This window comes from Salvelinus fontinalis, chromosome 6 (genome assembly GCF_029448725.1).
Source record: "Salvelinus fontinalis isolate EN_2023a chromosome 6, ASM2944872v1, whole genome shotgun sequence".
Classification (NCBI taxonomy): Eukaryota; Metazoa; Chordata; class Actinopteri; order Salmoniformes; family Salmonidae; genus Salvelinus; species Salvelinus fontinalis.
Window position 1 is genome coordinate 35,494,789 of NC_074670.1, and position 136,319 is coordinate 35,631,107.

General features: G+C 44.6%; 1 protein-coding gene across 2 annotated transcripts; it reads right to left on the reverse strand.

The window, feature by feature from the left end:
- Window positions 1-51,184: 51,184 nt before the first annotated feature.
- On the reverse strand, window positions 51,185-116,823 carry LOC129857763 (zinc finger protein 516-like). 2 transcript variants are annotated; one of them, XM_055926307.1, is made up of 6 exons: window positions 116,195-116,823; window positions 70,613-72,986; window positions 60,491-61,834; window positions 57,129-57,233; window positions 55,781-55,848; window positions 54,111-54,267 (listed from the first exon to the last, which is right to left on the reverse strand). In XM_055926307.1, the coding sequence occupies exons 2-6, from the start codon at window positions 72,420-72,422 to the stop codon at window positions 54,208-54,210; spliced, it is 3,387 nt and encodes a 1,128-aa protein (XP_055782282.1). In that variant the 5' UTR covers window positions 72,423-72,986; window positions 116,195-116,823; the 3' UTR covers window positions 54,111-54,207. The 2 variants fall into 2 exon arrangements, with proteins under 2 accessions (XP_055782281.1, XP_055782282.1); XM_055926306.1 differs by lacking the exon at window positions 55,781-55,848 and having other exon boundaries at window positions 51,185-54,267; window positions 116,195-116,822.
- Between the last annotated feature and the right edge of the window lie 19,496 nt (window positions 116,824-136,319).

The following is a 136,319-nucleotide window of genomic DNA, read 5'->3' on the forward strand; positions in this document are numbered from 1 at the left end:
TCTAAATGTAGCGCAGTGGGACTGAAACGTTTGGGGGTACGGTGATGAGAGAAGTGCGACCTGATGTTGATATTATCGCCGGTAAAGGCGCTTCATAACGGAGTCTGGGCTTTCCCGAGATGCTGCGAGTAAGCAAGTCTCGGGAGTATAAGAGACTTTAAGTTCATTAATCACAAGACACAGTCAAATGAGCGGAAAATATATTAGATGTAAAGGGAACTAGTTAGTGTCAGGGAAGATTTATGTCTCTGGGAAATGTTTATTGTGCTTTAAAGGAGCACTTTTGACTTCCCGCAGGATTTTGCTGCTGTATACAAATATAAACACACAGGCCACTGTCATTTGCAATGACGTCTTGCTCACTACCACTGTCACCTATCATCATAATTATGGATGCGGCCTCTCTTCTTGTTATTTTTAAACGTGTATCCCATGATTCCTCACTGGGGTTACGCAAGGCCGACTGGACATGATGTCAGGTTGAATATTATAATGAGCAAAAAATAACTCATCGAGAAATAGAAACAGAATTGTGTGTATTTGCCCTGAATCCAATAGCTAGACCCCTGCAGTCTCAAAGAGTTGTCTGATCTCCACGATGGTCACTGTGGATTTCTACACGTCTCTTCCTGAAGATCACATCAGTCTCACCGCGGGATCGTCTCCGGCCATCTTGGTAATGTTGTGCTGTGCAGAATAGCGAGCCCCTGGCTATTTTCGTTCTTCATGGTGGAGAACACGCAAGCTTTTGAAAAGGATCCATAACTACCCAAGACAGCCAGGGCCAGAGCAGGCTGGCCTTACAGAGAGAGGCCAGTTAGACATGAAAAGGTAAAGGCAGAATATAATCCTTTCACCTCCCTGTATTCCTACCGTGGCCCCTCTTTTTGATGTGCTTGAGCAAAAGAATGTCAGGCATTCCACTAAATCATCAAATACACGACAGGCATTTCTCTCTTTCTCTCTATCTCTCTCTCTCTCCCTCTCTCTCTCTCTCTCTCTCTCTTTGTCTCTCTCTGTCTCTCTCTGTCTCTCTTTTTTCTCCTGCCTTACATGAGTGAGGTCCGTCATTCCAGACACCTTTTCACTCAACCCACCACAGTGCATGCCATGTAATGTACGTTCACTTCGTGAGCGAGCGTGCATGCCGTGGGGACGAGAATGTTGGAGTAGGCGTGTTTTTCTTTCTCTCCCGTCTCCTCGCGGAGACACACCGTGCCATCTGCTTTGCATTGGTTCAGCAAAGATTTATTGTGCTGTGTGGCACACTGATCCAAAACACACATCACGCCTTCTCCTCCTCATCAGAGACCAGGGCTAAGTGAGGGATGTGGGATTGGAAAAAGAACGCTTGGCTCTATTCTCCTGCTTTTGTCAAACTCTCACTTGACAGAGGAGAGGAAAGCTAGCTGGCACACAGAGGTGAGGAATGCCAATTCTGTACCCTCCACTGCCTCCACAGAAAAATACTGATTTAGAGTCACAATTATAAACGTGCCATGGACGTCGTGTGTACCGAGAGGCAAACGGAAAAGTACAGGGCTTTGGGAAAATGGAAGAAGGAAATCAGAGGTACAAACTGCGTCGCTGTAGTTCTTCTAAAGACAAGGTCGTTCATTTTTAATGTGACGCGGTGGGCGTTACATGTGCACATTAAAACATCAAACATGTTACTGGATGTAGGGATTTCTTGCTTCCACTGAAAAGAGGTCAAAGAAGCTCTCAGGAACAGCGTTTTTCATGTCAGTCTGGGGAACATGAGCATGTAGCCTAGCCTGTTCACTCTTCCGTCCTGTCCAGCCACACTCTGCTTTCTGGTGACTCCCGGTGCCCCCCTTTGTCACACACATGCCAGGTAAAAGAGAGGTGTCCCTTGGGGGCAGAAGAGAGGGGCCCCTTATGGCCTTTCTACTGGTGGAGGCCACCCCAGGGGGTTGGTAAGGCCCCTCTGATACGACAGTGGGGTGAGAGGGCCTCTGGGATATGGCAGTAGGGTCAGTGTGTTGAGCCTCTCCTGAAACACTCGTCTCCATGTTTCTCCACTGTTAGGGAGGGGTGGTGGAGGTCTCCATCTGCCAACAGGAATTAGTACCGTGTTCGTCATTTGAGCACTAAACAAACACACACACACACAGAAGTGTGCAAACACACAGAGAAGCACATAAACACACACACACACACACACACACACACACACACACACACACACACACACACACACACACACACACACACACACACACACACACACACACACACACACACACACACACACACACACACACACACACACACACACACACACACAGGCATGCACACTCTGCAAATCAGGATGTATTCTAGAACTCCTGTGCCAGTGTAGAGTGGGGGCCCTCCAACCCTGGGGTGAGGCCCCTGCCAATTGAGCTGCCATGTCTGGACAAGGAGAGAGCCCCCAAGCCCAGCCAGGGCCGCCCTTACACTTACGTACTCAGCGTGGCAGGTCAAGGAGGCTTCACCCGCGCTTCCATTTCCTCTCTGCCAAGCATAGCCTCCTGTCGCCACATAGCCCCTGCCTGCCTCTCAACAACCCACCCCTCTACCCCACACCGTCTGCCAACCCTAGCCTTCTCACCATACAGGAAGTACACTTCAGTGGTGGATTGTATCATAGAGATCCTATTATACACCATAGAGATCTCTATGTAATTCTATAGATTGTTCATACTCTCCTTTACCCCATTCCCCTGCCTTTTACATGGTATTGTGTTGACTTTTCTAGTCTTGTGTCATAATCTGCAAGGATAGCTCATGCGAAGACATCTTCCTATTCCCATTCAACCTCTAGCTGTGGGAAAGCGGTGCAGTTTGGTCAGATTGAGATGGCTTCCGACACTTCTCTCTCAGTGTGGCTTGACAAACTCACAAGGATCTGTATAAGCTTCTCAATCTGCCGTCTGCTTGCAGCTACTGTCTGCCTGCTGCCACAGACGTACCTACAGGACATCTTACTCCTCATCCATCTCACCTGTACCCTTCCTCCCATACCCACATCTAATTAAAACATTTGAATGGCACCAAAGAGTGGAGGTTCAATGGGAGGAAAATGCTGAGTTTTATTGTCTTGTTGTTGTCCCTTCCTCTTGTTTTTCAATGGTCTCTCTCTCTCTAAGTTGTTCAAAAATACGTACTGTTGTTCTTGTTTGTTTTCTATTATCCTTGCAATGGATTGTCCACTCCCTCTGTTTAAGTCCATATCATCACCTTTTTCTTTGATCTATTAAAAGGAACAGTTCAGCGAAATTACATATGTGTTTCGGGGGTTGGAACCGAAAACCGGAAAATAACAAAACATTTAGAGGAACAGAATCAGAACCGGGAACGAAAGTGATCTATACTGTTCCAGAACAGTAAAGAAAGCATGTGAACTGGCATTAATGTTCTTTTACATTCCAGGCATATTTTTCCAGTCCCACAGAAAACTCAACTAAGCGAATAGGCAAAGGCCTCACTCTGTCACTCAGAGTTCCAGTGTCTGCCTGCCAGCCAGCTGAAGATCGCTACCAATGTGTGCGTGTAAGCTACCTGCCCCTCCCCCTCCGAAGCATAGTCTACTGTTCCTAATGACATTACAAGCGTGATTCAGAAATTAAGGAGAGAGATTTTTAATGGATTAACTTTGTCAATGAGGATGCTATAGTTATGAATGTATTAACTACAAAAAGGTAAGATGTGTTTTTATTTGAATTCTGGTGCCGCTATGCACATACAAGTTTGTTAGCTAGCTAGCTCCGGTCCAACGTTAAGCCAACTCTCTGAAGTTCAAAGACATTCAACATTCAGACATGCCGCTCTTCCTAAGTATAATTCTGTGGGTCTAATTCAGACGATGCATGTCATAACAACAAGATGTCCAGCTCTTCAAACCAAGCCTCCTCCTCCACCTTCTCTCGCTCTCTCCCCACTCGTAAAATTTCAGTCGTTATCTTGCGCCCTACACTTGCCTGTCCAATGTGTGTAAATAGCTTGCACGCTCCATAGCAAGTTGCTCTATTGCATGGATTGGTGAAGTAAATTAATGTCGGGCAAAATGTAACAAAAATACAGATTTCCGAGGTTTAAAAAGGAACAGAAAGGAACGATATAAATCGTTACTTTTGGGGGTTTGAAGCGGCTCAGAACTTTATTTTGCTGGTCGGAAGAGTGGAACGGAACGCAAAGAATTATGGAACAAATCTATAGAAAAAGGATTTTGTTTCCAACTACTGATTTGTTTCCTTTACCTTGAAAGGAGACTATGGACAAGGAGTGACTGCTTTCAAGGTTTCAGGATACAAATATCTATGCATGTCATTTAGCTGAACTATCCCTTTAATAGGCTTGCTATAGGTTGACACCATTGAGAAAAAAATAGCAATCAACATAGTATGACGTGACTAAACCATACAAATTATACAGTCTTGAAATACAGTTACTTAATAATGACATAGATTCATATTTATTGAATTGTTTAGTTGACTTGTAACAATAAAGCACAAACAATTTACATGGGGGTGGGGATGTCTATATACGTACAGCGCTGTGTCCCTCAAAGTGTATCAAATTCCAATCTCAGATTGCCTTCTAGGATAATGTGGAAATATTAGAAACGCCTTGATCTAAAATGGAGCATGGAAATGGAGAGAGAGAGAGAGAGAGAGCCCTGAGGACAGCCAGCCGACAGATCCCTTCGTCAGGCAAACATACCTTTGGGAGGGACCGCAGTCTGCCTCTCCTCTCTCGACTATGGAAATGGCCCATTCCCCACATTAGTCATACTGCCTTAGTGTATGCTAAATTCTGCCTCGCCCATCAAACGGCCTGCCTTTTTCCCCAAGACCCTTCGGATGTGCTGGGGATAAAAACCCAAGAGACCCCCAACCCCCTCGGGCCCTAAAGTGTATAGGCACACCAGTGCTTGACTGGTTGGACACCGCAGGTAAATGGTGAGATTTTCAAATTCATTTTATGCTGATATGGTGGTTGACAGCTCTGGCTTGAAACTGGGAAATGCCAATAAAGACACGGATTTGTTTGAATATTGTTACAACGAGAGGAAGCAACTAAATACCAAAATATGAATCGTTCTAAGATTACTTGAAAAGGAACATGATTTCTGGCTTTCACATACAGTAGGAGGTCGTTTGATTTATTGTACCCATGTAAAAGAGCCAAGGATTTCAATCAAGCCAAATTGTCTTTACTTTTCACCCATCAACGCTTATGTATGGATCTTTGTACGGATCATCTTTTACTTTTAGATCTCTGTATTGTTGTGAATTGTTAGATATTTATGCACTAATGGAGCTAGGAACACAAGCATTTCGCTACACCCGCAATAACATCTGCTAAATATGTGTATGTGACCAATACCATTTGATTTGAAGGACCCTCCTGTCACGTACAGTACATACAGTACATTGCCCATGTCACACCATCCGCCATCAGTCCCCAGATCTGAGCCGGTATTTCCATTGTTGAGTGTTCAGCTCCTGACTATGTTCGCTAATTTATTCCACGATTAATTGGTCTCTTGCTGTACGCCTGATTAAAACCTGTAAATCGGTTACATGGGAAATAAAATGAGAAAAGGGGCTGGGGATACTGCTGCTAGTGGAATGACTCAATTAGATGTTCCGTGTCCAGTGAGGTTACACTGCTTGCATGTTGCATAGATTTTAGTAGAGAACAGTTTAGTAGAGAACAGTTAAGTAGAGAACAGTTAAGTAGAGTATCAGTCATAAAGGATTTGTAAGTATTTCTGTTACATATTTAACCCCATACCTATGCATACAGCTGGTGCACGATATCTAAGGAAGTCTCAAGGTTTTGCTCTCCTGAGATAGAGTATCTTATGATAAGCTGTAGACCACACTATCTACCTGGAGAGTTTTCATCTGTATTTTTCAAAGATGTCTACATACCACCACAGACCGATGCTGGCACTAAACCCGCACTCAGAGAGCTGTCCAGAGGCGGCGCTCCTCGTGGCCGGGGACTTTAATGCAGGGAAACTTAAATCAGTTTTACCTCATTTCTATCAGCTTGTGAAATGTGGAACCAGAGGGAAAACAACTCTAGACCACCTTTACTCCACACACAGAGACGCGTACAAAGCTCTCCCTCGCCCTCCATTTGGCAAATCTGATCATAATTCTATCCTTGTGATTACTGCTTACAAGCCAAAAGGAAAGCAGGAAGCACCTCTGACTCGGTATATAAAAAAGTGGTCAGATGAAGCAGATGCTAAGCTGCAGGACTGTTTTACTTGCACAGATTTGAATATGTTCTGGGATTCATCCGATGGCATTGAGCAGTACATCAGTCATTGGCTACATCAATAAGTGCATCAATGACGTCTTCCCCACAGTGACTGTACGTACATACCCCAACCAGAAGTCATGGATTACAGGCAACATTCGCACTGAGCTAAATGGTAGAGCTCCTGCTTTCAAGGAGTGGGACTCTAACCCGGAAGCTTATAAGAAATCCCGCAATGCCCTCCGACGAACCATCAAACAGGCAAAGCATCTATACAGGACTAAGATCGAATCGTACTACACCGGTTCCGACGCACGTAGGTGTGTCAGGGCTTGCAAACTATTACAGACTACAAAGGGAAGCACAGCCGAGAGCTGCCCAGTGACACAAGCATACCAGATGAGCTAAATAACTTCTATGCTCGCTTCGAGGCAAGTAACACTGAAACATATATGAGAGCATCAGCTGTTTCGTGCTACTGTGTGATCACACTCTCAGCAGCCGATGTGAGTAAGACCTTTAAACAGGTCAAAATTCACAAGGCCGAAGGGCCAGACGGATTACCAGGACATGTACTCCGAGCATGCGCTGACCAACTGGCAAGTGTCTTCACTGACATTTTCAACCTCTCCCTGTCTGAGTCTGTAATACCAACATGTTTCAAGTAGACCACCATTGTCCCTGTGCACAAGAATACTAAGGTAACTTGCCTAAATGACTACCGACCTGTAGCACTCACGTCTTTAGCCATGAAATGCTTTGAAAGGCTGGTCATGGCTCACATCAACACCATTATCCCAGAAACCCTAGACCCACTCCAATTTGCATACCACCCCAACAGATCTACAGATAATGCAATCTCTATTGCACCTTTCACACCTGGACAAAGGAACACCTATGTGAGAATGCTATGCATTGACTACAGCTCAGCGTTCAACACCATTGTGCCCTCAAAGTTCATCATTACACTAAGGACCCTGGGATTAAACACATCCCTCTGCAACTGAATCCTAGACCTCCTGATGGGCCACCCCCAGGTGGTAAGGGTAGGTAACAACACATCCGCCACGCTGATCCTCAACACGGGGACCCCTCATGGGTGCATGCTCAGTTCCTGCTGTACTTCCTCTTCACTCAAGACTGCACGGCCAGGCACGACTCGAACACCATCATTACGTTTACTGATTACACAACAGTGGTAGGCCTGATCACCGACAACAATGAGACAGTCTATAGGGAGGAGGTCAGAGACCTGATCGTGTGGTGCAAGGACAACAACCTCTCCCTCAAAGTGATCAAGACAAAGGATATGATTGTGGACTACAGGAAAAAGAGAGCCCGAGCACGCCCCCATTCTCATCGACGGGGCTGTAGTGGAGCAGGTTGAAAGCTTCAAGTTCCTTGGCATCCATATCACCAACAAACTAACATGGTCCAAGCACACCAAGACAGTCGTGAAGAGGGCACGACAAAACCTATTCCCTCTCAGGAGACGGAAAAAATTTGGCATGGGTCCTCAGATCCTCAAAAGGTTTAACAGCTGCACCATCGAGAGCATCCTGGCGGGTTGCATCACTGCCTGGTATGGCAACTGCTCGGCCTCTGACCACGTGGCACTACAGAGGGTAATGCGTACGGCCCAGCACATCACCGGGCCTAGCTTCCTGCCATTACCTCGACACCGGTGGCCCCGCACATTGACTCTGTACCGGTACCCTCTGTATATAGCCCTGCTATTGTTATTTACTGCTGCTCTTTAATTATTTGTTATTCTTATATCTTACTTTTTTGTAGGTATTTTATTAAAACGGCATTGTTGGTTAAGGGCTTGTAAGTAAACATTTCACTGTAAGGTCTAATACCTGTTGTATTCGGCGCATGTGACAAATACAAATACAGCCCGCTTGGAGTTTGCCAACAGGCACCTAAAGACTCTCAGACCATGAGAAACAAGATTCTCTGGTCTGATGAAACCAAGATTGAACTCCTTGGCCTGAATGCCAAGCATCACGTCGGGAGGAAACCTGGCACCATCTCTACGATGAAGCATGGTGGTGGTAGCATCCTGTTGTGGGGATGTTCTTCAGTGGCAGGGACTGGGAGACTAGTCAGGATCGAGGGAAAGATGAATGGAGCAAAGTACAGAGAGATCCTTGATGAAAACCTGCTCCAGAGTGCTCAGGACCTCAGACTGGGGTAAAGGTTTACCTATCAACAGGACAACGACCCTAAACACACAGGCAAGACAACGCAGGAGTGGCTTCGGGACAAGTCTCTGAATGTCCTTGAGTGGTTCAGCCAGAGTCCAGACTTGAACCCGATCGAACATCTCTGGAGTGACCTGAAAATAGCTGTGCAGCTACGCTCCCCATCCAACCTGACAGAGCTTGAGAGGATCTGCAGAGAAGAATAGAAGAAACTCCCCAAATACAATAGTGCCAAGAAGACTCGAGGCTGTAATCGCTTCAATAAGGTACTGAGTAAAGAGTCTGAATACTTATGTAAATGCTATATTTCAGAAAAACACATTGTTTCTAAAAACCTGTTTTTGTTTTGTCAATATGGGGTATTGTGTGTAGATTGATGAGGGGAAAAAACAATTGAATCCATTTTAGAATAAGTCAAGAGGTCTGAATACAGTACGAATGACCTGTATAGTGAACCAAAAGTGGTAATTGGACCAGGTGGAAAGCAGTAACCTTGTAGATGTGGGACAGATTTGGGCCATAATATTTTTACTGAGTAGCTATGGAGATTTCTATGGTCTTATCACCCAACCTGATGAGGGTGTCAAGTGGAAAAAAGAGTTACGACCAGAACGTAGTAGGTGGGGAACATGCTAGCCGGATGATAAAGATATTTCACCCTTTTCAAGTAGACCCACAGATGAGCGCCCCAGACATTTTCACTATACATGAATTGGATAAGATTGCCTGTTCTCCGCAGGCAGTAGTTATTTGACGTACATTATATCTCGAAAGTGCATTTTTACACCAATTCTCCCATATTTTTGTAATTGTCAGTGTACCGGTCGTATTGGACAGAATCAACCAGATAAATGCTATTCTCACCATGCTCTTTAAAACTGGACTCCTGGCTCCAAAACCTCCAACCAAGTTAATGTCATTAAATAAATAATGAATGATATGTATCATCTATCACTCCATCCAACACAGGATTACCGATGTATTATGCATTACCTGGTGTAATTGATTCATCACGAGAAAACTGAAGTCTTGTTAGCCTCATTTTCCAGACCCGTTTTTTGCTTCCGCTGAATACGGAGACAAACTTTTTATCTGCTTTGTGTTGAGAACTGTGAAAAGGTGTACCTGACACGAGTAGAGGGTGTAGCGTTTTGTCACGTACAATGTGTTTGTGTGAGAACATCTCCCCCACCCTCGTTCGTTCCCACACTTACGCTCGGGAATAAGTAAATATCAATAAAAGAACATCACGGGTTCATCTTCAAGCAAAGGAAACAGGCACATTTTATCCAGAGCAGCATATGTTTCACACACAGGGTTGATTTGCTGTATGTCACAAGTGATATTAGCATTCGTATTAGCGGTGCTCTTCTCCCCATGTATGATATCCTTCATTGCGGTTCGAAGCACACAAAACACTTCTCAGCATGCTTCTCTCACTAGTCATAAATTACAGGAGGAATCCCTTCTCCCCGAAACATCATCAAAGGATGGAGTCATTGTGTGGTGTGCTGTTTTGACACCGTAATGATACGTTTTACAATCACCCCTTCTCCTTTTCATTCTGAGGAGTGGACCTGTGGACCTGGTGGATGGGTGGGCGTATAACATGCTCCGGTTGCGTGTTTGAATCTCATCCAAGACAAGTTTAGCAATTTTAGCTAATTAGCAACTACTTACTACTTTAAAACTACTTTGCACCTACTTAGCATGTTAGCTAACCCTTCCCTTAACCCTAACCTTAACCCCTAACCCCTAGCCGAGCTAATATTAGCCACCTAGCTAACATTAACGTTAGCCACCTAGCTAACATTAGCTACAACAAATTGGAATTTGTAACATATTATATATTTAGCAAATTTGTAATATATTGCACGAATTGCAATTCGTAACATATCATAGGAATTGTAATTCGTAACATATCATACGAAATGGATCATAAATTAATATATACCATATGAAACGTAGCATATCATACAAATTGGAGTAGCCCGAGTTTACATCTACTGTGTTTTATGTCTGGTTGAGCGGGTGGAGAAAAAAAGGAAAAGGTAACTGGGAGCTTGAGTGTTTAATGATGCAGAGAAGGGGGAAAGTGTTTGTTCTTAATTGCGAATGGGGGCTGCTGCACAAGCAAGAGGGGTACATCATTACTTCCTGAAAAAGTGCCACAATCACAACTCCTGCTAATAAATACACAGCGAATACAAATAAAGTGAAGGTCTGTGGGAGGTGTGATCTAGTCCAGGTATATACAGTATATCCTCACCACAGCAACCCATCTCTCTCTCATTACCGAGGAAGCCATGCTGAGCTGCTTAGGGGAAAGCATGATGAGCCTTGGGAGAAATATCTACTGGGAGAGAGAGAGAGGGAGAGATTTTTATACAAATCTACTGACTTGTCTTCAAAGGAGAAAAAATAATTGAAATAGGTGGTGGGAGATTGAGTGCCTCCATGTTTGAGTTTTCCATTAAGTGAAGAAGAGTGTTGAAAAACGGTGTGGTCCTAGACTGAAACCAAACTGACACACACACACACAGATTGACAGAGGAAATGGCGAGAAAGTGAAATATGAAAGGATGGAAAATTGCATTGAAAACAATGAAATTGTCAGAGAATAATGTGATAACTGAAACTGTGGGAGAGCGAGAAACAGAAAGGGGCAAAGAGAGAGGAGGAGGAATAGAGAGAGAGAGAGAGAGAGAGGGAGGAAGAAGAGAGAAAAAGAGAGTTCAAAGTGTGCACAGACTGAGTCCTGTCCTCGTGGTGTCCTTCCTGGAGCCCCGAGTCACGCATCGCTCATCTTGTCACATTGAACTCCAGATGCTCCTACGCTGGAGAACGCACTGACGGTGGCCATTTTTCTTCGTTCTCGCTAACAATTTGGTAATGAAATATTGATTTTTAGTTAGATTCATATTGATGCTATTAGGTTTGCATTGATAAATCGCGTTTGCCTGCTTCTCTGTGTGGCAGAGAGAGCCGCGGCAGGGCCGGAGAGATTACAATCAAACCACTGACGTGTTCATTTGATGGATATTTCCCGGCCCTTTCTCTATGTTTCACTGCGTTTCATAACATTGTTATTTTTTATTACAAAGCACCTTGTGAGGATTTTATGTCCATGTCCGTTCTTCCTCCAATAGTCTTTCAGACTCCTGCCCATGGACCATGAGCATAGATATATTTTCTCCATACAGTAGGCCGATACACATCACATAATAGCAAGGCCATTTTCGGACTTGTTGAGGCAATTAGAGGATGTATGATAGAACAGGACATGTCTCAGGTGTTGTTACCAAATAGCTAGATTCTGCGGGAAATTGGGGGAAAATCATATATTTTTTTGCAACATGTATAGTCTAAAAATATTGTTCTCATAGCTGAATGACAAAACCTCCTAACAGGCATTTTCAGAGAGAGGGAGTCAGTCTAAACTCTCTAAATGCTACAGCTATAATCTTGTAGATTAGGGAGGTTTTAAATGAGTCTCCTGCTGCTGTTGATGCTGCTGCTGCTGCTGCTACACCTTACAACTGCAATGTGTGTCTGCACACAGTCATCCTCATAAAAGGAAATGATGGCGTTCCCTGTAATGATGTCGAGTTCAAGGACTGCTATTTGTTCCAGAAAATAGCCATCTTTTCATGTTAACACGAGTCTGTTTTTTCACACTGCAATTTCATTTGAGAAACAGACAAAGAAGGGTTAAATGTGCTAAACATGAAAAGGAAATGTTGATAACATTCTCCCTTGAAGATCGCATCATTTCGATAAAGCTCTGTCCTTATTCTTCCGCTTTTTTTTTATCTTCATGGCGATTACGCAAAACAGAGCGTAATCATAATTATCACAGACGCACGGACCATCCTTTTTGTTTCACTTCGATTCAGAAACTCTTCTACCACAACCATCAACTCAACCACTCCCTTTAAACACCCTGCACTCATCTCTAGAACATCTCAACCATGAAAAAGGATTCAACCATTGACAATCCAATTTACAGCATGTTTACCGCGCATGTCATAAAGGAGTTCCTAGTTTACATTTCTCTGCTAATTTACTGCACAGCATGGAGCGAATCCCCAACATGCTCGTTCTCTAAATATTTTGGTCCAAATGTGATTTTGTTTGATAGAATGACAAAAGCTGGTATCACGAGGAGGCCGTTGAGTCCCAGACGTCTGGGGTGCACTGACATTTACTCCAAACATAATTAACCCAGAAAGTTATGGCTGCTATGTTTTCCATAGTTTCGCTTTGAATCCCATAGTGCCCCCTTCTGTCATAGATTATAGGGCCATTCTGGCTCCTTTGAAAAGGCACCGCCCATGACGTTACCATACATACAGATCCAAATGGAGCGAAAACGGAACATAAAAGTGGGAGAATCTCAATTCCATTTCCCAGACTCCTCACATCCTCTCTCCTCGCTTCCTTCTCAAAACCTATTGGATATAAAAGTTAGAGGTCCCTCCCCTCTGACCTTCTCCTCCACTGAGTTTTGAGAAGGAGGCGAGGAGAGTGGATGCAAGGAGTCAAGGAAATGAAATTGAGATTCTCCCAGGGAGGTCTTGCTTACTACGTCAAATACAGTGCATCTGAAAGTATTCAGACCCTTCGACATATTTCACATTTTGTTACGTTACAGCCTTATTCTGAAATTGATTAAATTGTTATTTTCCCTCATCAATCTACACAATATACCCCATAATGACAAAGCAAAAACAGGTTAAGAAATGTTTGCAAATGTTAAAAGAAATACAGAAATATTACATTTATATAAGTATTCAGACCTTTTACTCAGTACCTTGTTGAAGAACATTTGGCAGTGATTACAGCCTCGAGTCTTCTTGGGTATGATGCTACAAGCTTGGCACACCTGTATTTGGGGAGTTTCTCCCGTTCGTCTCTGCAGATTCTCTCAAGCTCTGTCAGGTTGGATGGGGAGCGTTACTACACAGCTTTTTTCACATCTCTCCAGAGATTTTCGATCGCTTCAAGTCCGGGCTCTGGCTGGGCCACTCAAGGACATTCAGAGACTTGTTCCGAAGCCATTCCTGCATTGTCTTGGCTGTGTGCTTAGGATCGTTGTCCTGTTGGAAGGTGAACCTTCGACCCAGTCTGAGTTCCTGAGTTCTCAGAAGCAGGTTTCATCAAGGATCTCTCTGTGCTCCATTAATCTTTTCCTCGATCCTGACTAGTCTCCCTGTCCCTGCCGCTGAACAACATCCCCACAGCATGATGCCTCCACCACCATGCTTCACCATAGGGATGGTGCCAGGATTCCTCCAGACGTGATGCTTGGCAGTCAGGCCAAAGAGTTCAATCTTGTTTTCATCAGACCAGAGAATCTTGTCTCTCATGGTCTGAGAGTCATTTAGGAGCTTTTCGGGCTAACTCCAAGCGGGCTGTCATGTGCCTTTTACTGAGGAGTGGCTTTCGTCTGGCCACTCTACCATAAAGGCCTGCATGGTGGAGTGCTGCAGAGATGGTTGTCCTTCTAAAAGGTTCTCCCATCTCCACAGAGGAACTCTGGAGCTCTGTCAGAATGACCATCGGGTCCTTGGTCACCTCCCTGACCAAGGCCCTTCTCCCCCGATTGCCCAGATCTGTGCCTTGACACAATCCTGTCTCGGTGCTCTACGGACAATTCCTTTGACCTCATAGCTTGGTTTTTGCTCTGCACTGTCTACTGTGGGACCTTATATAGACAGGTGTGTGCTTTTCCAAATCATGTCCAGGTGGACTCCAGTCACGTTGTAGAAACATATCAAGGGTGATCAATGGAAGCAGGATGCACCTGAGCTCAATTTCGAGTCTCATAGCAAATGGTCTGAATACTTATGTAAATAAGGTATTTCTGTTTTATTGTTCAATTAGCAAACATTTCTAAAAAAAACAGTTGTCACTTTGTCATTACGGGGTATCGTGTGTAGATTGTTGAGGATTTAATTTAATTTAAACTATTTTAGAATATGGCTGTAACGTAACAACATTTAGGAAAAGGGGAAAGGGTGTGAATCCTTTCCAAATGCCCAGACTCCTCTCCTCCCAGACTCCTCTCCTCCCAGACTCCACTGTATGTGCACATGTCATTGCTCTCTCTCTCTTGCTCTGCTGTGTGTGCATCTTACTAGCAGTCACAAATGGCAAGGGGCTGAACCCTAGTCAAAATCAAATCATATCAATATTATTTGTCACATGCGCTGAATACAAAAGGTGTAGACCTTACCGTGAAATGCTGACTTACAAGCCCTTAACCAACAATGCAGTTCAAGAAATAGAGTTAAGAAAAGATTTACTAAATAACTAAAGTTAAAAAAATAATAATAACACAATAAAATTACATAACAATAACGAGGCTATAGACAAGGTCAGTGTGCATGGGGTACAGGTAAGTTGAGGTAATTTGTGCATGTAGGGAAGGGTAAAGTGACTATGAACAGAGGGGGGGGGGGGGGAGGGGATCAATGTAAATAGTCCGGGTGGCCATATGATTAATTGTTCAGCAGTCTTATACCATGGGGTTGAAGTTGTTAAGGAGCCTTTTGGACCTAGACTTGGCGCTCTGGTACCGCGTGCCGTGCTGTAGCAGTAGCAGAGAGAACAGTCTATGACTTGGGTGACTGGAGTCTTCGACAATTTTTTGGACCTTCTTATGACACTGCCTAGTATATAGGTCCTGGATGGCAGGAAGCTTGGCCACAGGAGACTGAAAAGATTTGGCATGTGTCCCCAGATCCTCAAACAGTTCTACAGCTGCACCATCAAGAGCATCCTGACCGGTTGCATAACCGCCTGGTATGGCAACTGCTTGGCGTCCGACCTTAAGGTCCTACAGAGGGTAATGTGTACGGCCCAATATATCACTGAGGGGGAAAAGGTGTTGTCGTGAAACTCTCGACCCGCTGTTCGGTCCTGCTTTTCCTGTAGTCCATGATCATCTCCTTTGTCTTGCTCACATTGAGGGAGAGTTTGTTGTCCTGGCACCACACGGCCAGGTCTCTTACCTCCTACCTATAGGCTGTCTCATCATTGTTGGTGATCAGGCCAACCACTGTTGTGTCATCAGCAAACTTAATGTTGGTGTTGGAGTCGTGCTTGGCCACGCAGTCGTGGGTGAACAGGGAGTACAAGAGGGGACTAATCACGCACCCCTGAGGGGCCCCAGTGTTGACGATCAGCGTGGCAGATGTGTTGTTGCCTACTCTTACCACCTGGGGCTGGCCCATCAGGAAGTCCAGGATCCAGTTGCAGATGGAGGTGTTTAGTCCCAGGGTCATTAGCTTAGTGATGAGCTTTGTGGGTGCTATAGTGTTGCATGCTGAGCTGTAGTCAATGAACAGCATTCTCACATAGGTGTTCCTTTTGTCCAGGTGGGAAAGGGCAGTGTGGAGTGTGATTGAGAGGTTACCTTTGCATTCTTAGGCACAGGGACTGTGGTGGTTTGATTGAAACATGTAGATATTACAGACTTGGTCACGAAGAGGTTAAAAATGTCAGTGAAGACACTTGCCAGTTGGTCAGAGCTCATGCTCACATGCTCCCTTGTAATCCGTCTGGCCCTGCGGCCTTTTGAATGTTGACCTGTTTAATGGTCTTACTCACATCGGCTGCAGAGAGCGTGATCACACAGTCTTCCAGAACAGCTGGTGCTCTTGTGCATGTTTCAGTGTTATTTGCTTCGAAGCGAGTATAGAATTAGTTTAGCTCATCTAGTAGGCTCGTGTCACTGGGCAGCTCTCGACTGTGCTTCCCCTTGTAAACCGGAATAGTTTGCAAGCCCTGCCACAATGTCAAGGTGTGTATAAAGTCGAAGTCAGGTACAGGAGAGCAGAGTATGATAAATAAAGCACACTTTATTATAGTTCCAAACCGTGAGCACAACAAAACAAACACGCTCAAAAAAACGGAACAATAAAGTACAGCGCTAAAGAACATCGCTTGACATGAAAACAATTACACACAAAACATGATGGGAAACAGAGGGTTAAATACAATTAGATTGATTGAGGAAATGGAAACCAGGTGTGTATGAAAACAAGAAAACAAGACAAATGTATATATGAAAAATGGAGCGGCGATGGCTAGAAAGCCGGTGATGTCGATCGCCGAACACCGCCCGAACAAGGAGAGGAGCCGACTTCGGTGGAAGTCGTGACAACAACAGACGAGCGTCAGAGCCGGTGTAGTACAATTCGATCTTAGTCCTGTATTGACTCTTTACCTGTTTGATGGTTCGTCGGAGGGCATAGCTGTTATGCTGGTGAATGAGGACCCAAAAGCGACTTAACAAAAACAGAGTCTTTATTCCAGTCTTAAACAAAACGGTACTCCAGGATATATCTTAGATGACACCTGCTCACACGCAGCATCTGATGAAGGCAAAACCACGACAGGGCGGAACCAGGACACAGAACAGCAAACATCAAACAAAGATCCGACAAGGACAGAAGCGGAAAACAGAGGGAGAAATAGGAACTCTAATCAGAGGGCAAAATAGGGGACAGGTGTGAAAGATTAAATGAGGTAGTTAGGAGAATGAGGAACCGCTGGGAGCAGGAACGGAACGATAGAGAGAGAGCGAGAGAGGAAGAGAGGGAGGGGAAGAGAGAGGGATAGAAAGAGGGAAAGAACCTACTAAGACCAGCAGAGGGAGACAAATGGAAGGGAAGCACAGGGACAAGACATGATAATCAAATGACAAAACATGACAGTACCCCCCCACTCACCGAGCGCCTCCTGGCGCACTCGAGGAGGAACCCTGGCGGCAACGGAGGAAATCATCAATCAACGAACGGTCCAGAACGTCCCGAGATGGAACCCAACTCCTCTCCTCAGGACCGTAACCCTCCCAATCCACTAAGTACTGGTGACCACGTCCCCGAGAACGCATGTCCATGATCTTCCGTACCTTGTAAATAGGTGCGCCCTCGACAAGGACGGGAGGGGGGGAGGGAAGACGAACGGGAGCGCGAAGAAAAGGCTTGACACAAGAGACATGGAAGACAGGGTGGACGCGACGAAGATGTCGCGGAAGAAGCAGTCGCACAGCGACAGGATTGACGACCTGAGAGACACGGAACGGACCAATGAACCGCGGAGTCAACTTGCGAGAAGCTGTCGTAAGGGGAAGGTTACGAGTGGAAAGCCACACTCTCTGACCGCGACAATACCTAGGACTCTTAATCCTACGTTTATTGGCGGCTCTCACAGTCTGCGCCCTGTAACGGCAAAGTGCAGACCTGACCCTCCTCCAAGTGCGCTCACAACGTTGGACAAAAGCCTGAGCGGAGGGAACGCTGGACTCGGCGAGCTGGGACGAGAACAGAGGAGGCTGGTAACCAAGACTACTCTGAAACGGAGATAGCCCGGTAGCAGACGAAGGAAGCGAGTTGTGAGCGTACTCAGCCCAGGGGAGCTGTTCTGCCCAAGACGCAGGGTTTCGAAACGAAAGGCTGCGTAAAATGCGACCAATCGACTGATTGGCCCTTTCTGCTTGACCGTTAGACTGGGGATGAAACCCGGAAGAGAGACTGACGGAAGCACCGATCAAACGACAGAACTCCCTCCAAAACTGTGACGTGAATTGCGGACCTCTGTCTGAAACGGCGTCTAACGGGAGGCCATGAATTCTGAACACATTCTCAATGATGATTTGTGCCGTCTCCTTAGCGGAAGGAAGCTTAGCGAGGGGAATGAAATGTGCCGCCTTAGAGAACCTATCGATAACCGTAAGAATCACAGTCTTCCCCGCAGACGAAGGCAGACCGGTAATAAAGTCTAAGGCGATGTGAGACCATGGTCGAGAAGGAATGGGAAGCGGTCTGAGACGACCGGCAGGAGGAGAGTTACCTGACTTAGTCTGCGCGCAGTCCGAACAAGCAGCCACGAAACGGCGCGTGTCCCGCTCCTGAGTAGGCCACCAAAACCGCTGGCGAATAGAAGCAAGCGTACCCCGAACACCGGGGTGGCCAGCTAACTTGGCAGAATGAGCCCACTGAAGAACAGCCAGACGAGTAGAGACAGGAACAAACAGAAGGTTACTAGGACAAGCGCGCGGCGACGCAGTGTGAGTGAGCGCTTGCTTTACCTGTCTCTCAATTCCCCAGACAGTCAACCCGACAACACGCCCTTCAGGGAGAATCCCCTCGGGGTCGGTAGAAACCACAGAATAACTAAAGAGACGGGATAAGGCATCAGGCTTGGTGTTCTTATTTCCCGGGCGATAGGAAATCACGAACTCGAAACGAGCAAAAAATAACGCCCAACGAGCTTGACGTGCATTAAGTCGTTTGGCAGAACGGATGTACTCAAGGTTCTTATGGTCAGTCCAAACGACAAAAGGAACGGTCGCCCCCTCCAACCACTGTCGCCATTCGCCTATGGCTAAGCGGATAGCGAGCAGTTCGCGGTTACCCACATCATAGTTGCGTTCCGATGGCGACAGGCGATGAGAAAAGTAAGCGCAAGGATGAACCTTATCGTCAGACTGGAAGCGCTGGGACAGAATGGCTCCCACGCCCACCTCTGAAGCGTCAACCTCGACAATAAATTGTTTAGTGACGTCAGGAGTAACAAGGATAGGAGCGGATGTAAAACGCTTCTTGAGGAGATCAAAAGCTCCCTGGGCGGAACCGGACCACTTAAAGCAAGTCTTGACAGAAGTCAGAGCTGTGAGAGGGGCAGCCACTTGACCGAAATTACGAATGAAACGCCGATAGAAATTAGCGAAACCGAGAAAACGCTGCAACTCGACACGTGACTTAGGAACGGGCCAATCGCTGACAGCCTGGACCTTAGCGGGATCCATCTGAATGCCTTCAGCGGAAATAACAGAACCAAGAAAAGTGACAGAGGAGACATGAAAGGCGCACTTCTCAGCCTTCACGTAGAGACAATTCTCTAAAAGGCGCTGGAGTACACGTCGAACGTGCTGAACATGAATCTCGAGTGACGGTGAAAAAATCAGGATATCGTCAAGGTAAACGAAAACAAAGATGTTCAGCATGTCTCTCAGTACATCATTAACTAATGCCTGAAAGACAGCTGGAGCATTAGAGAGACCGAACGGCAGAACCCGGTATTCAAAATGCCCTAACGGAGTGTTAAACGCCGTTTTCCACTCGTCCCCCTCTCTGATGCGTACGAGATGGTAAGCGTTACGAAGGTCCAACTTAGTAAAGAACCTGGCTCCCTGCAGCATCTCGAAGGCTGACGACATAAGGGGAAGCGGATAACGATTCTTAACCGTTATGTCATTCAGCCCTCGATAATCCACGCAGGGGCGCAGAGTACCGTCCTTCTTCTTAACAAAGAAAAACCCCGCTCCGGCGGGAGAGGAAGAAGGCACCACGGTACCGGCGTCGAGAGAAACAGACAGATAATCCTCGAGAGCCTTACGTTCGGGAGCCGACAGAGAGTATAGTCTACCCCGAGGGGGAGTGGTCCCCGGAAGGAGATCAATACAACAATCATACGACCGGTGAGGAGGAAGAGAGTTGGCTCTGGACCGACTGAAGACCGTGCGTAGATCATGATATTCCTCCGGCACTCCTGTCAAATCCCCAGGTTCCTCCTGAGTAGAGGGGACACAAGAAACAGGAGGGATAGCAGACATTAAACACTTCACATGACAAGAAACGTTCCAGGATAGGATTGAATTACTAGACCAATTAATAGAAGGATTATGACATACTAGCCAGGGATGACCCAAAACAACAGGTGTAAAAGGTGAACGAAAAATCAAAAAGGAAATGGTCTCACTGTGGTTACCAGATACTGTGAGGGTTAAAGGTAGTGTCTCACATCTGATACTGGGGAGAGAACTACCATCTAAGGCGAACATGGGCGTGGGCCTCCCTAACTGTCTGAGAGGAATGTCATGTTTCCGAGCCCATGCTTCGTCCATAAAACAACCCTCAGCCCCAGAGTCTATCAAGGCACTGCAGGAAGCAGCCGAACCGGTCCAGCGTAGATGGACCGACAAGGTAGTACAGGATCTTGATGGAGAGACCTGAGTAGTAGCGCTCACCAGTAGCCCTCCGCTTACTGATGAGCTCTGGCTTTTACTGGACATGACATGACAAAATGTCCAGCAGAACCGCAATAGAGACAAAGGCGGTTGGTGATTCTCCGTTCCCTCTCCTTAGTCGAGATGCGAATACCTCCCAGCTGCATGGGCTCAGTCTCTGAGCTGATGGGAGAAGATGGTTGAGATGCGGAGAGGGGAAACACCGTTAACGCGAGCTCTCTTCCACGAGCTCGGTGACGAAGATCTACCCGTCGTTCTATGCGGATGGCGAGTGCAATCAAAGAGTCCACGCTGGAAGGAACCTCCCGGGAGAGAATCTCATCCTTAACCTCAGCGTGAAGTCCCTCCAGAAAACGAGCGAGCAACGCCGGCTCATTCCAGTCACTGGATGCAGCAAGAATGCGAAACTCTATAGAGTAATCCGTTATGGATCGATCACCTTGACATAGGGAAGCCAGGACCCTGGAAGCCTCCTTCCCAAAAACTGAACGATCAAAAACCCGTATCATCTCCTCTTTAAAGCTCTGATAATCGTTAGTACACTCAGCCCTTGCCTCCCAGATAGCTGTGCCCCACTCCCGAGCCCGACCAGTAAGGAGTGATATGACGTAGGCGATCCGAGCTCTCTCTCGTGAGTATGTGTTGGGCTGGAGAGAAAACACAATATCACACTGGGTGAGAAAGGAGCGGCACTCAGTGGGTTGCCCAGAGTAACATGGTGGGTTATTAACCCTAGGTTCCGAAGACTCGGAAGACCAGGAAGTAACAGGTGGCACGAGACGAAGACTCTGAAACTGTCCTGAGAGGTTGGAAACCTGAGCGGCCAGGGTCTCAACGGCATGACGAGCAGCAGACAATTCCTGCTCGTGTCTGCCGAGCATTGCTCCCTGGATCTTGATGGCAGTGTTGCGAGAATCCGTAGTCGCTGGGTCCATTGTGGTCGGATCTTTCTGTTATGCTGGTGAATGAGGACCCAAAGCGACTTAACAAAAACAGAGTCTTTATTCCAGTCTTAAACAAAACGGTACTCCAGGATATATCTTAGATGACACCTGCTCACACGCAGCATCTGATGAAGGCAAAACCACGACAGGGCGGAACCAGGACACAGAACAGCAAACATCAAACAAAGATCCGACAAGGACAGAAGCGGAAAACAGAGGGAGAAATAGGAACTCTAATCAGAGGGCAAAATAGGGGACAGGTGTGAAAGATTAAATGAGGTAGTTAGGAGAATGAGGAACAGCTGGGAGCAGGAACGGAACGATAGAGAGAGAGCGAGAGAGGAAGAGAGGGAGGGGAAGAGAGAGGGATAGAAAGAGGGAAAGAACCTACTAAGACCAGCAGAGGGAGACAAATGGAAGGGAAGCACAGGGACAAGACATGATAATCAAATGACAAAACATGACAATAGCGGGATTTCTTATAAGCTTCCGTGTTAGAGTCCCACTCCTTGAAAGCGACAGCTCTAGCCTTTAGCTCAGTGTGGATGTTGCCTGTAATCCATGGCTTCTGGTTGGGGTATGTACGTACAGTCACTGTGGGGACGACGTCCTCGATGCACTTATTGAAGAAGCCAATGACTAATGTGGTGTACTCCTCAATGCCATCGGAGGATATTCCAGTCTGTGCTAGCAAAACAGTCCTGTAGCTTAGCATCTGCTTCATCTGACCACAATTATATTGATCTAGTCACTGTTGCTTCCTGCTTTAATTTTAGCTTGTAAGCAGGAATCAGGAGGATATAATTATGGTCAGATTTGCCAAATGGAGGGAGAGCTTTGTATGCGTCTGTGTGTGTGGAGTAAAGGTTGTCCAGAGTTTTTTTCCCACTGGTTGCACATTTAACATGCTGATAGAAATTTGGTAAAACAGATTTAAGTTTCCCTGCATTAAAGTCCCCGGCTACTAGGAGCACCGCCTCTAGGGGTGGGAATTTTCTTGTTTGCTTATGGCGGAATACAGCTCATTCAATGCTGTCTTAGTGCCAGCCCCTGACTGTGGTAGTATGTGAACAGCTACAAAAAATACAGATGAAAACTGTCTAGGTAGGTAGTGTGGTCTACAGTTTATCATATGATACTCTACCTCTGGCGAGCAATGGCTTGAGACTTCCTTAGATATCGTGCACCAGCTGTTGTTAACAAAAATACATAGTCCTCTGCCTCTTGTCTTACCAGACGCCGCTGTTCTATCCTCCCGGTGCAGCGTATAACCAGCCAGCTGTATGTTGATGGTGTCGTCGTTCAGCCTAGTCTCCGTGAAACATAAAATATTACAGTTTTGAATGTCCCGTTTGTAGTTTAATATTCTGCGTAGGTCATCTATTTTATTGTCCAAAGATTGTATGTTTGCTAGCAGAATGGAAGGAAGTGGGGGTTTATTCGATGGCCTACAAATTCTCAGAAGGCAGCCCGCCCTCCGGACCCTTTTTCTCAGCCTCCTCTTCATGCAAAAATCACAGTGATCTAGGCCTGTTCCCGAGAAAGCAGTATATTGTTAGTGTCTGTCTCGTCAGACTCGTTAAAGGAAAAAAAGGATTCTGCCAGTCGGTGGTGAGTAATCGCAGTCCTGATGTCCAGAAGTTATTTTCGGTCATCATAGACGGTAGCAGCAACATTATGTACAAAATAAGTTTAAAAAAAATAAGCTACAAACAAGCAAACACAAAACACAATCAGTTGGCAGCACGTAAAACGTCTGCCTTCTTCTCCGGTGTCATCTTACCATGTTTTCAGACTTTGGAACCAGTCCTGCTGGACTCCTATGGGTTTCTAACTTATAGGATTGTGTCCTATAGGATCCTAAAGGATTCCAATACAAGAATCCTATAAGAAAACCCCTATCAGATTTTGGAACCAGTTCTATTGGACTCCTACAGGATTCTAACCTATAGGATCCTGTAGGATTCCATACAAGGATCCCCCCCCAAAAAAGGAAAAAAGATTTGTGAACCACTCCTATAGATCAAAATCCTATGATACAATCATATAGGATAGGTTCCAAGAGTTTCTAATATGATTGCTCTTTTTTTGACTAGGGACAACTCAAAAACCACATGGAAACTGGAAATATTGTTACATCACTCATTAGAGGACAACCAGCTACATTTTGGAGTGATGCATTTTGATTTGGAGGTCACCAAAATGGAAAAGAAACGCATTGGACTCCTATGGGATTCCGTTACAAGAATCCAATAGAAAAGCAATATCAGATTTTGGAACCAGTCCTATTGGAGTCCTGTAGGGGAGCTAATTGACTGGAATTCGAGTTGCTGGAGGACTGGCCCACGTGAGGAAAATGTAAGGAAAATGGCACTTCACAGCTTCCAGTAAACATTCACTTTCAAACTCGGGATTTTGTGGCTAATTGAGGTACCACAATCATTCTTCTCATAGATTATACATGTATGAACTAAACATTGACACATCCATCCCAAAGCGGGAGGTTTTAAAAATACTTACTAGTTGCCAAAGACATTCCGGTGTAGGTCTTTAATAGAGGCTGAAAAAACGATGACTCAATCCACAGTATGTGATGACCCATGTAGGCTACAGTGACACATGTGTACATTCGTTTTATGTTTTGTTTATTCTATATTCAAGTTATTGTCTACACTCTTTACTTACTCCAGTTGGTGTAAAGCACCGGCCTGAGTCATATCTCATACCAGTCCAAACGTCCATCAAGTCCAAGGGATGTGTGTCTGTACTCCCCATTGATTGGTTAAGACCATCCCCTCTACTCCCCTCCTATCTGGAGAAATATCCACCAGCTCAAGAGGATTTACTATTGATCTCCTTTTCCTCTGGCTTCATACATTCATCCACACATACACACTGGGGCTTTGCAGTCAAGGTGTGCAGCCCAGATATACTGTCAAATGAAACTGGACAGACACGGAGTAGTTTTCCGAGACACACTTCATAAAAGGTGACCAAAGGTTCAATCTTGGGTGAAAAATAATATATGCCACATTCTACAATCTTGGAACTACCGACACATGGTTAAAAAAAAGAAATACCTAGCTCACTTGATCGGTTATATGTGGAATGGTCTTGTAAGGTGACACATATTTTTGTCCTACAATATGCCCTGACATGTCTCTCTGTTGTGTGTCATCCTGAGGTCATTGTCAGGGAACAAGGCCCTCTCAGGAGTTCTGATTGGCATGGTCTACATTGATCAGCAGCCAATGACATAGTGGCATGGCAGCTGTTTGGCAGGGGAGGGCGGGGCATTGTTAGCATTCTTAGCCAGGCAGTGGAATCAATATCTGTCCCCCAGGCAGTGCCATGTTCCCCTAACCACGGAGAGAGGGCAACTCCAGCATAGCTCACACATAGGGAACCACAGCAGCGAAATGAGACCCGGGGAAGCGAGGAGGAGCACAGAGAGCGAGAGAGAGAGAGAGAGAGAGAGAAAGAGGGAGTGGCGAGGCAGAGGGGTGTGAGAAGAAGACCGAGCAGTCAAACATTTCAGGCACGCCATTCCAGAGTAATGAAGCATAACAAGAGAATACACCTGTACAACATTTGATAAAGATGGGCTGACACACCAGTCCAAATAGGTTCTTCTGCATGCCAGCACATGTCTATCCATCACCGCTCTGGGCTACAGACAGGAAGAAAGAGAGGGAGGGAGGGTACACACAGACAGAGAAAGAGAGATGAAATTGAGTGACAGACAGAAAGCGAATGTGAGGGAGAGTAAGGGCGGGAGAGAGAGAGAGAGAGAGAGAGAGAGAGAGAGAGAGAGAGAGAGAGAGAGAGAGAGAGAGAGAGAGAGAGAGAGAGAGAGAGAGAGAGAGAGAGGAGAGAGAGAGAGAGTGAACGACTGGTGTATATCCATGGCAGCTGGTGAATCCTATCAAGGCTGAGTGGTTTGTGAACGAGGCCCTGGCGGCCCAGGTGTCCTTGTACCTCACCCGTTTGTTTTCATTCCTTCCCTCTCTTCCTCCCTCCCTCCTTCCTTCCTTCCTTCCTTCCCTTTTTCTCCCGGGGCGAAAGACAATAATGAAAAGAATGAGTAAATGTTACACATTTGACCTCCTTATCATCCCCTCCTTTCTGTCTCTTTTCATCTGTCACTCCATCATGCCACGACAGAGAAGGACAGATAGAAAGGTGGCGAGAGAGAGAACGAGAGGAGAAGACAACGACACAAAAAAAAAAGCATATGGTTGGTCTGCAAATGGTCTGTAAGGCTTATGTATACCCAGAGCTTGGTGAAAGGCCTGCTAGCTAGGACCAGGTATGCTGCTTCTCAGTAGTCTTTTGCGTGATTAATGAAATCTTAACGCCAGGCCGGACACAAATATTCATCACCTCGCTGCCCCTATTGTACTGCGTCTGGAGTAGCGGGAGCGTGACAGAGAGAAGAGAGGAAAGAGAGAAGAGGAAAGAGGAGAGGGACAAAACACAACGCGAGGCAATGGGATTACCACCAGGCCCGTTGAAACACACTGCCTTTTTGTTCTCAAACAAAATGGAGGTGATGTGATTTATGGACAGCCAGCGTCTGTTTAGTGCGGAGAGACACAGATTCATGTCGGCTATTATCAGCTGTATGTGTTATAAGGGTTGAAATGGGTAGTGGGGCCATTTAGAGCAAGACCCTAATGGAAAAGTACAGGGTGTCAATTACTTTGTGTACTGTTATTGTATAGGATGTCAGGGTGTGTGTCTCAGATATTGTGTTGTACTGTACTGTATATCACAAATAGACATGACAAGAGCAACAAAAGGATGTTTTTGAGATAGTGTTTGAAAGCGATTGTGTGTGTGTGTGTGTGTGTGTGTGTGTGTGTGTGTGTGTGTGTGTGTGTGTGTGTGTGTGTGTGTGTGTGTGTGTGTGTGTGTGTGTGTGTGTGTGTGTGTGTGTGTGTGTGTGTGTGTCTCTTTGTGTGTGTTAAGTATATCATGTGCATTTGTGTATGTGTGACAACACCCTAGAGTGCTCGCTGTTTATGAATGGCTGAGAGAGCGATTGTAGGATCATCCAAGAGAGCGAGAGACAGAGAGAGAGAGAAAGAGAGAGAGACAGAGACATGCTAGTAGGTGGACACCAGGCCCACCCACTGGGCACAGATGTTAATTCAACGTAATTCCGTTGAATTGACGTGGAAACAACGTTGATTCAACCAGTATGCACCCAGTGGGCAGACACTAGGGAGGAACTGTGTTTGATCTACCATGAACACGTGATGGAGGATGTACAGTGCCCTTTTCCAAAAAATGTTGTGTTACAGCCTGAATTTAAAATGGATTAAATTGAGATTTTGTTTCACTGGCCAACACACAATACCCCATAATGCCAAAGTGGAATTTTATTTTGACAAATTAATACAACTTAAACGCTTAAGTCAATAAGTTTTCAACCCCTTTGTTATGACAAGCCTAAATTAAGTTCAGGAGTGACAATTTGCTAAACAAGTCTCATAATAAGTTGCATGGACTCTATCACTGCAAAGATGTACAGGTGTCCTTCCTAACTCAGTTGCCAGAGAGGAAGGAAACTGCTCAGGGATTTCACCATGAGGCCAATGGTGACTTTAAAACAGTTACTGTGCAGAGTTTAATGGCTGTGATAAGAGAAAACTGAGGCTGGATGAACAACGTTGTAGTTACTCCACAATATTAACTTAAATGACAGAGTGAAAAGAATAATGTACAGAATAAAAATATTCCAAAACATGCATCCTGTTTGCAGTAAGGCTCTATATGGAGGATGTACTGCAAAAAATGTGGCAAAACAATTAACTTTTTGTCCTGAATACAAAGTGTTATGTTCGGGGCAAATCCAATCCAATACATTACTGAGTACTACTCTCCATATTTTCAACCATAGTGGTGGCTGCATCATGTTATGGGTATGGTTGTATCTGGAGTCAAAAAGAAACGCACACCTGTTTAGACGAGGTGCTAGCTAGCGGAGTACACACTTAAAAAAAGAAAAGGAGAGCCACACACACAAGGATCTCAGATGGAATAATTTAATAACCAACGTTTCGACAGACAAGCGGTCTTCATCAGGGTATAATGACAAGCACTGTGGGTCACTAGTTTATATAGTTTCAAAGGACACACAGGTGTCTGTAATCATGGCTGGGTGTGGCTTGATATCATCGGTTCATTTACAGATTAAGGACTGGGGAGTTTTTCAGGATAAACAATTTATGGAGTCGGGCTATAATTGGAATGGAACAAAACCGTTAAGGAGAAAACCTGGTTCCGTCTTTTTTCCAACAGACACTGGGAGATGAATTCACCTTTCAGCAGGACAATAATCTAAAATACAAGGCCAAATCTACACTGGAGTTGCTTACCAAAAAATATATTTAATCAATTTTGAGTCCACAACAAAATGTGTAATAAGTCAAGGGGTATGAATGCTTTCTGAAGTCACTGTATGATGGGTGAGATTTAAGGTGTGCTCACTTATTAGCATCACATTATCTACATAAATAGCAAGTTGCTTGTTTAATTGTATAAGGTGTGTCTGCTTTCTATGGCTGTGTTTGTGTGTGTGAGTGTGTGTATGTTTACGACGCACATGTGTGTGTGTGTCTGTGCATGTGAGTGTGTTTGTGCATGTGTGTGTCCACTGTAGCATTGACTTTTGCATGCTCCCAGTGATAGATAGTGGTTAGGGAGCACAGTGGCAGGTCTCACACTGTCAATGGCATGGCTGTGGATGGGGAGGAGGGCTGAAAGGTTTCCCACACATCACTGATCCCTGTCAACATACACACTAACACACATGGCATCACCCAGGAATGTCTGAAATGTGTGATACCCCGTGTGTGTGTGTGTGTGTGTGTGTGTGTGTGTGTGTGTGTGTGTGTGTGTGTGTGTGTGTGTGTGTGTGTGTGTGTGTGTGTGTGTGTGTGTGTGTGTGTGTGTGCGTGTGTGTGTGTGTGTGTGCACACATTCATGTTTGTGTGTATGCGTGCATTGTGTGCATGTCGGTGTGTGTGTGTGTGTGTGTTTGTGTGCACGTATGTGTTTGTGCGTATGCATGTAAACTCAGATTCGTTCCACCTCTGTTTGAGGTGGAAGAAGCCTGGTTGAAGAAGCGAGGGTATGCTTTCCACAGGCACACAGATCATTCTTTTGTATGTCCTAGCATCTTGTCTCATTTGTTTCTCAGCCATATTTAACAACCCTGAATCAAAAGCTTTAGAAAACAATTATACCAGCCCAGTTTTGTTTTGTTAGGATCTTTTCCTCCAGGCAGCAACCGAGAAAAAAGGCCTTCATTGTTCTATTGTTCACATTGTGTCATTCTTTGCCTCCGAACAGCGATTGTTTGCTGCATAGTTAGGAACACAATGGTGTTCACATAAATAGCAGCCACTTAGCTCACACACTAAATTAGTACAGCCGAGGAGTCAGGCTTTCCAAATTCGCTTATTCACATTTTCCTCTCCTTATTCCCTCATAAAAACCGAGGTTGTTGCTGAGGTGGACAGAAACTGTGACAGCTCAAGTGAAAGCAGTATCGTTTTCAGCGTGTTATGATCATGTCTCAAATGATAATATCATTATACTAATCAGAATAATTACGATCATTATGATTGGTGTCACTATCACCATCCCCATCGCTTTCATTATCCTCTCCTTCGTCGTTACATATGTCGTTATCGTAATCTTCCTCCTCCTGCTCCTCCACATCATCGCATCACCCACATCATCATCATTATCATCCTCTGAGGAAGAGTATTGGTAGGGTAAGTTTGGGTAAGTTGATGTTTAGACATGTTAACAAATGATCAGGTTTATAGTTAGGGATTAAGGAGCTGTGCGTTGTTGCCACTTCAATGATGGTTAGAATTATTTTGGTAAATGTACCACAGTACCAGCCAATGCAACATCCCGTAAACCATCTCTCTCTGTGGCCCATGCTACTTTGATAATAACATGGGTAGCATGTTGCTCTGCTGTAGCTTTAAATCAGAACGGTGGCCATGAGGTGCTCCTGTAGGTGACGTGTGACTGGAAAGTATTGTGTCATCTGCGCACCCACACAAAATATTGGAGTACAGGAGAAGTCGATTTTTCCAGGCACCGTTAAAAAATAGTTTTGCTTCGGTGCCTTTGCACTTCCCGTTAGTAAAACGTGTCTCTAAACCCTCCTACTGCTGTGACCAAGAATGAAGTACTCTCCAGAGCCAGACAAAATCAATTTCTCACTTTGGAAAATTTCCTCCAACCATATTTTTCTGTTTGGGTATTTGCTTTTAACGCTGGCATAGAATTATTGGTTCAGGAAGGCTGTAACACGGAACTGCATAAACTCAACCTCTGACAAACACTCCGAATTCTATTTAACTTTCATTCGTTTCTCTGTGTCAGCTGTGACTTTTGGAGGCATTGTCACGAAGAGGTACCGCTATGAATTCCTACATTGCTCAGAATGGCAGCCGGAGATATATTTGAAGATTTCTGCTCACAGATCCATCTCTGTCTGTGGAAAAACAATATTTGTCAGTGAGATCAGTCTATCTGAATGACCTGTTAGAGGACAATACAGAACCAGAAGCATAGCAGGCACAACCGCCCCACAGGGAAATCTGAGGCAGTGACACTACATCCAACACCTCCATCCCACTTGCAGCCTGTATCCCCCTAACCGCAACAACACATCAGCTAATTCACCTGATGGGAACATGGAGGGACAGTAAGGGTCTCAAGTGTTCCCTATTTCTGCCTATACTAAATATATACAGAATATATATTTCGTAAACATATGCTTTAGCAGATACCTTTATCCAAAGGCACGTACAGTACAGTGAAATATACATTTGCACTTACAGTAAATGCTAACTGTTTTGTGTACGCATGTGATCCCTGCAGGAATCAAACACACAGCCTTCACGTCGCTGGCCCCACGTGCTAACCATCTGAGCCACAATGAACCACAGCATGATACCAGTATATGAGCCTGTGACTCATTTTCTCTGCTTTTGTATTTCTATAGTGTTGGCTCCATGAATGGCATACGATTAGTAACTGAGCCAAACCACGTAATTTGCTCACGCTCCGAGTGTGACATGAATATACGGAACGATCAGAATTGTCTCTCTAATCTGTAAACTATAGATTGAAAATACACTGTAATGCATTTGCAGGGGAGGAGCCCATTGTGCTCACAGAACTTCTTTTTTGAATAACATAAAAATCCCCTTGTGAGCAATCAGGCTCCCCAGTATTTGCCAGAGATGGGTTTCACACGGTTGTGAACCCCCCCCCCCCCCTCTCTCCCACCTCTCTCCACCCCTCTCTCCCTCCCTTCTCTCTCTCTTTCTCGACAGGGTTGATTTCCATGAGAATCACTGTGGTGATTAATCACTAGCGTTCCTCCATTCACAGATGTCATTCAGCGCCTTTTAAAGCCATCACCCCTCATGATGTTTATGGGAGGAGGAAGACATGGTGCTCCACGGTCCCCCCACCCCCAACCCTTTCCGCCCCACCCTCGGGGACCACCACACAGTCAAGAACTGAGCTGTCCCGGACCATCCACAATCCATCCACCCTTCCCTCGCTGCCAGCTGCCTCTTGTCCCCACCGCACTACAGAATCTCTCAGAAAACTTTCCCCCACTTCTCAAGACGCTGACCGGAGCCCTCCACTCTATTTTTGGGATAAGGCCACTGCAGCTTTTGACGTAACAAAAAAAATCTGTTTATTTTTTAAATGACCTCACAGATACATTTTTTTAAAAAGGGTAAGCGAGACATGTCTTTTAAAAAGTGCACATTGACATTTGCCTTTAAGTTAGCCATTTAAATGCGATGGTGTCAGCTGAGTTATCACTACTGAACGCAAGAAAACAAAAAGAAATGGAAGAGGCGGGGGAAAGGTGAAGTGTCCAATATTCTGCAGGTCTATGCTGATAACAGTACAAGCGTCAACTGTGTGAGTGAGGATGGTGGGTATCTGGGTGGAGGGGATAGCATTAGCAGCTTTAGCTTAAAGGCCCTGGGGAAGTCAACCACGTGTTAATAAACACTTATGGAGGAGCTTGGGGGTGAGGGTCGCGAGGGGGCTTGTGTGAGGGGCGAGAAAGGGTGCGGGGGGGGGGGGGGGATCAGGCTCATGCTAGTCAACCCGCTGTTTCCTCCTGGGCAGGAGAAAGGAGTTAATGACACCCTAGAGCTTCACGTCCTTCCGCTCCTCCCTCTCCTTTATGGGCCTGTGAGCGACACCACACAGCCCTGCTGAGGTGTGGAGGCGACGGAAACAGCACTCCCATCCTACCAGCCTGCGAGTGGGAGACTCAAACAAAAAAAAGGGAGAGGAGTGGGGGGAGCCGGGCCACAGATAGCTGTGATTATTATGACTAAATATAATATAAACCGCCAGCGAGGGGGCGAGAGAACGATCCACCCTCCCGCCCCCGCAGGGCCCCTATTGAAACCTCAACGCTAGGGCGCTGGATGAGGACAGGTTTAAAGACAGTGCCTTTTCAATGCCAGTGAGAGGAGGGTTGAGGGTGGGGAGTTAATGAAGGGCTTGGTGAAGAGAGTGTTCAGCGGGGCCAGGATGAGGGGAGGTGAGGCTGCCACGCTGTCCATCTCATCCCAGGGAAGAGGTGGGGATTCCAGGGAAGATTCCCGGGGACGAGGACGGGGGCGGTGGAGGCGACAGTGCAAGTCAAGGTCAAAGAGGGACTAAGGGTGAGCGGCGACGGTCCAATGCTCATGCGCCACAGCTCTCCACAGGTCTGGACAGAGGCCAATAACTCTGGGACAGTCCAACTATGACTCCCAGGCCAATAAATCCCTCGTCTCCCAATCCCAAATTCCTTAATGGCTACACAAAGAGAACAAGAGAGGAGAGAGGGGGAGGCAGTGTAGCAGTGTGATGCTTCAGCGTATGCGGATGCCGAGCTGGTAGGGGATTATACTGGTATTTCCATTGTAGTGTGAAATTATAACGCTTTACCTGCTTTAATTTTCCAAATACAAATTAAATCCTCAGTAAGTTGACTGTAAATCGATAGTTTCATTTAGGGGCCAGCATGATTTAACAAAAATGAAAACTAGCTGGTCTGGTCAATGGAAGCGGGTCATAAATCACAGAGCTTTGGGAGGCAAAAAGCCGATTTGACTTGTATATGGAGTGGCCCCTGGCCAGGGGGAGAGCAGGGTGGAAATGAACTCCTGGTTTATTAGAGCTCATATTGACCAGAATCTGTTCTACCTCGTCCACTCTGTATCACATACAAACACACACACACACACACACACACACACACACACACACACACACACACACACACACACACACACACACACACACACACACACACACACACACACACACACACACACACACACACACACACACACACACACACACACACACACACACACACAGAGAGAGAGAGAGAGATTGCATCACAACATCACACACACACACACACAGATTGCATCACAACATCACACACCAACATCTTATTGAAAACCAAGAGGTTTTCCAATGGAAAACATTTATTACAAAAAAGTTATTCACCCCAAATTATTTTTATTTTTTAAACAATTCAATTTGGGCAAATATCTGATTAAAAAACAATGCCAACTTTCAAAGAACGGAAGGGAAAACTCGACTAGATTCTGGAAACAACAGAAAAAAACAACAAACGCCGTGTAAAAAAAGCTGTCTGGTCTCTCTGGTAGGGTTTGTATTTGTACATCAGATCGACACACCTACATCAAACGTGTAATGTCATGGATCTTCAGAGACGCAGACGAAAGGGATAGAGATGCAAGCCCCAACATTGTCATCAAACAATCAAACAAACATTCCTCCGCTTCTCCAAATGCCTTGGAGCTGAGCAGCTGAGCCGCAACCAGACAGCAAGCCAGATTACAACAAACGTCCCCCCTAATGTAACACTAAGCAGTTAGCACTACATGCTAACACCATGTCACACAAACTGTGACAATACTCTGTCTAAGTTGAAGTATGGGTTTGAGTTCAGGGCCCGTATTCACAGAGCATCTCAAAGTAGTGCTGATCTAGGATCAGGTTCCCCCTATCCATATAATCCTAATCAATATGATCTAAAAGGCTAAACTGATCCTATATCAGCAATACTCTGAGAATCTTTGTGAATATATATGGGCTCGGGAGCGGAAGAACAATTATTGGAGTAAAGGGCTTATGCCCAAAACACAGGTTAATATGACTGTTGTCATATCTCTGAGACCTAAACACAGACTATATCACATGCCAACCCGATCACTTCCTTCCCCTTAGACCGGGATTCCATCCTGTTGCTCCTTTTCGGCTATTCACCGTTTAAAGGCAATGCAACCGTGCTACAATGCGGTTCCACCGCAGTCTGGATTGAAACCTGGCCTCAGTCATGTAAGTCATGTACAAGTCACAGACTATCAGCATGATGGAATATACTGTAGGTCTACTCATCTCAAAGCAGAGCATTATGGAAGGTGGCTGTGGATGTTATCGCTGATTGTTAATGAATGGTGGTGCATGCCACAGTAAATCCATTACGAAGCTGTTATGTCCTACTTAAATTCTTCTCCAAAGTGTTTCTCGTATATCTTTGCATTGGTTCATTACGGCCTTGGACAGGTAAAGCTTTCTGAGTTCTGCTCAGGTTGACCCCCACCTGCTGTCTTTGTGTTTCCACTTAAAAATAATGGACATCCCCTGTCCTACACCCATCAATCAGCCACTTAAAATTCTCCAGGAAATAGTTTAGGGGTCACGAATTACAGTTATAAGGGTTTTCTGACTCTGAATAGATTAGCGAAGCATTAACAATGTTTCATTAACCTTGCGTTAAGTGACATCCTCCCGTGATTAATGGACATTATTAACAAAAGGGAGATTGTGATTCCTAAAATGAACCTTTTTGTAAAATGTATGCTGCAATGTTAATAGATTTGTTTATTAATCATTCGTAAAAGCTAGGACCTGTTTCTTCAACAGATAGATAGAAGTCAGAAGAACTCCCCCCTCTTGGCGCTTTGACAGACGGGAAGACAGACAAGCAGGCAGACAGACTTTGCCCTGAGAGAGAGAGAGAGAGAGAGAGAGAGAGAGAGAGAGAGAGAGAGAGAGAGAGAGAGAGAGAGAGAGAGAGAGAGAGAGAGAGAGAGAGAGCGAGAGAGAGAGAGAGAGAGAGAGAGAGAGAGAGAGAGAGAGAGAGAGAGAGAGAGAGAGAGAGAGAGAGAGAGAGAGAGACAGGGAGAGACAGAGAGAGACAGGGAGAGACAGAGAGAGACAGGGAGAGACAGAGAGAGACAGAGAGAGACAGAGAGAGACAGAGAGAGAGAGAGCATCTGGGAGAGGATGTGTATGCTGAGGGAAGACTGAAACCTGTCACATTGATTTTCAGCAGTCTCATGTTTGTGTGCGTGTGTGCGTGCTTTCGTGCATGTAGGTGTACTGGGGACAGAATAGCTGTAGTCAGGCTGTGGGAAACGATCAGTGTACCCACCTCAAACCCATTGCTTAGATACACGGTGGCAGCATTCAAAAACACAAAATAAGAGTCTTCCTTTACAAAGGTTTCTAAAGGATAGTACTGTATAATTATAGCCAACATCAGTTGATTATATAAAAAAAGGTTCATTCAAATTATGAAATTAGATTGAATTATAGGAATATAATAAAAATGAGATGTTTTTGCATTGGTTCTATTGCTAAATGATGTGTTAAGAAGACAGCACCACTGTTGTAAATCTTTACAGAGGACGTACCGACACAGCAAAAGGAGCGCACATTCCACAGATTATATTTCTGTCAATGATAATGTAATAATTCCCAGAGAGAGAAAGAGAGAGAGAGAGAGAGATCGTAGGGTCACTCTTCTCTTCTCAAGTTCACACTGGAGATTCTCTGTCCATCACCTTCAGTCCGCCAGGCCCTTCAGAGGCTGGCTGTTCTGCGTGCAAGAAGCAGGCATGGGGTGAGGATACAGGCCAGGAGGTGTTGGTATCCAGGTCTCCTGTCCCCCTGTCTCCGATATCTGCAGGGCCACGTGGGACCTCACCTTGCTGAGTGCTGTCTGAAAGGCTGACAAACCAGGTTGCCATCCCATTTGGTGTGTGTGTGTGCGCATGTGTGTGTTTTTCAGTGTGTTTGTGTATGTGTGTGTCATACTCTCTACTCCTCTGGGCCAACGTATTGCACTCGCTCTCCATCTGAGCTTCAGAAATAAAGAAAGAAACATACAATGAAATAAAAATGAGCGTCTGCCCATCAAACTTGACAGGATAAGCACCTCAATCAGCCTCAATCTGTAAAAGTCCCCACCCCTTACACACACACGAACGCACGCACGCACAAACACACTCACGCACAAACACACACACACACACATGCAGACTATCACAGCAGTAATGTCAATGTTCCAGGTGAATGGAATAAAGCGGAGTCAGGCGCAGGACACAGGTGTGAGTAAAGCCACGATATTTACTCAATATCAACAATAATCCAACAAGGATAAACATATACAATCCAGAACACGTACACGGAAGCACTTGACAAAAATAATCACGCACAAAACAAAAGGGGAAGCCAGAGGGTTAAATAAGGAATATGATTATGGAATGGAAACCAGGTGTGTACAATGAAGACAAAACAAAACGAAAATGAAACATGGATCGGTGGTGACTAGAAAACCGGTGACGTCGACCGCCGAACGCCGCCCGAACAAGGAGTGGGACCAACTTCGGCTCAAGTCGTGACAAGTAAGGACTCGACAGCATTCACACACACACTCACGCATACAAATAAATATGTACACACACACTTACAGTACCAGTCAAAAGTGTGGACACAGCTACTCATTCAAGGGTTTTTCTTAATTTTCTTTATTTTTACTATGTTTCTACATTGTAGAATAATAGTGAAGACATCACAACTATGAAATAACACATATGGAATCATGTAGTAACCAAAAAAGTGTAAAACAAATTGAAATATATGATATATTTGAGATTCTTCAAAGTAGCCACCATTTGCCTTGATGACAGCTTTGCACACCCATTCTTTCAACCAGCTTCATGAGATAGTCACCTGGAATGCATTTCAATTAACACGTGTGCCTTAATGCTTTTGAGCCAATCAGTTGTGTTGTGAGAAGGTCGGGGTGGTATACAGAAGATAGCACTATTTGGTGAAATACCAACTTTAAGCAAGAACCGCTTACATAAGCAAAGAGAAACAACAGTCCATCATTACTTTAAGACATGAAGGTTAGTCAATGCAGAACATTTCAAGAACTTTGAAAGTTTGTTCAAGTGCAGTCGCAAAACCCATCAAGCGCAATGATGAAACTGGCTCTCATGAGGACCACCATAGGAAAGGAAGTCCCAGAGTTGCCACCGCTGCAGAGGTTAAGTTCATTAGAGTTAACTGAACCTCAGATTACAGCCCAAATACTTGCTTCACAGAGTTCACGTAAGAGACACATCTTGACATCAACTGTTCAGAGGAGACTGCGTGAATCAGGCCTTCATGGTCGAATTGCTACAAATAAACCATTACTGAAGGACACCAATAAGAAGAAGAGACTTGCTTGGGCCAAGAAACACGAGCAATGGACATTAGACCGGTGGAAATCTGTCCTTCGGTCCGATGAGTCCAAATTTGAGATTTTTGGTTCCAACCGCCGTGTCTTTGTGAGATGCAGAGTAGGTAAACGGATGATCTCCGCATGTGTGGTCCCCACCGGGAAGCATGGAGGAGGAGGTGTGATGGTGTGGGGGTGCTTTGCTGGTGACACTGTCGGTGATTTCTGTAGAATTCAAGGCACACTTAACCAGCATGGCTACCACATTCTGTAGCGATACGCCATCCCATCTGGTTTGCACTTAGTGGGACTATCATTTGTTATTCAACAGGACAATGAACCAAAACACACCTCCACACTGTGTAAGGGCTATTTGACCAAGAAGGAGAGTGATGGAGTACTGCATCAGATGACCTGGCCTCCACAATCACCCGACCTCAACCCAGTTGAGATGGTTTGGGATGAGTTGGACTGCAGAGTGAAGGAAAAGCAGCCAACAAGTGCTCAGCATATGTGGGAACTCCTTCAAGACTGTTGGAAAATGCATTCCAGGTGAAGCTGGTTGAGAGAATGCTAAGAGTTTGTGTCACGACTCCGACCGAGGCAGGCTCTCCTTCCCGTTTGGGTGGCGCTCAGCGGTCGTCGTCACGAGCCTATTAGCTGCCACTGATCCTTTTCTCCCCCTCCTTATGTGTTTATTGGTTACACCTGTTTTGTGTTTATTCTTAATTAGTTGGGCTTTATCAGTCAGCCGGCCCGCCCGTTTCTTTGTGCGGGATTGTTAGTTTGTAAGCTTGGTGTTTGTTCGGACGATACGTGTTTGTGTATTTTCGAGTTTGTTACTGGACTGTTTTCGTTCCCCGTGTCTGGGGCAGTTTACGTTGAGCACCCAGTGTCAAGTGGGGTGGCCGAAGTTCTCCGTGTTTCATTAAAGGAATGTTGTTATTGAATCCTCTGTTTTCCTGCGCCTGACTTCGCACTCCGACACCCAGTCCTTACAGTGTGTAAAGCTGTCATCAAGGAAAAGGGTGGCTACTTTGATTTGTTTAACATTTTTGGGTTACTACATGATTCCATATGTGTTATTTCACAGTTTTGATGTCTTCGCTTTTATTTTACAGTGTAAAAAATAGTAAATACGAACACGAATACGCACATACGAACACTGGTACGCACACGCACACGCACACGCACACGCACACACACACACACACACACACACACACACACACACACACACACACACACACACACACACACACACACACACACACACACACACTATCCATGTAGCTAGTGGAGGGTTCTCAGCTCCCTGTCTCTCTGTCTCTGTACTGCTTGTGGGTACACACTGGGTTCTCTGAGCAGATGACTGACACTGTCAGAATGCCTGGCAGTCAAACAGGCCTGGCCCTGACGCTTTCTGGCAAACGCGATGTGACACAGCGAGCAGTATCTGGTTTCTCCTGCACAGAGTATATTTCATATGGCTCATAGGGGCTTAGAACGGCCAAGGGAGGGTGTGTGTGTGTCTCTGTGTGTGTTTATACGTGTGCATTTGTGTTTGTGTATGTGTGCATGCATGCGTGTATGTGTGTGATTGTGTGTGTACGCTTGTGTGTTTCAGTGCATGTGCGTGTGTGGAGGGGGGAGGTAATGGATCAGATGTCAGAAGAGAATCTGGGAAATGCTGAGGGAAGACTGAAACCTGTCACATTGATTTTCAGCAGTCTCATGTTTGTGGGTGTGCGTGCGTGCGTGCGTGCTTGCTTGCGTGCGTGTGTGTGTGTCAGTCTGGAAAGGAGAGCTGTGTATTTAAGTAGAGTAAATTAAGGCAGGGACCTGAGCTATGGAGGTGTACTGGGGACAGAATAGCTGTAGTCAGGCTGTGGGAAACGATCAGTGTACCCACCTCAAACCCATTGCTTAGATACACGGTGGCAGCGTTCAAAAACACAAAATAAGAGAGGCTTCATTTACGAAGGTTTATAAAGGATAGTACTGTATAATTATAGCCAACATCGGTTAATTCTAAAAATGAAGGTTCATTCAAATTATGAAATTAGATTGAATTATAGGAATATAATAAAAATGAGATGTTTTTGCATTGGTTCTATTGCTAACTGATGTGTTAAGAAGATAGCACCACTGTTGTAAATCTTTACAGAGGACGTACCGACACAGCAAAAGGAGCCCACATTCCACAGATTATATTTCTGCCAGTGACAATGTAATGATTCCCAAATCCCAAGTCCGTATGCAATTAACCCAACTTAATGGGGACATTCCAATCATCCCTATCTGCAAATACAATTGGCTGTCTAAAAAGGAAAAATAAACACCTGCAATTAACAGAAGCCGTGCGTAGACAACAAAATAAATTGGACAACGGAAGAAAAAGCCATTTAAACTTCCTCTATGAAACCTAACCATCGGTGTGTTCAAAAAGGTGAAACGTTCAGAACGTTGCAGATAGAAATGGAACGAATAGAACTGACATGATCCCCTCCCCCTAATCAACATGGCAGACAATCGGTTTTGTTCTACACAGCACATGTCCATCCGAAAGTTCTGTCAGAATGTTGCAGATAGAAATGGAATGAATAGAGCTGACATGATTCCCTTATTCTACATGGCAGACTATCGGGTTGGTTCTACATAACACATTTCTATCTGAATATGCTGTAGTGTTGCACCATTCTGAACAGACACCAGTAATCTCCCAGTAGAGGAAAGGTTTTTTCCAGTCCCTCTGTTGTAACTATAGAGCGGTAACAGCAACAGTAGCACATGGCTCAGTCCTACCAGTAGTATACTGTAGGTTACAGGCTACTCGCTTACCATAGTGTGCCATCTTTTGGTCATCTGAGGAACTGCACCTTGTTGAGCTCCTCTCTCTCATACCTGGAAAATGAATGGAACTAAAATGACTGAACACCAGTGAAATGGGTGTCATCATCTTGGGATATGTGTTGGACTAATGGGCATGGTAAGTTGAAAGAAATAGAAGCATCTTCTGCAACTTGTAGCTTGAATGGCAGTGCTGTGCCAACAGTGCAGCCTGATCACCAGAAACAGACTTCGATTTCAGACGTTTGAAAAGATATATTCTCTTGGGCTCTCACAAAAAAAAAAGAAAAACCATCACCCAGGACTGGGGGCGAACTCGTGACGTTCAGCGCCAGAGCGTGCTGCTTAGAACACTGCGCCACCACATTTTACAGTGCTCTAGCAAGCCGTCAGAATACTTGATGATACTTGATGATACTTGATGGTAATAGCGTATCGTTTTTTATTATTTTTGTTTTAATTAAGCCTTCCCCAAACTATAACCTTAACCACTCGGAATTAATGCCTAAACGGTAAACCTTTGAGTTGTTTAGGTTTCAACCCTGTAACCACGTGGAATTAGTAAACGTTCTTTCATAATACGTTGAGTTTCAAAGGGAAATGATGAGATCTTGTTGGCTGATGATGATGATGAAGGTGGCATATTTTGAAATACAGTACCACAATGTATTTTGGAGTAGTTTGTAATGTTTCTCTTTTCTGTTTTCTCACAGAATGGATATTTAACAGATGGGCCTTCAATAAACCTTACAGTCATTGACACAGTCCCGGGGAAAAAACATGTGAATATGACATAAACAGTTTTGTTGCCGACAAAGTATACTTTTCAGTGCAGAGATAGATCTATGTATACAGTGTGTGTATGTGTGTCTGTCTGCACGATTGTGTGTGTGTGTGTGTGTGTGTGTGAGCATAAGCGTGTGTGTGTGTGAGAGAGAGAGAGAGAGAGAGAGAGAGAGAGAGAGAGAGAGAGAGAGAGAGAGAGAGAGAGAGAGAGAGAGAGAGAGAGAGAGAGAGAGAGAGAGAGAGAGAGAGAGAGAGAGTAAAGAGAGAGTTTCACCTTCGTCGGGTCACTCCTCCCTTCCTCTTCCTTGGCTCATTAAAAACAGGCCCATTAGCAACACTCCTTCAGTGCCTAGCTTTAGATATGCGTGTGTATGTCGTCTCCACATCTCTGCCGTTTTGGAGGCCTCTCGGCAGCCTAGGAATACATTAAAAACCAAAGAGCCCCTTCTCACTGACTGACTCCTGCTGGGAGTACTTAGCATTTCTGGGGTGAAACTTTCCAGCAAGGTTGTCAAATGCTATACAAATTACAATAGACCTAAATTGCTCTTGTTTATTTATATATTTATTTACCTCTGTGGTTTGTTTATCTTAGCCCTGACAAAGCCTACTCCCCTGGCGCAAAGCAGCACACTGTGGGCAATGTCATAGGAACGGGGCAGAGAGAGAGAGAGTGGGGGGGGGGGGGATACATCTGTTTAGTTTCAAACGTCTATAGAACCACAACTCACAATAGACCTGCCTTATAGTTGATGATATGCCATTCAATATGTATTTTAGCCTTTGATAAGACTCTGTAAATAATGATTTCATATTGTCTCTATTGCCAGGCAATCATTGGTGGGGAGTGTATTTGATCTTTCACTAATCACTGACCCAGGGACAGTTCTATTCCTAGTCCCTACACAGCAGGCGACATGAATGTAGACTGGATTTCAGGTTATGAAGACATCTTGTAACCAGATTATGACCAATTGGTCTCTGTTAAGCGGGTAAAGACAACTCATAGGAAAGACGTTGCATTTTGTCAAATCACCGGTGAAGCCAGTAAAAAAGCCATATTACAACTTCTGTTGCTCTATAACCCATTCGTTCATATGCCACCGTGATATACAGTGCCTTGCATAAGTATTCATCCCACTTGGCTTTTTCCTATTTTGTTACATTACAACCTGTAATGTAAATAGATTTTGATTTTGATTTCATGTAATGGACATACACAAAATAGTCCAAATTGGTGAAGTGAAATGAAAAAAAGAACTTGTTTCAAAAAATAAAAATAAAATGGAAAAGTGGTGCGTGCATATGTATTCCCCCCTGTGCTATGAAGTCCCTGAATAAGATCTGGTGCAAATCAATTACCTTCAGAAGTCACATAATTAGTTCAATAAAGTCCACCTGTGTGCAATCTAAGTGTCACATTATTTACATTTACATTTAAGTCATTTAGCAGACATCTCTCATATGATCTCAGTATATATACACCTGTTCTGAAAGACCCCAGAGTCTGCAACACCACTAAGCAAGGGGCACCACCAAGCAAGCAGAACCATGAAGAAGGAGCTCTCAGGGCAGTGGAGGGCAGTGGAGAAGTACAGATCAGGGTTGGGTTATAAAAAAAATATCAGAAACTTTGAACAGCCATTAAATCCATTATTAAAAAATGGAAAGAATATGGCACCACAACAAACCTGCCAAGAGGGCCTCCCACCAAAACTCACGGACCAGGCAAGGAGGACATTAATCAGAGAGGCAACAAAGAGACCAAAGATAACCTTGAAGGAGCTGCAAACCTCCACAGCTTGGAGTATCTGTCCATAGGACCACTTTAAACCGTGTACTCCACAGAGATGGGTTTTACGTCGGAGTGACCAGAAAAAAAGCAATTTCTTAAAGAAAAAAATAAGCAAACATGTTTCGTGTTCGCCAAAAGGCATGTGGGAGACTCTCCAAACATATGGAAGAAGGTACTCTGGTCAGATGAGACTAAAATTTAGCTTTTTGGCCATCAAGGAAAATGCTATGTCTGGCACAAACCCAACACCTTTCATCACCATTCCCACAATGAAGCATGGTGGTGGCAGCCTCATGCTGTGGGGATGTCTTTCATCGACAGGGACTGGGAAACTGGTCAGAATTGAAGAAATGATGGATGGCGCTAAATACAGAGAAATTCTTGAGGGAAACCTGTTTTAGTCTTCCAGAGATTTGAGACTGGTACAGAGGTTCACCTTCCAGCAGGACAATGACCATAAAGCATACTGCTAAAGCAACACCTGAGTGGATTAAGGGGAAACATTTAAATGTCTTGGAATGGCCTAGTCAAAGCCCAGACCTCAATCCAATTGAGAATATGTTGTATGACTTAAAGATTGCTGTATACCAGCGGAACCCATCCAACTTGAAGGAGCTGGAGCAGTTTGCCTTGAAGAATGGGAAAAAATCCCAGTGGCTAGATGTGCCAAGCTTATAGAGACATACTCCAAGAGACTTGCAGCTGTAATTTCTGCAAAAGGTTGCCCTACAAAGTATTGTCTTTGGGGGGGGGGGGGGGGGGGTGAATAGTTATGCACACTCAAGTTTTCTGTTTTTTTGTCTTATTTCTTGTTTGTTTCACAATAAAACATATTTTGCATCTTCAAAGTGGTAGGCATGTTGTGTAAATCAAATGATACAAACCTCCCAAAAATACATTTCAATTCCAGGTTGTAAGGCAACAAAATAGAAAAAATGCCAAGGGTGCTGAATACTTCCGCAAGCCACTGTACAATAAGGCCGTGACAACAAAAAGACAACAGTCACACAGTGGTGGGATAAATTCAACCGCACATACATTTGTTTCATCACAAAACCAGAGAGCAAAGTCCACAAAGCAAATATTATAAGTAACAAACAGTTATATGACCGGCATCATGGTCAAGGAGTTTACTAAACAACGACAGTTTACTAAACAACTACTGATTTAGCGGTTACCATGTAGTAACCGCAAGTCAGCACAAAGACATCAGGAGTAATCCTCCGAAATTCCAGCACCGTTTCAGTTTAAACATTTAAACGTCATCAAATCAACAATGCTCCACAGTATATGCTTAGTTTAGTACACTGAATTCAAAAATACCAAAAACAATTTAGTCCAATCAATGTTGTGAAGTAGCATGTGGCTGTCCATGGTACTGATTTCTCTCTCTCTGTATGTGGGTGGGTGTGTGTGATGTCTTTGTCTATCTGTGTGTGTGTGTTTGCGCGTACATGCCAGCATGTGTGTGCATGCTTGTGAAAGTAAAACAATTGTTTTGACTACATCTAGGCTACATCTAGGTTACATACTGATCTTCAATCGTCTCAGGCCAGTGGCACAACATATGAACTTATGGCTAGATCAGAATCGCCGTCATAATCATTGGCCTGTACAGAGAACTAAGTCAAAACCACAAATCCAAACGCACATCTCCATCCATGGCTTAGGCAAGGGCTGATTTAGCAAGCTAGATACTACAGGACATCAACACAAGCAGACCAGAAACAGAGAAGTTTATCTGACAGTGTTGAAGTTTTGCTTAGGATGTGATGATAGTGTACAACTTGGCCATAACGTCATAAAAGACACCAAATTGATGCTTTGCAACCAGTTTTGCCTACTTGGTATTGGTAATACACTGAACAAAAACATGAACGCAACGTGCAACAATTTCAAAGATTTGACTGAGTTACAGTTCATATGAGGAAATCAGTCAACTGAAATGAATTGACTAGGCTCCAATCTATGGATCTCACAAAAAGGTAAGGGCGTGGATCAGAAAACCAGTCGGTATCTGGTGTGACCACCGTTTGCCTCATGCTGCGCAACACATCTACTTCACAGTCGATCGCGCTGTTGATTGTGGCCTGTGGAATGTTGTCCCGTTCCTCAGAAGTTTCTGGATATTGTCGAACTGGAGCGCGCTGTCGTACACGTCGATCCAGGGCATCCCAAACTTGTTCAATGGCTGAAATGTCTGGTGAGTATGCAAGCCATGGATGAACTGGGACATTTTCAGCCTCCATGAATTGTGTACAGATCCTTGCAACCCGGGGCCGCGCATTATCATGCTGAAACATGAGGTCATGGCGGATGAATGGCACAACAATGGGTATCTCACAGTATCTCTGCATTGAAATCGCCATCGATAAAATGCAATTGTGTTCAGTGTCCGTAGCTCGTGCTTGCCCATTCCATAACCCCACTGCCACAATGGGGCACTCTGTTCACAACGTTGACATCAGCAAACTGCTCACCCACACGACACCATACGCGTGCTCTGTGGTTGTGAGGCCGGTTGGACGTATTGCCAAATTCTCTAAAACGTTGTTGGAGGTGGCTTATGGTAGAGAAATTAACATTCAATTCTCTGGCAACAGCTCTGATGGATATTCCTGCAGTCAGCATGCTAATTGCACACTCCCTCAACTTGAGACATCTGTGGCGTTGTGTTGTTTGAAAAAACTGCACATTTTAGAGTGGCCTTTTATTGTCCCCAGCACAAGGTGCACCTGTGTAAGGATCCGGCTGTTTAATCAGCTTCTTGATATTCCACACCTGTCAGGTGGATGGATTATCTTGGCAAAGGAGAAATATCCACTAACAGAGATGTAAACAAATGTGTGAACACCATTTGAGAGAAATAAGCGTTTTGTGCTTATGGAATATTTCTGGGATGTTTTATTTTAGCTCAAGAAACATGGGATGATCACTTTACATTTTGCGTTGGTATTTTTGTTCAGTGTAGTTAGTTTTGAGAGGAGACAGTTGGTTCCAGAAAGTCAAGAAGAAACAGGGGGTTGTCCAATCCGGATCTCCTCTGTTTCTCCCATGGTTTCCTCCATTAGATCTCTCCTGTTGATGTAACGAAGGATGCTGGGTAGCGTCAGTGATTGTCTCATTGGGACGTGCAGACAGAGAGTGGTTGGGGGTGAAATCGTGAGCCGCTCCCCTGCTCCCCGCCACCATGCAGTCATCCATTAAAGCTGAACCTGGACTCAAATACTTAACCCGTCACAGGTGCCAATAACGAGGGGCCCATGGAAAATTACAGGGGAATTTAAGTCTGCTGGCTAATGGCATTGGCACGGACAGTTTGCCAATATGCATTTAGCACTGTAGCGGTTCGGCCGGCCTGGGGTGCCTAAGGAGAGTGACACGTCTCTCTTGAGCCTGTCCAGGCGGGAGATTGGGCTGTCCGTCAGCGCCAGTGCCCCTGCCATTACCCATGAGCCCCCCCCCTTTTACCCCTCCACCTCTCCTCTCCTCCCTCCCCCAGGGGAGAGTGACCAGTTAGAGCGATTAGACGGAACAAGAGGAGATGAGCTCAGCTGCTATCCTCGCTGTCTCCTTCTCTGACAGTCAGTCACCGAGCAATGCTGATGTGTTCATCTGCACGTGTGGTTTACACACAAAGAACACATGGGACTGCCGAGCCACAGGAGGGGACTGGCCGTTCAGTGCTCAATGTCCATGTTTTTCTTCTTTCTGTGCAGTCCTAAGAATGGGTAGGAACACATGGTAGCATTTCTCCTCTTATATTATATCCACGCTGTCCTTTCTGTGATTTGGCGTTGAGAGGAAGACTATAGGCATGCCACAGGGTTGGAGTTTGAAGATGAAGGGTATCGGACAGCATTTGTTTAAAGAGGGTGAGCGGGAGCTAAAATTAGAGATGTGCACAGAAGAGACAAGAGAAAGCGACCCCCCCATCCTCCCCTCTTAATCTCTGGTGATGCTGATGTCAATTGGTAAAGAGTGTGTGACCTATAGAATAGATTCTAAACTTAAAGGGGTTTACTACAATCCACAATCTCTCGCTTTAAGTCTTTCTCTTCTCTTTTTTTGTTGTTACTCCGCAAAAGAAGCAGGGTGGCTGTTAGGGAGAGAGAGAGAGAAAAAGTAAAAGCGACTGAAGGATTTCTGCCAAAAGTGTTCCATTAAATTTAAGCTGTAAGAAGAAGCAGCCACAAGCATTAGCTGGTTAAGTATCAGCAGAATAGGGGGACATGAATGTGGAGGACATATGAAATGTCATTAATGTTAATTCTAGTCACTTTTTGGCTATTAAGCACAAATTAGTGAAGGAGATGTTAAATGCCACGGTCTGTCCAGGGAATCATACAGAGGGTGGTGGTGGGGGGTGGGGGCACAGAATAGGTTCTCATTTGCATACTTAAGATCCAACTTAATTCTTTGCAAGGAGTGATGTAAAACGAACCAGAGCGGTAAACCGTTGATGTTGACACGTAGTGTTAAAAACACATACGTTTTTTTGGGCAGCTGATTGCTCATTGTTCGCTGGCTCAAGGTTATTTTCTTGAGCGTGTCACCACAAGAATATCATTCCCTTAAATAATTCCACTCAGGCTTCTCTTCCTTTTTGGCTTTAAGGTTCCAGGGGTATTTAAGACCAATCACGTCAATGTAAAAAATAATTAATCCCACCGAAGAGAAATGACATGCCTGGAATGTATGTATTTCCTGATTCTGTCTCAGAATTTAGTACCCTGCAGTGTTTTACGGCAGGGCCGTATATAGTTGTTGCTTATATATGGCTTTGGTTAGGGGTAAAACTATTAAACAGACTGATATATCTTTAAGAAATAATTAATTATCGTCTCTATTCGCAATTCCATATTTGTGTTCCTGATGAATGAACCCTTAAACATTCATCCATGAAAACTAAAACAACAAACATGACATGTTATTTTAAATGAGTGACAGATGACCTCCACTCAAAGCGAAGTCCACACAGTCCTCCTATGCATTGTGCACAGAGGGCTCTGCATCTCTCTCTCACTATGTCTTTCCCTTTCTTCTTGTGGTTCATATACAGCCCCTTTCTATTCATTACTGTCAGCGTTGGTGGAGTGCAGGAGGCGCAGTGAGGCACAGGAGGCAGAGGTCACCATGTGAAGGTCCTCCTCAGGCAGGAGGAGTGCCTGTGGAAGCTGTCACTCCGACACCCTCTCCTTCTCGACCTCCCCCCAACCCGCCTTCACTCTCCTATTACCACAGGCTCCAGGTCATAACCTTTTCTGTGGCATTTGGCGATTCCGGAACCCTTTGATTAGTGCAATATTTACATATTTACTCGGTGGAGAGGGCATTCTCGTGTCGCCGACACTTGAAGTGTTGTAAATGTGTTTGGCCTTTTGCCTGGATTTGCCGAGCAGAGCTCTACTGTTCTGTGTACGCGAGTGTGTGTGTTTTTTAAAAGTTGATTTAGACTCCCTCCCCCACTCACACACCCCCACACGGTACAAGTGCCATTTGGTCAGGGTTGGTTTTTGATGTGGCCCTTGTCCTCCCGAAGATGGTAGTTTAGTGACTATTGGAGCAGAATGCTGCACTCTGGTGGCAGGCTCAGATCATGCCCCCTGACACAGACACAACAGAGGGCCGTACAGAGACAAGAGACACATAGGAGAGCTAGTCTGGAGAGACGATAGATACAGACATGTTTACGCAGTAGAACAACAGCAAAGAGCACTGAAGATATGTCCTGTGGCTGTGAGTGTGAGCTGTGAGGCACACTGTACATACAGTAATACTACCACTAAAGTCTGAGCTGTGTATTGTAAAGGGACGCGTGATATTCTGTGTCTCTCTGTGGGGTGAAAACAGATGTATGATCACAAACATTTATAAAATATAGGACTTATGAGTTTTATCCACAGGTGGTTTTATTTGGCCCCTCAAGTTTTTAGTTATTTTTCATGGTTGGACATAAAATACCTTACATTTTTAACACATAATATAGACACGTGATCGTAAACAATGTAAGCAAGGTTTGAAATTATTATGTTTTGTCAAATATTATATGTTTGGGCTTCTTGAGGTCAATTTTCAGTCTACAAATGATTTGTAATGATGTTTCGGCCCCCCGACTATCCACTCAAGAGAAAATCTCCCAGCGGCTGAGTCTAGTTGATGATCCCTGAAGTTCTCTAAACTGCAAATACTGCATTTCACAAGTTTATTCAAGTTCAAAAGGATACATCTATTCAGAAGGCACATATCATATCAGTCATCCAAATGGAGTCTGCTGCCTGAAGTTTGATCCTCTTTCCTCTCTCTCTCTCCCGTCAGTAAGACAGAAAGCAGAGATGTCAGGGAACAGGTTTCTCAGTGAGTGCTGCCTGCATGGCCGTCATGTTGGGGCGGCCGCTCTCAGTGACTGATGAGGGGGAGAGTGACAGGCAGCTGCTGTCTCTCTGTCTTTCCACCGGCCTGCAGGCCTCGCTGGCATTAACGTCATGTGCCATGTTCTCCGGGAAAACCTGTCAATCACCACTCAGCCAGTCAGTCCTTCAGTCAGTCAGGTCTCAAAGCACACAGTCACAGGCTAGTACATGAAAAGGACTGGTAAAGTGAGCAGCAGTACTGTCAAGTCCTAGTGTGTCTATGCAATAGGTGGGTGGGAGACTGGGAGTCCATTTTTGAACATTGCCTCAAGTGGACTTTGGCCCTAACTAGGCAGAACATCAGAAACAGAAACTAGCTCAAGCTATTTTTCCACAATAAAGGCCCATTGCAGCCATTTTTTTAATCAAATCATTTATGGGTATTAAGTACCTCTACTGTATTTGTTTTTGATTAAAATTGACAAAAATGGCTTTTTAGCAAAAAACCTTTCTGGGAGTAGCTGTTACTAGCTACTGCCAGAAACTGAAACACCAATTTACCACCTGGTGATGTCCCCAGGCAAGCTGAAACTTCCGCCAAAGCAAACCTGCTGATTAGAAAGTCCTGAGTAGATTGTATTTTCAAACAGCAACTATCAAGAAATAACACTGATCAACATTTTTCACACTTTTAGTTAGTTTTATCAGCTGTTATACAATATGATACAAAACACAGGGAAAAATAATTTTGACTGGACTGGGCCTTTAATCATAGGTGTCAGTAAGCATCTAATTTCAAGTGTCACAAATGTTTCATAAAAAATGATGGTCAACCCCTAAAAATTCATTTTTGTCCCTCCTGGTCTACCATACTTGCATCTGAAAATGGTTTATGCCTAATGAAAATGGCATGTTACTACAAGTTGAAAGTCAGATCTCTGAATTATAGGAATAGTAGAATAGTGTAGAACAAGGTCGTGTTCATTAAGACACTAAACAACAAAAACGTTTTAGAACCTTGTGCAACAGTAAACACAAACAAGTGTTTGTTATTGGACAAGTTCAGGTAGTCCTTCCCTATTTTCTTCCATTTGGTGCCTAATGAACATGACCCAGTACTTCTCTGGACCTGTAGGGGCAGAGTGGGATAAATTGAGCTAAATGAGTAAGTTGAGCAGCCCTTGTTTCTAGGAAACCATACAAAAAATGTATGATTTGACCAACAATTTTGGTTAGAGGTAATCATTTCATGGAATTGGTAAAGGAAGTAACCACATGGAAAAAGTGGTAAGCAAGTTAGGTCCAAAAAAAACAATTTTCAACAAGTCAAATGAATTTATTGTGTTAGAGGTTTCATGATGCTTGTATCTAAACCAAAGTAGATCAATTGTAATATTGTTTAATACATCCGTTGGAGTCTCTAAAAGCTTCAAAATGAAGTGAAATCTAGCATGAAAGTGCATCCTTGTAGCTGTGTGGGCTAATATAGTCAAAATGTTTTTAGTCAGTTAAGAACAAATTCTTATTTACAATGACGGCCTAGGAACAGTGGGTAAACTGCCTTGTTCAGGGGCAGAATGGCAGATTCTTACCTTGTCAGCTCTGGGATTCAATATATCAACCTTTCGGTTACTGGCCCAATGCTCTAACCACTAGGCTACCTGCCACCCCAAAATGTTTGCCTTGGGGTAATTTGAGCCAATGGCAAGTGTTTTTCCCCAGGTGTAATGCACGGCAATGTCGCTGGAACGATGTTCAAAGTGTTTTAAAAAAAATGTCTGTTAGGTGTTAAGCCTGTGTTAAAATATGCTTTAAATGATTAAAAGACAAAAAAAGTGATGTTGAATTGAATTTGGGAAATCAACATAGACATGGTTTTAAAAAGGTAGTGGGAAAATGTAATTCAGTCTAAAAATGTGTAGGTACCTTAACGTAAGTAAATTGTGCCAAGAGACCACTTTATTGGACAAGCTATATTTTCAAAACTGTAATGGTAACATGCATTCAGATTATTTCCAGAGATGCACAACATCCTGAAATATATGTAGACATCTTTGTTAGAAAGAATACTATATTTCTCTTGACGGAGTGATACTGAATGTAAAAAAAAAAAATGGCACAACTTACCCCACTCTCCCCTACTGCATCAGGAGTCCTGATGCAGTAGGGGAGAGTGGGGTAAGTTGTGCCATTCAGGATCACTCCGTCAAGGGAAATATAGTCCTGATTCAGAAGCCTAGAGTATTTAATCTGCAGATCCCAATAGGATGCTGCTCATTCTATCACATGCAAGCAAGGGAGACTGATGAAACCCCGGTTGAATGGTGTCATGTTCGTGTATTTAATGTGGACATGATGACTTTTACATTTTCTGCAACGATGTACAAAACTTTAACAGAACTGAGGAGGTCTCAGACGAGGTAGAGCTTTCACATCAGGGACAGTGAAAACGAAGTATAAAAAAACAAAGTCTGAAAAGAATCAAATAAAACAATTCCTGTCTGCTTCTGCTCTGATCATTGTAACTAATAAATACCGATGTCAACCAAATACATTCCAAATGATGTCCTCTACGGAACAATGACAATGTAGTTAATTACAAATTAAAAGCCAACACACACACACACAACTTGGAGGCATTGTTAAAACCCCAACCAAATAGAAATAATGACTTCCACCACATTCTTTGGGAGGGTAACCATGGCTATCTACTGAAGAAGTTCTACTTTTTAGCAAAGAGAGAGAGACTAAAAACACACTCTATCATTTTCCATTCGAAAACTGAACTGAGCAGTGTAATACAAACCAAATGCCTAAAACAAAAACACATAGCAAATGATATTAAATAAATCATGGATATCTTTAATAATAGAACAATAATGATTAAAAACCAGAGGTGACATTGAACTGGACCACCTTTACCAATCAAAGACTGAATGAAATGAAGACAGTTAAACGGGTTAAAGCAGTAACATAGTCTAAGTGCACTGGAAATGCCATTTGGTATCTAACGCTGTGACAAATACTCACTCTCTCACTCCCGTGTGGTCTGCTCATATCTGCTAAGTCACACTTACGAGTACAAATGTGTATTCTAGGAGTTAATCTTAAAGGGTAATTCTGTACAACAGTATTTAAGGGCACTAATTATTAAGGACACTACTTGATAGGCTATAATATCCGTTACAATTATTTGACTATCCTCATCTTTAATATACACGTACAGTATGTGTCGGTATACATAAGCACACTGTTGTATGCATATTCAACCAACCATATAAAGAAACTGACACAGAAATTGTTTCATCTTGTGTTCATGTAAAAACTACTACCGAGGTCTCAAAGTAGACAGTATTATGTCCCATGACAACAATTCCATATCTTTGAATCCCCCCCAATTTTTTTGGTTTTAATTCTAAACAGCTGATAATTATTCACTTCTATTTGTCTCACACGTTGACATTTGCACTGTCTTGTACAGTGCATGTGGCCTTGCGTGTATACGTTTGCTCAAAAAGACTGTCTGACCAATAGTCTGCTTGTCTGAACGAACATGTTGACATCCATGCAACAAAACAAGAATGACTAACTTATTAGAGCTTCACCTCACCTGGGGTGTGTTCATTAGGCGCCCAACGGAAGAAAGTGGACTGAAACAGGAAGGGCACTTCTGGATTTGTCCAATCAGAAATGCTCATTTTTGTTTTCCGTTGCAAAAATGTTTTTTTGGTGTCTGCCCTAACGAACAGGTAATCCAATAGTCATAGGCATGGCTATGAATCCAGGAGGCGTTTTATGAGGGTGAATGCAACTTTGAGAAAAACATCACACATGTGGTTACAGTGAAGCCTCTGCTTATATGGTATATACAGTATACAAGCATGGCTTTGGTCCTCACTTCATACCTGGCCGTACAAAAACCAAAACAAGCTTTTTTTTGCAAAGGAGGTAGTATGCAAAGCGTCTAAAGGGAGTCTAATACGCAGAGGTAATCAAGGGGCAAACACACACACACGCACACACACACACACTCACAAGCCGCACACACACAAGCCGCACACACACACACACACCAACCCTGCGACGGCTCCGCAGCCATCGGAAACAAAACACTGTCTCCAACAATGCTCCCTGAAAGCTCTAGACGCCTGACCTCTCAACCTTCCCCCCCAAAAAAGCCACTGTTGTGAGGACTAGCTTTTAGGAGTGTACTCTTATTCAAGTAGAAAAGAGAGTAAGGGCAACTTGAACCAAACAGTCCGACCACTTTATTCCTGCTAAGAGGTTTCAGTAAGTGGGTCTAATTTGAGGTTGGAGGTGTGGGTGTGGGAGGAGGACTACGCTCGGATCAGAGGGATCAGAAAACGGCCTCTTCTTCTTCTCCCAATAATTGAACGACCGTTAAAACAGCACGCTCGTTCATACCCCCCATTAAAAGCGCACTCTTTTTAATGAACAGTAAAGCAGGCACCTCCTCTCACACTGTCATTAGCCCTCTCTCACTCTCTCTCTCTTTAATGACCGGCCAAACAGCCTCGGAGTCAGATCGTGTAGTGGTCACTCCACTACAGCCACTCATACTGGACTCGTCATAGTGGTGCTCGAGAGGATAGAACACACACACACACACACACACACACACACACACACACACGCACACACGCACACACGCACACACGCACACACGCACACACGCACACACACACACACACCGTCTTGAGCTTGAGCTTGTCAAGTCAGCTGCAATCGGAGGGTTAGCTAAGTGAGTTCAGTTCAGTCAGTGTAAACATCACCAACTTGGCTGCTCCATTCTGCCGTGTGTTATTAAGGGATCAGTGTCCTGAGGAATGCACAAAACCATTTCATCACAATCTAAATCAAATGGGGGGGAAATAGGACAATGGAAAGCTATAGGGGCGTCGCTATGCCACCATGCCATCCTTGCCCATTTCCAGAGGAAAAAAACAGCATTTGGTTGCACAGTGTCCGATTTCTCTTCTCTTTCCAAGAAATCCTTTTAGTTCTTATTTTTGAACACATTTCAAATAGTCCTGGTAATATTTCATCTAAAATGGCAATAGGGGTGAGCTCATTCTGATGTCACTCTGTCAGGTGGTGTCTCTGACACAGCTGGGAATATGGATGGAGTCTCTATCTCTATCTTAGGCCCTGGGGATGTCACGCTGGTGGGTCCGTTATTAGGTCGGGGTGGGTTGGTGGTGGTGGGTGAGAACCAGTCCCCCTGCTCCTCCTCCTGCTCAGGGCCCAGTCCCGGTGGTCTGTAATCAGGGTACTGGGCGTTGTCGAAATGCACGTGGTGGACACTCTGGACATGGGTCTTTAGGTTCCCTTTCTGAGAGGCTCGGTACGGGCAGAGGCGGCACCGGAACGGTCTCTCCCCTTTGGGACACACACACAACAACACACACAGAGGTCACACATAGAGTTCAAAGGTCACACAGAGGGCGGACATGGCGTAACCTTTCAGAGAGTACAGGACACAGAGTTCAAAGGTCACACAGAGGGCAGACATGGCGTAACCTTTCAGAGAGTACAGGCGGCGGCAGAAATCTCCCATGGAACGCTTTCATTTGCGAGGGATCTAATACGAGGGGCGATACATAAAATGACGTAAACCATGCTGGGACTGACTGTAGTTAAACGGTCCAATGAATAAGACATGAATACATACACACAGTTATAACACAAAACAGGCACCAAAAAAACGGATTTAACCCCAAATCATGAAACCTCATGGCAACAGACTTCTAAACCATTAAAATATACCGCACCTGATTCCAAAAACAACAAATTCACTTTCCTCATTTCTAACCTACATGAACCTGCGCTCGTCTCCTGTGAGAGACGCCTGACGCGTGTGGAAAAGGGCCACGCAAGTCCTACTTCATTTCTCTCTCTCTTTCCCTCAATCAGCCGGCCCCACCCACTCGCTTTGCTAATTAGAATGACCTACAACTGGCTCTGACGCCATCACATAAATAAGCAACAGCACACCTGAACTAAACAAATGACAGTGCCATTTAATTGCGCCTAATTATCGCTATGATAAATGGAAGAATATAAATGGGGGGAAAACAAATGACTCCTTCTGCCCTCAACCTCTCTTCCCTCTCTGTTACCTGAAGAAGAAACAGAAAAATATGTGTGTTATCATACATCATTATATTGCGGTGGGGGAAATAAAACCACAAAAATACACAATTAATCACGCGGAATCTAAAAGCAGAGCCAGACGATCAGGCGGGCAGGTTGAGACGTGAGCGGAAAGCGAGCACCTCTAGGACACCGTCGTCCTGTTAGGAAGAGAGGCGGGGAGGGAGGCTGGATGGGAGTGGTGCACTAAATTACACTAAAGGTTATCGTCACTGTAAAGCACCGCCAACACTACATCTAATTGGACCCCGACGCTGTTTCTGCTCCCATCATTCATAGCGTTGCGATAAATTTGCGGATGGGTGATTCATTAAGATGGAGGTGCGGCTTGCAGACCTGGCTCTTTCCGAATGTCAAAGCAGAGGAGATTTACCTCACCTAACCCTCTCTCTATCTCCCCCTCTTTCTCAGAAAACTTTCATCTGATGCAGAGAGAAAAGAGACATGTTGTGTGTTCTCAGGGCCAATCCTTCACACAGGGACAGACTACCGGAACTGTATTGTTGCTGCCTATGGTTCTAGTCACTTGGTGACATAGTGACAACAAGAAATATGGGTAGTCTGAAAGGGGATGATTCCAGACGGACACATAACTCATAGTGAAAAAAACAGAATGAATAGTAAAACAAAAAGGACATGAGCACCAGCAAACATGCACTGACAAACACATGCACACAAAACTAACGGGCATAAGCAATGGGAAGCAGCAACCCAACGTGAATCGACGGGAACAACATACTTGTTTGGGAGCTTCCGAGGGGTTGGTCTGAGCGTCAGCACCTCGGAGTCCGTTATAATCAAACACGACTGTGGGGAAGAAGGAGGGAGGGGTGGGGGTGGGGGGGTGGGGGGGGTACTTGTTTAAAAAAAAAAGCTCATAGTCGCCATTCGCCAGCATCACCACAGCAACGACCAGTTAGTTATAGAGAGACAACACAACAACAGCAGAGCGGAGCTAGATGATGATGATGATGATGATGATGATGAGACCTGGTGGAGTGAAGCCAGTGATTTAATATGACACAGACATGCTAATGGGAGGCCTCGGGGTGACTGGCCTTTCGCGTGAGGATGACGTCCATGCTGAATAAAACCATCGGTGACAACATTAATTACAGCTCACTCTCTCTCTCTCTGTGTGTGTGTGTTTGTGCAGTGTGTGTGTGTAGGGGGTAAAGTGTGTGTGTGTGTGTGTGTGTGTGTGTGTGTGTGTGTGTGTGTGTGTGTGTGTGTGTGTGTGTGTGTGTGTGTGTGTGTGTGTGTGTGTGTGTGTGTGTGTGTGTGTGTGTGTGTGTGCATGCCTGCACACGCTCATGTGTGTTTACAGTGGATGCTGGGGGGGAAGAGGACTCCCTCTGCATCACTTACCGTTTGGCTCCTGTCACTTAGCATCACTGGCTGTGCCACAAATCATTCACACTCTCCATAAAGAAGTTACTTATCTCACTGTCTACCCATATTACAGCTGACCCCCACTGATGGACATGACCAGAGAGGAGAGGAGAAAGAGGACAAAGAAGAGGAGGAGCAGAGGAGAGGAAAAGATAAGAAAGGAGGCACAATAACTGGTTTGGCTGCTGGACAAGGATGAGTGATAATGGAGACATATGTGGGCATGATGGACAAATCCTATGGTTCACTAGCATGCACAATTCCTTCTCTCTAACTGACAGGTGATTAATAATGTATAATATTTGTCACAGGTCAGCAAATCATATTCGTTTACAACCTACAGACAGCTATTCTGGTCGAGGGCAAAGAATGAACCCACAGGCCGAGGAGCGCAAATGAACAAATAATCTAGTTGAATGGTACTGATGTTCAGTATTGGATATGTGATTGTATGTGTATGTGTGTGTGTGTGTGTGTGTGTGTGTGTGTACACGTGTGTGTGTACAGGCATATGTGTTTGTGCGCACATACATGTGCACTTGTGCGTGTGTATTCACACACCTGCGTATGTGCGTGTGTGTGTGTGTGTGTGTGTGTGTGTGTGTGTGTGTGTGTGTGTGTGTGTGTGTGTGTGTGTGTGTGTGTGTGTGTGTGTGTGTGTGTGTGTGTGTGTGTCTGTGTTAATCCCCATTTACCTGTGTGGGATCTCATGTGTGTGCGGAGGTGACTGGGCTGACTGAAGCTCTTCCCGCACTCTTGGCAGCCGTATTCCCCTTGTCGAACCGGAGACCTCAGCATCCCTACAACACAGAGAGAGCGGAACATGGGCTAAAACGTCCTCTTAAAACACACACCCTCTGTGACGACACAGAGAGAGGGATACGGGAAGAGAGAAAGAGAGGTAACAGGGAACGGGTGATAAAGGAAGAGTAAGGGGAATGGGGAATTGAGAGAAAAAAATGAAAATCCACACAAAAAACCTGATGACCAAAATGAAGATGTAGAGATGGATGGGAGGATGGAAAGAAAAAAAGGAGAGATAGAAGGGAAGGAATAAATGAAGGGCCGCACCTGCTGCCTCGACCTCTGAATGCTCAGCTATGAAAAGCCAACTGGCATTTACTCCTGAGGTGCTGACCTGTTGCACACTCTATAACCACAGTGATTATTATTTGACCCGGCTGGTCATCTATGACCGTTTGAACATCTTGAAGAACGATCTCGCCTTAATGGCCATGTACTCTTATAATATCCACCGGCACAGGTCAAGACAGAGATGGCATGACCTTCCAGAGAGGACAGGTGGTGGCAGAACTCTCCCCTTGAGCGATTTCATTTGGGAGGGATTTAATACGACGAACAATACATAAAATGACGTAAACTATGTACTCTCATAATCTCCACCAGCACAGCCAGAAGAGGACTGGCACCCCCTCGGAGCCTGGTTCCTCTCTAGGTTTCTTCCTAGGTTCCTGCCTTTCAACTGAGTTTTTCTTAGCAACCATGCTTCTACATCTACATTGCTTGCTCTTCGGGGCTTTAGGCTGGGTTTCTGTATAAGCACTTTGTGACATCTGCTGATGTAAAAAGGACTTTATAATCACGTGTAATTGATTGATTGGAAGTATATGAATGGAACACAGGGCCATAAAGGAGTAGACGCCGACAGACGTGGTCAGACTAGTCTCTCGTCTCTGGCTGGAGAGAGCTAGCCTCAACTCTAGTAGAGAAGAGTAGAGTATAGAGAGGGAAGCATCATTAGTATGTCTAATGTGTCATTATGGGAGGCTAGCTCCAGGGGTTGGACTGCAGCTGTCACACAGCATCATCTCAGGCTCTGACAGGCAGACACACACAGCTACACGGCCGCCGCATAAATTACAGCCAATTAAAACGCCCCGGCTGTGATGTGCCCGCTCCGCTGCCCAGCCCGCGTGTCACATGTCAGGTGTGTGTGTGTGTGTGTGTGTTTGAGAGAGAGAGAGAGAGAGAGAGAGAGAGAGAGAGAGAGAGAGAGAGAGAGAGAGAGAGAGAGAGAGAGAGAGAGAGAGAGAGAGAGAGAGAGAGAGAGAGAGAGAGAGAGAGAGAGAGAGAGAGAGAGAGAGAGAGAGAGAGAGAGAGAGAGAGAGAGAGAGAGAGAGAGTTCTGTTTATTTGTACATGTGGGTACATGTGCAGAAGGGGAATATAAAAGATCACCGGCGTGTCATCCGGTGATGCAGGATGCAGGGAGGCAGCAGGAAGACGAGAGAGACCAACTTGGTCCATCCATCGTCACATATCCCCTGTCCTCCCCACCACCGCCACTACCAACCCCTCCAATGACCTCTTCCCCTGCCAGCCAAAAAGCCCTTGGGGTGTGTGCAGTGAGTGAGGGGGTGAGTTCCCAGCCCTGCCTTGGCATGTACCTGGGCTCGTGGTACCCGCTGGTGGTATGGGTGACAGGGGAGGGGAGGTGACTGAGAGTGTCTCTGGCAGATCTAACCCTGCCTGGCCCCTGGAAACATCCAGCCAGACCCACAAGCCTCTCTCTCTCTCCCTCTGAGGCACCAATGAAAGACAAGTGAGCTGGACTAAACACACTAATGCATACACACACACACACACACCCCACCCCTCTGCCACACACACACACACAAACAACACACATCCTGGCTTTCTCAAAAAAAGGTCACTTTATAGCATCTGACTCAAAGGGCTAAGGCGGAGCGTGACGGTATCTGCCTGGACGGGTGACAGCGATGTCATACGTCTGCCTCCCAGGCTGTTTTCTCTCTCTGGAACATGGGGAGGAATAGAAGCCTGCCAGCTGGGTGTCTTAAGCAGAGGCCCACTTGACCTTAGGAAAGCAGCAGCAGAATACGGGGAGAATTCAGGATGTTTTGGTAATCACCATTTCTAAAGCAGCTGCTGCTGGGTTAATTATTATGTCTCTTACCCCCCCGTCTGTGGGAGAATCATCAGCCGTAGCCTTGAACCAAACAGTTGGCGACAGGTCACCGGGAGAGCGGAGATATGCCTTGCAGAACAGAGACCCACGAAGGTCCTGCCACATCTTTCACTGTTATAACATCACCAGTGGAGGCTGGTGGGAGGCGTTATAGGAGGACGGGATCATTGTAACGGCTGGAATGGAATCAATGGAACGGACTCAAACGTGTGATTCCCATATGTTTGATGTGTTTCATATCATTCCATGTATTCCATTGCCGCCATTACAATTAGCCCGTCCTCCTATAACGCCTCCCACCAGCCGCCATTGCTCCCTACATATAAAACACACACTGCCCCAGATACAGCCTTTTTACAATATACAGTAGCTTGTGTGCTCCTACACACACACACATGTATTCTGACATGGTCAGCACACACACAGCTACTTTAATGCATCTCCCTTTCATTATTCATGCTCCTGTCAGACTGGCCAGTCGGCCTGTCTATCAATCATCTTCTGCTAGATGGTGTGTGTGTAGGCGTGCGAGTGTGTTTGTGTGCGTGCGTGCGTGCGCGGTGTGTGTGCACGCCTGCATACATCTGTGCGTGTACACAACTGAGCCCGTGTGTTTGTGTTGACCACCTCAGGGGCCAGTCCTGCTGGCAGATCCAGTCCAGTGAAGCTCCCCGCCACATGTGACATGAGCTGTCAATCAGCGAGCCAAAAAAGGTCTGCTCAAACATCTCCTGACATTTGGCCTTTCCTCTAAACACATGATCCTAAGGCATGTTTATCATCATCATCCCTACTACCCTTCTCAATGTCTCCCCTTCTCATCACAGCACTGAAAAACATGTCTGAGGATCTGAGTATTAGAGCAGGCCTAAATGTGGAAAAAAATGTCATTTTTTCTCTCACTGTTTGTGAGAAGGTGGAGTTTTGTGCCAGAGGGTGACTTTACCGTCATTAAAGATCTCTTGTGAGAGTGGCAAACAATGAGTGGACGTTCCCTCTGTTTTCTTGATGTTATTTTGTGTCCACGTCATGTGCCAAGTTCGCTAAACATATTTTCCTATCTATTTAAGGACCTAAGGTTGTTTCATAGCTCTGCCCTGGCTCTTACCTGTGGGGTTCAGGAGGGGGTTGGCGGCACCCCAGCGGTGGTAGAGCGTCGCCAGGTCATTGGAGTTACAGTTCTTCAGGAAGCTCAAGATGTCCATGGGCAGCTCTGGTGTCTCCACCCCCCGTGCCTCCTCCTGTTTCACCTCCGCATGCTGGGCTGAGGAGGGGTAGGAGGAAGAGGTGGAGGATACCTGGACAGCGCTCCCAAGTGTCTGGGAGTGGGAGGCTCCATAGCCCTGGCCTGCCGTGGTGGTGTTGTGGGCTGGGCGCTCTGCCCTGGGTCTGCCCTGGGACTGGGGGTGAGACTGGGAGCTGCTGGACTTGGGCTGGGGCTGAGGCGAGCTCCTGGCTCTGCTGTACTCTGCCAGGCCATGTTTGCTGGACAGCATGAATCCAAGGCCTTCTTGAGGCAACATGTACCTATCCACCAGCCTGGTGGTTCCTCCAACACTGGGGCTAGGGGCTGAGGGTCGCTGGGGAGCCCCGGCCGCAGTGCTCTTCTCCAGGGAGCCGGTCAAGGAGCCTCCCCGTGGGTAGATCTCCACCCTGGGCCTGGAGTTGGAGCGAGAGCGCTGGCCCTGATCCGGCACAGCCTCGCCTCTCTGTCTGCTGCCTGCCCTGGGAGGCCGCACACTCTGGGAGCCTGAGGCAGAGGAGGAGGATCCTTGTGTGGAGGAGGAAGAGGTGCTGGGTTGACTGGCTGCCCTGTCCCTGACGTCTTTCTTCTGGCCCCCATTCAACGATGGGGGGCGTGTGCGGGGGGTGCGCACCACAGGGGGCAACGGGGGACACTCCCTCCCATCCAGAGCGGGAGGAGGGCCCGTGCGTCTCCTGGAGGACGAACCCTCTCGGGGGCCCTTGAAGCCATTCTTCAGGAGGGCCCATTTGGGGGCCAGGGCACTGCTGTTGATGCGATGGGCGACAGTCTGGTGCATCCACAGCACCTCCAGGTAGTGGGTGGAGTGGGAGCAGTAGGAGCACTTATGACTGGGCAGGCCCTTCTGCTGAAGGGCTGAGGAGGCCGGGCCCCTGTGACCCTCGGCTCTCACACACAGGTCCAGAGGAGCAATATGGTGAGGGTCAGTGGGTGAACTGCTCCCGTCGGTGCATTTGTCTCTCGACGGCCGGGCAGAGAGGTAAGGGTGGGGGACAGAGGATTGAGCAAGCCCGTCGAGGAGGGCCCTCTTCAGCTTGGGGAAGCTACTGGGGGTGCCTCTCTCAGAGCTGGAGCTGGGGTTGGGAATGGGTCGGCCGTCACAGGTGTGCTGGAGACGTAGATGGGACAGGAAGGCAGAGGACTCCGTGCTGACAAAGTCACACAGGCTGCAGACGTAAGGCTTCTCATCTGTGGAAGGCAAAACAGAACAGAGATGGTTTGGTCACTTCTCTGAAACATTCGGCCAGTGGTGGGAAAAGTACTCAATTGTCACACTTGAGTGAAAGTAATTAATACACCATGACTCAAGTAAAAGTGAAAGTAACCCAGTAAAATACTACTTGAGTAAAAGTCTAAAAGTATCTGGTTTTAAAGTATCTGGTGGAAAAAGTACAACATTTTCATATTTGAGTAAAAAGTAATAGCATCGAATTCTTTATATTATATTAAGCAAACCAGACGGCATAAATATATTTTATTTGTATTTTTTTATGGACAGACAGGGGCACACTCCAACACTCAGACATTATTACAAACAGTAGCAAATAGAGCCATGACTACATGGAACTCTCTTTCACATCAGGTAGCTCAAGCTAGCGTTCAAATCTGATTTCTTTTAAACAGACAAAACAATACCTCATGGCATGAAGAGACACACACTAGTACATTATACATGTGGGATTGTGGAGCAGTGTATATTTGTATAGCTCACAATGTCTTGTGCGATGTATTGTTTTATTAATGATGTAGACAATGATTTTGGTTGCGATCTGTTGCTTTATTCCTTTTTGGGCTCCAGGAAGTAGAGGCTGCCTTGGCAGCAGCCAATGGGGATCCTAATAAAATACTAAATACAAATCCAGTATTTGTGATTAGTGAGTCCGCCAGATCAGAGGTAGTAGGGATGACAACACGTTATATTGATAGGTGTGTGAATTGGACCATATCGCTCTCCTGCCTGAGCATTCAAAAATGTAACGAGCACTTTTGGATGTCAGGGAAAATGTATGGTATGAGTAGAGAGTACATATTTCCTTTAGGGATGTAGTGGAGTAAATTGTAAAAGTTGTCAAAAAATAAGTAGGAAAGTAAAGTACAGATACCCAAAAAACTAATAAAGAGAAGCCAGTTCAGAAACAGAGCCCGAGTCCCTGCCTGACGTATCAGCTGGGATTGCACCAATTAGATGCCTGCAAAAATCACGCCTGCCTTATATGGGGGTCTATTTAAGCTGACCGGTTCTGCTCACATATCCTGCTACCACTTGCTGCTACTGCTAGTAATGCTTTTGCTTCTTTTGCCTCCACCTGTTAGGTTCTGTTTTCCTGCTGGGGGATATTTATAGCTTACCGCGCTCACTGCTTGTTGGTTATTTTATATATTAACGCTTTGCTTGGGCAGTGAGTTACCCTGAAGGAGCAGAGCCTATATCGACAAGACTGGCATTATCCATTCTTTAATAAATGGTTAAACATATTTCTACTTGGTGTTTCCTTTCCGAACTTTCTGTATTTCTACTTAGTTAATTTACACCACTGCATTCTACAAACATTATATGAACATTCTGTTTTACTAACGTCTATGAAACATTCTACAAAACATTGATCTGCCTAGAGGTATGCTTGAAGTAGTAGCTGACAAGTTTAATTGAGTCATGTTCCATGAAAAAGGGGGTGTTGCGCTTCCTCATGACCACTTGGTGACAGTGTTGGCCTAAATACTAAACCATAAGAATATACGGAGAGAATCTGAATTGATACCTCATGTCCCCTCTCCTCGCCTCCTTCGTAAAAAACCAATAGGAGCATAAGGTCAGTGGGAATTCTGATTTTCTTATACAATGGGTTTTGAGAAGGAGGCCAGGAGAGCGGACAAGAGTCAAGGAAATGCAATTGAGACTCTCCCATAGGCTAAAATGTATGGCATTCGCATCTGATTCAGTGCATCTGTACATGTCACAAAAGAGTGTCATTCCAGATTATTCCGACATACGAGAGTAAACAGTGTCTTTTATCGGGAAATTAACAACATGTAGAAATTCACTCTGATGCGAGAAGTATTCCTCGGCCTAATGATGACTATGATCATGGTTTCTGATATCACGATAAGAATAACTGAAGGGAAAATAGTCTTCCTGCCTTTGATACCCTGATTAATGTATTTAAATTGTCTGCATTACTACGCTGAACAAAAATACAAACGCAACATGTCAAGTGTTTTATGAACTGAAATAGAAGATCACCAAAATGTTCCATATTCACAAAATGTTTAACTCTTAAATGTTGTGCACAAATTTGTTTAGATCCCTGTCAGTGAGCATTTCTCCTTTGCCAAGATAATCCATCCACCTGACAGGTGTGGCATAACAAGAAGCTGATTAAACAGCATGATCATTACACAGGTGCACCTTGTGCTGGAGGCAAAATCCCAATCTAAAATGTGTCGTTTTCTCACACAACACATTGCCACAGATGTCTCACGTTTTAAGGGCGCATGCAATTGGCATGTTGACTGCAGGAATGTTCACCAGAGCTGTTGGCAGAAAATTTAATGTTAATTTCTCTACCAAAAGCTGCCTCCAAGCTGCCTCCTCTTCATTTTAAAGAATTTGGCAATACATCCAACAAGCATCACAAGCCCAGCCTACTTGTAACCACACCAGCCCAGGACCTCCGCATCTGGCTTCTTCACCTGCGGAATCGTCTGGGATTAGCCACCCGGACAGCTGATGAAACTGAAGGTTTGCGCAACCGAAGAATTTCTGCACAAACTACCAGAAACCATCTCAGGGAAGCTCATCTGCATGCTCGTCATCCTTACCAGGGTCTTGACCTGACTGCAGTTCGTCGTCGTGACCGACTTCAGTGGGCAAATGCTCACCTTCGATGGCTCTGGCACGCTGGAGAGGTCGCGTTGCACGACCACAAATGGTGGTCACGCCAGATACCGACTGGTTTTCTGATCCACGCCCCTCCTTTTTTTAAGGTATTTGTGATCAGTCATGTAAAATACATAGATTAGGGCCTAATGAATTGATTTCAATTGACTGACGTCCTTTTCTGAACTGTAACTCAGTCAAATCTTTGTTGCGTTTATATTATTGTTCAGTGTATATTTCTACTGGTTGTAGAGTGCAGTTGTCAATGTTCGCCACATGGTGGCATATATACTGAATCCACCCTGCACACGCACATTAACAGAACCCCACGCAATCTATCACACATAAACATGAATACAAAAACACCCACACTACTCCAGAGCATTGATCACCCACCTCTCACTCTCTCTCCCTCATACCGGAAGAAACACAAAACACACACAAATGTCCAGTAACACTTCTTGAGGCCCCTTAAGGCGGCAATCAGCAGTTGAAACAATAACGAAGCACGCTCCTCGCCCCTGGAGATGGGACTGGCGATATGTAACCACTCTCAAATTCATAGACAGAGCAATGGATATTTACTTTGTTTACAAAAATCAGGGTCAAACAAGCGTATATGTTGGGTTCTGCTAGGGCACCGGAGTTGAACTAAGCATCCTGAGGCATTTCTAAGTTATATTCTTCAAGAATCCAATGGGTACATATCCTTCATTTATCATTACAAAAATGGATGTAGCAACTCCAGATTGCCCCTTTAATTAAGGAGGATATGTGTCCACACACTCAGTGCCTTGTGACGTACAAGACCTCCCTTGCCCACTGAAACAAATGGACACACACACACACACACACACACACACACACACACACACACACACACACACACACACACACACACACACTTAGAACATGCCACTGCCATCTGCTTTTCATTTTGGCTTCCCTATTATCCACATACTGCAGTGGCTAACACCCAGCCAGGGTTGAGCTGGAGGCTAATCTCTGAGTGTGTGTGTGTGTGTGTGTGTGTGTGTGTGTGTGTGTGTGTGTGTGTGTGTGTGTGTGCGCGCGCGTGCGTGAGTGTGTTTTACATTTGACATTTTAGTAATTTAGCTCTATCCAGAGCTACTTATAGTTAATGCATTCATCTTAAGATAGCTAGGTGAGACAACCACATCTCTCAGTCATACATAGTTAGCTACTGTATTGAGTAAAAACGTACTATCAGAAAAGTCTGTGCTAGTAGATGGTGCATGTGTGCATGTCTGTGTTTAAGAAGGGGAAAGCCCTGGTTCCCATAGAGCTGTCAGTGCCATAACCTGCCTCGCTGCCAAGGGGAAACCACGGGGGGAAATAACATCCATCTGACATAAACAAACACTGGGTGGGATGTCCGCCATTAACTGCACACCTCCCTCGCTCCCTCCCTCCTTCACTTGCTCCCTCCCGCCCTCCCTGCCTCCCTCGCTCCCTCCCACTCAGCACTCTGTGGGAGTCAAGGCAATCGAGACTGGAACTGTAGCGACGCTCTTCTCCTCCACGTGCAGTGCAGACATGCAGGTACTCCTGGAACCCAGAACCAGATCTGGCTTGCGCTCACCATTTCCACTGCCGACAGTAACCATACAAACATTCTAAACCTACATTACTCAGCCATTTAGAAAGACTATCCACACTTCATAAGTAACGGCCTGAAAATGATCATGTTCTCCTGTACAAATAGTAAATAGGTTTTTAAAAAAGGACTTTAAATACTGTCTCTGTCTGGGGATGATAAGAGTGATGGACAGGGTGGCAACCTGCCAACTCCTCAGCAGTGTATCACCTCACCTCCATGGACCTGATCACCTGTGTATAACTGAGTGTGCACATGCATTTATTTGTATTTTACCCTTATTTGACCAGGTATGTTGACTCACAATACATTCTCATTTACAGCAACGACCTGGGGAATAGTTACAGAGGAGAGGAATGGGATGAATGAGCCAATATTGGAAACTGGGGAAGATTAGGTGGCCATGATGGTATGAGGGCCAGATTGGGAATTTAGCCAGGACACCGGGGTTAACACCCCTACTCTTATAATAAGTGCCATGGAATCTTTAGTGACCCACAGAGAGTCAGGGCACCAGTTTAATGTCCCATCTGAAAGACGGCACCCTACACAGGGCAATGTCCCCAATCACTGCCCTGGGGAATTGGGATCTTTTTTTTTTTACCAAAGGAAAGAGTGCCTCCTACTGGCCCTCCAACACCACTTCCAGCAGCATCTGGTCTCCCACCCAGGACCAACCCTGTTTAGCTTCAGAGGCAAGCCAGCAGTGGGACGCAGGGAGGTATGCAGCTGGTGCATGCTAGGTGTGTGTGTGTCCTCTGAGAGTATGTGTGTCCATTAGGAGTGTCTCTATAAATAACAAATCCCTGAGACGTGGAGTGCAGGATAGGGATCAGGGTGACTGGATGGCGTCAGCGGGGATTAGGTAACCAGCCAGTGGAACATAGAGGGTATAGGTAGGGCAGAGGACGTCCTACCAGGCCCTGTTACCGGACTGTCTGACAGGGGATCTGAGATTGCTCTTTCCACCTTCTCCTCCCTCCTTAATCCTCCACCCCCTCTGCCTCCCTCCTCCCTCTCTGCAGACGACTTTGTCAACCACTTTGAAGAGAAGACTTCGCTCAGCCTATTGAGTCCAGTGGTCCCACAGAACAACCCTACACCTTGACCGCTTCCTCCCCTCTCTCTCCAGATGAAATCCTGAGGCTAGTGAGCCCCGGGTACCCAACAACCTGCCCGCTCGACCCCATCCCCTCCTCCCTTCTCTAGGCCATCTCTGGAGGCCTTCTCCCATTCCTCACTACCCTCATCAACTCATCCCTGAAATCAACACTCAACTCCTCTGACGTCAAACACTACAGACCAGTATCCCTTCTTTCCTTTCTTTCCAAAATGCTTGAGCGTGCTGTCTCTAACCAACTCTCTCACTATCTATCTCAGAACGATCTCTGACCGCTCTTCTCTGTGTCACAGAAGCTGACTCTCTCTCTCCTCTGTTCTCATACTCCTAGGACTATCCGCTGCCTTCGACACCGTGAACCATCAGATCCTCCTCTCCATCCTCTCAGGGCTAGGTGTCTCAGGCTCTACAATCTCTTGGATTGCATCTTACCTGGCAAGCCACTCCTACCAGGTGACGTGCAGAGGATCTGTATCTGCACCACATACTCTCACTACTGGTGTCCCCCAGGGATCGGTTCTAGGCCCTCTTCTCTCAATACACCAAGTCACTCGGCTCCGAAATAACCTCACATGATTTTTCATATCATTGCTATGCGGATGACACAACTACTTTTCTCATTCCCCCTTCTGATGCCCAGGTGGCAAAACGCATCTCTGCGTGCCTGGCAGATATCTTAACTTAGAATTTGGCTCACCACCTCAAGTTCAACATCGACAAGACGTAGCTTCTCTTCCTCCCGGGGAAGGCCTTCCCGCTCCAAGACCTCTCCATCACAGTTGACAACTCCACGGTGTCCCACTACGAGAGTGCAAAGAACCTTGACGAGACCCTGGACAACACCCTGTCGTTCTCTGCAAGACGTCAAATTAGTGACTCGCTCCTGCAGGTTCATACTCTACAAAATCCGTAGAGTACGTCCCTAACCCACACAGGAAGCGGCGCAGGTCCTAATCCAGGCACTTGTCATCTCCTGTCTGGACTACGCTGTTGGCTGGGACCCCGCTTGTGCCATCAAACCCCTGCAACGTGTCCATAATGCTGCAGCCCGCCTGGTGTTCAACCTTCCCAAGTTTTCCCATGTCACTCCGCTCCTCTTCACACTCCACTGAAGCTTAGTTCCACGACAAGACCATGGTACTTGCCTACAGTGCAGCAAGAGGAACTGCCCCTCCCTACCTTCAGGCTGCACTCAAACCCTACACCCGCAACCCGAGCACTCCATTCTGCTACCTCTGGTCTCTTGACCCGCCCACTCGGACAGCAGAGTCCCTGCCCATCTTCCGAAAACAAGTGAAACTCTACCTCTTCAAAGAGTATTTTAAGTAATCCCACGACATCACCCCCCCCCGCACCCCCCCCCCCCCCCCCAGAAAAGGTTTTGTGAACTAACACTCACACTTGACTTTTGTCACCGCCTTACTAGCTCTGACTTTACTAATAGCTACTTTATTGAGGGAAAATGTACTTGCTATGACTGTGATATGTGTTTGTCCCACCTAGCTATCTTACGATGAATGCACTAACTGTAAGTCGCGTCTGATAAATTACTAAAATGTAAATGTAAAATGTGGCCATCACTGCCACAGCCGGTGTCCTGTTCATTTGGCGTCAAATGGGGAAAAAAACTGAAAAACAGGGAGGGACTACCTGTCCTTGTCCAATAACAAATTCTTATTTGTATTTTCTGTTGTAGAACATTTAAAAATGTATTTCATTGTGTAACCTAATGAACATGACCCTGAGTTATGTTTTAAACCGACTGCCATGAGGGAGGAAAAAAACAATGCTCACTCCTCACTCAGAATCCATTGCTGTGATCTTAAAATCTCCTCAATCTCTCATTAGCCTGGTCTCAGATCTGTTTGTGCGGACTCCTATGGTCATTGTGATGACAAACATGTTGAGTTGTCTATACTGCACTAACAGTTCTGGAACCAGGCTACTCACTCATGGCTCTGACTGCACGAGTTAATATTCTTAATGTTCTCATACATAGGCTACTGCACATAACATCCTAAGGGATATCATAATTAAGATCCATTCTCTGCATACTAACTGAATAAATACATGTTTCTGTCTGAGGATTTAGTACACGAATGACAAAACAGGAAGTTCACAACAGACATGAAAAAGCGTTTTATTTTTTTCTTGTGTGTGACACTATGTCGACTGAAAAAGCAACAAGTGCTCCTTTCTTTCTTTAGTCTACTGAATGTCTATGGTTGGGTGTTCTCATGCTATTTCTCTATTTCTCTCTGCTCAATTTTCAAACATTCTCATGTTGAAAGCTGAGGGGGAGAAAAAAATACAGATTTTTTCACTGTAAATATTATTTTTTTAAAGGAGAGCAAAAACATATTCACACAGATAAAAGGGGGGGTTTCCTGAGACAGGAAAAGCTGAAATAGCACACTGCTCGAGCCCGAAGAAAAGCTACTTCTATTTCTGCCATTCTAAACCGCCAGGGAAGAGAGTGAAAGACTAAGCTCGGATTCTTAAACTGTATGAAAACATGATACGCAGAGACATATTTTCAACAAGTTAGTGCTAACACTGACACCCACTCAAATACCTGTCTGTACCCTTCTGAAGAACAAAACATACATACCAAGCAATCTTGACTCTTAAATCAACCCAGATGTATATGTTTATCATGATTTCCCCCCGGTGTTTATAGCCCAATACTTTTTTCACAGTGTTTATTGCTCAAAGGAGTGAAGAAATGATAGGCATTCCAAAAATTCCAACTCCATTGTATTGCCACTTTCAAAGCATAAGCTTTCATCAAACCACCCATTGACTTTTCATCTCGGACTGCTTTTGTCAACAGTCTTGTTCTTTTCAACAGTGGCTTGAACACAAATGAGAATATAATGACCTGACATGATACAGTCTATCATGTTGTTTTTGTAAAGCACACTCAAAAACAGATCCTGAGCAGTTCCGACTATCGCCACAGGGTGGCTCATGTCCCCACTCCATATGGGGCTGAGTTGATGAGATGGAATCACAACGATAGGGATCTCACCAACAGATGTTTGCTAGTGAGAGTGTCAAGATCAGGGGCATTGAAAGAGCTTGAAAAGGAATGAGCTCCTACAGCATGCTTAACATATTCCTTACATTGAAGCTTATCTCTTGGGGCTGTTGTCATTCTAAATCTGCATACAACATCTGCGCGATGAGGACAGAGCTAAATAACTTGCTGTTGTCAGAGAAAGGGTTTTGTTTACATTCTATTTCCTCTCAAATATTGCCCAATTTCCCCCCTCACTAGTCCAACTAAGGTCACCCGACAGAAGGCTTATATTAGGGTCAGGAACTAACAGTCGAGGTTTGTTCACTAACCTGCCAGTTGGACTGCATCGGCGGTGCTCATCTCAGGGGCGTCCTCTCCCAGGGTGGAGGCTGGTGGTGAGTTCCCGTACCCTGGGGTGCTGGGCCTGCTGGGAGAGCCTGATTCGGGGTCACTGGTGGATCCCCAGCGGTCCACTCCTTGCCCTGCCCTGTTGTCCCCTCCGGACCCGGAACCCCTGCCCCCGTCTCGCCTCTGGTGGACCCGCTGGTGCACAATCATCTGGTGGCGGCTGCGGAACACCTTTCCGCACTCAAAGCACTCGGTGGACTTGGTCTGGCTCTGCTGGAAGGACGAGGGACGTCGGCCCTGGCGGGAGGAGGGACGGTACTCCGAGTCGCTCACGCTCTCGGGGGTGTGCTCCCCTGGGGAGGTGTAGTGGCTACTACCTCCTCCCCCGCTGGTGCTGCTGCGTCTCCCTGAGCGTCTCTCTCTCTGCTGGCCCTCCAGGATGTAGCGGCTGCTCTCCTTCTCGTACACCACGGTCCCTCCAGCCAGGACCTCATCCCCTTCTCCACCTGCCGTAGCCTTTATACTGTATGCCTCCACAGGCTCCAGAACCCTGCCCCGAGTAGCCAGCTGCCAGGCCTGGTAGCTACAAACTGGGTCCAGCTCGGGGATTTTCTGGCCCAAGCGCCTCTTCTCTTCCTGGGGCTTTTCTTCGGCAGCTGGGCGGAGGCTGAGGTAGTCCAGGAGGCGCCTTTTGGCACTGGGAGAGTCCCCGTCATCACTAGGTCGTCTCTGGCCCTGTGTCGGCTGCTTAGCCTGGTTGTGGACCTTCTCGTGGGTCCTCAGGCTCTCTCTGTCATGGAACAGGTTGCCACACTTGGAGCAAACCTGGTAAAGGTTTGTGGAGGTCACATTGGTCTCTGGGTCTTGGGCCACGTCGTTGATGGTGGCCGCGGCCTCTTGGGAGTCTGCCTTGGGTTTCCCCCGGCCGGAGGCCTTGGAGCCAGTGTGGGTCTTCATGTGGCTCTTGAGGAACCAGGCTTCCCTGAAACGGCGGCCGCACACCCGACAACAGTGCTCAAGGAGGCCTGCGTGTTTCTTCATGTGGGACTTAAGGAACCAGGCCTGTGTGAACACCTGGCCACACGTCTCACAGGGGAAGGCCCCATCAGTGACCTGAGTCCCTGTTTCTCCCTCCGTTGCCACTGCCTCCTGACTCACTGGGTTAGTCTCGTCCTCCATGTCGGCTGTGATGTGGACCTTCTCGATGTGACTGAGGAGTTGGTCCTCGCGCTGGGTCTGGTACCCACACAGACGGCAGCAATATGGCCGCTGCTCAGAGCTCGACTTCTCCCTTTTGACGCTCCTCACCGCCGTCTTCCCTATGCCCTCTTCTGTGTTAGCGTCTCCGTTGACGACCCTGTTACAGGCCGAGCTGCTCTTCGTCGGACTGGTTCCACCGTCCAGGCCCTCGGACACACCCACTTCACCTGACCCCTCCTCTTCCTCCTCTGGCCCATCCTCCGCCTCCTCGGGGTGGTGGCTAGTGAGTGTGCGCAGCTTGTGGCTGCGGATGTGGACCTTGAGGTTGCCTTTCTGGGAGGCACGGTGGTCGCAGTAGGGACACTTGTAGGGGCGTGCGCCTGTGTGGCGCCGCATGTGCTGCGACAGAGAGCTCTGGAAGGGGAAGCTCCGGCCACACACGTTGCAGTCGTAGGCTGAGGCCTTGTCTTCTTCCCCCTCTTCTCCATCTCCTCCATGGCTGGCCTTGCCACCCTCCTCCCCCAACGCCAGCCCTCCCGCCTGGGTCTCCATGGCCTCCACTCCTCCTCCTCCGCTCTCTCTGGGGTTCATGGTGCTATGCCTCCCACTCCAACTCCCTGCCTGCGCTAGCTCGCTAACAGTGGATCTACACTGCTATCTGCGGTAGCTCATCTAGCTCTAGCGTTCTCCGTCTGTATCAGCCAATCCCAATGCTATCTGTCCGTGCTCATCCACTGCCAACTGTAAGGGTGCATCCAGTGCTATTTAGGCCGTGTTCATCTCACACTTTTTTCTTAATGAATCCAATGCCATCTATCGGTCTTCAGCCATGCACTGACAGTCAGTGAATCCAACACAGTCGATGTCTCTGCACCTGCTATAGGGGCCTTTGTGAAATGGCTTACACAGCGCTATCTGGAATCGTACATCTCCGGGTACCTTACACTGTGTCAGACTGAATCCGTCATGGTATATGGCAACACATTAACAAGCTCTATCTGCGGCTGTGTATAGTCAGACACTGTTACTCCATGTCCCCTCTCCTGTTCAGTTCACTGGCTGGCTTTTCTTTGGCTTTATTTTTCAGCACATCAGCAGCTTCCAGGTTGCATCACTCTCTGTGAGCTCTCTGCACAGCCTGTGCAGGTCCTCACCCTGAGAGAGAGAAAGAGATCAAATGAAATCGAGTAACTCACTAATTCTGATAAATGTCTCTAAATGTCTTTTATATCTTATTGAATTGTTCAACATGCATATTTTGGCAATAAAGAAATGGAAAGAGAGAGAGAGAGAGAGAGAGAGAGAGAGAGAGAGAGAAAGACAGAGACAGAACAAAGAGACAGCGTTAGCATAGCCAAAGCACGCCACTTCACCTACAGTGATCCGTTACACATTTGCATATTCATATCTCCAGGTATGTGTCAGAGCATGCAGCATGTGTGTACGTTTCTATGTAAGTAAGCACCTCGGCGTGTGTATCGGGTGATATCATATGTAAGTCTGTTGAAATGTCAGACAGAGAGGGCCACTGTGTGTGATTGTGCGCGGCGCTGCCACTGACGCCACTCCAGCTGAGTCGACACTTTGAACACAATCGCACCGCAGAGCAACGTTCATTCACATCAGCAAGATCAGCACCAGCAGCCTGAGCCTAGCCACCATATTCCCCACGCCCGCTTCAACTGACACTATCACATGGCAGGGATCTTAAGCACACAACAGGAAGTGGCTCTTTTTACTCTTCCAGAGTAAAAAGAGAGAGAGAGAGAGAGAGAGAGAGAGAGAGAGAGAGAGAGAGAGAGAGAGAGAGAGAGAAAGAGAAAGAGAAAGAGAAAGAGAGAGAGAGAGAGAAAGAGAAAGAGAAAGAGAGAGAGAAAGAGAGAGAGAGAGAGAGAGAGAGAGAGAAAGAGAGAGAAAGAGAGAGAAAGAGAGAGAGAGAGAGAGAAAGAGAGAAAGAGAGAGAGAGAGAGAGAGAGAGAGAGAGAGAATTTATGAGTTGCTTTACACTCTTTCTCATGTCTCAATCTCACTGTTGCAAGTTCCACAATTCTGAATGTGGACTCAACAAAAGCCCAATTGAAGTGCAGGACACATACCAACAAAGGACAAAGACACCAATTAATGTGAACTTTTTACCTCGAAAAGCCCCTTGCTGTATTCAGATTAATTTCAATTTGAAAAGACTAAAATGAATAATACATATATAGAAAGGGAGAATAATAGAGGATTGAGTTGGAGTTATGAGGTAGGATGATTGACAGCACGATTACCGGTTATTACATCATCCACCGCTCATAGCTCGCCAGGCTGAGTGACTGACTATCGTTAGAAGTGGTTATATAATCGATCAAAATCCTAAGAGGACGAGGTGGGAAATGAGGGGCTATCAAAACACACACACGCGCGCAGATACACACACACACACTGCCATCGCTGAGTAAACGGTGTTGCTTTTACACGGGGAGAGTATAGCCCTATATGTAAGTTAAACCGTGCCTATGTGAGTTATCACAAAGCAGTTATCGTCTGCTGTACATGGACATCATATGGATTGAGCAACATGTCAACAGCAACTCAGGCATAAACGCAATAGGTATGGTGAACGCTGTGCCTACATTTGTGCGAGCATGACACTGCCTAATGCCTATGACAGAAGCCCATTGTATTGTATCAGAGAGAGTGAATATCTCAGACGTTAAGATTTCCCCGGTCCACACGTTACAATCTAAGCCGCTTAAAGTTAAAACCAGGTGTAACACTTTGGTTGTCGTCTCTATTCCACATCCTCCCCCAGAAAAACTAAGAGCCAACAGGTGCTGTTCTCAAAGGTGCTGAAGACAATATGTTCCATTGAGAATTACTGAACGATTCAAGGTCTGAATAACAGCCACAACCTAAATGCTAAACAGTCACTGTTAAATAAGTGAGACAGTACAGGTGCATCAAAGTACTCTACCCTTCACCTTAAGAGACTGCTGCCCGATGTACATAAAGTCACTGAACACTGGTCACTTTAATAACGTTTATATACTGTTTTTACTAACTTTATGTGTATATACTGTATTCTAGTCATGCCTTATCCTATATAACTAGTGCTGTACACAACTGTTCTATTCATATACTATCCACACTGTCTATACACACCATTTATATACACTTGAGTGTACAATACATTAGGAACCCCTTCCTAATATTGTGTTGCACCCCTTTTGCCCTCAGAACAGCCTCAATTCGTTGGGGGCATGGACTCTACAAGGTTTCGAAAGCCTTCCTCAGGGTTGCTGGCCCATGTTCACTCCAATGCTTCCCACAGTTGTGTCAAGTTGGCTGGATGTCCTTTGGGTGGTGGACCATTTAAATACACGCGGGAAAATGTTGAGTGTGAAAAACACAGCAGCGTTGCAGTTCTTGACACACTCAAACCGGTGCGCCTGGCTACTAGCATACCCTGTTCAAAGGCACTTAAATATGTTGTCTTGTCTCAAGGCTTAACAATCCTTATTTAATCTTCATCTACACTGATTGAAGTGGATTTAAAAGGTGACATCAATAAGGGGTCGTAGCTTTCACCTGAATTCACCTGGTCAGCCTATGTCATGGAAAGAGCAGGTGTTCCTAATGTTTTGTATACCGGTCTCTGACATTGCTCGTTCTGATATTGCTTAACTTCTTGCTATTCTTTTTCTACTTGTTGGATTATGTGCGGATTGTTATTGTATTGCTAGATATTAGTGCACTGCTGGAGCTAGAAACATAAGACTTTCGCTGCACCTGCGATAACATCTACAAATCCGTGTTCGCGACCAATACACCTTGCTTTGATTTGATCAAAGTAAAGTCTAAGAATGATTTTCCTGGCAGAGCATTGAGCCTCAAGGAACAGATATTAGTAATCACAAAAAAACTAAAAAAGAGACTAAACTTCACTGAATCACACTAAAACAAGCCTTAAGCAAATTACATATGGGCATTTCCATGTAAAAGGACCCATGAGCACCAACATGTGAAGTTCATAGGAGCATGTCAAATTGGGTGTCAAATGAAAGCGAAGAGTCTATAGTTGGGGAAAACTAAGGCATAAATACATTTTTCAACCATTTTCCGTTAAAAAAAATGTGGGCATAAGTAAAGGCTTTGGAATTTATGATAAACCGGTGGAAAAGGGGTCTGTCAGAAAAAGTCCTAAAAGGTGTCAAAAATACATCAAACACAATAATGTTGACGTACAGACCCTGACAACTAATATCAACACTTATATTTAGTTTTTGGAGAAATTGTTAACCTTCTGTAGGTTTAAGCAATATGGCCTTGTAGTTCCGTAACCAAAAACTCACATATCTTTAAGACATTTTCAAATGTCTCTCCCTCATCAGGAAGGAGGATATCGAAAGCTCACAGAAGTAACAAGTAAAGGTAGACCCATCAATTAGCTATAGTTATTTTACTGATATCAATTTGGTTTATGAATTATTAAGTGATTCAAACTCATAATTCCATAACCAAATTGGTAACGAGATTACCCCAAAATCAGTAACGGAATTACTGCAACTGAATTGGCTGCAATGGGAAATCGTAGTAGTCACAAACCACAGTTGGGTCATCTGCTACTGTCCTCCCTTCCACTTGCACACTTACGTTCAGTTGATAACGGTTTCCTTTGTCTTTCTTTTGTGGTCAAACCAAGAGTGTTACAGTCTGAGTCTAGACAACCCCTCCCTCTATCTCTCTCCCTTGCGCTCCCTCTCCAGGTCACCTCTCCCAGCTCTTACTGACACCTACCCATAAGCACCCTCTCTTTCCATTTACTGTAACCAGCATTTTCCCCCACTAAGCACTGGACGTCGATGAACGTTGAAAAGTGTGGACTGACATTTGGTCAGTCCACACTGGCGTTGATGTTAACGTCCACAGACAGACTGGACTGGGACAAATCTGAACTTATCATAGACGTATGATTCACAAGTTTGGATAGTACAGCACAGTAGAGAATTTTTTTTTTCTGTACTGAACTATACTCTACTTTACTGTAATGTACTGAACTCTACTGTGCTCTACTGCACTGTACTCTACCCTGCATTACTCGGCCTTACTCTATTCTACTCCGCCCTGTCCTGCTGTGCTGTTTTGTACTGCACTGTACTCTGCTGTGCTGTACTGTGATGTCCAAACTTGTGAAACATGAGGAGAATGAGATTCAGATCCATAATTATGCATTTCTGTATAGTACAGATCATGTAATTCCGATACCGTAATTCCGTTACCGGGTGTAAATCCACTTCAATTAGTGTAGTTCAATAACCAAGAGATTTTTTTCAAATTCAAGGTACCATGTCATAGCTGACACCCCATTCTTCTGCAGACATCTTTGAATAATAATTCGGAGCATTTTTGTAACAGAGGTTTTGGAAAACGTGGGTCGCATAAAAAGCTGAGGGAGATTTTACCATAACTCTGTTACCAAAGTTTGCATCTGCACAGTTCTTCCAATTCATTTGTTTTTGTAAACTTTTCTGTAGAAATTGTTAAAACTATTCCTTGTGCATAGAGTTGTACTTTGAAATCAATGGTTTTTGTTTGGCATCCATTTTAAAGTCAAAGCGTAAATACCTTGGAATCGCCCATAAGGAATTCACATTGCTGGAAAGGACTGACAAGCAAACACCTTGATCTGAACAGATCTTCATTCTCCCCCTTGTTCTTCCTTAATATCCCTCCCATCTGTCTCTTACCCCATTCAGTCTGAAAGTGGTTACATTTCTCCAGCCCCATTCCTCAGCTGTTTACCAAATCAGTGTCGGAGAGTTCACTTCGTTATTGTTCGAACTGCAGATTGCCCCATAAATAAATACTTCCTGGTTTATCTCTTCCTGTTTAAGCGTAAAAAAGAGGATAATGATCTTATTGGTTATTAAATGGGGTTTGCTGATTGGGTAAGTATTCAGCGAGCATTAAGCCTGTCATCCACCAGACGATCACATGTCCAAATTAAACTGTAATGAGATTAGCCTAGCTGAAGGAGAAACAATGTGTTCCCCTCTCAACACAAAGTAAGGAAAAAAAGGACAAATTGACTAATAGTGTATGTGTGTCTCTGTGGATGTGTTAAACTATTCTTGTGGGGACCAGAAGTCCCCACAAGAATAGTAAACAAACTCAAATCTGACCAGCTGAGGTAATTATGTTCATCCCCACAAGGTCAAATGCTATTTCTAGGGGGTTTACGGTTAAGGTTAGAATTAGTGTTAGGGTTGGAATTAGGTTTAGGGCCAGGGTTAGGAGCTAGGGTTAGTTTTAGGGTTAGGAGGTAGGGTTAGGATTAAGGTTAAGGTTAAGGTTAAGTAAGAGTACGGGTTAGGGTTAGGTTTAGGGGTTAGGGAAAATAAGATATTGAATGGGACTAAATTGTGTGTCTCCACAAGGTTAGCTGTACAATACTTTGTGTGTGTGTGCGTGTGCGCGTGCGTGTGCGCGTGCGTCCAGAGGGACAACATAACCATTCATTATTAGGACTTCTGTGATGAGCGCTACACTAATGCAAAAACTACACCCACCTAGGGCTTCTTCTCAAAGTCTTGATTTCAACATGTCCACACACCCATTCTCCCCACTGATCTAAAAAGCTCCTCATATACTATGATAAGCCCAACCTTGAAATGACTGCCTTGGCTGTCATGTAGCCCACCCCATCTTGCTAGCGTCGTTGATCCCAACCCTGATGCGGACGCATGGTTTGAGAAGGGCTAAGTCTAATATACTGTAGCTCTATAAATGTATTGTACCATGAGTTTAAAACCCAAATAACCCCTATCAGCTGAGATAAGGGGGGTGTTAGTGGAGAGGAAGACAAACCCCCCCCCCCCCCCCCCCACAACATGTTGAACTCGGGCAGCTGAAGGTCTAGCTGCTGTGTGAAACGAGGAAATCCGCTCTTATTTTTCCCAGCGGTCCAGAGCACTTCCAAGAAGGGGGCCTATTTCCATCTCAGATCTCAGGGAGGTTCTTGGGACATCTGGAGTTGGTCTTGCAGCACATTCATCGGTGTGTCAGGCAGGGAGAGAGACGAGGAAGGAGAGCGGAGAGCCATAGCTTTACTCTCATCGCTGTGATGGATGACACTGTCAGCCAGAGGGAGGGCTCTCAATCACAACAAACAGCGCAAAGAGAGGCGGAGACGCAGCACACATCTCCAAACACAGAGGGGGGGGGGGGGGGGGGGGGTGGAGTGATTTGGCCTTTAAAAACACACTCTCTCTCTCCTTCTCACTCACTTTGCGCTTTATTAAAGCAAATGGCTCAGGGCCATTTCAGTGTGGGGCATCGTCAGCCCTGCTGTCTGTTGTAGCCTCATTGGTTACAGAGAGCACAGCATTGTATGCTCTCGTTGGCTGGCCCTCAATACATATCCGTCGCCAAACTCACTGGCTCCAGGTCATCTATAAGTCTTTAGTAGGTAAAGCCCCGCCTTAGGTAAAGCCCCGCCTTATCTCAGCTCACTTGTCACCATAGCAACAACCCACCCGTAGCACGCGCTCCAGCAGGTATATTCCACTGGTCATCCCCAAAGCCAACACTTCCTTTGGCCGCCTTTCCTTCCAGTTCTCTGCTGCCAATGACTGGAACAAATTGCAAAAATCTCTGAAGCTGGAGTCGAATATATCTCCCTCTCTAACTTTAAGCATCAGCTGTCTGAGCAGCTTACCTGTACCTGTAAACAGCCAATCTGTAAATAGCACACCCGACTTCCTCATCCCCATTTTATTACTTACCCTCTTGCACTTTCACTTTCACCTCAGTATCTCTACTTGCACATCATCATCTGCACATCTATCACTCCAGTATTAATGCTAAATTGTAATTATTTTCGCCTCTAGGGCCTATTTATTGCCTACCTTTTTTATGTGTAACTCTGTGTTGTTGTTTTTGTCACACTGCTTCGCTTTATCTTGGCCAGGTCGTAGTTGTAAATGAGAACTGGTTCTCAACTGGCCTACCTGGTTAAATAAAGGTGAAATACATTTTTTATTTTTTATTAAGAGGAACCTATACGGATAGAAAATTAAAAGTGGACTGCTTATTCCCACACACATGCTTGAACAAATGCACAAATACGCACATACACACGCCTGCACACGCACACAGAAACACGCACACAGAAATGAAATTGCCAAACAGAGGGGTGCTTTACAAAAGTTATCCACCCAGATTTCAATGAGGTCCACGCACACTGTGAGCTTCTAACACTGCTCCATACAGAGAGAGACTGGTTCATACTGAGAGCTGCAGTCAGTCACATGTGTGCTTTGGGCATTAGACAGAGAGAACTCTTTAAAATCACACACATACACACACACAGACACAGTATAGAGACAAAGTGGACATTCAGTGCTCAGAGCGGGACAGCAGTGGTGTGGACAGAGCCCCCGTCACCTCGCCTCTCCCTCCATCAACCCCAAGCCAGTGGATTCTCAGACCAATCAATAATCCATTATGAACAAACTGTGCTTTGCCTCCCCACTCCCGGCAGGCAGACAAAGAGCCTTGCTGTAAGCCGTGGGATGGGGAGAACCAGAGAACGAGAAGAAGAGAGGGATAAACAACGACAGGACAGGGCAATAGACGACCCATGGCATGCCCAGTTTGGAAAAGCATAGGCTACTACTTCTGCATACAACTGTTTACACAAAGTGGAGTTATGTTATCTAATGACTTTTGTACGTATGTAATGCATGTTAATGTACATGTACGTATGACCAATTGGTGTCGCCTGTAGCATACAAATACAAATCAAATCATTTTGATTCTCTGTAGCTTACTTTGTTGTTTAACTCTTCTTGTCATGCTCCCTGTTCATATAGCTGAATGTATTTGCTTCAATGACAATAATGAGGCTTTGCGTTCTAGTGTAGTCCCAGTCCTGCTGTGTGTGTGTGTGTGTGTGTGTGTGTGTGTGTGTGTGTGTGTGTGTGTGTGTGTGTGTGTGTGTGTGTGTGTGTGTGTGTGTGTGTGTGTGTGTGTGTGTGTATGCATGCATTTGTGCATGAGCATTGTGGTGTGTGCGTGGGACAGGCCCATGTAGTGTTTGGGTGGAGGGCAGCAGAATCCCATAGCCCAGCACCCTGTGGACTGCCTGGGCTAATGTCTGGGTCTGGGACTGTCAAAGCAGGTCAAGCTCACAGACAGGGAGATCAGCGGGGGGCTCACGGCGTCCATTATCTCCCCCCCCCCCCCCCCCCCCCCATTCTCCGTCCCCTATACCCATACCAATCATACCTCCCACTCAACCCCAGCCACAGCCCCAGCAGAAACCCACCATTAATGTGTCAGCATAGACAAAACACAATGGAGGGATCCTCTCTCTCCCTCTCTCTCTGTCTCTGGTTGTCTCCAGACCTTTGAGAAGTGGGATGGGAGGAGGGTGGTGGGTGGAAGAGGAGGGTGGGGGTCTCTCTACGTGAGAAGGGTCTTACAAATGAAAAGCACCGGATCCCTGCTTGGGTGTATAGAGCAGGGCTGTAGGAGGGAACAGGGGCCAGAGCAGGTGTTTGGGTCAACAATGTCATGTTCGATTTCGGAGAGTGGGCCGTGCTGCTGGATTTACTGCATGGTCAAGGAAAGGAGGGAGGGGTGTTCAACAACAAAAAACTGTTGTTCTGCAGCACCCGGCCCCCCACCACTAGAATCTGAAGTCAAATGTCTACTGTTTGCTGTTTGCTGATGATCTGGTGTTTCTGTCCCCAACCAAGGAGGGCCTACAGCAGCACCTAGATCTTCGGCACAGATTCTGTCAGACCTGGGCCCTGACAGTAACTCTCAGTAAGACAAAAATAATGGTGTTGCAGTTCCCAGAAAAGGTCCAGTTCCCAGGACCACGAATACAAATTCCATCTAGACACCGTTGCCCTAGGGCACACAAAAAAAAAAACACATACCTCAAACCTAAACATCAGTGCCACAGGTAACTTCCACAAAGCTGTGAACGATCTGACAGACAAGGCAAGAAGGGCCTTCTATGCCATCAAAAGGAATAGAAAATTCGACATACCAGTTAGGATTTGGCTAAAAATACTTGAATCCGTTATAGAACCCATTGCCCTTTGTGGTTGTGAGGTCTGGGGTCCGCTCACCAACCAAGAATCCACAAAATGGGACAAACACCAAATTGAGACTCTGCATGCAGAACTCTGCAAAAAATGTCCTGTGTACAACGTAAAACACCAAATAAGGCATGCAGAGCAGAATTAGGCCGATACCCGCTAATTATCAAAATCCAGAAAAGAGATGTTCAATTCTACAATCACCTAAAAGGAAGCAATTCCCAAACCTTCCATAACAAATCCATCACCTACAGAGAAATAAACCTGGAGAAGACCCCCCTAAGCAAGCTGGTCCTGGGGCTCTGTTCACAAACACAAACAGACAACACAGAGCCCCAGGACAGCAACACAATTAGACCCAACCAAATCATGAGAATAATATATATAATTACTGACACATTGGAAATAATTTACAAAAAAACTGAGCAAACTAGAATGCTATTTGGCCCTAAACAGAGAGTACACAGTGGCAGAATACCTGACCACTATGACTGACCCAAAATGAAGGAAATCTTTGACTATGCACAGATTCAAGCATAGCCTTGCTATTGAGAAAGGTCGCCAAAGACAGACATGGCTCTCAAGAGAAGACAGGCTATGTGCACACTGCCCACACAATGAGGTGGAAACTGAGCTGCACTTCCTAACCTCCTGCCAAATGTATGACCATATTAGAGACACATATTTCCCTCAGATTACACAGATCCACAAAGAAATTGAAAACAAATCCAATTTTGATAAACTCCCATATCTATTGGGTGAAATACCACAGTGTGCAATCACAGCAGCAAGACGTGTGACCTGTTGCCACAAGAAAAGGGCAACAAGTGAAGAATAAACACCATTGTAAATACAACCTACATTAATGTTTCTTTATTTTCCCTTTTGTACTTTAACTTCTTGCACATCATTGCAACACTGTACATAGACATAATATGACATTTGAAATGTCTTTATTCTTTTGGAACTTTTGTGAGTAATGTTTGCAGTCACTTTTGTTTATTATCTATTTCACTTGCTTTGGCAATGCAAACATATGTTTCCCATGCCAATAAAGCCCCTTAAATTGAAATGTTCTGGACACTTTGGAATCTGTTTTGAGTTGTTCTCACATTGTCTACTTGGATAATTTATTTGAAAAATATCCTTAATTCTTTATTCTATGTGCCTTACTGGCAGCATCTTACTCATTTCTAGTAAGAAACCATACCAATTACCAAACAAACCAACTTAAAACAACAGTACACTCTTAGAAATAAAGGTGCAACCTAGAACCTAAAGGAGAACCCTTTGAAGAACCCTTTTTGGTTCCAAGTAGAACCCTTTTGGGTTTGATGTAGAACCCTCTCCACAGAAGTTTCTACATGGAACCCCAAAGGGTTCTACCTGGAACCAAAAAGGGTTTTACCTGGAACATAAACGGGTTCTCCTATGGGGACAGCTGAGTAACCCTTTTTTTCCTAAGAGTGTAGTGTACTGTATACTTGTTGCCTATATGTTGCGCTGTCTAATCCAAATGTGAGAAACATCTGAAAAAAAGGGAAACACACTGAGGCTGTCCCCCGACTGGCCCTCACATCTGCAGGGTTAACCCCAGAGGCCTGTGTGTGTGTGTGTGTGCTCCACTCTCCCCTCCCCCCGCCACTCCCGTCTGCTTTTCTCACACCACTCGTTAACCCTTTAGCTGCTCCCACAGGAACGCCCTGTTTGTATCAATCTGAATGACCTCTTCTACTCATGATAGCATTCCACACAAAGATGCAGAGTTGGCCACTTAACTTAACCAGAGACAAACTACTACTGAGCTAAACCACCCGGAGAGATTGAGAGATACAGCAGTGGCTTCACATTGAAAGTAGTGATGAGGGATGGCACAATTAACATATAACCGCGTAACTGACGGTTATGGACGAAAATAAAATGGAAACTTTCTTTTTTTTACTATTCAAATTTCCAGTGTTAGAGGTTCCAAGTCTGTTGTAATAATTATATTGTAATGTATGCTGCTGCATTGCAGGGGGCATTGCCTAGGCAACTGAATACTAGTTGTAACAACAACACCTTGCTTGTTGTTACAAGGATCATCACGTTAAGAGTCCGCATAAACGACCGAAATCACATGAACACCTGGCCGTCCCTTCTTCAGTCAGCTGTTAGAGAACAAACAACATATGCACACATACATACATACATACATACATACATACATACATACATACATACATACATACATACATACATACATACATACATATATATATATATACACACACACACACACACACACTACCGTTCAAAAGTTTGGGGTCACTTAGAAATGTCCTTGTTTTAGAAAAAAAAAATCACATTTTAATGTCCATTAAAAAAACATCAAATTGATCAGAAATACAGTGTAGACATTGTTAATAGCTCTAACCAGAATATAAATAGGAGTGGGAGGCCCCGGTGCACAATTGAGCAAGAGGACAAGTGCATTAGAGTGTCTAGTTTGAGAAAGTCACAAGTCCTCAAGACCTCAACTGGCAGCTTCAATAAATAGTACCCGCAAAACACCAGTCTCAACGTCAACAGTGAAGAGGCGACTCCGGGATGCTGGCCTTCTAGGCAGAGTTCCTCTATCCAGTGTCTGTGTTCTTTTGCCCATCCTAATCTTTTATTTTTATTAGCCGGTCTGAGATATGGCTTTTTCTTTGCAACTCTAACTAGAAGGCCAGCATCCCAGAGTTTCCTCTTTACTGCTGAGTGGGGGTCTCCCACTCCTCTTTCTATTCTGGTTAGAGCCAGTTGGCGCTGTTCTGTGAAGGGAGTAGTACACAGCGTTGTACAAGATTTTCAGTTTCTTGGCAATTTCTGGCATGCGTTAGCCTTCATTTCTCTGGAAACAAGAATAAACTGACGAGTTTCAGAAGAAAGGACTTTGTTTCTGGCCATTTTGAGCCTGTAATCGAACCCACAAATGCTGATGCTCCAGATACTCATCTAGTCTAAAGAAGGCCAGTTTTATTGCTTCTTTAATCAGTACAACAGTTTTCAGCTGTGCTAACATAATTGCAAAAAGGTTTTCTCATGATCAATTACCCTTTTAAAATGATAAACTTGGTTTAGCTAACACAATGTGCCATTGGAACACAGGAGTTGCTGATAATGGGCCACTGTACGCCTATGTAGATATTCCATAAAAAATCTGCAGTTTCCAGCTACAATAGTCATTTACAAGATTAACAATGTCTACACTGTATTGCTGATCAATTTGATGTTATTTTAATGGACAAAAAAATACCTTTTCTCTCAAAAACAAGGACATTTCTAAGTGACCACAAACTATTGAACGGTAGTGTAAATAAAGTTGAAGTCAGAAGTTTACATACACTTGTGAAGATGCTGGAGAAGACAGGTACAAAAGTATCTATGTCCACAGTAAAACGAGTCCTATATCGACATAACCTGAAAGGCCGAAAAGAAGCCACTGCTCCAAAACCGGCATAAAAAAGCCAGACTACGGTTTGCAACTGCACATGGGGACAAAGATCGTACTTTTAGGAGAAATGTCCTCAGGGCTGATGAAACAAAAATATAACTGTTTGGCCATAATGACCATTGTTATGTTTGGAGGAAAATGGGGGAGGCTTGCAAGCCGAAGAACACCACTTCACAAAATAGATGGCATCATGAGGGGAAATTATGTGGATATATTGAAGCAACATCTCAAGACATCAGTCAGAAAGCTAAAGCTTGGTCGCAAATGGGTCTTCCAAATGGACAATGACCCCAAGCATACTTCCAAAGTTGTGGCAAAATGGCTTAAGGACAACAAAGTCAAGGTATTGGAGTGGCCATCACAAAGCCCTGACCTCAATCCTATAGAACATTTGTGGGAAGAAATGAAAAATCATTTGCAAGCAAGGAGGCCTACAAACCTGGCTCACTTACACCAGCTCTGTCAGGAGGAATGGCCCAAAATTCACCCAACTTATTGTGGGAAGCTTGTGGAAGGCTACCTGAAATGTAAAATGTAAAATATTCTCTCTGCAATTATTCTGACATTTCACATTCTTAAAATAAAATGGTGATCCTAACTGACCTAAAACAGGGAATGTTTACTAGGATTAAATGTTTAAATGTATTTGGCTCAGGTGTATGTAAACTTCCGACTTCAACTGTATATATATATACTGTATATATAATTAATTTTTTTTGTGAGAGCATCTCGGGGTTAATGAGTGGTGTGAGAAAAACAGACAGGGCTGGTGGGGGGGATGGAGGGAGAGGAAAGCACACACAGACACACAAACAAGGCCCACTGGCGTTAACCCTGCAGATGTGAGGGCCAGTTAAGGGTGTCTTTCATAAGCGGGCAGCCTTAGTGTGCTTCCCTTTTTTTCCAGATCCTTCTCACATTTGGATTCGACAGACCAACATACAGACAACAAGTATACACTACTGTTGTTTTAAGTTGATTTCTTTGGTACTTGGTTTGGCCACATCAGTTTACATCCTTTGAATGAAACTTCTACATTACCATGGAAATTATTGCATCAACTAACAGCTGACTGAAGAAAAGACTGCGGGGCAATTTAGTTAGTTTCTGCGGTAACATGGACTCTTAGCAATGTGATAAAACGTAGTTGTTCCTTGCTGAAACAAGCAAGGCGCCGGAGCAAACAAGTCTTCGGTTGCCTAGGCAACGACATCCACTATGCAGAAGCAGCACACATAGAATTTGAATAAATATAACAGACTTGGAACTCATAACTGTGGACATTTTAATGGTAAAACCATGGGTACACTCACAATAGCTGTCTGGTATCGTGATGCAATAATTTCCATGGTAATCTAGAATGGTAAACCCATGGGTACACTTGCAATAGCTGCCGGGTATTGTGGTGCAATAATTTAGAATGTTCATTCAAATGATGTAAGGTGCGTTCTCTCTCTCACTCTCTCTCACTACAGTAACAGTGTTTTAAAATTCAGAGAGTTGTCAGATCTCGGAGCGTTAAGAGCGCACACTGGACGCTCTGGCCGAGGAGTAGGGTTGATCAGAGTGTTCTAACCCCACAATGGCAGTCAAGCATCCAAGCTAACTAGCTAACGTTGGCTAGCTTGCTAGCAGACACAAATGAGAGAACACCTCACTCAGATGAGAGTGCTCTGAAATCGGAGTAGATAGCCAGAGCAAATTTACGAGCGCGCCCATAAAACTGATGTGGCTCACGCAATGGAATGTATTTTTTGTAATGTCAGTTGAGTTGAGTCAACAAATCACAGCAAATATTGATGGGTACACTTCCTGCTTTTATTTCCTGCTTTGCCCCTATGGATACTCTCACAAGAATGCCGCCAATCCACCCATTACGCCATCATGGACTTGAATGGCAGCACATGCAGTCAGGAGTGGAGGAGAACACTTTTTATTATTTTTTTGCTAATTGCATGGTTAGTACGGAGACTGCAGACATTTTTTTTCGTTTTTGCTATTGTTAGCTAGCGCTAGTCGACGGCACTTGCGCCAAACTCTGGTCCATCCTATAGCTTGTTCTCCATCTTGCTTATAAATAGTGAGCCAACATGTTTTCAGCACTTCTATTTCCCCGACTGATCAAAACTAGTTCTCATTCTATCTCGTCTCTCTGCAGCAGATATGGTGAACAATATGTTCGGAACATCGAATCGCAAGAAAATCACAATATCGAGTCGCAATCGTGAGAATAGCAATACATATCATATCAGCACCTATGTATCGTGATAATGTCATTAAAGAAGACCGTGGGCATTTCCCAGCCCTAAATGAGAGACCGCTAAAGAGCTAGCGTGAATGTAGGATTTGTCTTACGAATAAAACACGAAATCCGATTTAAGCTCCCAAGACAAGACATCTGGTTTAACAGATCAATTAAAACAACAATAGTAGATGTTGGAACTATAAACACACTTGGACAGTGATAAGATGCATTTGTTTGTTTTGGTCATTTCATGTTGAGTTCTTTGCCAAACCAGTTCTAACAGGTTTCTTATGGACGTGTTGTGACTGAGGCGAGGGAGAGAGTAGTAGGCTGCGATGAGACCCATGTGGAACCTGCATCCCAGGGTCTGTCCCAGGGTCTTCTCTCGCTACGCCCACCTGTGTAGGCAACCCAGAATAACCCCTGGAACAGCAACGTAAATGAGCCTCTCTGGAATGCAATTAGGCCACTGAACTCCCCGTGCATTCCCCCTCTGCAGCGCAGGCCCACGAGAGACACTTCCAGCCAGCCCCACAGCAACACACACACGTGGCCAGAAACAAAATCAGGAACAAAAATGATGGATGGAAAGAAGGACATTATCAATGTATAGCTGTGCTAGGGTTTCTCCTCTGTCTTTTCTTGTTTGTCTATTCCATTCTAATCCTTTTTAATCTTGCCGTCTAACTTGATGTGAAACCTAATGATAACATAGCATGTGTACATTATAGAAAACAAAGTGCATAGGAGGATGAGATGAAGAGATATGACAAACAGGGATGGAGAGAATGGAGGACTTGATACAGAGAAAATCTGTATCTCTCTCTCCCTCTCTCTCTCTCTCAAGCATATGTGTTTTCACAGAGAACTCCTCAGCTCAATGGAGACTGTGCATGCTCAAACACTAACTTGGCTCAACCTGTTCAAAACAAATACAATAACACAACGAGGTGCAACCTAAATAAAAGAACTAGTGGGTGAAATCCAATTTCTTCGCCACAAACACTTTGTTATTGTGTCACGGAGTCCACTTCACTATTGGACTGGGAACAGAAAGAAACAGCTGCTCGAGGACTCGGAGCCAAAAACAATAAGTCAGAACCAGCACACAGGAAAACCACTACTTTAGGTGTTTGATATTTCACAGTTTCACACAGAACTTTACAAGGAGTTCACAAGCAGACCTGGGTTCAAATAGTACTTGAAATCTTTCGAATACCATGAGAGTTTGCTCTAGCCAGCCAGGAGTGCCAGAATGGCAAGGTTTGGTGTTTTGGAACTATTATATTGGTTTATTGAGCCAGGCAAGATCAATCAAGCTCAGATAAAGTATTTGACATGATTTAAAATAGCATTTGAACCCAGGTATGTTTACAAGGAAGCTACATGTAAAATAGTTCCTTCAAACTGCCTCTGAGACTTTACAATGAGCATAATGATGTGATTGATAGCAGAACCATGGACATCTGGGTCATGTCTTTACAGGGCTGACTGATTCCCGCTGGTGAACATCAGCCTTGCTTGCTATCTCACCAAGTGGAAAGTATAAACTAAGAATGAAAGCAGTAGTGAAAGCTACCTCTGAAAAGAGCATGGTGGAGGGAGAGGGGAGGAAGGTTGAGAGAGAGAGAGATAGAGAGAGATAGAGATAAAGAGTATGAGAAAGCAAGATAGAGAGAAAACAAAAGAGATTGTGTGAATGATTGAGAAAGACATACAGAGAGGGAGAGGGTAAACCGCAGGCTCAAACCACACCAAGGAAATGCTACGTGCTCTCCAATCTCCAAACACTCCTAGCCAAGAAAGCTCCTATGGGGGAGAATCTGATAGGATTAGTATTTCAGAGGCTTCCTCTTTCTGTCATTTTATGGCTTATGGATGCCACATGCATGTTGAAGACAGGAGTCTCTTTCTGCATCCCAAAGGCAACACAGTATAACGCCACAGTCACTGTGTGTTAGCATAGCATCATGACTCGACATAGTTTCATACTGCATCTACCCAAATGTTTCCTGATGTTGCATGGGATTTGTTAATACAGATACATTCAAATGGTCTGATTTAGAGTCCCCTTCCATTTGAAATGCTAAAAGGTCAAAGTTCAGATACATGAGGTTAAAAACAAGTAGTGGTAAGGACGTAGTGATGTCTGTCACAGGTGGTTTCAATGGACGTGTTTTATCCAGAAGGACCAGCACAATACGTTGGTCTGCCTCAAGTTCCTCGAGGTCTCCACTCTGCTTTGTTCTCTGAGAGAGAGAGGAACCTGGGCTGGTCTGTTTATTAGTAGTTACTTTTGACCAGGATTGACTTGAGTCGGGAGCCAAAACCTGCCAGCGTCAGAGTACACTACAGCCATAATGTCTCCTACAATGACTACCAGTGCCTCTGAAATACCGTCGCCCAATCCAAAATCGACCCCTAGACCCTACTATGTCCTATGCCCTATGCACTTGTATTTTTTTTATTCTCTTTTATTTTGTAAAATGTGTGAAATTGTAAAATGTTGGGCTCCCTTGTGAAAAAGACCTTGGCCTCAATTGGACTCCCTGTAGAATTAAAGGTACAATTAACTGTGACGATCGGAGAGAATTTGACTGACGTGAGTGATATGGTTCTATCTTGCCCTTTTGATAAGCTAGGTGAAACGTTCACTACATTGCTTAGACATACGTCAGTATTTCCCAAATTTGGGTTTCTTAAGAGAAGCACGTTTTGTTTTTTTGCTCTAGCACTATTCAACTAATCCAAGCTTGATGATTAGTTAATTCAAGGAATCAGCTGTGTAGTGCTAGGGTAAAAAAACGAAATGTGTACCCCTTGGGGACCCAAGGACCGAGTTTGGGAAACGCTGACGTAGGGGCAAGGGGTCGATTTGAGATAAGGCACATGGCTGTAAATCTATGGACGGTGTTTGAATGTAAACCAAATGTAAGTGTTATAATACACTGAATGTATTTAAAAAACAGAATGGAAGTACTCTGAAACGCAGAAATATTCATGTTTTTAAGAGAGTCTTGTGAAAACCATTGTTGGTGTTTCAGTGCATGTAAAAGGCAGCATCAAAACACAAAAAGCTGATGTTGGCAAACTGTGCCTCTCATACAATCAAATGGTTTTGAAATGCCAATGGTTTGTAGCGTACATATTGATTCTTTAATTAACATGTTAAAGAAGAATTTAATACTTTTCCTAGGGTAGGCAATGGCACTAATTACAGGCTACAGTTGCCAAGCCCATTGTGAGATGATAAATGATGTTACAATCAAAATATTTCGGGCTATGTAAGTTATAGCAGCAGGGGCAAAATGAGGTAAGAGAACAAATACATCTGCAAAGAAAAGAAAGCATTTGAAAGCTTCAAAATCATGTCTTGAAAAACACATTTTGTGCTCTTGAATTATTACCCTGGACAAACGTATTAATTTGTACTTTCACAAAACTATATTTTCTTTTACCCTTTGTTTGAGCATAATACTGTATATTTGACATTTGGGAATGACCAATGAGGCGTTTATCAACACACCCTATAAGAGCAAGGCATACACAACAAGAGGAGGGACTCCCATTTACAGTATTTGGAAACTCCAGAAGAAGGGATCTTTCTTTGCACTAGACAGGGTTCGACACACCGTAACAGTGTTTAGGAGCTTAAGAGAGAGGAAACGGCTCCGGAAAATGAGGGATCAAATTCTGCATGAGAAAGGACTCGAAACGCCATAACAGTGTACTCAACATTATCCGGGTTAGCACGCCCAATCTCTTGCAAGGTGTTGCCCAACTCTTGACTAAGTGGTGTTACAACACACTATGTCATGTTACAGGACACCTCGGGATGAATGTTTCAGTACACCTTCAATCTGTATCTTAACCCCTTACACCCATGTGTTTTAAAACTCGAGGAAAGTTACGGTTTCGTCTCCTTAACGATGGTGGCAGCTTACTAGTTGCTACTAGTTATAGTGTTACAAAACACTCAATTTTAACAGTGTACCAGTCACCTATGCTAGTGCTAGTGTTAGTGTCCTGGTGGGGTATATTAACCTGGGGTGAGATAATGAGATTCCGGCACCGGTTTTAGATAGTACAGCAGTGAGGTAAACGATGAGTAAGGTAAAGTAGCATAGACAATGATGTCATCAAAGGGTTGCGCGGACGAATATGCACAGCTAAGCTGAACACACGCAGCTGCACATAACCATACTGTAAACAGTAGGGATTACAGCATGTCTACAGGTCTCTGGAGAACTCAGAGACAGTCAGCGACGGAGCTCGATGATTCCAACGGGATTCACCTGCCAGGCGGGTCGCCCGGTTGCCGTGACGACAGAGACCTGGGCTGCGCGCGTCTCTCTCTGTCTGCCCAAGCGATGCTAAACCCTCAGCCCTGTTACACAACAAATAAGCAAAGGATTACTACTCATTTCGTTTTTTTTCTTCACATCAGGCCGAGCTACTGCCCTTCCTTACACAACACACTTTGTCTGTGTGTATATGTGTGTGTGAGAGAGTGTGCTTTTGCAGCATTTAGGCTAGATGTCTAGCATGGTTTCTCGTATATACTGTAGCTGTGTGAGGATGCATTACTGATGGAAACAACCTGTACAGGTGTACGCTCTTAATTTGATCCCCCGGTTGTTGCAGGAAATGCAAACATGTAGTGCAGGGGTATTCAACTCTTACCCTATGAGGTCTGGAGAATTCTGGTTTTCTGTTGTATCTGATCATTAATTGCATCCACCTGGTGTCCCAGGTCTAAATCAATCCCTGATTACAATGGAATAATGAAAAAACACAATGGCACTGGCTTCGAGGTCCATATTTGCGTTTGAGGGGTGTAGGTTTAAAAAGGTTTAAAAAGGTTTCTAAAGTTTGCAATTTCCACAACCGGCCATGACCCATAGGGGCGGTGCACAATTTGCCCTGCGTCATCAGGGTTAGGGGAGGGTTTTGCCGGGGTAGCTTTACTTGGCAACTCCTTGTCGCTAGAGCACGGTATGGAGGACGTATGACTCGACCTTCGCCTCTCACGAGCCCGTTCGGGAGTTGCAACTATGAGACAAGATTGTAATTGGATCGCAATTGAATATCATGAGAATGGGGAGAGAAAAAGGGAGTAAAATAGAAAACAATATATACAAAAGAAAATATATATAATGTCAGACTAGATTTTCCCTAACATTTTTTTAAATTAACCCCTACAAAAATAGCAATTTCTTATAATCCACACAATAATTTACATTGCCTGTTGCTGCAGGATTATTTTTCTGCTGTGAGAAACTGGTCAAATTAAGATACAACATCTGTATATCTGTGTGTTTGTCTTATGTACACATATGTGTCTATAAGCACAGAGAAGAGCATCATGACTGTAGAGAGCAGCATATAATAGCAGACATAGGTATGGGTGTGTATTCTGTGTAAATCAGCAGCATGGACCAGCACAGTGGAACACAAACACACACAGCAGCTCAGTGCTACAGCGCCCTGCACAGAGCAATACACTAGCCTACATAGAACTCATGTCAGTGATGTCTGCACTGCACAGAATGAGGTGATTTAGACCAGAATAGACGAGCACCGAGGAGAGGAGCGAATAACATATTGGCACAGCTGAAGACAGTTGAAGACTGTAAAGATCAACAGAGATAAAGGACCACTGTAACATAGCAGCACAATGGAACAGGCTGCAGACAACACAAGTGTTCACTTCACAATTGTCCGCTAGCATTATCTGGGCCAATGACACCTGCCTGCAGCCCCCTGTAAACTGACTCCCTTTCTGCCTTAATAGCATGGGTCGTGTTCATTAGGCACCAAACAGGAGAAAACAGACTGAACCAGGGAGGGACTACCTCGACTTGTCCAATAAGGAACAGACATTTTTGTTTTCTGTTACTAAATGTTTTTAAACATTTTATGAATCATGCTCAAATGAACACAGCCCTCCTGTATATTCCATTGGTTACGGCGGCGAACAGAACTTTCCACCCATGGTCATGGGGCACGAATTGGGGGATTTTGTGGTAGTCGGCCAGGTATAATCTAATGAGATTAGTTTGCTCTTTAAATAGAATTCTGTGGCCAGAGATGAGATTATCACGGCCAGGAGCCTCAAGATCAAAAGAGCCTCTGTCTCGTTTACTTTGTTATGGGAATACCATGAAAACAATCATTCCGAGCAAGATAGTGGTATTCGAGAGAGTCTCTGTGCGTGTGTCACCTCTAATCAATAATATTCTGACAATGAGCTCTGAATCTCCGAGGTCTATTAGATTACCATTCATATGTGGGCTCAGCAAAAACAAGTGTAGATTTTTTCATGGCAAGGTTTTCCTATGGTGACACAGGTCAAACTTGAAGCAATGCTAGAGACCAAACAACTGAATTTCCACAATTCTCATGGAAATATTTTGCGTACCTGTCTATTTACCACCACAAACCAATGCTGGCACTAAGACCGCACTCAACGAGCGGTATAGGGCCATAAGCAAACAAGAAAATAGTCACCCAGAGGCGGTGCTCCTAGTGGCCGGTGACTTTAACGCAGGAAAACTGAAATCTGTTTTACCTCATTTTCACCAGCACGTGACCTGTGCAACTAGAGGCGAAAAAACTCTCGATCACCTTTACTGTACACACAAAGACACACACAAGCTCTCCCTCGCCCTCCCTTTTGGCAAATATGATCATAACTCTATCCTCCTGATTCCTGCTTACGAGCAAAAACTTGTAAGGAAGTACCAGTGACCCGCTCAATACGGAAGTGGTCTGATGAAGCGGATGCTAAACTACAGGACTGTTTCGCTAGCACAGACGGGAACATGTTCCGGGATTCATCCGATAGCATTAAGGAGTTTACCGCATCAGTCACCAGCTTCATTAATAACTGCATCGACGACGTTGTCCCCACAGTGACCGTAGATATAGAACATATCCCAACCAGAAGCCATGGATTACAGGCAACATCCGCACTGAGCTAAAGGCTAGAGGTGCCGCTTTCAATGAGGGCGACACTAATCCGGACACTTAGAAGAAATCCCGCTACGCCCTCCAACAAACCATCAAAAAGGCAAAGTGTCAATACAGGACCAAGATCGAGTCATACTACACCGACTCCAACACTCGTCGGATGTGACAGGGCTTGCAAACTATTCTTATCATTAAGATCGCAGAAGACACAACGGTGGTAGGCCTGATCACCAACTACGAGGAGACACTCTACAGGGCGGACGTCAGATACCCGGCAGTGTGGTGCCAGGACAACAACCTCTCTTTCAACGTCAGTAAGACAAAGGAGCTGATCGTGGACTACAGGAATCGGAGGGCCGAGCACACCCCCCATCCACATCGATGGGGCTTTTGTGGAACAGGTCGAGAGCTTCAATTTCTTCGGTGTCCACATTACTAAGGAACTATCATGGTCCACACACATCAACACATTCTACAGCTGCACCATTGAGAGCATCTTGACTGGCTGCATCGCCGCTTGGTATGGCAACTGTTTGGCATCTGGCCGCAAGGGGCTGCAGAGGGTAGTGCTTATGGCCCAGTACATCAGATGAAGGCCCTAAAAATGGTCAAATAATCCAGCCACCCAAGTAATAGACTGTTCTCTCTGCTACCGCACGGCAAGTGGTACCGATGCACCAAGTCTGGAATCAACAGAACCATGAAGAGCATCTACCCCCAAGCTATAAAACTGCTAAATAGTTTCTTAAATAGTTAACCAATAAACTACCCAGAATATGTGCAGTGACCCTTTTTGCACTAATCTCGTTTGACTCATCACATACACTGCTGCTACTGTTTATTATACTGTATTTGCCAATGCCTAGTCACTTTATCACTACCTATATGTACATATCTACGTCAATTACCTCGTACTCCCGCACATCGACTCGGTACTGGTAACCCGTGTATATAGCCAAGTTATCGTTACGCATTGTGTATTATTTATTCCTTGTGTTATTATACTTCTATTTATACCTGGTTTATAAAATATATATTTTTAAACATTATATTATTTGATTGTTTTTATTGTTTTTTTGCATTGTTGGGAATGGTCATAAGTAAGCATTTCACTGTCAGTCTACACCCGCTGTTTACAAAGCATGTGACAAATATAATGTTATTTGAAATGAGTTGAGTTACAGTGAATCGCGGAAACAAAACAAGATCACGACAAAGAGTTTGTTGTGATTCCTAAAGCGTTATAACCCAGTAGAGCTAAGAGAAGCTAGGTTAGATACCTCCAGGGCCCTGTTTGACTACTTTACAAAATATACCCTTTCTACCATCCTTGAAGTTATCAGTGTTCTGACATCAATTGTGACAGCCAGAGTTCCAGTCACCTATTGGCATGCCAGATAAGTGATTGCTTCAATGAAGGGAGGAAGGAAGCACGCTTTTTAAAGAAAAATAGTAGTCGTATGTAGAAGATACACATGGTATACAACGTCCAACGAAATGCTTACTGGCAGGTTCCTGCCCGACCCTGGAAAATGTAAAGTGTTTATTTATATGGAAATGCATGTAAATTGAAAGAGTTGTAAGAGGGCATGGTAGTCAGTTCATCATGATGCAATCTGACTTCCTTTCTCTCAGTAGTAGGGTAAACAGAGAAGTCTAGTGAATGAGTGTGTTCAACAGCAGCTTCAGATAATCTGAGTCTGGGCCTGGCTACTGGGGGGCCCCTCCCTCACACACACACATACATATACAGGACACACACACACACACACACACACACACACACACACACACACACACACACACACACACACACACACACACATCTGGATATAATGTGGGAACAGGACACCGAGGTCAGCGGGGTAGGGGAGGGTACGGGGGAGTGCAAGGAGATCTAGGTCTTTAAAAAACACCAATGGACCAATGAGGAGGGGCGAGTGGGGAGGTCGGGGGTCATTGCTAAGAGCTCTCTGACTTTGGTTTCCCCTCTCTGAACCGCTACTGCACCACCAAGCCACAGAGCGAGAGGTACAGAGGCAGCAGCTGGGAAACGTGCGACCCCAGTGGAAAACACTGGCCGCTGGCAGCAGTAGCCCATGGAAGACAGAAGGTAGCAGACAGAATCTGGACTAGAGGAAGGTGGAAAACATAGAGGGTCGGGTTCCCAGGTAGCAACAGGGGCGGCAGGTAGCCTAGTGGTTAGAGCGCTGGGCCAGTAACTGTAAGGTGTGCTGGATCGAATCCCCGAGCTGACAAGGAAAAAATCTGTTGTTCTGCCCCTGAACAAGGCAGTTAACCCACTGTTCCCCAGTAGGCCATCATTGTAAATAAGAATTTGTTCTTAACTGACTTAACCTAGTTAAAAAAAATAATAATTAAAAAGCCTAGTTTGGGACAATAGTGGAGCCTTTCAGCAAAGGGGGATGGGGGGGTGGAAGAGAGAAATGCCACTCAGGAAGCAGTGATGTTTCATTGCCTTGGCTTATGTAGTGGAGAGAGGCCAGCATAGTCAGTGGATAATGTGGTAGCTACCTCTGTCCAGCTTTACATTCAGCTCCACACGTGGCTATGGGGCAAGTTCATTAGCCCCTGGCAGTCATCATCCTCACCCCCATCCTCAGTGACCTCAAAACCAGCCCGCCGCTGTCTCCCTTTTCCACCGCTCGCTCTCTCTCTCTGAATTTCAATTTAAGGGGCTTTATTGGCATGGGAAACATATGTTAAAATGTCCTATTACGTCTATATACAGTGTTGTAACGATGTAGAAAAAGTTAAAGTACAAAAAAAGTACAACATAAATAAGCATAAATATGGATTCTCTCTCTCCCTCTCTCACTCCCACTCCCTCTTCCCTTTCGCTGTCTCCATCTCTCCCTCATTCTGAGAATGCAGACACAGCTACTGACAGAAACAGAGAAATCAAATAACCATCCTAGACTATCTCTCCCTCCGTCTGGCTTTCCACATGAGTAGCTCAGTGAGAGAGATGCTAACTAAGAGAGAACACAACCACAATAAACATTTCAGCTTTTTGGGGGGGAAAAAATACTATAATGTGCATGAAAGCACTTTATTACAGAACAAGTAAAAGCAGAACTACTGTTCTGTACTACTGGGACACACATGTACGTGCGTAGGCACACACTCACACACAGAAACACACTTCTAGTGAAGTAGTGTGTTTAACAACAGCTGGGCCTGGCTACTGGGGGGCCCCTCCCTCACACACCCACACACGCACACACACACGCAAGCACGAATGCACACACACACACATGCATTTACACACACACAACCCAATACACACCCATACAAATAGGAACAGAAATATCCCCCTCCATCATGCAAGGTTAGGTTGACATCAGTGGCTAACGATCAGTTCCTCTGTGGTGAATGATTAGCTGTAGCCCAGAGACATTTCCAGCTTGTTTCCCTAAGTCATTCAGACATCTCACATCACCAGGCTTCAAAGAGCACAATAACGAGGCCTACATCCATCCTGTTCCACTCTCAAAGCCCACATCTACTCAGTGTCTTTATCTAGAAACTAGATCATCCTCACAGAATTCAAGTTAAGTGGAAGGCAGAAAAATAACTTCTGTTCTATGTTGTTTTCGAGTTATTCTACAAAGTTTCTCCCTGCAGGCAGTCACTGAGTCCGAGGTGCTAAAGGAGCTCCTTAAACTTGACCTCCAAAAAACATCTGGGCCATGGTTTAGACCCTTTCTTCTTTAAGGTTGCTGCACCCTATCATCGCCAAGACTATCTCCAATTGTTTTAACCGGTCTCTCCTTTCTGGGGAGGTTCCCATTGCTTTCAAGGCAGCCACGGTGCGTCCTTTATTTAAAGAGGGAGATCAAGCTGATCCTAACTGTTATAGGCCTATTTCTATTTTGCCCTGATTATCAAAAGCGTTGGAAAAACTTATCAATAATCAACTGACTGGCTTTCTTGATGTCTATAGTATTCTCTTGGGTATGCAATCTGGTTTCCACTCAGGTTATGGATATGTCACTGCAACCTCCACGGTCCTCAATGATGTCAACATTGCCCTTGATTCTAAGAAATGTTGTGCTGCTATTTTTATTGACTTGGCCAAAGCTTTTGATATGGTAGACAATTCCATTCTTGTGGGCCGGCTAAGGAGTATTGGTGTCTCTGAGGGGTCTTTGGCCTGGTTTGCTAATTACCTCTCTCAAAGAGTGCAGTGTATTAAGTCATAAAATCTGCTCTCAGCCATTGTCTGTCACCAAGGGAGTACCCCAAGGCTCGATCCTATCCTCTTCTCAATGTACATCAACAACATAGATCAGGCAGTAGGAAGCTCTCTCATCCATTTATATGCAGATGATACAGTCTTATACTCAGCTGGCCCCTCCCCGGATTTTGTGTTAAATGCTCTACAACAAAGCTTTTTTTGTGTCCAACAAGCTTTCTCTACCCTTAACCTTGTTCTGAACACCTCCAAAGCAAAGGTCATGTGGTTTGGTAAGAAGAATGCCCCTCTTACCACAGGTGTTATTACAGGTAGTCACCTCATACAAGTACTTGGGAGTATGGCTAGACGGTGCCCTGTCCTTCTCTCAGCACATATCAAAGCTGAAGGGTAAAGTTACATCTAGACTCTTTATGTAGTGTTGTGTTGTCTCTCTTGTTGTGATGTGTCTTTTGTCCTATATTTATATTGTATTTTTTTTATTTTTTTTAATCCCAGGCCCCCGTTCCCGCAGGAGGCCTTTTGCTTTTTGGTAGGCCGTCATTGTAAATAAGAATTTGTTCTTAATTAACTGACTTGCCTGGTTAAATAAAGGTTAAATAAAATAAATGAAATACATTTGTCATCCACAAATATTAGGGATGATCAAGCAGATCCTTTGTTTTGGGTAAACAATATATGTTTTGGCTCACGGGTGTGGAAATATATGCCCCTTTCTTTCCAATTAGGTATTTTCTTGACAATATTTCAGTCTATTTTATGGGACCCCTTTTGGCTCAAGAGCAACCCAGAGGCAAAAGTTCCGTTTGGCCACTTTAAATATGCTTCAATGAGTCTGCTGTGCTATTTGTATGTATGACTGTGACTGTTGGGTGTGGTCTTTGTGTGAGCCTGTCCAGCCTACGATGCCGTGCTAATCTAATCTAATAAGAACATTCACTAACCACCATGAAGCAGCCTTACTCACAGCACAACCACATCTCCTGCTGTTCATTTCATGGACCAGGAAAAATAACATGCCAGCTAGTTGTCCCGCTGTACATAAATCTCAGCTAAATGATGTGTTTGTTTACAAGTATAAGAGCTCTGTATCCGACTGGGATTCAAAGGAATTCGAAGCACCACTTTTGTGGCAGAAAAACAGTAGTATGTATTTTTAAACCAGCGTTGTCATTAAAAAATGTGGTCACCTCTCGACATTTGAATGAGATATAGGCCAAAGCCATGGACAGAGGAGTCTCCTTTGAGAATCGTTGCCACAACCCCCCACCCCACTTTGTTGCCCTTTAGAACACAGAGTTTGGATTAACTTTGTAAGTGTCGTCATCTGTCCACCCCTTCACCCCTATCCCTCCACCTCTCTACCCCGTTACCCCTTCACCCCTATCCCTCCACCTCTCTACCCCTTTACCCCTATCCCTCCACCTCTCTACCCCTCTACCCCTGCACCCCTTCACCCCATATCCCTCCACCTCTCTACCCCTTCACCCCTATCCCTCCACCTCTCTACCCCTTTACCCCTTCACCCCTATCCCTCCACCTCTCTACCCCTCTACCCCTGCACCCCTTCACCCCATATCCCTCCACCTCTCTACCCCTTTACCCCATATCCCTCCACCTCTCTACCCCTTTACCCTTGCACCCCTCCCACCCTCCACCTCTCCTCTCTTCAGGCCTGACGGTGGGTGTTTAGAGCTCGCTGGGGCTTAGCGACTCGCGGTGTCTCATCAAATACGAACAAGGTCGTGAGGAAGGCCACAGCCTCAGTCACACAGCAGAGACAGACACAGAGGCATGGCCAGTGGAAGGCACAGTGTTGGGGGAATAGTGTTAGGGCACTAGTAGTGTTAGATAGGGATGGGCACGGTTATTTGAATATCCGAACGGACGTTAGTGTTTGAATACTTGCGAAAACCTACACAGGTTTCACGCGTTTGTTGCTTTTGTTGGCAAATCAAAGTGGCACTGTCAGTGGCTCCATGTGTAACAACCGACGTGAGAGATCTCTAATCAATGCAAAACGGAGTTAAAATTACAGAATGAAGTTAGTTAAATGAGAAGGAGTAGGCTACAATGAGCAAGCATCAGGTAGGCTGTTGTTAAATCAGAATGGAGCTGTTGTGGACAAGAATGGAAAGCGCAACAGAATAGCTTCAAGTCCCACCTATTATTGATTTAATGATTATCATTTGATCGACTGGTACATTTTTACCAAAAGGTTTTCTTTGTTTATGGAAAAGTCACGTTCAAAAGCGAAAGGCCTAATTGAATCAATTTAATTTGATGACCTTTGTCATTTGAATTAAAAAGGCAACAGAAGAAGGTAACTGATCAAAAGACAAAATATGATTCTCTGAGCGAGCGTTTTACACACAGTCATTTTTACTGTATCATGTTGGTCTTATTCAACACACTGTCTGCTTATAATGTAATTATTCTATTGAGCAGTGGGTCTATAAAAAGGGGATCAATAATACCAGTGAGCTAGTCGCTAGTGACATCTGGGCTGGACAATGAGCTCGCCCCAGCGCGCACACACGCACACGCACACACGCACACACACACACACACACACACACACACACACACACACACACACACACACACACACACACACACACACACACACACACAGAGAGTCTCTTTCCAATCCCTGATTGCATCCACGTGGCTCAGGGCTTCTTCTCCCTAATCTTATTTCTCTTCTTTAATCCCTTAGCAATCAGAGCAACAATGCCACCATTGGTTCACAGAGCAGGCAAAAATCTATTAGATATATGTTCTTTTATTATAGCATACCACAACCGACGGGGATTCAAATAATTACTGTAAGTATTAATCAAAGTCCTGTTTTTGTGATCTGCTGTGGGGGTAAGATATTGACTCACCAGGAGTGGGACAGATGCATAATCAACATAGTGTTCAATCATTCTCTCTCGCTCTCTCATGTGAGATGAATGGCCAATAATAGGCATGATGTGTTAATTGGAAAGAAAGCATTTATATGTGTAAGGAAAAAAATCGAACACACACCAGGCAGTCTCGGAATCCCCCAATCAAATCTTCCATTGAAACTCCTCATTCAATCTCAGATTCAGCATTCCAAAATCAGTCGTACTACAACAGTCCCTGAAAAACAACAGTGACACTTTTTTATAATGCTTCTAATGTTTACAAATAATGACTTTTTATTTGTAATGCTTATTCATGAATGTGTGTCATCGAGTGTTACCGATACACCATATTAACTGTGCCCCCATCACAACAGCACAGCCTCTTCACTACCTAACCACGCAGTCTCAAATGTGCCATGCTAAATCCCTCGGCCACAGCCTCCCCCCAACCTCATTCCAACCCCTCTCCGCCTAGTCCCCCGATGACTAAATCATTTTCTTCGGGTCTAATTTGGCCAGATATCTTGCTAGATAGCTTACTATCAAGCCCATGCTTACGTAGCATGGCATTTCATTGATCCAGCCATGGGGTTACAGGTGTGACCCAAATATGGGGATTACACATCCAGCTGTTACCCCTTGCTCAGAATTTGGAGAAAACACACGTGTGTGTGTGTCTGTGTGTGTGTGTGTGTGTGTGTGTGTGTGTGTGTGTGTGTGTGTGTGTGTGTGTGTGTGTGTGTGTGCCTGTGTGTGTGTGTTCTTGTGTGGAGTGATGATGAGAGAAGATACAGCAGTGCCTTAAAGGGACTGCAGTCAGTCTTTTGCCAAATACATTCCTTTTGATTATACTGAGGACATAAGCAAAGAGTTTCCTATGGAGGGGCTCATTTATAATTTAATCCAGGAGCCACAGTCTTTCTGAGCTGGCAGAGAGAGACTGCCCTTTCACAGGAGGAGTCCCACTGTGCAGCTGAAATCAATGCCATGGCCACAAACTTAACACAGCCCGGTACCACTTCCTATCAGTCTGACGATAAACTAATTATGGGATTGTCTGTAGATAGCCATCAGGTAGAGATTCCATTACAGTAAATTCATTTTATAAAAACAAATAGCTGTTTTAGCTGTTTTACCCAAACCAAGTGAGCCACAAAGAAATTAGTCAACACTGTGTGTATGGATAAAAGACGATAGGAAATATTTTCTACTCTGGATACAGGTTATGCAACAACATTACGTATCTTATATATCCTAGACTGCAGTAGAGGTGTGGTGTGTTTACCACATCGGACTTGCCCATAAAGGTGTCGCCGTGGTAGACAAAAATGGAGGAAACAAAAGGCACACAACCGTGTGTCTTTTCTCCGGACAAAGAGACTGGATACACAGGAAATGAAGACGCATAACCAGTGTCTCCAAATGGGGTTCTATGGCTCTTCCATAATGACGTGATATAAGATATATTAAGATGTGTATGACTCCTCTGTGTGTGTGTGTGTGTGTGTGTGTGTGTGTGTGTGTGTGTGTGTGTGTGTGTGTGTGTGTGTGTGTGTGTGTGTGTGTGTGTGTGTGTGTGTGTGTGTGTGTGTGTGTGTGTGTGTGTGTGTGTGTGTTGTTCAAAAAGCCCAACAGAGTAATCAGTAATGAAAACAGCAGTGGGAGTTACTGGTGCCATTCAGCTAGGGCCTGCTGCTGTGGAATGTGAGGCACCATTCACATGAGTTAAAAATGCATTGCAGCCCACCACAAAGGCCTTTCTTGTCCTCATTGTTTCACATAGGCCGATAAAACAAGTTCAGGTCCAAAAAATGAAATCGCTCATTTGACCCCTACAGATAGAGAAAGGGAGGGGGAACTATGACAAAACGTCTTTGAAAGGCATCTCATGGTACAGTGTGTAAAGTTTAAGTGTGACAAGCCAAGAGATGGAAAGTAAAGTTGTCCAGAAAAACGAATGTTTCAATTTATTTATTTTATTCATCATTCATTTGGAGTCAAAAAATGCATGATGGTAAAAGGCAGGTAGCCTGGTGGTTAAAAGCGTTGGGCCAGTAACTGAACGGTTGCTGGTTCGAATCCCTGAGCCAGCAATGTGGGAAAATCTGCCATTCCGCCCTTGAGCAAGGCAATTGACCCCAAACAACAACTGCTCCCTGGGTGCCGATGACGTGGATGTTTATTAAGGCAGCCCCCCGCACCTCTCTGATTCAGAGGGGTTGGGTTAAATGCGGAAGACACATTTCGGTTGAATGCATTCAGTTGAGCAACTGACTAGGTATCCCCCTTTCCCAATCAAATAAAATCTCTGTTCGGTCGTGTACTGTATGAGCCACTGTGTGAATAAATGAATATAAAACATTGCAACAGGCTTTTTCACCAATGGCTTTCTTTTGTGAAGCTCTGCATTTTTGGAGCTCCAATAGGATCAGTTGTGGATCATGGTATGTTGCTACAAAGTAGGTCCTTAAATGGATTTGGATTTTCAAGATGGCGTAGCAGTCAGACATCTTTGTCTTTGTCTTGTCGTGTCCTGTGTATATATCTTTTTATATCTTTTTTCTTCGCATATATATTTTTTTATATTTCTCTTAACCTCAACTTCAACACACTCTCCTGCAATCCGCCTCACCCAATGTGGTATGGATCTGCTATTTTCTTTACTTTAGAGCCGGAACTCCAAACAGAAGCTAGCCAGCTAACTAGCTACTAGCTAGTAGTCAGCTAGCTACTGCTAGCGGTCATCAACTAACTTTTAGCCCGTACAACTCTTGCCAGTCTGCAGAGCGCGATTCAAACCAGAGCATATCGGACTTATTTTTCTCCATATCTCCGGATTCCTATCGCATGCTCTAAAACTATTCACATGGATCATCGCAGCTAGTTAGCTGCTATCCGAGTGGCCACTCCTGGCTAACGTCTCTGTCCCGAAGCATGCACCAATTACCCTGGAGCTAGCCTATGCTAGGCCCATCTCCCGGCTAGTTGAAGAGGTCCATCAGCCACTCCTTGGGCTACAATACCTATTTTGCCATTTGGCCTGGACCCCTTTTACTGCCGATACGGAGCCCCGCCGATCCATCACGACTTGACTACTGACGTAATCTGCCCGAGGAGTTTTTTCAACCTTCTCCTCCGTCGTGACGTCCCCTGAATGCCCATCTGTTAGCCTGCTACCCGCAGCCCGCTAGCTGTCTAGAGCATATCGGACTGTTAGCTTAAGAGGCCCATTGGCCAATTTCTTGGGCCACTATACCTATTTTGCCAATTGGCCTGGACCCTTTTACTACACGGAGCCCTGCTGATCCATCACGACTGGTCTGCCAACGTAACCGCACGAGGGGGCTACAACAGACATCTTCCGTCGCGACGTCCCTCTAAGTCCCTTCTGCTAGCTTGCTATCCCTGGCCTGCTAGCTGTCTGAATCGCCGTGTAGCTACTCACTGGACCCTTATGATCACTCGGCTACGCATGCCTCTCCCTAATGTCAATATGCTTTGTCCATTGCTGTTTTGGTTAGGGATTATTGCCTTATTTTACTGTAGAGTCTCTAGCCCTGCTCAATCTGCCTTAGTTGACCCTTTAGTTCCACCTCCCACACATGCGGTGACCTCATCTGTTTTAAATTATGTTTCTAGAGACAATATGTCTCTCATCGTCACTCAGTGCTTATATTTACCTCCACTGTATTCACATCCTGCCATATCTTTGTCTGTACATTATGCCTTGAATCTATTCTACCGTGCCCAGAAACCTGCTCCTTTTACTCTCTGTTCCAAAAGTACTAGACGGCCAGTTCTTATAGTCTTTAGCCGTACCCTTATCCTACTCCTCCTCTGTTCCTCTGGTAATGTAGAGGTTAATCCAGGCCCTGCAGTGCCTAGCTCCACTCCCATTCCCCAGGCGCTCTCATTTGTTGACTTCTGTAACCGTAAAAGCCTTGGTTTCATGCATGTTAACATTCAAAGCCTCCTCCCTAAGTTTGTTTAAATTGAATGCTTTAGCACACTCTGCCAACCCGGATGTCCTAGCCGTGTCTGAATCCTGGCTTAGGAAGACCACCAAAAACCCTGAAATTTCCACCCCTAACTAAAACATTTTCCGACAAGATAGAACTGCCAAAAGGGGCGGAGTTGCAATCTACAGCAGAGATAGCCTGCAGAGTTCTGTCTTACTATCCAGGTCTGTGCCCAAACAATTTGAGCTTCTACTTTTAAAAATCCACCTTTCCAGAAACAAGTCTCTCACCGTTGCCACTTGCTATAGACCACCTTCTGCCCCCAGCTGTGCCCTGGACACCATATGTGAATTGATTGCCCCCATCTATCTTCAGAGCTCGTGCAGTTAGGTGACGTAAACTGGGACATGCTTAACACCCCGGCCATCCTACAATCTAAGCTAGATGCCCTCAATCTCATACAAATGATCAATGAACCTACCAGGTACAACCCCGTAAACATGGGAACCCTCATAGATATCATCCTAACCAACCTGCCCTCCAAATACACCTCTGCTGTCTTCAACCAGGATCTCAGCGATCACTGCCTCATTACCTGCGTTCGTAAATGGGTCTGCGGTCAAACGACCACCCCTCATCACTGTCAAACGCTCCCTAAAACACTTCAGCAAGCAGGCCTTTCTAATCGACCTGGCCCGGGTATCCTGGGGGGGATATTGACCTCATTCCGTCAGTAGAGGATGCCTGGTTATTCTTTAAAAGTGCTTTCCTCACCATCTTAAATATGCATGCCCCATTCAAAACATTTTGAACCAGGAACAGTTATAGCCCTTGGTTCACTCCAGACCTGACTGCCCTTGACCAGCACAAAAACATCCTGTGGCGTACTGCACTAGCATCGAATAGCCCCTGCAATAAGTAAGTTTTCAGAGAAGTTAGGAACCAATATACACAGGCAGTTAGGAAAGCAAAGGCTAGCTTTTTCAAACAGAAATTTGCATCCAAAAAGTTCTGGGACACTGAAGTCCATGGAGAATAAGAGCACCTCCTCCCAGCTGCCCACTCCACTGAGGCTAGGAAACACTGTCACCACCGATAAATCCACGATAATTGAGAATTTCAATGAGCATTTGTCTACGGCTGGCCATGCTTTCCACCTGGCTACCCCAATCCCAGTCAACAGCCTCCCACAGCAACTTGCTGAAACAGCTGCAAATTCTGGACCCCTACAAATCAGCCGGGCTAGACAATCTGGACTCTCTCTTTCTAAAATTATCCGCCAAAATTGTTGCACCCCCTATTACTAGCCTGTTCAACCTCTCTTTCGCATCATCTGAGATCCCTAAAGATTGGAAAGCTGCCACGGTCATCCATCTCTTCAAAGGGGGAGACACTCTAGAGTCTAGACCCAAACTGCCACAGACCTATATCCATCCTACCCTGCCTTTCTAAGCTCTTCGAAAGCCAAGTTAACAAACAGATCACTGACCATTTGGAATCCCATTGTACCTTCTCTGCTATGCAATCTGGTTTCCGAGCTGGTCATAGGTGCACTTCAGCCACGCTCAAGGTCCTAAACGATATCATAACCGCCATCAATAAGAGACAATACTGTGCAGCCGTATTCATCGACCTGGCCAAGGCTTTCGACTCTGTCAATAACCACATTCTTATCGGCAGACTCAACAGCCTTGGTTTCTCAAATGACTACCTCGCCTGGTTCACCAACTACTTCTCAGACAGAGTTCAAATCAGAGGGCCTGTTGTCCGAACCTCTGGCAGTCTCTATGGGGGTGCCACAGGGTTCAATTCTCGTGCCGACTCTCTTCTCTGTATACATCAGTGATGTCGCTCTTCCTGCTGGTGATTCTCTGATCCACCTCTATGCAGACGACACCATTCTGTATACTTCTGGCCATTCTTTGGACACTGTGTTAACTATGTTCTTCAACCGATCGCTGCCCACACCTGCCCGCCCGTTCAGCATCACTACTCTGGATGGTTCTGACTTAGAATATGTGGACAACTACAAATACCTAGGTGTCTGGCTAGACTGTAAACTCTCCTTCCAGACTCACATTAAGCCTCTCCAATCCAAAATTAAATCTAGAATCGGCTTCCTATTTCGCAACAAAGCATCCTTCACTCATGTTCCAAACATACCCTCGTAAAACTGACTATCATACAGATCCTTGACCTCGGCGATGTCATTTACAAAATGGCCTCCAACACTCTACTCCAACACTCTACTAATCTATCACAGTGCCATCCGTTTTGTCACCAAAGCCCCATATACTACCCACCACTGCGACCTGTATGATCTCGTTAGCTGGCCCTCGCTTCATATTCGTCGCCAAACCCACTGGCTCCAGGTCATCTATAAGTTTTTGCTAGGTAAATCCCCGCCTTATCTCAGCTCACTGGTCACCATAGCAGCACCCACCTGCAGCACCGACCCGTAGGGCTCCAGCAGGTTATATTTCACTGGTCACCCCCAAAGCCAATTCCTCCTTTTGCTGCCTTTCCTTCCAGTTCTCTGCTGCCAATGACTGGAACGAACTGCAAAAATCACTGAAGCTGGAGACTCATATCTCCCTCACTAACTTTAAGCACCAGCTGTCAGAGCAACTCACAGATCACTGCACCTGTACATAGCCCATCTGTAAATAGCCCATCCAACTCTCATCCCCATTTATTTTGCTCCTTTGCACCCCAGTATCTCTACTTGCACACTCATCTTCTGCACATCTATCACTCCAGTATTTAATTGCTATATGGTAATTATTTCGCCACTATAGCCTATGTATTGCCTTACCTCCCTTATCCTCATTTGCACACACTGTATATAGACTTTTTTCTATTGTACTATTGACTGTATGTTTGTTTATTCCATGTGTAACTCTGTGTTGTTGTTTGTGTCGCACTGCTTTGCTTTATCTTGGCCAGGTCGCAGTTGTAAATGAGAACTTGTTCTCAACTAGCCTACGTGGTTAAATAAAAGTGAAATCTTTTTTATTTTTAAGCGCAAACCAGATGGGATGGCGTATCGCTGCAGAATGGTGTGGTAGCCATGCTGGTTAAGTGTGCCTTGAATTCTAAATAAATCACAGACAGGGTCACCAGCAAAGCACCATCACCATCACATGTTATTTCATAGTTTTAATGTCCTCACTATTATTCAACAATGTAGAAAATAGTAAAAATGAAGAAAAACCCTTGAATGAGTAGGTGTGTCCAAACTTCTGACTGGTACTGTACTTTAGTTTTAGACTAAGACGATAATATTTCAATTCATGTCAGACATTAAATCAACTGACACAACAACAATAACATTCCCTACTCTTGTAAAATTGTAAACTTACAAAAAGACTAGTAAATGTGACTGTCAAGTGTCATTCTCACAAAGCCATACAAATCTATCGCATTGAGTCACAAGCTTGGTTTCCATTCAAATGGCGACAGATTTGAATGTGAATATTCTAAATTCCACATAATAAAGAACACCATTGACGTGTTCCTACCAAACAGACTTGTTGCGGAAAAAAGTCAGTCCGTGATGACATAGTGCACGCAAAATGTACTTTTTCACTTACGTTTTCATGTACCGAAAACAAATTGAAAGTTCAATGTGTTTCCATTGCATTTTCAACTCTACTGAGAGTTTTGTCACAAAAACTGAGTTAAATCGCAAATGTGGCTACTGTGGTCTTGGCACGTGAGCTTTAGCCGACAGCTCGCAGATACAACGCAGGTGGGTTGTGCGGGTAGGCTAGTCTACATGATGAGATGATTATGGATTAGAGCGAGAATATTTGTATTTGTCAAATGGCAGTCAAGCCTCAATCATCATGTCACCAGAATAAGACCCTGGATATTTATAGGAAAGCATCAAAATCACTGTGCACTTTCAACACCCTGTGAAGGGCATAATAACTTACTTAATCTGTAGCCTAATAAACTGCATGGTTTCTCAAGTCATAGTGGGAGGACCAGACACCATATCATCGCGTGACTTCAAGTTTACATCGAATATGATGGTTTTCACATCAAACTTTCGCATAAAGGCTTTTCCACCACCATTTCTAAACGAAAAATGATCTGTCAACATTTAGAAAATCACAGCTGTCAATATTTATTTTTTTAAATGGTATGACTTTACTCGCATAACAACTGGGGATGGAAACGTGGTTAGTAGCTAGGTTTCCATCCAATTCGCTACAGTTAATATTCTAAAATCTGCATAAAACACACATTTCCTCATCAGAGATGTGTTTCCATCAAATTGAAAATTGTGCATAAAAGGCTGTGCGTGATGACAAGTAGCGAACATAAAAATTACTTTTGCAGTTAACCCTCTATGGCATGGTGTTGCCCTCAGGAAACAAACTACCTTTTTGGACATCACACCACCCCTTTAATTAAAAAAAAAAATATATATATATATAATATCACCTGACATGTCTGTGTCCAATGAAATAAGGGGCTGAAGTGGGTGTGGCCTTTTGTCTGGGGGTGGAGCAGTCCTTTCAGGAAGCAAAGCCACATGGGTCACAGAGCCACCAATTGGTAAGATAAAATCACTTTTTAACATGTTTAAATTTAAATAACTTTATATAAAAAATATATACATGTGCATGAGTATGTAAATAAGTATGTTTGATTGTTTAAAGACTTATTTCGTTTTTTATTTATATATACTAAAACTGTGTTTTTTGGTTCGTTGCCTCAGGGCAACATTGTGCAGTTAGACCACTTTTGTTCGGGCAATATCATGCTAAAGTGTGGAGATGTGCTTGAATGCATAATTATGACCATAGTCAATGTATTTACTTTACTATCTACTGATACAGGAAATGGACACAAGAACATTTTATGGCCGGAAGGAACATGATAGAGCAGTTAGGGTCATTCCCTCTGACAGTGAGGACAGTGAGCTTGAGGAGAGTCAGGAAGAGTGGATCCCCGAATCAGGTTTGAGAGACAGTTAGGAGGTCAGGGGTCAATTAGAGGTCAGCCAGAAAAGTAACGTGTGTGTGTGTGTGTGTGTGTGTGTGTGTGTGTGTGTGTGTGTGTGTGTGTGTGTGTGTGTGTGTGTGTGTGTGTGTGTGTGTGTGTGTGTGTGTGTGTGTGTGTGTGTATGCGTGTCAGTGGATGAAGATGGGTATATGTCTGTTGACAATGAGACTGAGTCTGAGGATGAAGATGTAGCAGAGGTTGATGTTCCATGCCTACCCCGGTGGAGAACACCCCACAATGCATACTTCAATGCTTACTCAGAATGGAAGGAACGGCTTTCAAGATCTGATGATATAATGTCCCCCCTCCAGTACTTCAAGCAGTTTTTTTCTGAAGACATTCTGGAAGTTATTGTAGGGTAGTCAAGTCTATGTGCGATACAATGTAACGCAAACAAGCCCCTTAACCTCACTACAAAATAATTGGAGCAGTTCCTGGGTATTGTGGTGTACATGTCATTGTTTGGTTTACCAGACACCCGCATGTTTTGGAACAAAGCCTGCCGAGTGTCCCAAGTAGCTGGCACCATGATACTGAATAGATGGGAGGCCATCAAAAATTCCCTGCACTTCAGTAACAATGAAGAGCGACAGGAGGGAAATGATGATCTACTCCACAAAATCCGACCACTGGTCACTCATCTAACCTCAAAACTGACATCGATCCCAATGGGTGAGAAGCTGGCTGCTGATGAGCAGATGGTCCCATTCAAGGGAAGAAATAGATTGAAGCAAAACCTGCCATCAAAACCAAAGAAATGGGGCTACAAGATACTCGTCTTGGCTGGCTCTGATGGTGTCCCGTACAACTTAGAAATCTGCACAGGGAGAGTTGTACAACCCTGAGCTAGCAGATGTGGGAGCAAGTGGCAACGTTGTCCTCTGCCTGGCCCAGCCTATACCCAAGCAAGAGAACTACAAGCTCTTCTTCGACAACTGGTTTCCGAGTGTCCCTCGTGCTCACACTGGCTCAGCAGGGAATTCACTGCACTGGTACTGTTCGTGGTAACAGACTACCAGGCGTCAACTTGATGTGCGATGCTGAGCTAAAGAGAGTAGGACGTGGATCTTTTGAACAGAAGATAGCCATGGTTGGAGAAACCGCATTGCCCGTTGTGAAGTGGTACGATAAGCGCTCAGTGACCCTTCTCAGTGATTACACTGGAGCCCACCCAGTCACCGAGGTTGACATGTGGGATCGCAAGCGAAAGATGATCACCAAAGTCCCCTGCCCTGCTGTGGTGAAAGAATACAACAAGAGTATGGGTGGGGTGGATCTGCTTGACTCCCTGATTGCACTGTACCAGAAGAAAATCAGATCAATAAAGTGTTACCGCCGGCTGGTGTTCCACTTCCTGGATATGATCATCGTGACCACCTGGCGGCTCTACCGAAGAGATTGTGAAGGCACTGGCATGAGAAAGAAGGAACAAATGAAGCTGTATACCTTCAAGTCATACATCGCTGAAGGCCTATGCAAAAGTGGAAAGAATCGGGAGCGCAAGAAAGGTCGTCCCAGTTCCACAATTGCTGGTGAGTATGGGGAGAAAAGGACCCGCTGCTCCAATTCCAGTCCCTGGTGTGTGCCTGGATGCCACAGCCTACTGGATGATTATGGCTGAAAAGAAGGGGAGATGCAAGGTACCAGGGTGCACATGTACACCAATGGCCAAGTGCCTGGAAATGTGATGTCCACCTCTGTTTCACATCCACCAGCAACTGCTTCCTGAGGTTCCACACAGAATAGGAAATCAGAGTGTGCTTTGTCAAAAAGAGAAAGACTGATTCAAACAATAACCCACACAAACACACATTCAGACACACTGAAACACACTCGCACATAGACCCGCACACACAGGCTAACCCCTCCACACACACACAAACACACACACAGTCATTTGGATGTTGGTTTATATGTTCATATGAAATGTGAGAAACATTTATACATGAGGTGTTAGTTGTAATTGGTAGTAGTTTGTTCATTTGATTGTTTGATGTTTTGACTTTAAAGCTTCTAATTGTGATCGGTTGGAACCATTTGTGGTTGATGTTTGTCAAAATAAAACTTGTTCTAATGCATATATTGCTTGTTTTCCTTATTCCACTTCTATGTATTATAGAAAACCTTGTGGTTTCAGTACCCTCGTAGCATATTGCTTTCCCCAACAACAACAAAAAAGTAATGTCATAGAGGGTTAAATGCCCATGTACCTAATAAAAATACAAATGAAAAGGGTTTCCAATGCATTTTCAACTCTACTAATGGTTTTGTCACAAAAAATGTTTTTGCTTTATTTAGCTAATGTGCCCACTCCGGTATTAGTGTAAAGGATGTGAAATGGCTAGCTAGTTAGCGGGTACGCGCTACTAGCGTTTCAATCAGTTACGTCACTTGCTCTGAAACCTCCACAAAAGGGCCGCTGCTTTTGTGGAGCGATGGGTAACGACGCTTCGTGGGTGTCAGTTGTTGATGTGTGCAGAGGGTCCCTGGTTCGCGCCCGTGTCGGGGCGAGGGGACGGTTTAAAGTTATACTGTTACATTAGCACATGCACATTCGCTCTAGCCAACAGACTGCGTATAAGGCCCACAGTGCAGGTATAGCCTACATGATGAGCTTATTACGGACAAAAGAGCGAGATGATGTGTATTTGTCAAACTGCAGCCAAGCATTGATCATCATGTCCCCAGAATAAGACCCTCTTTATTGGAAAGGTGGATGTTGTTATTGGATGTTGCTTGCCACCTTGCACTTTCACCAACCTGTTACTTCATCTGTAGCCTAATAAACCGCATGCTTTCCCGAGTCGTAGCGGGAGGACTAAATAACATCTCATGTCGTGACTCCAACTTGACTTCGATATAAAGGTTATGATATCAATATTTGCGCACAAAAACGGTTTCCAGAGCCATTTCTCGCCTAATAAATTCTACCAACACAAAAAGATCCCACCTTGCCTAGAGTATTTGTTTAGTTGACATTTGGAAAGTTTGCCAACAAATGTGACGTTTCCATCAGGCCTGTCGTGACATTTTTTTATGCGACGTGTGATTTACTCTCATAAAAAGGTTGGATGGACACCTTCACACTGTAATACATTTGAAGATAATATGTGGTCCTATTACATCAGGTGACGCTCCAGTGGATTAGCATTCTAATTTCATTGGCTACTCAGTTCTGAGGGAGAATACAATTAGGCTACGTCATGTGTTACGATCATGTCCAAATGTCACGGAAGAGATTGTGGATCGCATAAAACGGTTTTCATCAGCGGACTTTTGAAAGGTGAATACACGTTTCCTGTAAGTCTGAAACCTGACTCCGCCAGAGATGACAGCTGCATCCTGTAAAACAGGTGTACAAAGATAAGGAAACGGTCCCCAATGCTGACCACTGCACTGTTATTAGCCTGCTAAACGTCTGCTTTGTATCAAACATGTCAAGTTATTTTCCACCTTTCAAGTTTTGTCTTGTTGTAGGACTACATCATAACTTTTTCAGTGTGCAGTGTCATTCAAAACGCTCCCTGATTGTACACTACATTGTTGCCCGAAATGTAGCCAGACAAGTGCACTGCTATACTGATACATGTTGCAATGTCCTAGAAAGAAAACAGCCATGTGTTGATGTTATGACATTCTTCAAATCAGGGCACAAGCAAATAAAACTAAATAGTAGCCTAATTTAATGACCACTCCCATTCCTCAAGTAACACTGTGTTCACAGGGGCAAGGAAATTAATGCTTTGAGTCTTTGGCCAGTCAAAGACGTCTGTCTGAGGCTATAATACCATTCGACCTGCAACCAGGAACAATAATATGTATTTAGCGACTTCCTTCCCAGTAAGACAGTGGACAACCGTTTTCCCTTAGGAGAGGTATGGTTATACAATATGAGGGAATTACTCCAGATAGGCCTAGCCTAGACGACTTGGGGCACTATTTCGAGAGTGCCGGTTCCACTATCATATTTTTATTCTATGAATTATTAGTTCCATTGCATGACACATTTCTCGCGTACTTTCCTCGCGCTGCTCTCTTGTTGCTGTAGGACTGTACAGGTTCCATGCTCTCTCTCTCTATCTCTCTCTATCCCTGTTTGTCTGTCTGTCTGTCTGTCTGTCTGTCTATCTCCCTGTCTGTCTGTCTATCTCCCTGTCTGCCACCCGCTCTCTCTCTCTCGTGTCACTTGCGCTAAGAATGTAGAGCACCCGCGTGACGTCCCTGCAACTAGAACCGAGGACAGGCAGCGCGAGGTTGAAAAGGGGGAAACAGAAAAGTTGTATCAAAATTATGCATTGCATACTAACCCACAGCTGGCTTAAATTGTTTAGGCCTTCATGTTTCATTGTTAGCCTATACAGCAATATATTTGGGTACTGTGCCTATAGCCTTTATCGAATTCTGCCAGTAAATAAAACCAGTCAAATAGGTAAACACATGTTTAAAAAAGTATATATATATATATATATATATATATATATATATATATATATATATATATATATATATATATATATGAGGTTTGAATAGGCTACGCGTAGCCTAATTGCCGGAAATCTGTGCGCAGACTTGTAATATGCTCCCTTGCGCTACGTGGACACTACTTTGTGATTGTTAAGGCACAACCCTCCTGCTTGTCTTCCTTCCACAATGTCACACACATCTCCACGTACAGGAGATTTAGGCTTCCCCATATAGAGCATAGGACATACGTCCACAATGGTTTATTGCAGTTTATGAAGGACAATAAAACATGAATACCATGTGGTTCAAAAGTTGTGCTGATTCCCGACACCCCCATCCAGCCCGCATCTTTCGACTCCCCACCCCCGCCACATGTTAATGAGCTCCAACTAATTTTGATGGTAGGCTATTTAAGATGTTGGGGACTTTTGAGTCAGCTATTATGAATGCATTTGTGACATTTGTGCCATGTTCCTCTAACTAAATGACAGCTATGGCATGTCCATTATGCCTATGTGTAGGACATTTGACTTCCTAATATGGATGTGCGTTCCTCTGTCTCTGCCTGTTTTTAAGGAACAAACAACAAAGTCTAATAAATAGCCATTTAATAATTGACTAAGATTATAAAACAACAATCATGAATCTAGTCAACCAAGCTCTTCCAATAACGTTCCTCCAAACAGATTAATCCCTTGGGTTTTGTTGTTGCATGATAACAGGGCAACCTTTTCAACTTCACATTTTCAAGAATATGAAAAAGCAAAGGTAGCCTATAATAGGGCAGCTCTATCAAACCCATATGATATAACCACGTACTAATGTCGTTATTGATACCGATACAGACTGTTGATAATGGAACGTTTGTTATGTTTGTTTGTTTGTTTGATATAGTCTCGAGTGGGTTAATAGGTTCGCATTTGCTCATATTCCTACTCATTCTCCTCGACTCGGCTGCCATTCAAAACCCTCACCAAACACACGGAAGCGAAACATCAATGTAATCTAATATATTTACGTACCTGTGTGCAAGTGTGTGATCAAAAAAATATCCTGGAATGACTCCCAAAGAATAGGCGAAAGCAAAGGTGAAAGCATGCGCTGTATGTTGAAGTGCATATGATTGAGTGAGTCGAAACCACTGTGACATAGGGATAGTCATCGGTCTCCAAGCATTCAACGCACTAAGAGCTTGATTCCTCTCGAGCATTGACGATAAGCAAAGCCTCCAATTGCTTCTTTAACTCCTAAGTATAGCCTATTTCCTGGACTGTGTTACATTATGAGCAAAACCAAGACGTTTGCGTCTCGATCGTTTCATAGAAACACCTTTCAGTGCTGTGGATGGTCTCTCCCGCATCAAATGAACTATTTACTATTGTCTCCATCAGCACAAAGTTCTTGATACTATACTAAATAAAGTATTCGGTTGACATACACGACGACATTTCAAAATATTGAGTATCAATGTGTTATCATTTGGATTCAATTCAGACAGGTTCTCAAACCTGCTTACGGACGTCATAGACAACAGCCGTTTGGAATGCATGCAGTTACAGACAGAGGAATCAGATAAGTCCAAAACACAAATAGCCTAGTTGAACTAGCCTAACTTCTAATTGGCCTAGGTAATTATAAGTAATATACTGTAGCGATCCACGCTATATAAGTTACAATTCCCATCGAGTTAACATATTGGCAAGATGCGTAGGTTGTATACCTTTCACAGAGGCCCGGGTTCGCTTCCCACGCCCCTCGTTAGCTATATCGGTGTCAGAAATGGGATGGGGGCCGTGGGGCGATCGGATTACATCGTGAGACTGAAGTTAGTCGAAGCATGGGGACGTACCTTCCTGCTCGAGTGGGGCAGTGTAGCCCTCGTTATATGAGCCATATTACAATTCCACAAAGTGAGTTAACTCTATTGGTAAGATGCAGAGACCCAGTAAGCTTCCCGCTCCCTCCGTTCGCTACAACGCCATGGCATTTTATTAAAATATCATTCATTAAACATGTATTAGCTATATTAAAATCTTTACAAAGGTGTACTTACATTTTTATTCTGTAAAAATTGCTAAAAGCAAAGTGTATTCATTTGTCAATTGCATTAATACAGGATATGTTGTAACCTAATCTATTATTTTTGATACAGTGGAATCCACTTGTGGTGTTAGAGGTCAAAATAATAATATATTGTTTCAGTGAAAAAAATATCTGCGTGGTAGGTTGGCCGGTTTTTGTAGACTCACTAGCATAGGAAGTATAAGCACACCGATTTGAAAGATGAATTGAAGGTTATTTCTTGAACAGCCTAAATTGACTTTAGTCTATGGTAGGTTGAATTTAAACTAAGAGGCCTAGATAATATGAGAATACTTTTAAATTGTGAAACTGAGTTAAATTTAGACTGTGGGTAGATTCACATCTGCATTGCAGTGAGTAAGCCATGATTAGGGGTGTTTGCTTCGCATGCATAGGGAAGAAGCCTTCTTCCTAACTTCTGATGTACCAGTGATTTAAGTCACTGACACATCTTATCAACCACAAGCCCTTGAATCGGTATGGACTGACACACCACCCTCCAGCTTACAATGGCTTCCATGGGCATGCACATATACAGTGCCTTTGGAGAAATGTTAGACCCCTTTACTTTTTCTACATTTTGTTAGGTTACAGCCTTATTCTAAAATTGATTAAATAATTTTTTTCAGCAGTCTACATCAAATACCCCATAATGACAAAGCGAAAACATGTTTTGACAAATTTTTTAGATGTGTCTACAACTTGATTGGAGTCCACCTGTGGTAAATTAAATTGATTGGACATGATTTGGAAAGGCACACACCTATCTATTGTCACGTTCGTTGTTTGGAGGAAGAGAGGAGGACCAAGGCGCAGCGTGATACGAATACATTCTTCTATTTATTTAATTAACACGAAACAAACTAATAAAAAAAAACTAAACGAACGTGAAGCTATATATATAAAGTGCAGACACAAGCAACCAATACATAGACAACAACCCACGAAATCCCTAAAGAATATGGCTGCCTAAATATGGTTCCCAATCAGAGACAATGATAAACAGCTGCCTCTAATTGAGAACCAATCTAAGCAATCATAGACATACAAACACCTAGACTAGAAAAAACACCCCATAAACATACAAAACCCCTAGACAAGACAAACACATAAATCCCCCATGTCACACCCTGATCTAATCAAAATAATAAAGAAAACAAAGATAACTAAGGCCAGGGCGTGACATCTATATAAGGTCCCACAGTTGACAGTGCATGTCAGAGCAATGACCAAGCCATGAGGTCGAAGGAATTGTCCGCAGAGTGCCGAGACAGGATTGTGTCGAGGAACAGATCTGGGGAACAGTACAAAAACATTTCTGAATCATTGAAGGTCCCAAAGAACACAGTGGCCTCCATCATTCTTAAATGGAAGAAGTTTGGAACCACCAAGACTCTTCCTAGACCTGGCTGCCTGGCCAAACTGAGCAATCGGGCCTTGGTCAGGGTGGTGACCACGAAGTCTATGGTCACTCTGACAGAGCTAAAGAGTTCCTCTGTGGAGATGGGGGAACCTTCCAGAAGGACAACCTTCTCTGCAGCACTAAACCAATCAGGCCTTTATGGTAGAGTGGCCAGACGGAAGCCACTCCTCAGTAAAAGGCAGCCCTCTTGGAGTTTGCCAAAAGGCACCTAAAGACTCTCAGAGCATGAGAAACAAGATTCTCTGGACTGAGGAAAACAAGATTGAAGCCTTTGGCCGGAATGCCAAGCGTGACATCTGGAGGTAACCTGGCACCAACCCTACGGTGTAGAGGTTGACCGATACCGATTATTGGCAGGCCAGAAAAGGCCGATACCGATTAATCGGACGATTTTTAAAATGTATTTGTAATAATGACAATTACTATACTGAATGAACACTTATTTTAACTTAATATAATACATCAATAAAATCAATTTAGCCTCAAATAAATAATGAAACATGTTCAATTTGGTTTAAATAATGTATAAACATAGTGTTGGAGAAGAAAGTAAAAGTGCAATATGTGCCATGTAAAAAAGCTAACGTTTAAGTTCCTTGCTCAGAACATGAGAACTAATGAAAGCTGGTGGTTCCTTTTAACATGAGTCTTCAATATTCCCAGGTAAGAAGTTTTAGGTTGTAGTTATTATAGGAATTTTCAGACTATTTCTCTCTATACCATTTGTATTTCATATACCTTTGACTATTGGATGTTCTTATAGGCACTTTAGTATTGCCAGTGTAACAGTATAGCTTCCGTCCCTCTCCTCACTCCTACCTGGGCTCGAACGAGGGACACATCGACAACAGCCACCCTCGAAGCAGCGTTACCCATGCAGAGCAAGGGGAACAATTACTCCAAGTCTCAGAGCGGGTGACGTTTGAAACGCTATTAGCGCGCACCCCGCTAACTAGCTAGCCATTTCACATCGGTTACACCAGCCTAATCTCGGGAGTTGACAGCCTGAAGTCATAAAAAGCAGAGCTGCTGGCAAAACGCACAGAAGTGCTGTTTGAATGAATGTTTACGAGCCTGCTGGTGCCTACCATCGCTCAGTCAGACTGCTCTATCAAATCATAGACTTAATTATAACATAATAACACACAGAAATACGAGCCTTAGGTCATTAATATGGTCGAATCCGGAAACTATCATCTCGAAAACAAAACCTTTATTCTTTCAGTGAAATACGGAACCGTTCCGAATTTTATCTAACGGGTGGCATCCATAAGTCTAAATATTCCTGTTAATTTGCACAACCTTCAATGTTATGTCATAATTACGTACAATTCTGGCAAATTAGTTCGCAAAGAGCCAGGCGCCCCAAACTATTGCATATACCCTGACTCTGCGTGCAATGAACGCAAGAGAAGTGACACAATTTCACCTGGTTAATATTGCCTGCTAACCTGGATTTCTTTTAGCTAAATATGCAGGTTTAAAAATATATACTTCTGTATATATAATCTTGGCTCTCTCTAATTCTCTCCTTCTCTCTATCTTTCTCTCTCTCGGAGGACCTGAGCCCTAGGACCATACGTCAGGACTACCGGGCATGATGACTCCTTGCTGTCCCCAGTCCGCCTGGCCTTGCTGCTATTCCAGTTTCAACTGTTCTGCCTGCGGTTACGGAACCCCTACCTGTCCCAGACCTGCTGTTTTCAACTCTTAATGATCGGCTATGAAAAGCCAACTGAAAATTATTCAGGATTATTATTTGACCATGCTTGTCACTTATGAACATTTTGAACATCTTGGCATAGTTCTGTTATAATCTCCACCCGGCACAGCCAGAAGAGGACTGACCACCCCTCATAGCCTGGTTCCTCTCTAGGTTTCTTCCTAGGTTTTGGCCTTTCTAGGGAGTTTTTCCTAGCCACCGTGCTTCTACACCTGCATTGCTTGCTGTTTGGGGTTTTAGGCTGGGTTTCTGTACAGCACTTCGAGATATTAGCTGATGTACGAAGGGCTATATAAAATAAACTTGATTTGATTTTGATATGTATTGATTTTAAGAAAGGCATTGATGTTTATGATTAGGTACAGTGGTGCAACGATTATGCTTTTTTCGCAAATGTGCTATTGTTAAATCATCCCATGTTTGGCGAAGTTGGCTGGCGTTGTTAGGAAGAAATAGTCTTCACAGTTTGCAATGAGCTAGGCGGCCCAAACTGCTGCATATACTGACTCTGTTGCAAGAGAAGTGACACCATTTTTCATAGTTAAAATAAATTCATGTTGGCAGGCAATATTAACTAAATATGCAGGTTAAAAATATATACTTGTGTATTGATTTTAAGAAAGGCATTGATGTTTATGGTTAGGTACACGTTGGAGCAACGACAGTCCTTTTTCGCGAAATGCCACCGCATCGATTATACTGCAACGCAGGACACACTAGATAAACTAGTAATATCATCAACCATGTGTAGTTAACTAGTGATTATGATTGATTGATTGTTTTTTATAAGATAAGTTTAATGCTAGCTAGCAACTTACCTTGGCTTCTTACTGCATTCGCGTAACAGGCAGGCAGGCTCCTCGTGGAGTGCAATGTAATCAGGTGGTTAGAGCGTTGGACTAGTTAACCGTAAGGTTGCAAGATTGAATCCCCGAGCTGACAAGGTAAAAATCTGTCGTTCTGCCCCTGAACAAGGTAGTTAACCCACCGTTCCTAGGCCGTCATTGATATTAAGAATGTGTTCTTAACTGACTTGCCTAGTTAAATAAAGGTTTAAAAATACATAAAAAATCGTCCAAATCGGTTTCCAAATAACAGATTTCCGATTGTTATGAAAACTTGAAATCGGCTCTAATTAATCGGCCATTCCTCTTAATCGGTCGACCTCTACTACGGTGAAGCATGGTGGTAGTAGCATCATGCTGTGGAGATGTTTTTCAGCATTTGGACTGGGAGACTTGTCAGGATCGAGGCAAAGATGAATGGAGCAAAGTACAGAGAGATCATAAAAACATTGGAAAAAAACTGCTCCAGAGCGCTCATAACCTCAGACTGGGGAGAAGGTTCACCTTCTAACAGGACAACAACCCTAAGCACACAGCCAAGACAAGACAAGACAGAAGTGGCTTCGGGACAAGTCTCTGAATGTCCTCGAGTAGCCCAGCCAGAGCCCGGACTTGAACCCGATCGAACATCTCTGGAGAGACCTGAAAATAGTTGTGCAGCAATGCTCCCCATCCAACCTGACAGAGCTGGAGAGGATCTGCAGAGAAGAATGGAAGAAACTGCCCAGATACAGGTGTGCCAAGCATATAGCATCATACCCAAAAATACACAATGCTGTAATCGCTGCCAAAGGTACTTCAACAAAGTACTGAGTAAAGGGTCTGAATACTTATGTACATGTAATATATATATATATATTATATCTTTTTTTATTATACATTTGCAAAAAATTCTCAAAACCTGTTTTTGCTTCGTCATTATGGGTTATTGTGTGTAGATTGATGAGGGGGGGAAACGATTTAATAAATTTTAGAATAAGGCTGTAACATAACAAAATGTGAAAAAAGTCAAGGGGTCTGAATATTTTCCGAAGGCACTGTATATTCACACACACACACATGCGCACGCACACACACACACAAAGACAAGCGAATAAATAATTATTTTGGGAGAGGTAGTTACCCTTTTAAAAATGTACATGTACTGAACATGTGTACAGTACACACACTGCCATATAATAACACCATGGCTATAGAGCTCCCTTCCTCTTTAAGTTTTTCTGCAGTGACTTAGACTAGTGTTCTGAGATGCATCTTGTCACAATAGAGGCGCCGTACTCCAAGCTCCCTCTATCTCTACCATCTGAGAGGCAGGGAGGGTCAAGAGACAAGCTGTCCTCTGTAAGCCACTCATTCAAGAGGCTTCCCTGTCATTTGTCAAACGTCCTGTCGCAGGTTCTTTATTCACACAGCGATAACGCTGCGTTCAGGGTTGTAAACAAAACTTCAATGAGTCATTCGAAGCAATGTCACCCTAGCCTTCTAGGCTTCATTCATAGTCACACACAAGTAACTATGGTAGTGCACACGCACGCTCTCACACACACACAAGCACATGCTGGTCCTAACCTCAGGACAGGCTTTTAATAGCTTCTACTTGTATTCACCACAATGCCATACACTACGTAATATTCCACTCATACACGAACGCAACAGCGACTATGTTTATAAAAGCCCTTTGTCGAGCTAGCTTGTAGTAACAGTGAAGGTGTGTTACACAACTGACTGACACCACAGCCCCTTGTGCTCAATTAGCTCCCAGTGCAATATTGACACCTTGCTAATTGTCAGCTGTTTGGTGTGCACTGACAACCTTACTGCCTTACCACAGGGATTGAAGGGGAGGGCTTTGTTACCTCACGGCCAATGGCCACATCACGAGCACACACAATCCCCACCATAAGGCTATACAATATCAAATATTCATGTGATATATCAGATTACTTGTTTTGAATAAGAGCCAAATAACTAACACTCTGTTCACCCTCTGTTTTCTATCCCTTATCCTTCGTCGTTTTTTAAAATCTGTTTCCTTAACGCCCCCCCCCCTCTCTCTCTCTCTCTCTGTTCCCCCCTCTCTCTCCACCCACCCTCTCTCTGTCTCTCTCTCTGTCTCTCTCCTCCACCTCGCTGTCTTTTTAAAGCACTGTTTGATTTTCCCTCTTATCAAGTTCCACTGTGGCCTTAGAGAGGGGATCCGCCCCCGCCATTGATCATGCTATTTTAGCCACGTCGTTCAGGACCGGGGAATACATCCGACCACAGGCCTTGACATGCAACACAAAGCATTACATCACAACAACCCCTGTTATCAATGCCAACAGAACAGGCAACCAACCGGGGTTGGTAGTGAACACCACACGGCGTCACACAAACATTAAAATGCTGTTCTTTTGTCAAATGTGTTATGCGCCGTTAATAAAAGGTTGACTTGACATCTAGGCATTACACGTTGGTCTCATCTGCATTTTACTATTGAAGTGGATATTGATGCAGGTCCATATGATTGTGTAATATGAATAGATGCCTGTCATTGTTTATTGGGTGTGTGATTGTGTTGACAAGTATTGCCTCAGATAGGGAATAAGGCAATTGATTTGGAAGTCCCAGGTTGCATCCTCCTCCGCTAATATAATAATGTGGTGTAATCATGTAATATCATGCTAATCCTATCTTGGATGAGAAAGTAGACTCCTGCGCAGCCAGCAGCCAACCCAGGAAGTGAACCCATTTCCTGTGGGGGCTGTGTGTATGTGTGTCTCTGGCAGTGCATTTTAACAGCAGTGACTGCAGGAGGAGGAGGAGGAGGAGGGAGCCTGATGGATACGGCACACAGTGATGCCGCTGCAGCCCTGACATTGTCTTCTTCAGCTCTCCTTCCTCCACCCACCCCTCCTCTGCCTCTCTTCACCAGAATTATCACTGTCTAAAACCCACTCTCCTCGACATACACATGCACGCACTCACTCATGCAGATATACACGCACGCAATACAGGCACACACACACATGCACGTACGCAGGCACAAACACACATGCAGACACACACACATGCACACACACACACTATACTCCCTTCAGAAAAACCACTGTACTCCCCCCCCCCTACCTCACTCACACATGCAATCCCGGCTGCCACACGTATAGGAACGAGATCATTCAAAGCAAGAGAAGCATGCACACAGACAAGGTGCCGCGAGAACAAACAACAAAAACAAAACATCAGGAGTCTATGACGTGAATGTATGTGTTTTATACAGTAAGCTGCCAGGATGGCATGGACAAAAATACAACTAAGAGGATAATATGATTCCTGAGCTGAGGAGGTGAACTGCACATTGTCAGCTTATTGAATACATTGTATACATATCCTGTTTTGGAGCAGAGAGGCAGGAAGTACTTTCTGATTCCTTGCCATGCATGGTTTCTCTTTCGATGATGGCCTCATCATATGTAGCTGAGGACACATTATATGGAGGAGAAAGGAAGGAAAAACTCTCCCTTCTCATCAGTGTCTTTTAAATACAGGGCTGGGCTTGCCTCTAGCAGGGTCATTTTTAGCTGTTTGAATGCAGTAAGACGGCTTTTACTCGTTGACAAATAGTTGAATACACCATTGAGATTGAAGGAAGTACACAACATGACCAAAAGTATGTGGACACCTGCTCGTCGGACATATCATTTCAAAATCATGGGAATCAATATGGAGTTGGTCCCCCCTTTGCTGCTATAACAGCCTCCACTCATCTGGGAAGGCTTTCCACTTGATGTTGGATTATTGCTGTGGGGACTTGCGTCCATTCAGCCACAAGAGCATTAGTGAGGTCGGGCACTGATGTTGGGCGATTAGGCCTGGCTCGCAGTCGACGTTCCAATTCATCCCAGAGGTGTTCGATGGGGTTGAGGTCAGGGCTCTCTGCAGGCCAGTCAAGTTCTTCCAAACCATTTCTTTATGGACCTCGCTTTGTGCACGGGGACATTGTTATGCTGAAACAGGAAAGGGCCTTTCCCAGCAACAGGTGTGGCTGAAATAGCTGAATCCACTCATTTGAAGGGGTGTCCACATACTTTTGTATATATAGTGTATTTGATGCTATTCATAGTGACTAAATAATGCATAATATGCACTTATGCATTTAGGGGTATAGTAACTTTAAGATGATTTGGATATGAAGCACAAAGAATGCTAACATGGGGGATATTGACTTGTATTGGTTTTGTAATGCTAAAAAGTTAGCATTTGAGGATAGTGGCCAGGTAAACAAAACCAATGCATGGATTAATGTCTTACCTTGTCCATTGACCTCTTACAGGGTAAGGAAGACAATATCTTGTAGATTGGGTGAACTATCCCTTGAATCATGTCGAACTGACATTTCTACCAACACTGTGTGAATGGTTGTGTCTGTGTGCCCGTGTGAGTGACAGCTCAGCTCGTGAAATGTTCTGATTATCAAGCTCATTTTACGTTGGCACACTCCAATACAAGATGTTTGCTATCGTACTATAATGTCATTGAAGCTAGCTGGTTGCACTTTCTGCTGCTTAGGTTGTCCAATGACATTGTTCTAAAATGGCACCCGTACATAAGCCCCGTATTTATTTGTCATTGTAACACTTCATGTAACAGTTCATCGGGTAGAGTGAGCCACCAGTCATTTCATTCAAAACATGCCATTTTGTTAATACCTACATGTTTCAAGCAGCCCACCATAGTCCCTGTGCCCAAGAATGCCAAGGTAATCTTATCGACCTGTAGCCCTCACATCTGTAGCCATGAAATTATTTGAAAGGCTGGTCATGGCTCACAACAACACCATCATCCAAGACACCCTGGACCCAGTCCAATTCGCATTCCGCCGAACAGATCCACAAGTGACGAAATCTCTATTGCACTCCGCACTACCCACTCCCGCCTGGACAAGAGGAACAGCCATGTGAGAATGCTGTTCATTGACTACAACTCAGCATTGAACACCATAGTGCACTCCGAACTCATCACTAAGCTAAGGACACTGGGACTGAACATCTCACTCTGCAACTTGATCGTGGACTTCCTGACAATGACGCCCCACACCAGCCAAACCCGGACGACACTGGGCCAACTGTGTGCCGCCCAATCACGGCCGGTTGTGATACAGCCTGGATTCGAACCAGGGTGTCTGCACTGACCTTCTAGCACTGAGATGCAGTGCCTTAGATTGCTGTGCCATGCTGACCCTCAACATGGTGTCCCCTCAGGGGTGCGTGCTTAGTCCCCTCCTGTACTTCTTGTTCACCCATGACTGCATGGCCACGCAAGACTCCAACAACATTCATTAAGTTTGCTGACGACACTACGGTGGTAGACTTAATCAGAGCTGATCAGCCCACAGTATATTGAGGTCAGAGACGTAGCAGTGTGGTGCCAGGACAACAACCTCTCCCTCAACGTCAGCAAGACAAAGGAGCTGATCGTGGACTACAGGAAACGGAGGGCCGAGTACACCCCCATTCACATCGGCAGGGCTGTAGTGGAGAGGGTCGAGAGCTTCAAGTTCCTCTGTGTCCACATCACTAAGGACCTATAATGGTCCACACTCACCAACACAGTCGTGAAGTAAAGGCAGAACAATGCCTCTTCGCCCTCAGGATGCTGAAAATATTTGGCATGCAATTGTAGAAAAAGTTATACAGATGCACCATTGAGAGCATCTTGACTGGCTGCATCAAAGTCTACCGCTTGCCGTGTGGTAGCAGAGAGAACAGTCTATGACTAGGGTGGCTGGAGTCTTTGACAATTTTTAGGGCCTTCCTCTGACCCCGCCTGGTAAAGAGGTCCTGGATGGCAGGAAGCTTGGCCCCAGTGATGTACTGAGCCATTCGCACTACCGTCTGTAGTGCCTTGCAGTCGGAGGCCGAGCAGTTGCCATACCAGGCAGTGATGCAAACAGTCAGGATGCTCTCGATGGTGCAGCTGTAGAACCTTTTGAGGATCTGGGGACCCATGCCAAATCTTTTCAGTCTCCTGAGGGGGAATAGGTTTTGTCGTGCCCGCTTCATGACTGTCATGGTGTGCTTGGACCATGTTAGTTTGTTGGTGATGTGGACACTAAGGAACTTGAAGCTTTCAAACTGCTCCACTGCAGCCCCGTCGATGAGAATTGGGACGTGCTCGGGCCCTCTTTTCCTGTAGTCCACAATCATCTTCTTTGTCTTGATCACGTTGAGGGAGAGGTTGTTGGCCTGGCATCACACAGCCAGGTCTCTGACCTCCTCCCTATAGGCTGTCTCGTTGTTGTCGGTGATCAGGCCTACCACTGTTGTGTCATCGGCAAATTTAATGTTGGTGTTGGAGTCGTGCCTGGCCGTGCAGTCATGAGTGAACAGGGAGTACAGGAGGGGGCTGAGCACACACCCCTGAGGGGCCCCTGTGTTGAGGATCAGCGTGGCGGATGTGTTGTTGCCTACCTTTACCACCTGGGGGTGACCGCCAGGAAGTAAGCATTTCACTGTTAGATTACACCTGTTGTTTAAAAAGCAGGTGACAAATAACTTTTGATTCGATTTTTTACTTGATTTGATCATCTTTTATTTGACCAACTCGGTAGCTCCTAAAGGTTTTGATGCACATAATTGTCTAACATTAGGATTCTATTAGCCCAATTGACTGGGCTCTCCAGCCAGCACATTGCTGCTGAGATATCCTCAGTAGACACATAATGCAACCTAAAAACTCATTCTTTAAAATAAATATGTCAAAAAAGAATGCAAATCCATTGCCTTGCATGTAGGTGAGTATAGATTTTAAATGTCTTAGTACAATAATATTGCAAGACCAGTAAAACACATACTAGGAAATTCACAGGCTCAATGTAGATCTATTGCTTATCTCTTCATCTCTTCACTCATCTTGATCACACTAATTACATCTAAGTAAGTACTGTGTGTGTGTGTGTGTGTGTGTGTGTGTGCGTGCGTGCGTGCGTGTGTGTGTGTGTCAGAGACAGCTGTTGTTTGTGTAGGGCTGAGTGCTCAACCTGTCTTGTAATTAGACAAACGCTTCAGTTTAGTGAGTTTGCCAAAAAATAGAGGAACTGGAATCCCCAATCTCCTATTCCTCCCTCCTCGACACTCTACCCCTCCCCCAAACTGACACATGCACACACAAAGGAACTCACTCACACACACTCCAGACAATAATAGCTGAAGCCAACAGAAGCCCAGCTGACTTTGAGATATATAGTATCATCCGACAGGTGAATGAGAAAATGTTTCTAGCTTTAGGAGTGAGATATGAGTACATTTCAGAATTTAGCGACTACATCTACAATGTTATGTTATCTGTATTAATCATCGAAGGACCTTTTCTCACATATTTTTTTGGGGGGGGAAACCAGTTGCATTCTTGATATGATTGAGTCTGTTTCACATTAGGGCAGCTCAATTTGTTGTAGTTGAAGCAGCAGTAGCCTGAAGTGCGAGCAGCTCAGATGGAAGTGTTTCAGAAAGAGGGAGGGAAAGAAGGGAAAAGAACAGCAGCAACATCAGAAGGTAAAGGAGGAAATCACGGAGCTACTGCTTTCTGTGAGAGTGGGGGGGGGGGGGTGATGGGTGGTTTTAGACTCTCCCTCCTCCCTCTTCCTCTGTTTTCTCCTCTCATCTTTGTTCGAGTGCTTGACGAAACACACCCTGAAATACAATAAACAAGTGAGGAACATCATGTGTCAAACTTCAAAATGAGAGAAAACAAAGTAAACGTCCTCCGTCAAAGTGTTTGTGTCGGCGTGTCGTTATAGGATATGTCATGGAGTCAATATGCACCTTTGGTTACATTTAGAGGACATTTCTAAGCATGGGACAGTGGAATAGTTTTGTAGTCGTTTTTTACGAAAAGGAAATGCGTACTGATAGGATGCTACAAAATTACAAAAAAAACACTTTTTTGCCTTTACTCACTCAATGTGCACATCGATCAGCATCGTCATCACCACCACCTCCAATCACCCATGGAAGGCTTGGAGACAGTCCTTTGGGGCGGCAGGTAGCCTAGTGGTTAGAACATTGGACTAGGAACCGAAAGGTTGCTAGATCAAATCCCCGAGCTGACAAGATAGAAATCTGTCGTTCTGCCCCTGAACGAGGCAGTCAACCCGATGTTCCTAGGCCGTCATTGAAAATAAGAATTTGTTCTTAACTGACCTGCCTAGCTAAGTAAAGGTAAAAATAAACAAAGGAATGATCACATCCTCTGGTTTATAATAAGTCCTTATCTAATGAGGAGGGATTGGTCACAGCAGGGTGCCCCATCCTCCTTCTCTCTGGGCTGGGGACCCATAACAATAGCCTTGCTCTTGTCTGCACTGTCTCAAACCTCCCTCCCGTCTTCCAAAAACTGCCCTGCATGCCTGTCATTTGTAAATCCCTTTTAGAATTGTGACACGGACCTCTTCATTGGAGGCAGTAGTTGTCCCAAAACTCTAAGCAAATTTTATTCTTAATTGGAGTCATATTAAATATTGATGGCACTTGATCTAGCCTAATTCAGCGAGAGCTTGTCAAACAAGTTGATAACATGTTTGTGTGTCGACTAAACATTGTCAATGATACTGTTGTCAATGATAACCAAACTCATTTGGATCTCAGCTAAACACAAATCAATGTGGTTTCCTAACCGTTTATTTTTATTTTAACCAAATAATAAAAACGTTACTTCTGTGAAAATGCATCGAAGGGGAAATTGAGATCAGATATAAAAGTTATTGTGTCTTTTAGGGGTTACACTTTCATTACTATGGATACCAAAGCTGTGAAATAATTTGAGACCAGAGAGTTTAGTGGATTGAAATCCAAAACAAAGGCGTCTTGTCAACAGAATAATCACACAGGAATATTTCTGTTGCAAAATGGGAGTTACGGGAGGCCTTCAATCATGTGATGTGTTATCAAACTGGGTTTATGGCATGCTTTCACTTAGTGTGTTGAACCAAGGCGATTGCCAGTTGGAGAATAGAAATGTGCAATATGTCATGTTATCATCACAATGATAATATTCCTCAATGTTCAACATGTTTTCCAAGTTTGTGTTTGAACTGTAAGAATTCAGCATTTTTATTGTATGACTCCTTATTTTAGTTAATGACATGTCTTTGGATACATTTATTTAATCTTCCATCAACACAAACAAAAGTCAGAAATCAGTCAGAATTGTACTTTTCCATTGCATGCAGGAAGCTGTTTAGTGCCTAGTTTATGAAAGCACGAGAGAGAGAGAGAGAGAGAGAGAGAGAGAGAGAGAGAGAGAGAGAGAGAGAGAGAGAGGGGCAGAAAGGCCCCTATACATATTTACTCCATACCCACACTGCGTATTGACACTGTTCACACTCCAAGGCACAAACTGAACTGAATCTTCTGAATAGGAAGAGCGCCACTTCTGCTGCTACAGATGTGACCTTTAAAACTGATACAACTATCATGCAACAGCCCCACGCTTTTCATGATTTACCTTAAAATACGTTCTCATGCAATATTAATGAGGTATACTTTGTTGAAGGATTAATCATTTATTCACTCCCTACTGCCTGCTTCCAACATCCCCATTAACCCCAGCGCTCACGCTCAAATCCCGTATAGAAAACAGGGCTGGGAGAAACTATGTGAGGAGGGAGTGGAGGTGTTCTCTCTCATTCCAAACTACCACCACTCCACTACCGTTCTATTGAAATTATAGATTTCTGTTTCCCCCCGGGCTTCAAAGTTTATTCACTACTGGTCTCTCACGGCTCCTGCTATTTTGCTTTTTGCTCTCTTTCTTCTCTCCCCCACCTCTACTCTCCTGTGTCTTTTGTATGAGGCCATTGCATCATCCCTATTGTCATGTTAATGCCCTGTTTGTTCTCTTTGCAGAGGCCTTACCCTCCATCAAAGCATCTTCCAGCTTTTCATCTCGCCCAGACTATCTATACCTGTAATTAGGTTTGGGTGAGGGAGAAGATGGATTTGGTTTGCTGCACCATGCAGAGAAAAACAAGACATCAGGAAGTCCTTACCGCTGTTCTGGGACCAGCCCTTAATGGTGTCTAATTGACCTGGTCTGTCATGTGGCCATGGCTTCATACAGTCGGGGGGCGATTATCTATATGTGTCATCCTGAAAGGATTAGCATTAGTAGTGCGTGTTTTGTGTGTGTGTGTGTGTGTGTGTGTGTGTGTGTGTGTGTGTGTGTGTGTGTGTGTGTGTGTGTGTGTGGTGTGTGTGTGTGTGTGTGTGTGTGTGTGTGTGTGTGTGTGTGTGTGTGTGTGTGTGTGTGTGTGTGTGGTTGTGTGTGTGTGTGTGTGTGTGGTTATGTGTGTGTGTGGTTGTGTGTGTGTACGGTTGTGGGTGAGGGGTGGCTGCATGGGGTTGCTATAATTGCCTTCCAGATGAGATGTGAGTGAATCAGGAAAACATTAATGAATTAAGATAGTAGCCTTCAACCTAAAGCTAACCCAGTGATCCGGCTTCCAGATTTGCAGCATTGTAATTTGTACAACATAGAAACAGGTAGACAAATAGAAGAGGGCAATCACATTCTTTGCCTACTCAAATGCATACATGGGCTTAACAACACATTATCTGAAAGAGGACCGTTAAAATCTATTATCCAAGTGCTCTATAAAAGAGAGGAGTGAATCCAGCATCTCTTTTATTTACTTCCTGTCTCTGGTGCAGCTGGACTGCGGACACGCACATCGCTTCAGTGACCTTCAGGATGATATGAAAACGAAGGATGATGCCTCCGGTGTGTTTCATCTCCCAAGATGGACAGCCGTGCATTATTGATCACAAAACACTTCAACAGTGCTATGTACTGTGTCGCCATTGGATGCACATTTGATAGAACACATTATAGCAATTCAGGTTTTTTCTGCTATAAAACGCGTGATGAAATGGTGTTAATCGGTTGCGTCTTGTTTGTTTGTTTGTTTGTTCGTTGTTATCTCTCTTCCCCACGGTCTCTCTCCCGACCCCTTCTTGTTTGAAAACCCACAGGGAGGCTGGATGGTATAACTGGAGTGACATCTCCCTTACCTCTCCTCTCTGTTCTGTTGTTCACAAGGCGACGGTCCCTTCCATAACAACTCCCCCTCATCTACATTGAAAAAAAGGCAATTTCCTTTCAGCTAGCTTGTGTTCCTCTACTGGCTATGTTCAACATGCAGTCATAGTCTGAAGCTCATTGCAAGCATTTGAAAGTACGTTGAAAGAGCCCCGTCAAATCAAAATAGTTTTTAAAACCAGACTATTTGGCAAATAAATCCACATCTTTCTACAAGAGAGAGCAATGCAAGGCCCTTTTCATGTGGTATGAAACCTATTTACCTATTGATAGACGTGTCATTTCTTCAAGGCAGGTAAAGCAGACCTTTAACAGCACAGATAAATGGTCTCTATACACCCTGCTATGCAAGCTGGCAGACACTATTTGATATCAGCCAAATAAGAGATGAGAAATGAGAAAAACAAGACGTGTGTGTCCATTTGTGTGTGTGTGTGTGTGTGTGTGAGAGAAAGAGCGATAGAGTGAAAGAAAGAAAGAAAGAAAGAAAGAAAGAAGAGAGAAAGAGAGAAGACTGTGGTCAGATACAGGAAAGGGCTCCCAAGTGTCATGTAGAGTAGATATCTCATGCATTGACTCAAAAGTACAGAGTTGCTGCATATTAAGTGAAATAATCTAACCTAATATGAAGTCAAAAATACAAGACAATGTAGAAATATGAAGATACAATACAAATCAAGGCAGGGGAAATTGGGAATACAAAAATAAAACAAGCAACATTGATTCTAACAGCGAACACATGGATTCCTTTTGTAAATTTGACCTATTATCTAATATTTGACCAAATACCCACATTTATCAGCCTACATATATCAATTAAATGTAATTTCTAATTAAATAACTATGTATTGATTGCAATAATATTGGTAATCATACATGCCCTGTGAGAAATTGCGATGCGTTTTTGTTTTTTCAGCTCACAGTAATGCACTCAAGAATCCCTGAGTTTAATTGAATGACTTAATTTTTTCATAAAGAATTTCAGTTGTACTATTTTACAGGGGAGATAGATAGAGACGCTGAGAAATGCTGAGAGCACATGGCTGTGCTTCCTCTGTCCCCTGTCGAGGGGCCACAGGGGAGGAATGCCCATAGCGAGCACTGAGCCACCCTGTCAGATGTTATTTCCATGATGCCTAAGAATGATTGGGTTCATAGATCCAGTTGCCCCTCTCTGACAGCAGAGGGGACACATCACCGTGGTTACCACACCTGGGACATGACGTATGGGCAGGATGGGAAACGTAGTCAGTACAAGGTCATACCAGAGGTCGTCGGCTCACTCCACACCTGTCAAATATCACGTATAACCCATAATTATGCCAAGTCTTACTAATGGACAAAACACAGAATAGGTTTGATAATAATTAGAGGATCAATTCAAATGACTAGATTTTTTTTGTTAACATCTTATTTATTCTATTTTTTTATGTGCTGGCAGATGTATTCATGTGTGTGGGAAATGGCTGATATGATAATGACATGTTTGTTAGTAAAGGAAATATGTTATTCTCCATCTCTGGAGATTACGTTTTGTTGAAATGCGTACGAAGATGAATAATACCCCCTCAGCAAACAAGATTAATTTTGTTTTCTTATTATTTACTTAACTCATTGATATTCAGGTGACATCACAACATTATGTAGGCATAACCATTACTGCTCTTTCTGGTGTTAGCCTAAACAGTAGCGGTGTGTGGGTAAAATCACCGGGGAAGCCAACCACTGGGGAAGCCAAGCCAGGGGGGAAAAAGCCATTTTACTTTGTTTGCACAATAGCTTGTTAATTCGTATGCCTTGTGACCGTGATATATAGACCTAAATGTCAAGACAATAAGAAGACACAATGGCAGAATAAATTCAACCACACCTTTGGTTCATCACAAAACCGGAGAGCAACCTCTGTCCGGTGAAATCCACAAAGCAGTTTACATGTAACAAACAGTTACATGACATACATGGTCAAGCAAGTTAATGTTTCCAACATTTTCAGACTACTAAACAAATATTGATTTAGAACAACAGAGAGTTTCCACAAGTCACAAAGAAAACAGGAGCTGCCTCCACTATTCCAGCACCACTTCAACATCATCAAATCACCTACGCTTAGTCTAATACAGTGACAAAACTAAAAGATACCAAAAACTATTTTGTCCAATCAACATAAGATAAATATGATCTGTCTGTGTGTGTGTGTGTCTACTCAAATTTGGCTGTCCAGACAAATTTGTCAACATCCTTTGCCAGTTCCATAATGGAATAATGGCTCGGTGGCCATAGGAGGGCAGGAGTCAATCCCCTTTTGAGTAAGCATCGGAGACAGGGGTGTGTGTTGGTGCCTGTACCATTTAAAATCTTCATCCTATGTGTCACCCAGCTTCTCCATTAGGCGCTTGAGGACAGCAGCGGGGTTGCGGTGGACATCAGGCTGAATGGAAACCTATTCAACATCAGGAGGCTCCAAACAACCACCAATGTTTTGACAGAGCGGGTTCTTGAGCTGCAGTATGCTAATGACGGTGCTCTTGTGGCCCACACTCCAGAAGACCTTCAGTCCGTCCTTGTAGCGGCTCTGAGGGTCTATAGCAGGATGGGACTGTCTATCAACACCACCAAGACAGAGGTGGTCTGCCAATGAAGATCCAGCCCTCCACCCACAATGCCTGTCAATAACTTCACCATTGAACACAAATCACTGGCAATAGTCCCGTTATTCAAAAACCAGGGCAACATCCTCTCGGAGGACTGCAGCATCGACCTCAAAATTCAAAACAGGATCAAGAAAGCATCATCTGGCTTCAGGAAACTCAGACGGAGGGTCTTCCTAAACAGGGATCTCCAACTCCACATCAAAGTCGCCATCTGTAAAACCGTCTGCATCACCATACTTCTTTGCAGCTGTGGTCACTTACAGTCGCCACAACAAGCAGCTCGATCAATTCCACATAAGATGCCTGCAGTGCAACCTAGGAATCACCTGGTGCGACGTGTGCCCCGTACAGAAATACTTGCTAAGACCAACTGCAAGAGTATGGAGGCCATGGTGTGTGTGTGTGTGTGTGTGTGTGTGTGTGTGTGTGTGTGTGTGTGTGTGTGTGTGTGTGTGTGTGTGTGTGTGTGTGTGTGTGTGTGTGTGTGTGTGTGTGTGTGTGTGTGTGTGTGTGTGTGTGTGTGTGTGTGTGTGTGTGTGTGTGTGCGTGTGCGATTGTGTGGGCAGAGACAGGTGTGCTGGAGTCAGAGTAGATCCCCACCAGCTGCAACCAGTTCCATAAGCAAGACCTCTACTAATACTCAGCCCTGCCACTTTCACGCTGCCAGATCGTAATCGCTGCTCTGTCAGTCTACGTTTCTAGCCGTTTGTTACTATTCAGATCCCGTTATCCTGCTGTGCCTGTATTCCTTGCCTGATGCTGTTTTCCTCTCCGATACAATTCTGCCCGCTCTGTCTCTGGTCCCTGTCTCCAGTCTCATGTCTTGTCATCCTGCTACTCTGTCCTGGATTCCCCACTCTACTACTCCTTTGGATTTCCCTCCGGACCTGCTTACCCTGTCCCAACCCCTCTCGTTCCAGCCTCAGCACCTGGTTTCCTGCAACCCGCCTGAGCTTCCCCTGATCTGCACTCCATCTTCCCCCTGTGTTTCAATAAATACCTTGGTTACTTGATCACAGTCTCCTCGTCTGAGTCTGCTCTTGGGTTCCCCTATTCCACTCGGCGTGACAATGTCATTAAAATGTCTCACGAGCGCTTTCCACGGAAGATCCTATATGGCCAGCTACACCTTGGTCGGCGGTCTGCTGGGGGGCAGATGAAAACGTCACTGAATAAGTGCAACATCAAACCCACAGACATGGAGGTTGCTGCAGCCAACCTTTCCACCTGGCAGCAACTCTGCCAGAGCAGTGTACAGAGGTGGGAGGAGAGGAGCACAAAGAAACAGCTAAAACAGCTCAGGAGACATATAACCATGCCTGCCCCCACCAACACAGACTGCATATT

Coding starts and splice junctions, on each gene's coding strand:
- LOC129857763 (XM_055926306.1), bottom strand. CDS start 72,422: ATGAACCCCAGAGAGAGCGGAGGAGGAGGAGTGGAGGCCATGGAGACC. Junction 61,835..70,612: donor CGATGCAGTCCAACTGGCAG/GTTAGTGAACAA, acceptor TGCCTTCCACAG/ATGAGAAGCCTTACGTCTGC. Junction 57,234..60,490: donor CCCCCTCCTGAACCCCACAG/GTAAGAGCCAGG, acceptor TCTGTGTTGTAG/GGATGCTGAGGTCTCCGGTT.